Source organism: Odontesthes bonariensis, chromosome 3 (assembly GCF_027942865.1).
Source record: "Odontesthes bonariensis isolate fOdoBon6 chromosome 3, fOdoBon6.hap1, whole genome shotgun sequence".
NCBI classification, from domain to species: domain Eukaryota; kingdom Metazoa; phylum Chordata; class Actinopteri; order Atheriniformes; family Atherinopsidae; genus Odontesthes; species Odontesthes bonariensis.
The window spans coordinates 25,397,556-25,541,734 of record NC_134508.1 but is presented as its reverse complement, the minus strand read 5'-3'; the positions used below and the strand labels follow the sequence as shown (position 1 = coordinate 25,541,734).

General features: G+C 39.2%; 5 protein-coding genes across 8 annotated transcripts; 1 reads left to right on the top strand and 4 right to left on the bottom strand.

Moving 5' to 3' along the window:
- Positions 1-10,230: 10,230 nt before the first annotated feature.
- Positions 10,231-25,429, bottom strand: LOC142377287 (macrophage-stimulating protein receptor-like). Its single transcript, XM_075461235.1, has 21 exons — positions 25,147-25,429; positions 23,184-24,473; positions 21,251-21,427; positions 21,018-21,137; positions 20,753-20,923; positions 20,435-20,601; positions 18,854-18,983; positions 18,602-18,738; positions 18,285-18,464; positions 18,031-18,130; positions 17,668-17,898; positions 17,380-17,526; positions 17,113-17,275; positions 16,820-16,906; positions 16,035-16,241; positions 15,853-15,933; positions 15,585-15,766; positions 15,332-15,441; positions 14,602-14,767; positions 14,384-14,520; positions 10,231-14,190 (listed from the first exon to the last, which is right to left on the bottom strand). Exons 2-21 carry the CDS (start codon positions 24,387-24,389, stop codon positions 13,977-13,979), a joined length of 4,113 nt encoding a protein of 1,370 aa, XP_075317350.1. The 5' UTR covers positions 24,390-24,473; positions 25,147-25,429; the 3' UTR covers positions 10,231-13,976.
- A 3,691-nt stretch (positions 25,430-29,120) lies between these two features.
- uba7 (ubiquitin-like modifier activating enzyme 7) lies at positions 29,121-64,157 on the top strand. Its single transcript, XM_075461236.1, has 24 exons — positions 29,121-29,361; positions 29,457-29,625; positions 30,092-30,226; positions 30,511-30,617; positions 30,700-30,790; positions 31,107-31,239; positions 31,461-31,558; positions 31,642-31,791; positions 31,902-32,066; positions 32,770-32,874; positions 32,983-33,063; positions 33,754-33,909; positions 34,500-34,665; positions 34,772-34,968; positions 35,690-35,754; positions 37,033-37,243; positions 40,394-40,468; positions 41,225-41,426; positions 41,510-41,592; positions 43,490-43,582; positions 45,423-45,614; positions 59,817-59,918; positions 61,236-61,318; positions 63,124-64,157. The coding sequence occupies exons 1-24, from the start codon at positions 29,315-29,317 to the stop codon at positions 63,254-63,256; spliced, it is 3,039 nt and encodes a 1,012-aa protein (XP_075317351.1). The 5' UTR covers positions 29,121-29,314; the 3' UTR covers positions 63,257-64,157.
- Positions 64,158-64,587: 430 nt separating this feature from the next.
- LOC142377854 (PAK4-inhibitor inka2-like) lies at positions 64,588-67,040 on the bottom strand. Its single transcript, XM_075462179.1, has 2 exons — positions 66,853-67,040; positions 64,588-65,656 (listed from the first exon to the last, which is right to left on the bottom strand). Exons 1-2 carry the CDS (start codon positions 66,853-66,855, stop codon positions 64,727-64,729), a joined length of 933 nt encoding a protein of 310 aa, XP_075318294.1. The 5' UTR covers positions 66,856-67,040; the 3' UTR covers positions 64,588-64,726.
- Positions 67,041-68,591: 1,551 nt separating this feature from the next.
- On the bottom strand, positions 68,592-112,264 carry gnai2b (guanine nucleotide binding protein (G protein), alpha inhibiting activity polypeptide 2b). The gene is made up of 9 exons (XM_075461233.1): positions 111,559-112,264; positions 83,522-83,564; positions 80,891-81,032; positions 76,148-76,308; positions 74,333-74,461; positions 71,455-71,584; positions 70,951-71,104; positions 70,612-70,804; positions 68,592-69,719 (listed from the first exon to the last, which is right to left on the bottom strand). Exons 1-8 carry the CDS (start codon positions 111,674-111,676, stop codon positions 70,614-70,616), a joined length of 1,068 nt encoding a protein of 355 aa, XP_075317348.1. The 5' UTR covers positions 111,677-112,264; the 3' UTR covers positions 68,592-69,719; positions 70,612-70,613.
- A 1,225-nt stretch (positions 112,265-113,489) lies between these two features.
- slc38a3b (solute carrier family 38 member 3b) lies at positions 113,490-141,824 on the bottom strand. 4 transcript variants are annotated; one of them, XM_075461229.1, is made up of 17 exons: positions 141,544-141,824; positions 131,645-131,819; positions 131,313-131,333; positions 130,688-130,769; positions 130,463-130,578; positions 127,218-127,291; positions 126,738-126,830; positions 125,799-125,880; positions 123,034-123,116; positions 121,023-121,081; positions 120,498-120,668; positions 120,220-120,299; positions 120,037-120,137; positions 119,190-119,314; positions 118,955-119,099; positions 116,896-116,999; positions 113,490-116,764 (listed from the first exon to the last, which is right to left on the bottom strand). In XM_075461229.1, the coding sequence occupies exons 2-17, from the start codon at positions 131,749-131,751 to the stop codon at positions 116,660-116,662; spliced, it is 1,548 nt and encodes a 515-aa protein (XP_075317344.1). In that variant the 5' UTR covers positions 131,752-131,819; positions 141,544-141,824; the 3' UTR covers positions 113,490-116,659. The 4 variants fall into 4 exon arrangements, with proteins under 4 accessions (XP_075317344.1, XP_075317345.1, XP_075317346.1 ...); XM_075461230.1 differs by lacking the exon at positions 141,544-141,824 and adding an exon at positions 140,764-140,956; XM_075461231.1 differs by lacking the exon at positions 141,544-141,824 and adding an exon at positions 140,657-140,747.
- Positions 141,825-144,179: the final 2,355 nt, after the last annotated feature.

The window sequence follows — 144,179 nt, the reverse complement described above, 5'->3', positions numbered from 1 at the left end:
TTTGAATAAAGGTGTTGCATTCAGGGTGTTGCATTTTAAAGCTAACTTTAAAAAAAAAATGTATTTACATTTACTGTGGCTCTAAAGACTAAAGGCAACAACTTGCTGACAATGAGACAAGAATCACAGATTAAAACCCCTCTCCAAAACAGTTGACAGCTCATCCTCAGTTCCAGTGTATGGGACTGACCTTCATGTTGTGGGCAAAAATAAATCGTGATCATCAGAAATTTTATCTAACATAGCCTGTGTATACAGTATAATGTCATCCCTTCATGTTGCCATAGCTTGAATGGTTGTCTCCTGGGAGGTGGTGGAAGTTTCTGGATGTAACTGACACTGAGGGTAAATACTCTCCTACACTAGCTTGTTTTATTTGGCTTATTTTAGCAGCTATGCCCACATTTTAAACACTGTTTAAAACAATACTTTCAGTATAAAAACTGTATTAGACAGAATGAAACCAGATAATGCAATGCCAAAGCAGCTTTGGTCATTATCTACTTTGATCAACCACAACATTAAACCCACTGTCGGGTAGAATTGGTAACACTGCTCATCTTGTTACAGTGCAATGTTCTGCGGGAAAAACCTGCATCCTGGCATCCACGTGTTACTGGGACATTTACTACCTACTTAAACATTTTTGCAGACTTTGTTCTACTCCAGGACACACCCAGTAGTTCTTTGTCAAAGCCCTGATTAGTCAGAGCTCTTTTGGTGCCGTGAGGAGGACTTACGCAGTACTAGGGAGGCAGTCATTATTTCATGACTGATGGATGCAGATACAATCAGCAGCAAAATTATTCAGCCTTCATTGAATGGGGAATACAGTGCAACAGGAATTGAATAATTTTGCTGCTCCACAGAGTTGATGCAGGGGACAGAAACAAGTAAGCAGAACTAAGCATACTATTGTTTTTTATCTTGGTGTCAGTAGCTCATAAGTCAACAAGAAGTGATTAAGAACAACACACTACTTTACGTCAAGTAACATAAAAGGCTGAAAATATTTTTTTGTGATGCTATCATCCGGATTTACATTTTAAGAGTGTCCAGAATGCAGCAAACACTCATCTGATTACCAGTAACTTTGCAAATATGCAGGTATACAGAGAATCTACAGGGAGGCTCTGCAGCACTGCTTTATGTAACAGGAGTGTCTCTTCTCTCCTAAAATGAGTAATGCCGCTGAACAGGTTATTGGGATAATGGAAAAAAGAGTGCTGGAGCATCTTAAACCTGCTCCTCACCTGCCCACCAAACCTCCTACTCTCTGTTTTCGGACTCCCTGTATCATATGATTTTCCTGAATTCGGGGTATGCTATATCATACTCGAATTTCTTTTATCATTTTTACTTATTCATAACCCTACTTACGATTGCAATCACCTTCCAGTCCTTCACTGAAGGGCGAGTTGGAGTCACTTTGTCCCCTTTTTTCTTTTAGACCTTACCTTCAGATGCAAAGCCTGAATTCTATGTTGAAGAGACAAATGTTTAAAGCTTTAGACCACTAAAGATATACTGTATGAACAGAACCCCCACTGACACAACAGCAGCAGCAGCACAAAGCTTTTATATTTCTCCAAATGAAGTGAGGTTTGGGAATTATGTATCAGAAATAACTCTCAACTCCCTGAAAATGATGTTCCAACTGTAACCCCTACAGCGGACAGTACAGCCTGACACAGTCTACAACAAGTCATAAATGATGAAACAAGACTTCACACTTCTTATCGAACCAGAGCTTAGATCACGTTATCAGAAATGTTATGTTTTTATTCAACACTCGAGTGTTTTCAAATAATTCTGTGTCCATGTGCTTGATACAGCAACTAAATTGACTCTGACATCTATGATTTTGGTGTGCTGTCACCATAGCAACAGCCTTTTGAGGACAAGGATATTGCAAAGAAGAGGCCAGAACCGGTCATCTCAAAGTAGGTATCATTTTCACACATGAGGCTGGTCGAAATATCATTATTGTTGTTACTTTTGAAATAAAATACTGCACTAGTTTGGATAAACTGCAGAATCACATGTGTTTACATTTAACGCCTGTAGACTAACTTGGTATATTTCCTTTCACTGCATTTATTGTCACTTCAGGGGTCTTTTGCTTGTATTTAGAGTATTGGGCATATCTAGAATTATGTTAATCAGCCTTTTAGTTTGTTTGTTTCAGATTGTGTCAGTATTTCAACCTTCAGTAGTCACTGGAGCTCACTGAGGAATGAGAAACTTGTTAAAGCCAGTACATTGTAATGTCTTAGGAGATGTACTATGAAAGATAACAATTATCAGGATAGCTTTTCAGCATATCTATCTTAAGTGATTTATATCAGCTGAAATTACAGTGAGCTTTTTTAGTTTGCAATACAGCAGAGGCACATGCAAACATCGATTCTGCGTCATAAAGCTCGCAGACACGAATACAATGTGCTTCTCAGAAAGTGCTCAATGCCCTGCTCATCCTTATGTTACCATGGCTGCACCGAGTTAATCCAACAATTGTAAGTCTATGAATGGACTGGAATGCCTCCCCTGCTTCACAGTCTCAACTTGTTTGTCTTTTACTCTGTATTCCTGACACTTTCTGTAGTGAGGAATTCAAGCTAGATTATGTTAGTTATCTGAAAATCACATGGGACTTGATATAATAGTGACTCGTGAGATTCTATGTATCGTGAGGAAAAAAAATAGCAGGTCACCTCCAAAAGCTAGTTGTTGTCATTAACAGGGAGCTATTTCCTTTTTTGTAGAATAGGACTGGCTCTAATATAATATTTGGTGAAAATATTTCTCTACACAATCTCATGCTTGTAAAAGATGAGTCAACTTCCATTTCAACTTAGTTGTCATAGAAACTAAAACCAATAGTCATGGGCTCTGTGATGGAATCTTTTGCAGGGCTGAACGCATGCTTCGCCAGCGTTAGTGGAGACCTTGAAAGTTAATGCAGCAGTCTCTGAAGATGAGCACACAGTTTCCTGAGGAAAGAGTCCAAATTATTTGACTGGACAAAAAAAAAAGAAAGAAAGATTGTCCAGAGTGAATGAATTAATTCATGAAATCATGCTCATTCAAATCAAATCAGAAAATGAATGTGTTTCTGCTATTCAAAATCTTTACTATGTGAAGGTGAAATATCTTTTAAACTGATGAAATTGCCTAAAGGTCACTATCAAATTGAATACACTAACATTAGTTGTTTCAGGCAGTTGAATTTAATACTTCGAGCAGTAAAAAATATATTGACAAGTCTGAACAAATTCAGCTGGAGGATTCGGTGTATCTCAAAAACACTAGGTTTCACCCTTACTTGCTTAACTGTGGGAGATGCAGCAAACTTTAAATGTTGTGCTTCTGTGATTTTTCTCTGCGTAGTAAAGTTTCATTGTCTTTCAGGCATTCTCATAGAAGCAATTAAAAGAAGTTCAGCAATTATTTTAGTATTCAGTGATTCATTTTTACTCTACAGTTTGACATTTTTGGTTATGAATTTCAAATTTTGTATAGTTATTACATTGTCAATGTCATCCTTCCATCCATCTATACCCACTTTTTCCAACTCAGGGTCACAGTGGGGCTGAAGCCTATCCCAGCTGCCATTGGGCAAAAGGCAGAGTACATTCTGCACAGGTCGCCAGCCCATCACAGAGCCATAGCAGAAAAACTGATAGAGATTAAATAAAACAACATTATGTGGATTATGCTTATATAGTTGGAAGAAAATGTTTGACTTAGTTGTCATTTTCATTTGAATGAATCAGCCCTATAAGAGTAAACATGTAGATGGTTGAGGAAGTCATTTGGATTTTTGCATTTGTACAGGAAGGGAGGAACAGTGTCACAGATGATACCCTCACACTTGAAACGGAACATTTGGTGCTCTCTGAGGTTACCATAGCGACCACAACACAGTGAGACCGGATGTCCATAATGTCGCTCAGCCTGGCTCTTGTGGTGCATCAATGATTTATGTGTCAAAGCAAGCAGTCCATAACAATCCACTGCAGTGTTAACATCACTGAAGAGAAACGAGCCAAGTTGTAAAATATGAGCTCAAGTCTTTCTAACTACTAAACATGGCATACAGAATAAAACTCAATAAAAACAAACGTAAGCTTGGTAGATTTCATTGTTAGGTCATGCTTTTGGGAGAGAGCAATAACAATAAATACATAAACACGGTTTCATATCCTTGTAATTACTGTAGTCTCTTTGCTCATGTGGAACAGCTTTTTTTCTGTATTCTCTTGTGCTAATTCACAGTTTATGAGGGCTGCCTTTGGGTCTGCACTTAACCACTTTCATAAACAGTGAGACTCTCCTTCCTAATTGCTGCAGGCAATGTCTCATGCGGAAATATTATACTTCACACACTGTTCGGATGCACAGTTAGCTAAAATATGTCTTATATTAGATTAGATTAATGGAAAAATTGAATTTCTTTCTGAAACATGATGACTTTATTCTCTGTGTTACAAAATGCAGGGCAGTTCTAAATTAATTGATTTCACGATAACACTTGAGCAAAGTTTGTGATCATTTATCACTTTCATTAAAAATCTTATTAAGTAACAGTACATTTCCTGTAATTAACATAATTGGGCTTTGAACTGCCTAACAGTACTGGTTCCCCTATCCAAACTCTTCAATCAAAATAGAATTCATACACCTAAATCAAAATGAAAAATAAAGGTATTTCTATACCAGTACAGAGTAAGATACAGTTTGTGTACAAAAATAATCATCTATGCTGACGTTCCAACAAATTAATGAGGTGTTCCTTGCAGAGACTGAGGTGGTGCTGATACTCACGTGGAACGTAGCTCACTATAACGTTTCCATTACAAAGATGAGCAAAAGATGCCATTCAGTGGAGAAAATTTTTAAATTAAAAGAAATCACAATATAGTATTCACTTGAGGGGCCATGCAGTATGATAATCCTTTAATCAATTGTGAGAATGAAAATAACTCATTGTTACTCAGTGCTTCAATGAATACTATTTTCTTGAACATTAATCTCATTTCAATGATTCCCTTGACACAACATATCCTAAAATTATGAATAGATTATAAAACATGCATAAAACAGTTTGCTAATTTTCAACCGTATCTCTCTGCCATCCTACACACAACTGTCTCAAATGGTGGTTGTCATAGCAACAGCCTCACAAGCAACAACAGGGCTTTTGGAAGACAAATACATATCAGCATAACAGAAAATCTCTTTCATGTTTTCTGAATGCAGACCTGTTTTAACTAATGCAAGCTAAAATGGGAATTTTTTGCTTCTCTTCCTTTACAAAACTTAGATGACCTTAAGCGTTCTGCAGGCGCCTTCATGATTTTCTTTTTGGTTTTTTTTGGGTCACAGGCAGCGTAACATTAAAAAAATTGGGTGGCCGAGTGGATCTCTGGTGTGCAGCACAGCTAAATATTTGTCTGGACGGATCTTGAAAGCTGCAGATCTTTATGTCAAGTCAAGAAATATCAGTTCATTTGCAAAATGTGAAAGTTAGGATTTAGAAATAAAAGGCTTAAAAGGCGCCCTAAAGGGGAGTTTGGTCATGGCTAGAGAGGGTGGGCTGAAAGATGATAAAAATAATCAATGGGCCTCCTTGTGATTAGAATGCTTTGGTTTGTCTCACATTTTCAACTGTCAGCTTGGCACAAGTAGTATGTAAGTCTTTACTGAAGCCCGCTTTTTAGACACACAGGAGTTTGACCCCCGCATTTAACCTTTCATTGAGTCATGTCCCACATACAAGCAGTGAGCAGTGGTAGCTAACACACAGGGGAGCAAGAGTTCCAGTCCCATGCGGCTTCTAACCTCTAAGCCACTGTTCATCGTACACTTTGTTTATATTAACCATGTACTGCAAAAATGTGTTAATATATTATTAATCATTTATTTTTCTTTTACTACAAGTGACAGAGTTCAGAGATCATTAGAGTACTGTATTTCATTTTATGAATGAATGTTTATGAACAGAATCCACATCAACCGAGACCAAGTCACACATATCAAGACTCATGGGCCATGTATACTCTCGCAGCAGTGTGTCGCAGTGGGCTTGTCGCAGACATGACGCAGTTATTTTTGATTTATATTATCCCCAATTTTGAAGCACGGTCTGCGCTATGTTAATTCCACGCCACAACGCAAGAGGGACAATCACAAACAAGCTAGGATTGTGGGTGTGGTGGGTGGCGTGTTTCTCTTCCGGTTACGGAGGTCATTCAACAACAATGGCGACTGGACGAATGCGCACTTTGATTGAGATGCAGCTGATCGATCTAGAAATAGAAGAAATATTGCTACTACTGGAGCTGGCAGAGAGGCGAAAGAATCGTCACGGTTAACGTCATCATTAGCCGGTTAGCAATAGCAAACCGGAAATACGCATAGTGTAGAGCGGATGTAGAGTTGACCAATCAGAGGCCTCCTTTCTCTCCTCCCTGCGACGATATCTACGGCACTGTCTGCGGTGAGTTACAATTTTAGGGCGGTTTATGGTCGGAAACCAGGTCGTCTGCGTGTGTGTCGCAGTTAACGCAGACATGCCCCCCCCCTTACGCAGACACTCTGGTGCACCTCCCCAAAATTGTAACTCAACGCAGACAGTGCCGCAGATATCGTCGCAGATATCGTCGCAGGGAGGAGAGAAAGGAGGCCTCTGATTGGTCAACTCTACATCCGCTCTACACTATGCGTATTTCCGGTTTGCTAACCGGCTAATGGTGACGCTAACTGTGCTAACCGTGACGATTCTTTCGCCTCTCTGCGAATTATACTTCTGCAACTGCGCACATCAATTGTCGCTTGGGTCTGGTCGCGAACCAGTTTTGCTGTTATGCATCTGCGCCCTCAGTCTGGAATTTCTAGGGACGCACAGCAGTTTCCCCCCAAAAGTATTCGAGAACTTGCGAGAATTTCGGTGGGCGGTGACAAGAACTTCGGCGGCGCCGGTGGAAGTGTATATCTTTCAAAACAACAATGGCGTGTATGCAAGATATGGATCTGGAGTTGCTCGACATCGAAGAAGAACAGCTTCTTTTATTGGAGTTGGCGAAAATGCAAAGGAGGAAGCGTAGGTGGTCACAACAGACAACCGGAAAGGCATACCAAGGACCAATCACAGCTGCTTTTTGTCTGCGCACTTCCGCTTGAGCTCTGCGTGGGTTTGCGTCCGTCCGACGTGTAGTCAGGATTTTTTTGAGGTGTGCGACGACGGGTGCAGACCCTCTGCGCGGGGGGCGTGGTCGCGCACAGAGACAGATTTGACGGTTGCAGAGGCTATGCGTCGAAAGCATAAACCGCCCTTTAGTGTTATCTTCAGATTTTGAGAGGTTGGGACCAGGTCCAAGACCTGGGCAAGACTGAGCCATGACCATAACAACCTTAGAAATAATGTGGAGCTCACTACACTCAGCTTACAAGAAGAATGATGTGGCTGATTAGAAGTTTTATGTTTAAGCAGTAGGCTATAACAATTATTTTAATTTCCCCCATTGAGGGATGAATAAAGTATTTTTCTATTCTATTCTATAACTATTGAAACAATAGCACATTTTATTATTATACTAAAGCCTCAGTTTTTGGTGCACAGTCTCTGTTTGAGTGTGGAATGAATATATTTCTGAAGAATTTGGTGCACACATATATTAGCTTTGGTGACCTTTCTGCCTTCTTCCGGGTGCTGATAAAAGTTTGACTGTCCAAGACATCCCAAAATCTAATTGTTTTGCAGTCTTTCCACAATGCTGTGAGTAGCTGTTATTTCAGAATATTCTCCTGACCAGCAAGTTTACTATATTTTACATTCACTTTCTTGCTGTTAAGGTGAATGTGAAAACAAATTGAAAATGAATGACGTTATTGGTTGCATTTGAAACATTTACAGTCTCAGTAAATGTTAAGCATGACTTTAAAGGCAAGTCAAGTCAAGGCAAATTATTTATGTGTCGGACATTGGCAAATGAGAAATCACTTATTGAAAGTCAGCCAGGTTTTACTCACATAATAAACTTCTTTACCAAAGGAAGTCAAAGATTTCTTACTGCTGACCTGATTGGATTATTTTTGGTGTGTTTCCTTCTATCAAATGGTTTTGTTCATTTTTGAAAACACATAATACATAAACAACAACATTTTGGTTCACTTCCTGTTTTTCTGGAAAAAAAGAGGGGGAAGACAAACCATAATACTAATCTAACTGAATGGCACATGTCAAATTCTCTCACAAACTAGATTTTATCTGACAACTTAAACCAAAAAAAAAAATGATTGCAGTACTTTTAAGTATACTGTTATTCAGGTGAATTTCTTTTTGCAAATTTTTAATTCAATTGCTGACGAGCTAAAAAGAACTTAACCCATCCAACATGAGATAACTGCATGCAGCCTCGCATTCCTACCTCTCGTAGAGTCAAAATGTTATGTAGGTAGCTGAATAACATTAAGCTTAGATGGAAAGATTTCTGGATTTATAAAGCACCTTTTAACCTCCGGGAGATGCTGCAAAGTGCTATACAGTGTTTGATATCTTAAGCCATTTACACATGGTGGCTTAGTGTCTTTTGCAGTCCAACTTGGAATGTGTAAGGGGATGGGGTCGACCTGGAAACCCTGCAGTCAGTATTTTGAAGTATTTATTTTATTTGCTATATGATGAACTGTATAAAAGTAAAGCATTTTTCCCAGAGAATCTTTGTGGTGCTTATATCATTAAAGTTATATACTTAAAATAGAAGGATAATCAGGGAACATAGACACAGCTTGCATTATAATAAGAATCAATGTTTTTCAACAAATGATAAAGACGGAAAAATAGTGGCGTAAGCAATATCAAATTTTCCATTTTATACCAAAACTGAGTGCTCGAAATGGGTCAAGCAGGTTCATGTCAACAAATTTTCAATAAGACACAGTGAAATCAATGGGAAATGTGCTCTGCCAAATGATGGAGCAGGACATGAAAGGAATATACATGACTAAGAAGAGGACATTGAGCTTCAATGTGCATATGGACTTATGCAATTATATATGCAGTTTAAAGTCACAGCATCAAAGTATAAGAATTTAAAGCTGCGGTCGGCAACTTTTTTTAGTCATATTAGCTTGAACTGTCATGGGATTCTGGAAGTAGAATATTAAATAGGCTGTTTAGGAAAAATAACGAAATCTGTAGCTCCCTCTGAAGCCTGTAATCATGCTTGCAAAAACCGAGCGCTCCCGGCTGTTTTTAACCAATCAAGTTAGGGTGGAGGAATCCTACCTGTCAATCACAGCTTGTGCACACGCTGCTGAGCGTGAGTCTGCCCCAGCTTGTGTGCGCTCACACTGGTGTGAACTCACGTGCACAACCTCGTCCACAGAGGGGGAGGGGTTTGGGGGGCGATTCGGAGCTTGTTAGAGGTTGGGGGAGGGACCTGAAAGTTGTATCAGTTCGAATTTTCCGACTTTAGACTCGCAATTTTGAAAACCTGCCGACTGCAGCTTTAATAAGCATGGATGTTTACAAAATCTGTTTTATTATTAACGCAGACGTAACTCCATAAGTCAGTAGAGGGGAAAAAAGTATTGATGACATGCTGTGAAGGTCAGCCTGTAGTCAGTGTGGAGATATTTGCACCTGGTTTACTTTAATCTATGTGGTCAACCTAATAACATATTCAGCACGTGGCATGAATACTGTCATACACATCATGGTCATTTTCTAAGCCACAAAAAACACATGCAAATGAATGATTGACGTAAAAAAAAAATCAAAATGAAAGAAAGAGTCCAGTTATATATGTGCCTGACCTTGAGTCTCTAAAGCTCTTTCACTGCTGCAAATTTGTGATAGTCTCTCAATATACTCCCATCTGTGGAGACATTCACTCGGAGAGCAGAGACAGGAACAAACATAACACTTCTCTCCATCTGTGACCTCCCAAGTCCTCATCCTCCCTCTGAATGCAATGCGACAATCGAGAGGAAGGGAGAGGGAGGAAGATTGCTTCGCTATTCAGGCAGCTACTGATGGTACACAAGCTCAAGGATGGCAGATTCAACTCAGAGAGCATAAGTGTGAAACTACATACCTACTTGATATTTTGCAAGAAGATTTACTTGAGGTAAATGGATATCAAGAAGAAATTTGAGAGTCAGAGAAATACTTTTGAGGATGGTACATTAGTTATTTGGACAACGTTTTTATATTTAGTAGAAAAGTACAGCACAAGAAACCACACAACCATGCAATGGGAATTTGCTAGTGAGGAATAAAAGTTCACTCAGTTTTGTTCCATTCTCATGTTTTTCTTGCCAAATAGCTGATTAAATGGCCGAATCATTACAATGCTCACAAGCTTATATATACATGAGGTGATGCTGAGGAATCTTCCTGTTAAATTACAAGTACAAACCTTTTCATTTGTTTTATCTGTGAGAAATCATATTATTCTGGCATTTAAGCTGTGAGTGCTATGCAACTGTCCAAAAAACACATTTTTTTCCTTGTTTTAGTCTTCGGAGGCCAAATCTGCATAACTCCTGGTGGGAAATAGCTATAGCCACAGTTACTTTGGCTTGTTCATAGATCACACAACAGCTGCTGTATGATATTTCGCAGATTTCAGCCAAAGTCTACACCAAAACCAGGACAGTGTGAAATAAAAGTGTAAAATATTTATGAACATATACAGCTGAATGCAGCGAAAAGAATTTTAGAGCATACACTTTAGGAGCCTGCTCTCTTCTTAGTGCAGTTTTTCCCTTCACTGAGCTAACTGGGCATGCATAAAGCACAGTGTTTGTGTGCATGTAAAGTATGAAATTATATTATCTTAGTCAATCAAATCTTTGTTCCTTGACAAAAACCTCGATAATAGAGATTCATTTATTAATTTAATGAATTTATTCATGTCACAATGCATGAAAACTATTCAACAATGATACAACTAATAATAATTCTAACATGATGTTGGCCCTGGCTTTGGAGGAATTTTTCAATTCTGACACTATAAACCTTCTGATGTTCTCAGATTGATGATGCCGGGTTCACGCCACATTGGATTCCTTTCGTAGTAAGTTTCCTTCTGGTAAAAGGCTTTCATGTCAACATTGATACAAGTTTGGGCCTGAATTTCTGTTTGAAAGATATAATAAATACACATGACTTTGCTTAAAGCACATGAAAAGGTAAAAATGAATGACTTAAGTCTCTTAAAAATGATCACATTTGAGTAAATCAAATTAACTGTAATGGGCAAAGTAAAACTACGCTGCCAGTGCAAAGTTCTGAAACCTTCAAACTTATGCTGACCGTTGTTTGATTTTTTAAAAATAATTACCATGCTTACTTGGTATTTTTACCATGATTAGTGCGACTGCTAAATTAAAAAATCCCATCACGTAGGGAACGATTTCTCCATTTGGTGACACAATTTCATGTCTCAAGTTGTGTTTTCAGCCAATCGTGAGTTCAGCATTCACACAACTCTTACGAGAAAAGCCAGCGCTTTGATACCATGACTACAAGGGAGGCACCAGGTTTTTCAATGTCTGTGGTGTGAAGTTGTACATACATGAGCAGGATCTAACGAACATAGCATCCAAGTTCCATTCTAAGAACTGTTAGATTTGGTGTATTTAGAGCATGACAAACCTTAAGATCTTAAATTTAATTTATATATAATGAGTAGGTTGTATTGGCAAGGAGCTTCCCCCCACAAGTGACACATTCAATTACTATTTTGAATATGTATTGCCTGTCAAAATACATTTGTATTTAAATATATGCTATCTGCCATGTAATCATCATGACAAGCCCAGTCATCAATTCTTGCCGTTAAAATGATAGAATGTCTGTAGATTGTTAAAGCTTGTAATTGTCTTGTTCATCTGCTGAATTCATCATCCAATTTCTGTTTCCCATTACAGCTTTTATCACTTCAAAAGATTACGTCAATTTTTCTTTTGTCGTTTCAGGTTTTCATTTTAGGGCCGGTGTCCTTGTTACAAACCAATTTCTATTTTCACATTCCAACTGCTTCATTCAATCCCAGAAGATGCACTAAAACATCTCTCTGTTACACTGTCTTGCACAAATCTCTGCAAAACCATTTCCCACTTAAATTTGAAGTATTTTTTTGTTTTAGCGCCAGACATGCCAATTCTTGTGTCATGTTATCACTAAAGAAGTCATTACATGATGTTTCAGATACTGCCATTCCATAAGATCCTGTCCTAAACTTTAACTTAATCAATTCATGTGTCAATTAATAGCATTCAATTACATTCAGAATTTGCCTGAAGAGAATGGTCTTGTAGCTCTGATGATGTTTAAAAAATGGATTATTTAGATAATCAGCAAGACTGTAACAAATGGTATCCAGTGTAACTGAGGAGTAAATGTATCCAATTGTTTAGCACAGGAAATTAGAATACCTGATTTTATCTTTGTTAGACTTTTTGTGGGTAGTTGCATCCTTTCTAAAACATGAATGTCTGCCTAAACATAGCCAGAGCTTGTCATTATTATCGCCACATCTTTAAAACCTAAAATAAGGAATTAAGATTTTTTTTTAGAGATCCTAAATCATTCAGATAGGGTAGATACACAGATTAGGAAGAGGTGGTTTCACTCTAGCTGAATTTTCCTAATTTAGACCTCTAATAGTGTCTGTTTTTCCTCTCATCCACCTGCGTCACTGCACACTCAGCATCAGTTTCATCATTATCTTAGATGATCTGCTCTGCTCTCACGGAGAACTTTTGTACTTTCGGTTGCTGTAGAGGGTTTCTTTTTCTTTTTATAGGTGGAACAATCTAAAACAAGTTTTTTCTTGATATTTGTTCAAAACAGGACCAAGACGGAGACATTTCTTTTCAGGATAAACGATATAAAAAACATAGAAGTAATCACATGTTCACTTGCAAGACACTCAGTGCAACCAGGTGAAAAGAAATAAAATCAGGGCTGTGTCAAAAATCAATAAAAATCAGCTGTAGTCCTCATAGAAAGCTTGTCTGCTGTCCGTTATTTTGGTGAAATTATATTGCAGTGAAAGTACAGAAGTTGAGAGAAAATCAGTGCTTACATAACAAATTGCCTTGGATTGTCGATTGCAGTGTGGAGATTATCTTCATTACATGTAAGAAACAATCTTAGTGAAAATGATTAAGCTGAACGACTGCAGCTGTTACATTGTTACTCAGGGTAGCACTGTATGTCTGATGTTCAGATGAATATAGTTGTCTGTGCAACACCTTTGTTTGGAGATGTCTGCTGTAGGCCCACTACTTTACTGCAGAGCATCACTGCAGTAGTGACTCCAGCACTCCTTAGAGTGAGACCTTGGTTGCCCTCTAGTGGCAATTACAGGTACTGGATGTGTTTCAGAAAAAGCACGGAAAGCTTTGCATAATGCAGAAGGTGCAGATTTTGTTCTTATGAATCCTGGCATTAAGTATGAATTCTGACATGAGTATGAAATGTATATATAGTATGTCCAAGAAGATTATGTAAGACAAAAATAAAAATACCAGACAATAAAAGTACCAGTCAGCAGTCACAGATCCTGTCAGTTTAACAGTTAAATATTCTGACTGATGGACAGATGCGTGTGTACCACCATATATTATTTTACAAATCTGAGAGCAAAAGTATGTAACATTCATTTTTCCTCATTCATACTCATGCTCCAGAAAAACATCTGGACTTGACATCAGCTCGAACATTTTGCTACAAATAGTAAGTAATAGTAATAAGAGCCTAGATGTGAAACTTCCGGGATACTTTTGCCTCCAGTAAGAGCTTAAAGTGTCTACATTGTTGTTTAAATCAGTAGTCAAATGTTCCATGTGTTCAGACTTGTAGACATCATTAACTATTTATCGGAAGAGGAAAGTTGTCTCTGTGTATGTTTTCCAGCTCCAATCTGAGTTCAGTAATAGTGCCAGTGAATTTGATGTTATGAGTCCATGTCTGAGGCTCCAGCCTCATCTGTAGTTACAGTCAGGGGTTGGTAAGGCCTTGGCTGGTCTAAGTTGACGTAGGCAACCTTCAAATTAATATAATGCTCTCCCTCCAGACAGGACAGAATGTGATCTACTTCTGTGACCAAGCTGTGGAAGCTGGGTCTGCACTCAGGCTCTGGGTCCCAACATGCCAGCATGATTGAATAGCTGTGGAATAAATGATAAATAAAAAATGTATAAAATTAATAAAAAAACTGTCAATGTATCCATTTGCTGTAAATTTACTTCACAGGGTGAACATAAACAATGTAGTCTCCCAAACAAATTTTAGAGTGAATAAACACCATACCTATGATCATTATGTTATGAGATATATATAAAGTAGTAGTATGATGCTTACAGAGTATCTGGGCAATACTGTGGCTGGGGAAGTCGACGTCCCTTCAACAAGTAGTGTGTGATATCATAGGGGTCAACATCTGGATATGGGCTTGCACCTCTGGTTAATAGCTCCCACATTAAGATGCTGTATGACCACTGTAAAATAAATATGTAATGCATTGTAGATACACATTTATCTGACAGATATAAACACTTCTGTATATGAAGTACACTCACCACATCAGACTTGGTTGTGAACTTCTGTGTTTGCAGGCTTTCAATGGCCATCCACTTCACTGGAAGCTTTGCTTTTCTCTGATTTTGAATGCTGTAGTATTCCTTGTCATAGACATCTCTTGCCATGCCGAAGTCAGCCACCTTTACAGTGAAGGTTTCATCCAGCCTGTAACGAAGACATGACAAAGGATCATCTACACTTAACCAGTTGTTGCTCATATCATTTCATTTCAGCTATTCTTCTCTGATTTTTTTTTTCACTTTATAATTATCTGACTTCTACAGCACTTTTTCCTTTTCTTAGTGTATATCGTCACTGTCACCCACCACCCACCACCCAATACCAAAGCACATTACTTGCTGATGAAAATGCAATAATCAGTACATACTTACATACTATATCTAATAGTATGTAAGTATGTACTGACTACTATTCACTATTCTAGTATCATCATTAAGATACTAAAAAAGATCATTTTCTTTGTAAAAATACAAATTCTGATTCTAGGTTTGAGCTGTAAAATTAATTATATTTAATTTAAAGCCTTTATTTCAATCAAATTAGCAGCCAGCCCAACAGATAATGCCATGCCATGTCAAATACTAGGTAGGGAGTGTCATGTTGTGACTAATACTCCGTTACCTTTGCCTGCTCCCACTCTCTTGTAATCAAGACAAACCCCTTTCTTTGACCCGTCACAGGCCAGTAACCAGTGGGATTCACACTTACATGCAGTTGCGCGCAGCCAGGTCTCTATGAACAAATTTCTTTTGGGCTAAATACTCCATACCCTTGGCAACCTGAAGCCCAAACCCAATCAGGTCTTTCACCGTTGGGTTCTGCGAAGGACAAAGAAATGGTAAACACAAATGACTAAATCCAAGAGAATGTACTGAAAAGAAAAAAGCTCCAACCAGGTTCACAGAGCAAATATTTACAATAATGAACCCTCGAATCTAGAAAGTTTCATTGTTTGATTTACCCTTTGCTCACAGCGGATAAAATGACGCACATCTCCATGCTTCATATATGGCAGGACCACCAGAGGAAGCCCTTCTTTGGGTAGCATGATGCCCAGCAGGGACAGTATATTGGGGTGGTGGAAGCCTTTCATAATAATGCCCTCTCTGAGGAACTGGTCCACTTCACCCAAATCAGTGATCCCTAGTAATAAAAAACATACTCTCTTACGAACAACTCTAGCAGTACTCACATAATGATGACTTCCTTTATTCAACAAATTCACTCACTATTCAATGATTTAACCGCACAATGGGTCTCTTGCTTATTGCTATCGATAAGGTGTCCATGATACACTGTCCCAAAGTGGCCTGCGTGGGAAGAAATAGTGACAGAATGGAACTGTATTTAAAAGAAAACTCATATTGTTAAGGTAGCCAGAAAAGGAAGAAAAAACAAGTTGGAGGCTCACCTTTTCCAATAACTTGACTATCCTCAATTCTAAGCATCTCTGCAGGGATCAGCACATCTTTGACCTCATCAAGCAGATCAGAACTCAAGCTAACCATTGAAATATTGTCCCGTGGCATTAAAGGAACAGCCAGATGATCATAGCTGCCAGCATATGCTAAACCTTGGAAGGCCATTCCTCCAGAGCCCGATGTTTGGTTGGACAGATCTACAAATGAGGAAATACACCACTTAGGAAAAAAGAAACTAAGGTGGACAGTATAAAGGTGAAACACTGCTCTTTAAATCTTTTAATACTATTATCTAATGTAGATTTAAATCCCCACATTGTTGGCAATTTCAGATTAAGAAACGGGGATGAACCACCTCACAGTTTTAAAAAACTAAGCCTTTGTGGGATGTACATTTTTTATATTGATAAGTTTTTGATGGTTTGATTATTTAGTTATAAATTGTTCAAAATGTTGTTTTTTTTAGCATTATACTACAACTTTTTTGTTCTGTCTTTTGTTGCCAATGTCTTTTTTACTTTTTTTAAACAGGTTGCTGGCATCAGATTAAAAACACTCATATCTCATAAAACATTTATAGCTGTTGGCTTCAACATCTGAAATTTTGTCCATGTATTATTCTAAATTGCATATATGGTTACATTCTGATTTGTTTCCACCTTACACAGCCACAAAGCTTCTTCGGAAACAGAATTGCATGTAGTTATTCTTACCAGATATAATGCAATGATCTCTTTTCATTACTTTCCAGAGTTTATGAATATCAATGTCTCACCTCGTCTGTAGTCACCTGTCGGAGAGTCAAGACGACTGCCTATGCGAGCACGGGACAACATTCTGGATAAACGACTCTCTATGTTGGCTGAACAAACACATATAATTTATGAAAATCATTGAGCAACAGACCATAAAAACAGTAAAGGCAACAGGAACACTATCAGGTAAAAAAAATAAATAAAGAGTCAGTGAAGAAAAAATACAGAGCTTCTATCTGTAAATTTTCAGCAAAACTGCACAACAAATGATCCCAGTTTGGCAGAATATACCAAGAAATAAGATCTTTCTCACCTCTCTTTTTCTTCCTCAAATGAATCATCACAATTAATGCAAGGCAAGCACCTACTACCAGTGCAGCAATAATGCCCATGATAATGCCCGCAATCACAGTGTAGTTGTTGTTGTTGGCAAAGACGACAGTGCCCACATCATAAACTTCTCCATTCACGGTCACCTAAGGTGGGGAAAAAGATGGCGGTGAAGCAGATGATTATTCTTGTTAAAACACTGAATTTGCTATCAGTTTGGATTGTTGATTTAGTGAAAGAACTTTCTTACCCTGACAGGCGATCCCACACTGGGGATAACCAGGCCTTTAGGAATCCTGCAGGTCAGTTCATTTGACAGGACCTGAGCGTTGCACAACTCATCACCAATGGTCATTGTGATCCTCATACACGCATTCACTGGGTTGAGATTGTTATGCTGTGACATATGTGGGGAAAAAATGTAAAATGACAAAAGAAAATAGATCATTTGTGTTTTGTGATGCAAACTGTCACATGCAGTGATATGCAGTCCAAGTATTACTGTTTTCAATATGTTAGTTTAAACTGTGACACATACATGCAGCGAAACCTCAGTCTCTCCTGGTTTTAGCAGTAAAACATGGTCATCATTTTCAAAGGGGATGACTTTGGCGTCTGGGTGGTAGTCAAAATGTCTCTTCCAAAGGTCACTTTTTCCATCTATGTGAATAGACATCTGTCCTTTGTTAAACTTTTCCTCTGCCATTTCCTTTGGGAACGCAGGAGCAGAGCATTCCATATGCGTAGAATTTCTGCTGCCAATGCAGACCTTGAGTGAAAAAAAAATAATTAGCCTCTCTTTTCACAATTCAGTTTTTAATGACCTGGACGAAATTTGTTATACTGAATCTGAATAAAAGATTTAAATTTTTTTTTTAAAAAGATAAAAGAGATGACCTACTTGTTGAAGAGGGTGCGTGATGGGATTTTTTGGAGTGTACTGAACCACAGTTTTGTGGACCGAGTCAAGATTCTGACCCACTATCACCAGCTTGGAGCCTCTGTGTGACATTGTAAGTGATCATGTTAATGATGCAATGAACAATATGTCTGTTTAATAAACAAACACTGTTTCATTTTGATTAAAACTCTACAGGTAGTAATGGAGGAGTAATGCTGCACAATTCTATTTATAGTACCAAGTTAGTGTCCTACCTCTGGAAACTGCAGTGTGGGTGCACTGAGGTTATGATAGGATTTTCCTTGTAAAAAAACTTCTCAGTGGCAGTCACTTGAAGGCTGTCAATAAAGACTTCCACAGGCACTTCCCCGACACTTGCTGCAGCTGCAGTGTGGCAGATGACTGAAGAGAGAATCCCTGTTTCTTCAGAAACACTGAAAGCCAAAGAAATAACCAAATGTGAAATGTTGCCCAACTCTTAGTTTAAATGGATATCTAAAGTCAATAAAATGATTGTGTTCTAACTATGTGTTAGCATTAATGATAAGATATAGCTGTCTGTGCTGCTCACCTTTGAATAATGCACCTTTTGTCTGCAAAAAGGACATCTCTTTGTATCCCAGAGTTAAGATATTGCCCTGTTAATGTTACTGCTGTTCCCCCAAACATGGGTCCAAAATTAGGTTTGATCTCTGTGATGCGGGGTTCCTGATTAAATGGAAGTAAATTGATCACTTTACAGTCATACGTTTAATAAATACATATTACATGTAGAATAGGCTGCTTAACATTTCATGAACTGCATCACAGACTTCATTCTCACCACAAAAGAGAGGCCAGACATCTGAGCTGTGCCTTCGATTGAGTAACGGCCCTCCACTTCTCCCTCGTGCACTTGCAGAGTGATGTTGAGGTCCTGGTTTGGTATTTTCTCGGACATTTTGCAGACTAGACTGTACAAAAATAATAATGTCTAGAGATACTTCACTGAGGCTGGAGCTTATCAGATAGAAATGAAGGGCAGCACATAATGTTTTCATAGGTTTACGTTTTCCCACATTTTGTTACTCTGTGCTTCATACTGACTTTAGAACTGATATAAGACCCTGTTTTTTAATTCTTGTCAAAACACCACTGGCATCAATGACAGCCTGAAATCTTTCAAGGAGCAATCCAACAAGCTCAGCACACCTTCTCTTCGGAAGTTTCTCCCATTCTTCTAGGCAGAAAGGTTCAAGCTCAAACAGGTTGGATGGGAGTGCAAAGACACTTTCATATCTCCACAGTGATAATTTATTAGCCTCAAGACTCTGCGAAGGTCTTTTCTAGAGTTTTTCACAGGCCACCCATGTTTTCCTGGCAGTATGCTTTGGAACAAATTCCTTCTTAAAATGTACCCTGCACTCCCACCAGAGATCCTTGGCACTCTGAAAGGTTTTCACTTTCACTCATTACTTCTTCATATTCTTCTGCACTCCTCTTTTCCTCTACCCTAACTGAACTCAGAGCCAGTGTACCAATAAACGAATGAATCTAAACATCCCAACAGAACAATGCAACACCACCATGATTGTAATAATGACGGGATCCTCCTGTTTTTTCTTTGTTTGTTTGTTTTTCTACGTATCCTGATGGAAATTGTGGACAAACAGTTAAAACGTTCTTTTTTTAAATCAGATGATTTTGCTTTTCAAGGTCTGAGAGTCTTCTGGGAGCCTTCTGATGAAATCTCAGAAGTATCAAGTTTCTTTAAGGTAGGAATTGCTTTTATCTAGCAACTTCAACATAAAGGCCTGATTGAAAGAGTGTTGAACAGATTATTGTCCATCTGGAAGGTTGTTGTGTCTTCAAAAATGAAATATAGATGTCATTCATTCATGTGACCATTAACTTGTTGGTTACCTCTCTGGCAAACGGCATTTGTCTTAGGCTGTGCAATCTACAAAGTCTATTGATGTTTGATTCACCTGTCAGGAATCCACCCTGATTCTCCGAACAGAGTCTGCTGACTGCTGTCAATAACTTTTCATAAGCACTTCCTAAAACTTGACTTAAAAAAATACCGAAATACTTTTTAAGTGATCAACCTAGGCTATCTTGCCAATTGAGCCAGGCTAAAAGACGTCCATCTTCGTGACGCTTAAGATTCTAAGGTTTAACTTAACTTGCTAACTCATAATACTCATAATACATCCCTCAGATTTGAGAGGGTTGCTTTCAAATACTGCTTAAGTTTTACAATGCTTTTTGTAAAGGTCACTTTAAATCTTACTGGGTGATACAACACAGTACTACTCAGCATTAGTTAACTTGTTGGTTTGAGACAAGCAGAGCGTGGTGCTTACAGAAATAACAACATAAATGACAAAAAGATCAACCAGCAGTTTTTGTATGCGTGACTCACCTTTCACTATTGCTCTTCTCGGGCAAGACGGTACACTGGGTCCCCGAGCCCACTGTAATGATATGAGTTTTGCCATTGATGATGGCTGGTCGCAGTGGAGACTGAAACTCCGAACCGCACAGTGTCACCTCTGTCTCCCCACCAGCGGGTACCATTTTCGGGAAAAACTATAGATAAAAGTGTAACCATGAGGCAACAGTTATCGGCGTCTCAATGCAGTGAGAGAGCAAGAATTATGTTGAGTAAGCATAAATGTTTTTTTTTATTTTATTTTATGTATTGATGAACCAGTTAGCCCTTTTGAAGAAGCCTATCTACCTCAGTTATGACAGGTGTGCAATAGTCTTTGTTCCACTGTGAGGTACATTCATGCTTCCTGGAACAGTGTCCTGAACACCAGCCGCAGTTCATGAAGCGTGGAGCTGTCAAACACATGGAGCATGTCAGAAAATGTGCGCATCCCGGTCCTGTAGAGGGTACCTTGAACATCTTGAACAGGGAGAGAAGTAAGATAAGAAGTCAATACAGAGCACAACAATTTTACTGAAAATCAAGACATGCAAAAGATTTGAAAAAAATGTACCTTATTTCCAGCCAGAAAGAGAAGGGAATCCTCTGAGTGCACAGCTGCTGTTCTGGATATTCCAATTTCTCCCAGTGAATAGTTTGCAAAAACAATAGCCCTGTACGATGTGAGAATCACCTAAACCGGTGACACGGAGAGGATTCATGTAAAGGCAGAAAGCAGATTAGCTTTTTCTGACTTTAGATCACACAATCACACAATCACACTGCAGCACAAAGATGATTCATTACCTGAAGTATCCTTCCATCTGAGGTACCAAAATGCCCAAGTGTTTGATTCCCAATAGTGTTGACCAGAACAGCAGTGAACAGGACATCTCTCATCTGGCTGTTGAAGAGGTCCAATCTGTAGTGTGGCTTTGACACCAAGGTGGGCTCATCACTGCATGTGTGATTACCCTCAGAGCTCTGTACAAGCAGGAGAACCACGTTCACGCATCAGTACTAAGAAATCACATACTTGAGTTTTCAAATTCAACTTGTATCTGCCTCGTTGAGCATTGAGCAGATATTTATAGTATGTAAATGCATAAACGTAAAAAAGTAAAGAGACTAAACAGACTTTAATCATTAATTTAAAGAGGAAGTGCTTTGCCATGCCTCCAGTTATATAGTAACAGGCTGTGAGAGGAGGGTGATAAAGAACAGTGATCCTAGCTCTGTTGACCCGGTGACTGTTTCTCAGTGCATTTTGCCTGGAAATGAAACTGGACTTTCTGTTCTTTAAGATGCATAAAACAGTGAATGACAAAGTATGTGTTTGGTTAGCAGAGCATGAGTCACAGTGCTTAAAAGAGGACAGTTATTAAAAAAAGACAGGATATGTTAAACTAATAGTAAACATTCCACTGCAAAGCAGTTATCTGACCTGTCCCAGCATGCCTCAGTCTGCCTCTTGACAGCGTTACCTGTTCTAGATTTTAAAGACATGTCATCTTTTTTTTTTTTTTTTCTATCAGCTTGTACTGACTATGGGAAAGAAATATTTTCCGTCCTTGCTTCTCATGCCTCACAATACAAGAATGGGTGTGGGCAGGACAGATTTCCGTGTTTGCTTTCCATTTTAGCAACGCATTTCTAACCGTCATATCAGTGTAATAAAATCATTTATTTAAATTCACCATTTAACTTCGGGTAAATGTACATACATTGTTTGGTTGATTCTTCTAATGCTCTTTCTTCTTGCTTCATATATATAATGTTGCTTTGTTTCTTTTTTTTTATATGAACAGATGTAGGTTAGCCACTTTTATAAGCTGATCTTACCAGCTACTGCGCAAGTGATAGAGCAACCACAATACAGTATCTCATGTCTTCAATGTAAATCCTATTTCCTGTTACTTAAATACATAAAAGAATATCACAGTCCAGAACTCACCCTACCCTCTAAATTCCACCTTTTATCAGCTGTATTTATCACTTGTGTTTATTGGTACTCATTCTTGTAGGTGTACACATGTCTGAGAGAGATCAAAGGACACAGTTGAAATACCATAAAAGAGAAAGACCACACCTTTTTTTGTCAGGAACCATAGCCCAATTCACTGTATTGGAATTGGGCTTCCTCACCTACTTCCAAAGTGTATGGAAAGGTGGTAAAGGAGTAAAAAGGTCTAAACTCAAGCAACACTTGTTAAATCTTGAACAACTTTAGTGTTTGACCGACACGTTTTGGCTTGTGGGCACTGACCTAATCATGGTCACAAGCTGAAACATCTTTATCAATAAAGTTGCTCTTTATTCTACTATAGTTTACCCATACACCAACAACACATCTTTCCTCCGGTGGATTATCAGTTAAATGCTCTGATTAATCTGAAAAATGACACATAAAGAAATTGGAAAGGTTGAGCGTAATATAAATCTTGACTCTTTCTACCGGAAGCACGTATCTGATGAAACACATTTGCTATCAAAACGCTGTACTGTTGCAACCACTCTACTGAGAAATACTTACAACAGATACTAGGTGATAACAGCAATGTGCAGGTCACGATACTGACTCACCCCCCCCCCCCCCTGTAAATATAAAACTGTATGCTACATTGATTGTAACACAGGTTATTTCATTACACAATGTTTGTCCTGACAAGTCATTTCCTGTCTGGGCACAGGGTGACCCGTTTACTGCTCTGATGATACTTAGACATAAAACGTTACTCACCTCATGTGGGCAGCTCTCACATGGTTGGAAGTGGCAGAGACCTCTGGACAGCTGCTCTGAACCTGACTTACAGCAGGCATCCACGCCCATCTCAATCGCATGGTTGACTTTACTCAAGGAGAAGGCACACAGGGCTGAGTTTTTCTGTGGTTCGCCATGAACATTGACCTCCGCGAACACCCCATACAGAATATCTTCTTTCTCGTCCACCCTAAGCTCTTCGGCCAAGTCTTTCCCCGCTCGCCAGAAATGTGCTGCCTGCAGCCCATTGTACACAATATCCCTTAAAACCTCTCTCCGTTTCTTTCTTCGCTTTGGGTCATACCGGCACTCTAAGACCAGCTCTCTGTACATCCACACTTCCGGAGTTAAAATAGGCAGACGTCCCAGACGGGTCTGAAAGGCTGAATTGCTCTTGGAGGGATTTTCCCTCTGCAGGGACAGAAAGTAGACATGCTCCTTGGTGGAAAAACTGTACAAGTAGTCAATGCTGTAAGAGTTACGTAGACTGGGCAGCACTGTCAGGCCATTCATGACCATATGAAAGCCATCTTCAGTTGCAAGTGGTCTTACCACTGATATTGACCTCCTTGGATAACTCTGTGTCACTTTGTCATTGACAGAATTTGCTACAAAGAACAAAGATGTTCTTCCCTGTTCAACGATGGTGACTTTGGTGCCAAGAGGGCTCGCCAGACAGTCGGGACATTTGCCTGAAGAGTTTTGCTCTTTTTTGTATAAACATGTAGGCTCTGGTTGTGGAGAGCTAGTGTCAATAAAGTAACAGATCCCGTGCTGTGTACTTCCACAAAAGTACAAGTATGGCAAGTCAAAGCCAGCAGGATCCAGAAGCAGAACCTCGTTGTTTGTGTCCACTGGATCGTCAGGATCCGTCTCTATGTCACACAACTGACAGGTTTCACATTCAGGGCTGCCCAAAGGTCCAGTTTTCAAGTCCCATATTTTTTCCATAGCATCATCAACTGCCACGATCACATTCTGGCATCCAATATACACCTCGTTTGGAGATTCTTCCCGGTTTACCGCAATGTTCTGTATTGGTTTGTCTGTTTGGAAGTATGGGAGGGAATATTCCACTGTGAAATCCACCTTCCTTTGAGAAGCAGGGGGACATGTTTGCTGTCCTAAGGCAGTTTGTGTTTGTATCCAGATACATAGTGTCAGCAAGGCAGTCAGAGTGACCATCTCCACGTCACAGCTCACTGTGATTTAGTGTTACCTGCTATATACTTTCTTAAAAGAGAACATTCTGAAGAGGCAGTGAGGGCTCTGTGAGAGAAAACAGAGAAGGAATGTTGAGATTTAACAAACAGAGCGCTGTAACATTTATTCTTACATTCAACAGAGATTCACTGCTTCTAAAAAAAAAACCTGCTCAGACTGCTTAAACAGAGGTATAGGGGGAAAGTAACAGTTTGTGTTTCTTTTTTGAGATGAGTACAAGTTGATTTGTGCAGATATCTCTATAGAATTTAGAGAACTACATGACTGGCTGAGCCAGTGGAAAGATAAGGACTCCAGTAAGGTTAAACCTAAAGTGGGGAGGACTTGCTCCAACATGTGGAGCATGGGAATGTCCAGTCTCACAGAGGCACACACTAAAAAAGACAAAAAATGAGAAAAAAAAAAAAAAAAAATACTGATTGCTACTCTATATATATCAAATATAGGGTCTTGGTGGCTGATTAACTTTTAACAGTTATCATTCATAAATAGGAATAATCCAATGACTATATTAGGATGAAAATATTTTCAAAAAGATAAACAAAACGAAAATGATCATTATAAATCCATAATTGGAATAATATGAATTGATTATTTGCACTAAAATTAAATCGGAAAAGGGAACCTGGATTAAGCCAACGAGCTGTTAATCACAGCAACACGTTATCTCAGCCTTGAACCTCCTCAATAGAAGTCCGTAAAAAAAAAAAAAACCTACCTCGCTTTTGGAAAGGAAAGGGTGTCGCTGTGGTTTGTCCAACAGACCTAAAAGGTGAATTCCTTACGACGAGAAATGTCCTGTAAATGTGGGGCTCCACTCCACTCGCTGGCCGAATTCACCTGACAGCGTCACTGTCTGTTCCAGGGTTTTCACAGTTCTACGCCAAACTGGTTGAGCAATTAAATCAACCACAGACCAGGACACACCAGCTTCATAATAAAAGTCCATCTGAACTTCCTCAGGCTGAATGCTTCAAGAGAGGTAAATGAACTGAACAAAAGGAGACACGTTAAATAAACATGATAACAAGACAAATTATTCTGAGAGCTTTTGATATAAATGGCATGCCTTCATAAGAGATCATGCAAATGAATTCAGGAGCTTCACACCTTATTCTAAATGCTTCACACCTGATTCTAAAAGAGTTTAAAAAGTTTAAACTCTTCAGATAGAATGCGTGAGATGATATTGAAAACATTTATACCAAACCTGCATGTTACTTTAGAACTGCTTTTTCTTTACTTCTTTTTTTTAAAATCACGAATTATAATAACTTCTATTTCATATTCATACATTCAAACTCTGCGATTTCGCCACTGCTACTCATATTATGCAGTTGGAAAATTGATTTTAAAGTGGAAGACCGGAAACGCTCTCGTCATTCCGTCCAGCTTCACGCAGACCCGTCTGGGTGCCGTCCTGTCAAGCCGCACCCGCAACGAGGAAGTATGAAATAGTTGCGAAATTACACCGCCTCAAAAATAAATCCTCCTCGTTTGCTCTCGAGATATATGAAAGCAACATCTGCAGCATTTTTCCACGCAGGCGTCACTGAATTTGAATTTGAAACTTCGATAGAATCAGCCTTGGAAAAACAGTCTTCAGGATTTCTGCCAAAAATGCATTACTTTCTGACCAGGGATAAGGTTATGAGGACAACTGAAGCCGAGAAGTTAAGAAAAGAATGTAGTCATTTCCGTAACAGCCACCCCCCCCCCCCCCCTCCCTTTTTTATATGATATGTAGGAAATGAAGGAAAGGAAACACCTTAGTATTTGAACACATTTAGAATCAGTGATCTATGCCCCTTCACCACCCTCAAGCCTTTTGTTTGTATACATGAAACCTCTTATACATGAAAAGTAGCTACTACATAAACAGATATGATATAACCTTAAGTAGACCTATTAGAGATAAGGCCATTTATCATCATCATCAGTGTCCAAACACTCGTGTTATTTAAGACGCAATACAGTATTGTAGATCCAAAAGTTAAACATCGACTATTGAATCCAAAGTTCAGCAAAGACAGGCTGTCACCCCCTCCAAAGGCAAAAGTACTATGTACTAGTGCCAACCTCCAATGTCACTGCTCAAACCCTTAATTCGCAAAGATACTGACCGAATTTGACTGAGAAAATGTTTGATAGGTGTGCTTACAGTGCAGGAATTTCCAAACAAAACTAGGCACGACACCAAAAAGTTGCTTTAATTAGAGCGCCACAAGGCTGTGCATGAGAGTGCACTATCCAAACAAATGTCTAAAACAACAGCAACAAGGACATCACATTCAGTCCACAGGCTTACATCAGTCCTTGTGTAACTAAGTGAGGACCAAACTCATACAGAAATACACACAAAACGCAACTTGAATCCTTTCCAGGAATTTTTGGTTCAAAACAGGAGACTGCAGAGAGACCCTCATGTTTGAGACTAGTTCCCACATGAGGTTTTAAAATAAACACTGATACAAAAAATGGTTATGTCTCACAAGTTCTGCCATTTCTTTCAATTACTTTAAATGCGTGGGGTTCAGTTTTCTTTACGGAGGGTGTTTCAGGGTGTGTTTAAAGATTATATGAATTTCTAACCAACACTACTATTTTATGTAAGAAGAAAGTACCATCCTCTTTACTAAAGCTGCAGCCATGAGAGTGTTATTGGTGAACATTCTCAGTCATCCAGGTCATGGTAATCACAAGAGCTTGAATAAGGGCAACTGAACTTGTTTCACCTCTCATCCAAAAGGCTTCAGATGACAGATGAAACTTCTTCAACAATCAAGAGGAGGTCCAGTTGCCCTCATTCTCTCAGGATAATGAGTGTTTGTTCCTGTTGTGACTGTGAAAATTGAAATGAGAGTAAAAACTATGATTCTTTCTTAAGAAATTCAGACAACAAACTTAATATAACAAATTACAACAAAGTTTGTCAATACATTTATTTGTTAACAGTAATAACTATCTAGTTAAGTTTGTATCAAATGACAGCAAATGAGGCATTACCACCTCGTAGTGAACGTGAGGTAGAAGAAGCTTGAAATTCTATTAATACACTCCAAAAATGTCTGAGCGACAACAAACATCCAAAGATTCAAGGAGGGCTGGAGCTCACTGATTCTTTATAGGAGCTCGACTCTGATGAAGAAACAGAACGGCTCCAAACATTTCTCTGTTTGCAGCATTAAAAGCTGCTAAGATGATCAGTGAACTCCAATCCTCCTTTATTCTTTAAACGTGTCTAATCATTGTTGGCTTAATCAGCTTTTTTTTCTCAAAACACAGCTCTTGAACCAGCTGGGAAACACTGATTCCAGCAAACACTTTTAAAACCCATCTGTGAGTTTTGCCATGAGGTGGACCAGCTAATGAAGGAAAAGATTAAACCGTCAATAAGATTACACATACTTTTTCCTGAGATTGTATCACACAAGGTTCTGTATTTTAGACTTTATCGGGATGTTGAAACAGATTTCTTTTTTAGCTTCTGACCTTGTCAGACCTCCTCACTTCTTTTACTCACCACTATGAGAAGCCCGTGCTTTGTATTTTCATGTCTCATACCTAATGATGACTCACTTCTGGTTACTCCTACACATGCAGTGCTTTCCTCTGGGTGAGTTTGCTTTTGCCACAGTGAGACTGCTTAAATGAATGACCAACATGTGAAGCAATACTGGCGTGTACCACTGTTATTGCCACCGAGGAAATGTCAAAGATCCCCTCCAAACATGACCACAATTAGGGTGCTGTGTCTTTCAAACAAAATGCAACTTTAGTCCTAAAATTAGTCAAAAACTTTCACTCCCTCATCAAGAATCTATCTGTAAGCTAATATTGTTCATTTCAGACACAATTCGTGTCCTGTTTCAGTGATTACGTGGTTTCATTACACTGTGGACAGGGAGTATTCCACAAACCTTCGTTTAGTTGCACGTTGGTCCTAAACAGGCTCTTGGTAAATGCATTGAGGAGATTAATGACTGGATGTGCCACAACTTTCTCCAACTAAACAAAAACAAAACTGAGGTAATTGTCTTTGGAGCCAAAGAGAAACGATTACAGGTCATCTCAGGTCATCAGGTCATCTGGATCCGGTCTTTTATCAGTTCCCAGAGTCAGAACCAGACACGGAGAAGCTGCGTTCAGCTTCTATGCTCCACATGTCTGGAACAAACTCCCAGAAAGCCTCAGATCAGCTGAAACACTCAGTGTATTTAAGTCCAGGTTGAAGACACACCTATTTTCAGCTGCATTTGAATAAAGCTCCAAATCTGAAGCTTGAGTTTCAAAACTTAATCACATTTTAACTACTGATTTTATCTATTGTTCTTATTTCTTTCTTTTTTGTTTAGAATTTAAATCATTCTTTTTATTTCTACTGTTTTAATGTATCTGTAAAGCACTTTGAATCGCCTTGTAGTTGAATTGTGCTATACAAATAAACTTGCCTTGCCTTGCCTAAAAATAACTCTGATGTCTGAAACCGTGTTTGTATTCAAACATCTTACAGTTTAGTTTCCATTATCACGGAACAAGAAGCTGAAATACTTTCATTTCACCCATGAGTTTCCCTACTTACAATTTGGAAAGGAACTGAATCAGGGTGACGTTGTTTTATTAAGGTTTGAGTCGCCCTCCAGCGGCCAGGACACGCTCCTACACTCATCGGGATCTTGTGAGCAGCGACACGCCTCGCGGACAACGAGCTGAAACGAAAGCGAAAAAAAGGGCAGCGGGTATTCAAACTTCCGTCATTGAGCTCGTTTGCCAGAGCTCTCCAGCGGTTTTGAGCTGTTCGCTTTCTCTGCAAAGTGTCTTTCAAAAAGGTTTAACTTTCAGCTCAGTTCTCAGTGAGGGTCCAACAAGGGAACTGCGGGTGCAATATGGCAGGAACCGGTGAAATCGATGAGGGATTCTACTCTCGGCAGCTGTAAGTACGACCTGTCCGCACTCCGCACTCTTCGAGGAGTGATTTGAGACAGGAGCCAGCCCTCAGATTCACCTTTTCTCTTGCACTTTGCGCAGGTATGTTTTAGGTCACGATGCGATGCACCGGATGGGCAACGCGAGCGTCCTCATAGCTGGGATGAGGGGTCTGGGAGTGGAAATAGCCAAAAATGTGATCCTATCCGGAGTAAAGTCTGTCACTATCCAGGATGAGGGTCAGGCTGTGTGGTCCGACATGTCATCACAGGTACTGATAGTTGGGTGTTAAAACAAATGAATAAATACAGAAATAAACATGTTCATTTTCCTGCTTGAGCAGCAACAAAATGTGAAACCGGCTTGCTCTTAAAATGTGAATAATGCTCTCAGTGGGCTGTTTTCCTGTCATCTCCTCTTATACATTTACTTGTCAAACCTGTTTGTCCAATTTGGGATAGGTGATTGTTTGGATGTAATATATTGTCCACATTGCAAAGATTGCTAGTATTACATAGAAAAAAATGAATGAAGTGTGCTTTTAACTGAAAGTCATTTTTGAAAGAAAGCCCTTTCACTTTCAAGATTATGCAAATCCTCCTTCTACCCCATACATGATGAGTCATTCTGAAACTGATACATTTTTCTTGAGCTAGAAGGAAAGAGATGTCCCAGAGTTGTTCAGTTTGCAGATGAAGACGGTTATTTTTAAAGCAATGATTTTATTTCCCCACCAGTTTTACCTGAAGGAGTCCCATCTTGGTCAGAACCGAGCCACATGTTCCCTGCCACAGCTGTCTGCCTTAAATCCACACGTGCGTGTGTCAGCGCACACCGGACCGCTTGACCAAGACCTGCTGCTGCAGTTTCAGGTGCTTCTCCTGTCTTTTTTTATTTATTTATTAGTTTTACCCTGCATTTAAAAAAACAAAAACAAAAAAAAACAGAATAATAAAATTGTGATGAAACATTAAAACAATGATCAGTCTGGAGAAAGCCTCTCCTTCATAAGATGAAAGTGAAAATAGTGGTTGTGTCTGTTAAAATCACGTTGAGTCGTTGTGTCTTGTAATATCACGGTAATATACAATGTACAGTAACAATGTGTAAAAAAACTTTTTTCACGAGAAAGAGGGGGGTGGCTGTCGTTTTCTAGGTGGTGGTCCTCACTGACTCCTCACTGGATGATCAGAAGCATTTCGGTGAGCTCTGCCATTCGCATGGAATTAGGTTTATTGTCACAGACACCAAAGGACTCTGTGGGTAAGTGGGTGAGACAAAAGGTCAAACCTTAATTTGATAGTGCGAGGAAGGCTGAAGTGAGAATGGTTTGGTTCATTTGCAGCCAGCTGTTCTGTGACTTCGGTGAGGAGTTTGAGGTCTTGGACAAGGACGGGGAGATGCCTGTATCGGTGATGATAGAGCGAATCACCAAGGTAATGTATTCCATCTGTTCTGCGTTTATAGTGATCTAAAAGTCATCTTCTCCTATTAAAAGTTGTACTGTATTGAATAATGTTCACAACTTCGCGCGATCTAAAGTTGCCCGTTTTTGTTACCTTAATTTTCAACAGCAGGTTACCTGCATGTAGTGTACGGCTGGAGGTAATCCATATTCATAGCAAACATGTAACAGCAGACTCTGGCCTTTCTGATTAAGACCGACAGTGCTACTTAAATAAATCTGTTTAGCTTGTGTGGTTTTTGTCGCTGAATCTGTCTCTCAGATTTGTCAACCCAACTTTGTTTTAGGAAAATCCAGGATTTGCTGTCTGCACAGATGACCAGAAACATGGACTTTCAGATGGTTCTAAGGTTGTCTTTTCTGAAGTCCAAGGCATGACGGAGCTCAACAGTATGGGCCCTGTGGAGATCAAAGTCTCCGGTTGGTGTTGCTTAACCTTGTTATTTTTTTTGTTGTTGTTTTTTTTTTTCCTCTGATGACACTTGCAACATTCACGACCCAGACTCCTTACTGGTCACATGACATTCTTCTCATGACCCTGTCAGCCTCTCTTAAGGAGCATTGTGGTGAAATTTGATAGACATGAATGGAACTCTTCTTTATCATACTGACTGCATGTCATTTACCACTTTAATTACCAGGCCAGTATTCCTTCACTATCTGTGACACTTCAGCCTTTTCCGAGTATACACGGGGTGGAGTAGTGACTGAGGTCAAACAGCCCATCCTGCTCAACTTTGTAAGTTTCCACAAGTTGTTTTATAATTGGCTTTTAAGAAAGTGTGCCCTTTGTTAGTAAAATAATTCAAACATACATTGCAGAAACCACTGAGTGAGGCTCTGCTTGATCACGAACTGCTGACAATGATTGACTTTGGAAAAATATCAAGGCACAACACCCTGCACCTGGCATTCCAAGCCCTCCACAGCTTTGTGAAAAGAGAGCAGCGTCTCCCTCATTCCTGGTCTCAGGTCTGTTAATATGGGTGTGATGTGATTGCATGTAGCACAACACATGATTGTCATAACACCGTTCATAAGATCGTTTTCTCTAACTTGTTCTTTTTGGTGAACTCATACAGTCAGATGCAGATTCCCTGCTTGCCACAGTGAGAGAGCTGAATGCAGTTGCAAAGCTGGATGAACTCGATGAGGCTGCGGTGCGAAAACTGTCCTACACGGCGCGCGGGGATTTGGCTCCTATGAATGCTTTCTTTGGAGGCTTGGCCGCTCAGGAAGTTATAAAGGTGAGGTCAGATGTCAAAACCGTGACCTTTTTGTTTTGTTTCCTTCCCCTTCCGCTGTCACAAAACAGTTCTTATCTATTTACACCAAGAAGCCACAACATTGAAAATACTTCCCTCAGTCACAGGACCTGGACACTTTGCAGGTATTGATTCAAACAAGAACACTGTTACATACCAAAGTATATTAGCGTGACATCTGAGGCCATCTGTTCAACAGCTAAAGATTGGCTGATAGTGGGTCATGCAACAGGACAATGATCCCAAGCTCAGCAGAAAATCTACAACAGAATGATTGAAAAAGAGAATAATCAAGGTGTTGCAATGGTCCAGTCAAAGTCCAGAGCTCAGACTGATTGAAATGCTGTGATGGGACCTGAAGAGAGACCTTTGTCTGCATGAACGGATGTCTGCAAACCTCAATGAACTGAAGCAATGCTGTGAAGAAGAGTGGGCGAAATTTCTTCCCCAACGATGTGAGAGAGTGATAATGTCATGGAGAAAACATTTACATTAAGTCATAGCTGCCATCACTGCATGCTTGCCATAAGGTGGGCTCGCTCTGTCACAGTGTTCATAGTAGAACATTGCAATCACCTCACGTGTCAGTTGTTTTAATGTTGTGGCTGATCAGTGTTTAACTTTGTGATGTATTTAGTTGAACTAACAATGTTTTGTTATTTGCTTTCTAAAATGATTCCTTTAGGCATGCAGTGGGAAATTCACACCTCTTCGGCAGTGGCTATATTTTGATGCTCTGGAGTGTCTCCCTGAAGGGGAGGATCCCCTGAAAGACTGTTCATTTTCATCAGTATGTTAAATGATTCCCTTTCATTTAAAGGCTGACATTGTCAAAACTCGAATCTATTCGAGGACGATTCTGATGCAATTTAAGTGCTTCTGTGTTTCTCCTTGACAGACAAGCACGAGGTATGATGGACAGATTGCGGTCTTTGGGTCAGAGTTCCAGGAGAGACTTGGGAGGCAGAAGTATTTCCTGGTGAGCGCACATTTGATATTTGTCCAGCAGGGGGCGCACGTCGCGTGGGGAATACAGGAACTCCATCTGTACTCGTCTTTGATCTTGTCCGCAGTTAATTCAATTCAATTCAATTCAGTGCAGTTTATTTAATATGGTGCCAAATCACAACAAATTTCATCTTAAGACACTTCAATGATATAGTCCAATTCAAGCCATTTAGAGTCCAATTCATTGTAATCAAAACCAATGAATTAAAGTCAAAATTAGTCCAATTCATACATACAACACCAATTCAAAAAACTATTTCCTAGCCGAGGAAACCAACAGATTGCAACTTGAAACTTCTCTTCGGCCCAGACTCCGTTAATGATGGCCCATACAGGAAATGGCTGTCATTGTAGGTGGCATTTCCTGGCGGGATTGACCCCTTATGCTATCGGGGTCATTTAACAGTGCCAAACCCTATCTCTGTTTCCTTTAAAAGTGTTTTGTTTGGCTGCACACTTGTCTTGAGGGAGACAGTGTGCATTTCATTTGTCACTGTAAAAGCTGCTCACAAAGCCGCAAAAACTGAGGAGCATCATGTGCAGATGAATGTTTTTGATGCTACACAGTGGACAGAAAATAATAACACAAAACTTTTTCTTACACTCAATAAACTTTGTATTACAATAGTATGTGTTGCTTTTTTTTGTGCTTTTTTTCAAGGTTGGAGCTGGTGCAATTGGTTGTGAGCTTCTTAAAAACTTTGCCCTCATGGGGCTTGGTGCAGGAACAGAGGGCCACATCACTGTAACAGACATGGACTTCATAGAAAGATCCAACTTGAATCGCCAGTTTCTGTTCAGATCTCAGGATATCGGGGTGAGAAATCACACAGAACAGCTCATAACAACCTCCTCTCTGCAGGGCTCACTGGTTCTTGTTTGACCTGCTTAAAGTGGAGGTTTTCACCATTTGGACAGTTTGGAGATGAAGGTATACTGACAGCCTGAGGTTGCTTGTGGCAGATTACACATAACAGCCATGTTACATCACTAGTGATTGTTTCTCTTTGTAGTATATTTTCAGAGTTTATCAGACAGTTGATCTCTCTTATCTGGGTAAACAATTTACAACAACTTATGTAATCCTAAACAACTTATGTAACATGCTGCAGCGAATGGATATGTTGGAAAAAATATCTTCAACTCCCCTGAAAGTCTGACTCTACCAGCGAGACACTGAATGTAGTGTCTTGACAGTTTAAGCCACATCGTTTTTGATGACTGGTGATATTCCTTGAAATAGTTTCATTTAAAAGTTCTGACAATAAATCCTGATGCTAATTTTGAATGAGTGAACACTTGATTAAGTTCTCCCTTTATCTCTCATTCGTCACATTTTCTGTTCACGATTTGCTCACACACGTCATCTCAGACACATCGCCCATTTGCTCGCTTTCCCATGAACAGAAACCTAAATCGGACGTTGCAGCCAGAGCAGTGTGTGAGATGAACCCACAGATGAAAATCACCGCTCATCAGAATCGCCTGGACCCTGACAGTGAGGGAGTGTACGACTACAACTTCTTCATGAATCTTGATGGAGCTGCCGCAGCCCTTGATAATGTTGAAGCCAGTGAGGGACACTCAATCTTTCACCGCCATTGGGAAATGAATCTCTTCCTACCACCCAATATCTAGAGTACATTTTTAAACAATAACTCCCTGTTTTTGTTGCTCAGGGGTTTATCTTGATCGACGCTGTGTTGAGCACCAAAAGCCGTTGCTGGAGGGAGGAACTTTAGGAAGCAAGGGTCATACTCTGGTGGTGGTGCCCCACCTGACAGAGTCCTATGGACCTGCAAAATCAAGCTCCAGTAATGCCATCCCACTGTGCACTCTCAAGAATTTCCCTCACCGAATTGAACACACCCTGCAGGTACAAAACCAAGCTCTTCAGCATCGAGCTCATCTTTGTTATAATCTGAATTAAAAAAAAAAGGCTAATCTCTATATTAAGAGATACTTCAAGTTAATTTAGTTGAATTGATTTAATGTTTAGAATAATACATTTTGGTCTAGAACATTTGTATTTTGTGAATATCCCAAGCTACGACATCAGCAGAAGTCTGGAGCCGTGCTATCAGCTCTGTGAGACAGCGGTAACTTAATGATGTCAGCATGTTGACATGATGTTGTTTAACAGTACATGTGCTATCCCTCTGTTTAGATTTCATTTTAGCGGGACATGATAACATTTACTAATCAGAAAAATGCTGTTCTGGTTTGATCTGTTCTGAAGCATATAGTATGCCAATCCACCCTATAGCTGTCAAGTTCTTTCACCACAAACGATGTCGCTCCCTGGTTTTAAACAAAACGACACGCACCACCAAAGTCACCAGGATTCATCCTCTATGCATAAACCTAATGTCATTACAGCGCAGCATGTAGTCGCTGAGTTTTTGCTGTTTAAATCGAACATATTTGAACTCACGGCACTTCCACCCAACTTTAACAATACCCTAATGACTGCTGTGTTAGCTTGTAAGAACAGTGCTCTATGTTGTCTTATGTGGTATAGACAGTCTCCATTTCCCCGATCTCTTTATTTGAATCTTTCATCTGTTCATGCTAAGTTAACATGTCTTTTTTTTTAGTGGGCCAGGGACCAGTTTGAAGGACTGTTTAAACAAGCACCTGAAAATGTGAATCTCTTTTTGAGGTAAGATATGATGCCATCCACATGTGACTTATCTTCACCTCCACAGCAGGACTGACCAATGTGCGACTATAGTCAGTAATCTGCTATCATTTAACTCCCCCCCCCCACCAAACTCTTGAGAGGCATTCCAGCAAACCTACAAAAGCTTATGAAAAAGTTCAAGCTTGTTATTTGGGTTTATTAACAGGGAAACGTGTGGCTGGCTTTTAGCAGTAAACCCTGATTAAAAACTGCGTAAACAATCTGTCTTGCCAAGTCTGTACTCTATAATATATCATTCACTGTAGCCCCAACACTGTCTCTGAACTAATGAGCAGCTTCCTTGTTTAGAAGCATTGACTGAACTGAACAAGAGATGATAGAAATGCTGAAGCAGTACTTTATCATGTCAGAGGATTGGTCAGTGACTGTATTGATTTACAGCTGTAAGATTTGACTAATTAGTGATTCTTTGGCCTCGTCATTTTTTTTAGCATCATCCAATGTACTGAGCTTTCCATAAAGCATTGATCTAATTGTAGCATGAGATCTCCAGTGACAGAATTAAGCTTCTAGCTTCAAGTCTTGGACTTCCAAATCTGTCCATGTTTTGAAATGTCTCTCTTTCTGTTGTAGCAAGACTTGACATAATCCTCCCTCACTGTAAAGCACTTTCTTGTGTCGAGAGACAAAAAAACCCAAAAAACTGGAAGTCAGACAGACACAGTGTTTACACAGTGATGTTTGGAAATAAGAACAAGCTTTCTGGACTTTTTCCTGAGTCTGATCATTTACACGTCATTGTGCAGCAAAAATTCCGTAGAGATAAAAGAGGTCATGGAAAAATGAATGGTCATTTTTGCTGTGTTACTGAGCAGTTCCATGCAGAAGTATGCCTCAGATGTTCCTGTTTTGGTGGAAGGATTGCCTGTGTAAGAGAGTTTAAATTGGCACCAACCAGCACGGTGCAAGCTTACTAAACACTGACTTCCCCTGCTTGTGAGTCAAAAGCTGAAAGTCAAAAAAAATCCCCTCTTCGCTAACAATTCCTACACTCCTGTGGCCAAATTTCTGTTTAGTCATTCTCATCAGTGTTTGATGCAATAGCAAGATATTTCTCATTTTCTCTTTCCAGGTCAAATATAGCTCCCTCTGTTGACTTGTTGCAAATAAAATGTTTAATTTGGGCTTTAGACCTACAGAATGCATCACAATGTATGATACCTTGTGTCTTATATCCAGCCATTACCGTCTCATCTGTCATTAAATTAAAAGGGATTGTGGCACTGCTTTCTGCAGGGATCCAGGGTTTGTAGAGCGAACCCTGGCCAGTGAAGACGCTGAGGCCCTGGAGATTCTTCAAGGGGTATGGAGCAGCCTTAAGGACATGGCAGCTGGAGGAATGCGCCCAATGAGCTGGGAAGACTGTGTGAGCTGGGCACGCTGCAAGTGGGAGACTCTCTTTAATAACGAACTTCGTCAGCTCCTGCACTGTTTCCCTCCTGGAGAGGTAAAATCGCACAAGGGGGAAAATAACAACACTCCCCACAGCCAAATGTCATAAAAGTGTAATTAAAGTTTATGGACACAGAGGGGCACTGTTGGGTGTCTAAGACCTTTGCATATTTCCCAATTAAACTCTGCAGTAAGTGTGCTACATTTTTCACATTTCATTTCATGGAATACTGCAGTACATTTCTCCAGACTTGGAGAAACTATTAACCTCGTCTGAGAGCAACTGCTGATAAATATCTTGGAGGGTCTCTGAGGGGCTCTGAGTGTTTGTAATCTGTTGAAGCATGCAGACAGGGTGATGTCACGTGTTGTTGTCAACCCAGGGGAGGAGTGTGTGGGATCACGGATCAGTATCAACCTAAACAAACCCTTACTAACCCCAGTGTCACTCTAGCTTTTTATTTTTTATTTTTTACTCTAACTGAATGCTGTGCATGGTTATGACAATTCTTCTTTTATCCCCTCATATCTCCTTAGATAGTTTGTTACATGTGCATGTCTTCAGAAAAGTCTTCTGTGGTTATATCCTCCCTAACGATCACAAAAAGTGAAGCCCTGTGACAGTTGTTCGCAACGTCACTTCTCTTTTTATTCTTCCATATTTCTCTTTGTATCTAAACAAGTGTTAGCGTTTCATTGTTCTCTTGTAAAGCCACCTGTGACCACAGACTTTCTGAGGAACTGTGATAAGGCAGCTGATGTCAGTTATCTGTCACAAGCTAACTTGATAAGGGAAAAAAAGGAAAATGGTACACAAGCATGACAAATAACCACACACTTCACGTAACAGCCAGTTTACTGGTCGCCAGCCTTCACATAGAAGTGATTGTAGCGCTGCATTCACCTTCAAGAACATTTCACCAGTGAGACGAAGTTTTTAGCTGAATTTGAACCAAAATAACATGGCTGTTTTTAATGCTTATTGTGAAGATGTTAATAAGAAAAGGGTCCAAAAAAACAAAAGTTATAAAAGTTTTTGTACATTTATGCCTGTTTTTAAGAAGAATTCCTGCATATTATGGGGACTGGAGACAAATTTCCACTTTGCAAATTGGCTCTCACCTGGCAAACACTGGATGTTGCTCACCAGTTGTTTCCAGCGTGAGCTGGCAGGCAAGCTTGTGTTACTGACCAGCGTCTTAACAGATAAGATGATATTACCAGAGATGAAAGAGACTCTTGAAGAAAAGCTTTTTCCATTTTATTCTCGTGAATGTCCACCGCAGCATGAGTTGTCTTTTTTTTATTTTTATCTTTTATATATTATATAATAAATATTAAATATAAATATAAATATTTGGCCCAAATGTAGCATTTACTACATGGCCACTTTAGGCTCACATCTGTTTTGTCTGGGCCAGAAGAATGCCTACAGTGCCGGATCGTTGCCTCAAGTGGCCCACATCCGCATGCTATCTGGGATGACATGCTAACATAAAATACGATGCCATTTTTCCTTCAGTTTTCAGGCCAAAGAATAACTTTGCAGGTCAAAAATGGAAGTTGTTGGAACTTTAATATGTTTTAGTAAGATTGTCATTAATCAGTAATAATAACATTGTACAAAGGAAAAGCAGATTAAAAACAAAAACAGCACAAACTAGAGCTATTTGAGATGACTGAATCCTATTGTCTAAACCAGTGGTTCCCAACCTTTTTTGGCCTGAGTACCCCCTGAGCCTTCTTGTCACACCACGAGTACCCCCTCACACATACAACGCGTGTGATGATTCTCCAAAAGTAGAGCAACACAGTGGTTATTACATGAAAATCATTTTATTTAATATCCTTAACTTGACCATAAAATTCTCAGACTTTCTCTCTCTTTTTTTTTTAACCTTAGTTGAATTCAACATAAGAATAAAAAACATTTTCTTGAAATATAAATAATTAACCAAAATAGCATAAATACTAAATAAAAATAATCTTCCTTTGTTATCTAACTTAAACAAGTAACATTTCTCTTTTTTTTAAGAATACATGAACATAACTCATTTCTCTCTCTTTTTAAGAATACATTAACAGGCCTAACTCATGTAACATTAATCTCAAAACTGGAGTCTCCTTCATAAACAGTCCTCCATAAAAGTGTGACGCCTTAATAAATAAAAAAATAAAAAAATAAAAAAAACTCCCCGTGCGCCGCGTACCCCCTGCAGTACCTCCGCGTACCACAGTTTGGGAACCACTGGTCTAAACAATTCTCCAAGCCATATAGTTATTTATCATTCTGTGTTTTTTTTTTTAAGTCTAGAAATGATTGAAAGAAACAGTAGGAGAGCCAAATAGCACCACGTTAGAAGTGCTGTCTCTTTTTTTTATTCATTCATTTTTCTTACTTTTAAGCAGAAATTCCTTGTTCTTGTCCTGTTCTGCCCCTGAGCCATCTGAAGCCTGATTCTGAAAAGGACTAAAGCCGTTGATGCCTTTTGGCCGCTGTAGAAAGCACCCCTGCAGTGAAAACTGGCACCACCATAAAAAGACTCTCTTTCTCCACATATGGACCATTTGGCAACATCAAAGCTGCCGGACCCTTTGTTCCTTTATCAGGAACACCACAAATTGTGTAGTCAACACATGGCTGATAACAATATAAGTTTGTTTGTGCCTCGGGAAGGTTGTCTGCCTGCTGGGTCTGAAGACCAAAGTGAGGATTTATGTTTGTTTACTAATGCAATGGACATGCTGGATAGTGAGTTGGATATCATATATGATGGATGTGGGGAAGATTATGTATTATTTGTCCTTTAAGTTTTTTTTTTGTTTTTTTTTAAAGGGTCACTTGTGACCACAGACTCTTTAAAGAAGTATGATAAGGCTGCTGATGTCAGTTATCTGACCCAAGCTAACTTGATAAAAGAGAAACAAAAAGATACACAAGCCTCACAAACAACCACACACTCGGTTGGATATTTGTTGGTTCCCAGTGTTCACATCTAAATTAGAAAAATCTAAAACATATAGTATGTTTGAAATGAAACACGGCTCTAATTTTGTGTGAATCGGAGGTCTGACTGTGGCAGATTTATTACCCTTATTTATTACAGATTGAGTTATGAGCCTTTTGAGCAACATAATGAACTAAGATCTTATTTAACAGCTGTTGAACATAGTGATAAAGGGGTTTTCTTCTGCTTCTCCGTAGGTGACCAGTAATGGTCTGCCCTTCTGGTCTGGATCCAAGAGATGCCCTCACCCACTGACCTTTGACCCTGACAATGTGAGTAGTGTCTGGCTGAATTGACAAGGCAGTAGCAATGCTAGCATAGACTCAGTGGAAGGGAATGGCATAAAGATGCCACAGTATTGCGATAGCTGCTCACATTCCCACTTTATCTGGTCTGATAGTGAATCTTATCTGTGCTAGAGATCCATGTAGACAGTTAAAGACAGATAATGACCTGTGCTCAATACACAGTAAAATGCTTAAAGCCTAAGCTTAAGCTTAACTTAAAGCCAAGCTTTTTCCTGTCTAACAGCAAGCCAATAATTGTATACATTTAAGAGTGCAGTGGCAGACTGATAGCGATTTAAAACAGTTTAACTTTGGTCAAATGGATGTTGAGAGTCAGTACTGCCACTCGGAATTGTCAGCTGTGAAATGCAATTTAACTGCAATTCTTGTTATTACTGAACTGAAAGCTGTATTGTACATAGTGGAGCCTGGTTGTACAGCTAGTAATACATAAACCTGTCTGTTGTGAACAAGACTGACAATGGAGTTATTAACTATTACTATTAATAATTTGTCTTCACTGTACTGCCTTAATAATCTGATGCTCTCGTTCCCTTTTTCATGATCTTTCCATATTTTCACCCTGCATGCAAGTCAGTCATGCAAAAGACTCAATTCCAGATAGATTTTGAATCAAAGTTTTTTATTCTTTTATTTGACCAGTAGAATAAATGTAGAGTAGATGCATGTCATTTTGCTCATTTTCATGATAAACGTTGATATTTTGATTCTGTGTTTTAGAGTACCCATATGGACTTTGTGGTGGCAGCAGCTAACCTGTATGGCCAAATCTACGGGATCAAAGGAACAAGAGACAGCAACTCCATCAGAGACATTTTAGTGGACGTCAACGTACCGTCTTTCACTCCCAAGTCCTCTGTGAAAATTCACCTTACAGACAAGGAGATGGAGGAGGAGAAAAACAAAGAGAGTGACGATGCCGGTGAGTTTGTTCAAGTTGCTATCGTTTTCTGTTTCCGCCATCAGATGCCTTCTAACTTTACGCTTTCCATGTTTTTGCCACAGAAAAAGCCAGACTCGAGGAGTTGAAAGAAAAGTTGTCTTCACTGAGAAGCTCAGCTCAGATGTACCCCATGGACTTTGAGAAGGTAGGGCATGGGCACAGTGACACCTCCGGTGCACACTTAGCAGAAGCTGCAGACAGTGACTGAGTGGCAACAGCCTTAGTGGGGAGCAACACTTAATTCAATAGGTGCTTTCAGAATGTGATTTTTTTTTTGTGGGGTCTCAGTGGCCCAAATCTGAGCCGATCCTCAACACATTCACGAAACAGAGCTTGATTGTATTCTGTTTTCACAGAATGCAGAGCCTTGCAGCAAAGTGGGATATTTTTTAAATGCCCTTCCTGATTTTAAAAATAGGAAAAACAGCTGAGTCTATCAGCTTACATGGAACAGATTGATATTTTTGTCAGAAGTGCATCATGTAACTTCTGAAGAAAGGCAATACAGTCAGAAACTTACAGCTGTGTTGATATTACAGTGTTTTGTTTTTTTTCAAGGCTAACTTGAAGAGCTTTTGCAAGGCCGACATTTTACAGATACAATAGTTACAAAGTTATTTTGTAATGATTGATGGTGATGATGCGTTCATGTGTTCAACCAATCAGTTACGCCACAGACAGTTCCCCTTATGCTGAGAGATTATCTCCTTCGAGGTAGGAATAAAATTAAGTCCCTTCACACTAGCTTCTGTGAGCCATGGACATCCTCAGTTAACTTGGTGCACACGAAGAAATGGGGGGGTACACTCTTTAAGTCATTCAGTTGCAAAAAAGTTACTTTGGAAACACTTTGAAGACTAATCAGTCTGCAAGACATCATATTACTCAATTTACAACTGCGATGGAATCAATTAATTGAAATTGATGCCATTATTCTGCAAGCAACGTATAAAACTGAATAGAAATCTGTCACAGGGCTGGATGTGCTGCCCAAAAATAAAACAGGAAATCGCGATAGAAATCACATTCTGACCTAAACTTTAATTTAGATCCCCAGACTTAGCGCAACTTTAAAGCATAAATTTTTCCATAATTGGTAACATTAGATAAATACTAAACAGGACTAAATGTAAACCATCTTCTAGTCAGTTATTCAGCAATTGTGGAAGTCCCTCACCAAATATATGTTTGCACTTATTGTGAATTAATTTTTCTTTGGATCTGACTTTTTATTGTACCCGTCTACCAGGTACAACACTTAATAGTAGTAGTTATGAGACATATTTTACTTCTGATTCAAATCAGGCCTGAAAGGATACAGTTACTGTGCTGCAGAATCGGTTTGTTATTAGAGAACTTTGGAGAGTGATTCCAAAAGTCTCCTGAATGAGCTTTGGGTAAAGCTTTTTGTGACACGGTGGAGACATTAATGAAGGTATATGAGGTAAGTTAAGTACATATTGAATGTCACCTTGAATAAAAACAAAATTCCAGACTCCCTTCTCTCATTTTATCCCCACATGCCCTGGTCATGCCGTGGACAGATGGAATGTGTGTAGGAGGGTTTCAAAGGCATCAGGTTGCCAACCTGGAGCTTCCTCACCATCCCTAAAGCCATCCCAGAGTGACAGTTGTCTTCCTACCTTTTGTAGAGTCGCAGTAGCAGAGGCATGACCTCACTGTCTATGTCGATCACAACAGAAATATGATTTCCACTGCATTCTGACACAGTGACCACAGCGACACAACAAAGCAGGCAAAGCTGAAAAAGAGGGCATTGCATCATTGGTGCGGTCACTTTCAAAGGACATGGTTTGATCTAGCTTCCTTGGAACTTACAGTATTATGTAGTTAATCCTGAGTGCAGCGTTTTTAAACCTCTTATGAAGCTAAATTTGGGCTTTTCATTCCAATAAGTATATTTGCTTTTGATATTATGCTGATATTACGCTAATGATAAATTTGACATTGTTCTTGTGTGTCAAGCTTTGTTCTGTTTAATAATAAAGGCTTATGTATCTTTACAATCCCATGTGTCACAGGATGATGACAGCAATTTCCACATAGACTACATTGTCGCTGCATCGAACTTGAGAGCAGAGAACTACGACATCCCTGCAGCTGATCGCCACAAGGTCAATATTTACGTCATGTGCATCATCTAAACAGATCTCTTTGAACAGTGAAGCATTTACAGGAAAGTGTCACAGATGACGCTGAGTTGAAAGATTATATAGATGAGGGTGAAAAAAGTAGACCAGCAGCCCCTACCCCCTCTCCCCTGGGGTCATGTTTTTACTTGGTGCTTCACACACCTGCCCTAAAGCCACAGAAACAGCCTCCTCACCTATTGTTCCTAGAGCAAAACTAATCATAGCACTTTACCTGTCGCCTGGGAGGTGACACCTGAGCCAGGCCTTGTAGCAGCCGCTGCCGCAGACACACACCGCCAAGACAGATGGAGGGGAGGGTCCCGTAGAGTGAGAGGAGACAAAAGAGAGTTGCTCCTGTGCGTCTCACTGGGGAATAACTTCAACCCTTAGTCACCCTTTAACCCTGTTTACATACTGTTTTATTCCAAACATACAGCGCACAAATCATACAAACCTTCATGATACCAAGGCTATATGAAGTATGGTGTCATTTTTAAACAGATATGGTGTGTAGTAAATCTGCAAAATCATAAATAGCGTTATCAAAATGGCTGTGTATAGCATAAGCTCTACAAGACCTGCATTAAAGTTTAAAATATACTTAAAGAACAGTAAGTACTTTGTGTCAATAGGTAACTTTACATCTGCGCACACAAGAGTCACATGTGGAGTTCCCCAAGGTTCCATCCTGGGACCTCTTCTGTTTAACATCTACATGCTCCCACTGGCACAGATTATAAAAAACAACAAAATAAACTACCATAGCTATGCAGATGACACGCAGATATATATTACAATGTCACCAGGAGACCGAGGCCCTGTACAGGCTCTTGGTAAATGCATTGAGGAGATTAATGACTGGATGTGCCACAACTTTCTCCAGTTAAACAAAAACAAAACTGAGGTAATTGTCTTTGGAGCCAAAGAGAAACGATTACAGGTTACCACAGAACTTCAATCTTTACACCTAGAAACTACCAACCAGGCCAGAAATCTGGGTGTAGTGATGGACTCAGACCTAAATTTGGAAAAACACATTAAGGCAGTAACAAAGTCAGCCTACTATCACCTTAAGAATATATCAAGGTTAAAGGATCTTATGTGTCAGCAGGACCTGGAAAAACTAGTCCATGCATTCATCTTTAGTAGGCTTGACTACTGTAACAGCATCTTTACAGGTCTACCTAAAAAGTCAGTTAGACAACTGCAGCTTATTCAGAACTCTGCTGCTCGAGTTTTCACTAAGACCAAAAAAGTGGACCACATCAGTCCAGCTCTGAGGTCTTTACACTAGCCGCCTGTCCATCAGAGGATAGACTTTAAAGTTCTGATGCTGGTCTATAAAGCTCTGAATGGTCCAGGACCAAAATACATCAGTGACCTCCTGACCCAGTATGAACCTTCCAGACCCCTCAGGTCATCTGGATCCGGTCTTTTATCAGTTCCCAGAGTCAGAACCAGACATGGAGAAGCTGCGTTCAGCTTCTATGCTCCACATGTCTGGAACAAACTCCCAGAAAGCCTCAGCTTAGCTGAAACACTCAGTGTATTTAAGTCCAGGTTGAAGACACACCTATTTTCAGCTGCATTTGAATAAAGCTCCAAATCTGAAGCTTGAGTTTCAAAACTTAATCACATTTTAACTACTGATTTTATGTTGTTATTTCTTTCTTTTTTGTTTAAAATTTAAATCATGCTTTTTATTTCTACTGTTTTAATGTATCTGTAAAGCACTTTGAATCGCCTTGTAGTTGAATTGTGCTATACAAATAAACTTGCCTTGCCTTGCCTAAAAGTGAACTTCTCACTGTCTCCTTCACAGAGTAAGCGCATTGCTGGAAGGATTATCCCTGCCATAGCCACTACGACAGCCGCAGTGGCAGGCCTGATGTGCCTGGAGCTGTTCAAACTGATTCAGGGTCACGAGAAGATCAGCTCCTACCGTACTGCCTACCTCAACCTGGCTGTACAGTACTTTGTCCTTTCCCTGCCCAGCCGACCCCCAGACTTCGAAGTGAGTAGACGCTTTTACAACCGCCGGCAGTCTCGGTTAATGGCTGTAGGGATGAGATCTATGAAGCATTCACTCCAACTGGACCTGAGTAAAGCACTTCATAAAGTCGGACAGACCCTCACTGTACATACATTGATGATTTAAGCCTGTCCACTTTGAGGATAAATCTGTTGACTTTTTCTTATAAATGTATGCCTTTCCTCTCTGGGTGGAGAGCATTAAGTCATGAAGGAGTGCTCTCAGAATGAGAGCCCATTATTGTCAGTCTCTTGCGTATAAGCCTAGTCTTTAGCTGGCTCAGTATAATCCTCAGGATATTTTAGGGCAAGTAAGGCACAAACAGAGCCAGGCTTGCCTCTGTGTTTGGATAAATTTACTGGATGTAAGGCAACTGTACCCAAGACACAAAAAAAGGGGTGGGGTTTATTCTGTCAAGAGAGAGTGATTTTTGTGTCTGATCCCCCCATTTCCCTGATGTTCTAACAAGTTTGAGAAGTCACAAAGTGGCTCTGTCGTGCTGTATTAATTAAGATGTAAAGAAACATCTGGCTGAAGTTGGTCACCGTCTGGGTCAAGTCTTTGAAAATATCCTGTCAGTTACTTTTGCAGCCCCCTAACAGTTCCTATTGCCTGTTTCTGTAGCTCACTTCTCAGGGTAATCAGATATTTAGACCCAAAACTCACTAGCTTCTCTCTTGGGGCACTGAACTTCTGACAGGCAAAGGTCACTGTGTGTCAGCAAGTGGGGTAACTCTGTCCTGTGTAACTTGAGGGTGCAGTGACAGGGGGCTCTGAGACAGTGTAGATCTGGTTTCAGCTTTGGTTGGAGGGAAAGGTGCAGCATCTGCAGAAATGGCAGCTGTGACGACAGAGACAATCTTCCTTAAATGCAAAGACACGGGTGTTCTCAAAGTCCTAGCCTGTGAACTTGTTCACGTTTCTGCACGCCTGCATTATTTATTTGTGTCTGATCAATTTTGCTGGCGTGAAACACCACATTCCCAAAGCACAATGGAACTTTGGAGTAATTGACATAATCCAAGTCAGACAGTATAAACCAGTGGTCTCAAACTAAAAGGGCCGGTGTGGCTGCAGGTTTTTGTTCCAACCCTGCAGCAGCACAGCTGACTTGTTTCATTCAATCAACTGAACTGGTTAAGACCTTCAGTGCAGACAGTTCAGTTGATTGAATGAAACAAGTCCTGCAGCCACACCGGCCCTTTCACCTTTCACGGATCAGTTTGAGACCACTGGTGTAAAGTATGTTTTCGAGTGCCCCGTCATTTAGTTGGAGGTACAGGCAGATTAGACATGTAAGATTGTTCGGAACCAGCCTCCGCCAACATCTGTGAAAATATGCGTTTTCAAGGATTTCTTCATTCTGGAGAGAAGTCAAAGCAGAGAACATCACCATCAGAGGAGCAAGTTTGTGCAAATTCTTTAGGTCAGTTCAATCCTGTTGGGTTCTCCTAAATGAGGAGTACACTTGTGATAATACTCCACTCTCTCTGAGGGTGTGTGAGAGACAGATGTGCATAACTGCAAAACCTCTGGGCATCTATGTGAGACATGCTCTAATTTCTTTGAAAGAAAATGTTTTAGTCCTGTGTTTTCATGGTTAGTTAAAACCTTTTATGGTGTTTTCATTTCTGTTAATATAATCCCCTTTTCGCATGTAATTCTTGAGCCACATAGAAAATGGCGCTTTCTTTCTGAAAACATGACTAAAAGAAGTCTTGCTGTTTTTGAGCTCTACAGTATGTATATTTAACTTAGTAAGAATTCCATCTCTACAGTATATTTCATTGTCTATATAAGCAAAATTCAGACTCAGCCATTAATATTACTTTCATACAGCTTTCATTTTGAAGTTATGTTCATCCTATTTATACAATATATTTATACATAATGTCTAGACCACAAGTCAGACACAGAGGATATTTGGAATACTGGAAAAGACAAGCATTTAGATTTGAAATATGTATATATGTATATATATATGTATATATGTATATACATATATTGTCTTTTCCAGTACTCCAAACACCCTCAGTGTCTGACTTGTGGTCTAGACATTATGTCACCATTGGAAGAGATTACTTAATGTTGACACTGTTTTAATACTTTAAAGATTCTTTTTTTTACTACTACTACTACTACTTTTGTGTACTGTACTAAAATTGATAAATTGAAGGTAAAGATATGATTTTTTTCTAAATATAATAATTATATTACAGCAAAGAAAAAAGAAAGAAAGAAAAGCAATATCCTTGTTATTATTACTTTCTTATCTCTCTAAAAGGTTAGAGTGTGTTTTAGTCGCCGACTTTTGAAGCAGCAGACGTGCAGCTGTTGAATATCACTGATCAGACATGCAGTATCAAGATCTCAGCTTACTTTTGCAATGACTTAAACCCCTCCGCTTATGAGATCAGTCTCAGTTCATTAATATCAAGTAACAGCACCTTCATCTCTCTGATAGTACTCATGTCCCACCCAGTGTTTGTCCAAAGTGGGGTGTGCCGCATCAGAGCGTTGCCATCACAATATAACCTATCCTGTCACAGCTTTAAAGGAACAAAAATATTTGTGACTGCTGTGATCCGTGGCTTATGGAAAACATGTTTTTAGGTTTGCCTGCGTGTACTCCTCTAGCTCTGTGCCTTTCACTCACTTACTCACTCTCCCACCATCCTAATCATTTTCCAGAATTTGTTGTTTTAAAGCAGCTGTTTCCCAAAATAGGAAGTTAGCCTGGCTCTCCCAGCTGCTGCTCATCTCTGTACGGGGGTAGAAATATGTGAATAAAACAGGAGGCTGTCCTTGTCTGCCCAACGCTGCAATTCTGTAGTAAAGTTTTCTTCCTTATGTTTTACAGGCCAAAACATTAAAGGCGGGGTAGGGGATCTTTTTCTGGAACATTTTTTTACATATTGCTTGAAATACTCTTCACACCCCCATTGCAACCAATTAATTAAAAGTTTTGACACAAATATGAAAAGTTTTAGTGGCCTCTAGAACGTACAATCTAGGAAAAACAGTATCCAATCATTGTGAACGGACCGTTCACAATGATTGGATATTGATGCCGTCTATCAAACTGCAATCTGCTCCCCCCTCCTTCCCCCTGTGCGCGTACCCTGCTCCGTGAACGAATTACGCGTCCAGAAGCTTGGCAAGAAGGTAAACTAGAGCCAGCTTGGCTAGCACCTAGCATTATTAAACGTATAGTTAGCATAAACTGAATACTAAATACTAAAAACGGCAACGATCAATGCTTGCTGTCAGAACAGCGCTCGTGCACCTTCGTGCTCGTGCGCGTTCATGTACTCTAGAGGCGTGCCTTCGGGGGAAAGTGAAGAAAAGGGTTGGGACTTTTTACCTGTGTATTTTCAAAATGTTTAAAGGAGTGCTCACAAGGAATAAAATGTCTCAAATGGTTGAATATAAAGACACAAAACCTGTACCCAAATATATGTGGGAAGGCCTAAATGTGATTTTAAGAGCTTCAGTTTTTTAGACCATGCACCGTAATGTTGTGTTGAGAATAATAGTATATTGATAAATACAAAATACCACAGGACAGACGGATATTAGACATGTCTGATAGCGGCTGTGTTCAGCAATGGCTCTCAGGGCTCCAGAGGGCTTTGAACTATCAAACATACAAAGTTTACATGACATTTTTGAGACATTTTCAAGAGGGGCTGCTTGTAAGAACGAACGTGTCCACTCAGACCTGCCATTCTTTTTGCTGAGCCTGCCATCACCCCGGTCCTAAGTCTGGAAAATCTCAGAATGAACCTGTGTGTGAACAGAGCAGGGGATCCTCCAGAGATTTCACCGTTAAAGAGCTTGTGTGGCGATAACTGTTGCTGGATCATATTGTGTTCTGCTGGCCCGTATGTCGCTGTCCACATATTTGTGGAACGCATACATGCATGTGCTCTCAAAAACAGTCATCATTATGGATAAGTGTGGATTCTTAATCTGCTTGCCGGAATGTGCAGTAAACAACACACTTTGCTGCACTTTACTTTTTACATGAAGTCCAGCCTTTTCATGTGTCACCCTGAAGTGTTTACAGTTGTGAAAATAAATCCCAAGCAGAACTGTGAATGTGAACTTTGTTTCATACAAGACGATCGTTTGCTCACACAATAGCCACATAAACTTTGTCAAATGATATGTCAGTGCTTTTAGTTTGTTCTGCGGACCCAAAGTGACAAGATGAGGAGATTTTAATTCTGCTCTAGATGGATTCTTGATTACTAGCTGCACAAGCAGTTGAAAGGAGCAGTGCACTAAGTGGGGTTAAGTTCAACCCATCAAACAGTGCAGACAGTGCATGCCCTGTTACTCCAGAAAACAAAACCTCATAGGACATTAAAGGATATTTTAAGAGCAGGAAAGATTAATGAATGCTACACTCCTGCAGCTGTAACTGAGCTGCAGCTTCAATAAAACGCAGAAACATAACCCGAGGCTGAAGGAGAAGAGGACATGTTTCAGCTGGGTATTAAATTAGTCAATCTTCCACCCGTGCAGCAGCTTGCCCAACACTCTGGACCAGTGTATGCTGTCTTTACTTGTCTGTTGTGAGGGCTGCTGGTGTTGTGCCAGAGAAAACTCCCTCTTTCATGCATGTGTACACACACCCTCTGCACCCTGGTCATAAGTCTGTGCCCTTTCAGATTCCCTCGATGCTTCTCTTCCACAGCTTACCCACTCAGCCTCTAATTGAATTAACAGGGTTGGAGGCGAGGCTCCTGGTCCAAAGAAAGCCACTCGTAGGTCAGTGCACACAATAGTTCCTTGTTAATTGCCTGAAGAAGACTGCTGTTTCCTGCCTTCACAGGAAGCGGTGTATTGAAACCAGATTTCCCAGAGAGCTCAATGTGATGTTTCTTGCTAAATGCTCTGCAGAGCATCGGGATGAGGAAGGGTTTATGTGATCCTCAGCCCCAGGCTCTTTTTTTACAACGTGTGCATTTTTAAACAGAAACAAGTTGGTGTGTTTGAATTTGTAGGTAATTTGTTGTTGCAAATGTTAAAAACAAATACTGTGGTCAATTGATTTGTGATGCGAGTACTTGCATAATTGAAGGTCACACATCTGGCGCACAAATAACAGAGAACGGCTTAAAGAAAGAAGGAGAACAACAAAAGGGGAGGCTTTCTTCACATGTGGTTAAATCTGTGTTGGCTTCTTTGGACTGTGCCAGTAAAGAAACAGGGTGAACATGATCCAAGGCCCTCTTTATTCCCAGAGGGGTGCAGAGTGCATTGTGCAGTTTGTAACTCAAGACCCTGACACGAATAGTGCTTGCAGGATAATGAGTAATCTGTGATCAACATGTATGGCTTGTGCCTTCTGTTGTTTTCCAGGCTTTATTTGTTGGTATTGTGTTGGTTGCCCTCATGTTATTAAGTCAAATGTCTTTCTATGCGTCATTGTTCTGTAACTGATCGTCCTCAATTCCTCATTGACCTTTACTTCCCCCTTTGTGTCATCAGATGCAATATTATGTCTGTAGAAAGGGTGTTTATTTATGTGGCATCAGGCAGGAGCTAGTGCGTGAGTGAGAAAACATTTGGACACGGACTAAATTTCTAGACCTTTTACGTAGTGGACAGTGTAGGACAGCTCATAAACTCAAAAAAGCTGATGGGTTCTTCTTGTATCCCCACTTGCTTCAGACGCTCTGACTTGTACTTCTCCTTGACCACTGAAATAGCTCTTTCCTTAGAAGAAAAAATATTCTTAGATTATAATTTTCTTTGCTGTAGTGTTAAATGTACCTAATCTGATAGATTTAGGGAATATTGAATGTACCTAAGAAAGCGTTGTTTCTTTCTTTCTTTTGGCTCATTCAACCAAAACAGAGACGTGGTGATATTTTCAACAAAAAAACAAAACACAGTATGAAAACTGGTACAACTAACCCAAATGAAACCACGTTAATGTTGTTCACATTCATTGTTTGTCCCATTATTTGTTTGTCATGTAGTCTTTTATTTGTGCCTGTTGGAGGCTCAGTGAAGCGCTGAGGGAGGCAGAAGATGGGCTCCATGGTTCTCGTTAGTTGTATTAGATTTATGCCAAGTAACTTTGGCATCCATTTTCTGCATCTACAGGCATTGCATTATGTCTTTCTTCTTTTCTTCATAGTTTATGGAAATCATTCCAATAATCTGATAAAAAGATATTTGAATCAGGATAAAAGTGCTGAACAAAACGACAGGCCAACATTGTCTCCATATTGGTTAAAAGTGATTGTTGTCACTGTTGCTTAGATGTAGTCATATGGTCTTATGACATGGAAGCTACCTTAAGCCATAGACACCATTTTGACTGAGACTGTATCAAAAAGAACCTGGGCTGGAAAACGATTGAGAATTTTAATTGCGATTTATTAGATAACTACATGCTGTTGATCACAATTAGTGTGTCTGCGTAATGAGCAGGTTTGCAGCAGCAGAGCAGTTTGTAAATAAGAAGAAACAGACGGAGAAGCTTTCGGTTTGCCACCAACAGAATGAAACAATTAAAATTTTGAAAACTCCACCTGACTTGCACTCACTCTGCGACTCATGCGCCGATTGGCTACAACAGTTAAGTTGGAAAGATTTCAGTGCCTAAAGGAACATAAGTTGTTTTTTTTTAAGTTGGGTTGTGTGATGTGCATAAGAGTCACGGAGGTGTTGTGACTGGGAAAGCTGACAGCTACTCAAACTGCGGCCACAGTAGAGCACGTTTGGCATCTAAAACAACTTGATGCTCAAAACCTTTAGCCAGTGTTAAATTGCACATCTTTATACAACTTTTACATCAGATGATGGTTTACTTTGTCACTATTTTGTCAGCCGAACAACATCCACAACGCTACACATCACTGCATGTATGGTTGCTGCTTAATTTATCCTGTTTGATTGCAATGCCTCTGCTCCAGTACGATGCACAATAGTTTTCCGAATTCAAATATTTCACCTTGAAAGCAAGCAATATATCCTAACTGAGCCACGTGACAGTTTCATGTGTTCCCAGTCTTATTTGATTGTGTCTAACACCCGAAGAGCTTGTAGATTACTAACAATTGACAAGAACAGGACATCATATCGACCTACACATATCAATAACTGGCTCCGCCGACCAACACATGGGACAGCTGGGTCATTGTATCTCACACGCACCGTCACATCACGTGACCAAAGTGCGTGACCCTTGATTTTTAAACATCAGATCAATGCTGCAAATTAGAATGTAGCAACAAAGGGTATGCAGATTGGAGTTGAGATCTGTATATTGTTGTTTCATTGACATGTTTGCAGAGAGCAGTGTCCGATTTCAGTAAGACATACCAAAAGTAAACACTGTGTGTACTTAAAATCCCTGAAAGTCCTGGCCAGAATTATTGCCACCAATTAATTATTAGTACTACACTTTAGAATATGTTCAGTATGAAATGGAAATGAAAAAGTTATGGTCTGATCATGACTGAAATTGATTTAACTATAGCACAGTAAGAACTAAAAGGCTTTTATAAAGTGAAATGAAAATCTGCAAATACAGAATGTACCCTGGAACCATAATTGCCCCCCCTTGAATGAAAATGGATTATTCCCTCAAAGACAATATTAAAAGTAATTAGATTTATCTGTGCTTGATTCTTTTTTTTATTCATTAATTTTGTATGTAGATGATAACCCCCCCCCCCCAAAAAAAAAATAAATGATGGTGATGAAGTATGATAAATGTAACTAGAATAGTATCTACTACATATGTTTATGTATACCTCATGTGTGTACTGGGCTTCAAATTGCATTATAAGCATCATTCCGAGTGCATTAGTAAAAATCTGCATTTGTCACAATTAGATGTAAATGAAGCAGAATCCATTTTTATGTTCATCTATTGCTCTCCAGCTGCAGTCTATCCAACATTTGTTGTCTCTACGTGCTCCAGCATGTCAGAGGCCCATTTGTCAGGGTTTTATTGACTCAGTACTTCTGCCTGAGGTCATTTTCAGTCAGGTGGAGTGCTGTTATCTTCTCATTTAAAAGACAATCACATTGAGATTCTGTTTGCTGTTTTACACGTCAATGGAAGCCTTTCAAAAGCAACGGGCTGCTTTTAGTCTGCGTGTCAAACTCTGCACTCTGCAGAGCTGCCACTCCTTGCTCCTCCTCAACTCCGCAGCAGCGTGCCACAAGTTAGCTTTAAAAGCATGCACTTAGATTTACTACTTATTGCCTGGTTTGGAATCTCTCTCGTGTACAGGCACTTTTTAATAAGACCAATATCCTGTCAGCTTTCTGGGGTTTTATCAATTGCAGAGAGCTGAGTTAGCAGTTGGAGGTCCCAGCCATCTGGTTCTTCACTTCAGCCCACAGAGATGGGTGATCAATAGTGATCAAGTAGCAGATGACACTCCCGACTCGACAAAGGGCACATTTTACATAACAGTACCACTGTCCCCTTGTAAGAAAACAAAGACTAAAACCAAATGTGTTTCTGAAGACATGGGTTGACAGCTGCTAAATAGAGGTTTTTTTTAAGATAATCAATACAGTTGTTTTAATCTTATCTGCCATCAGAAGTGTCTCGTCTCACTGAAAATTTCTGTTGAACACTGGTGATTGTTGTCTAAAGATAATGGAACAGAATAATGGAACAGTTCCAGATCTACAGCTGAGAGCTTCCAGCTGCTGATGTTGTTATCTTATCGGCTTCATCACTGCGCATCACCATTGGTTCTGTGCTGCTGATGTATTGGATAGCGAAGTCAATTAAAAAAAAGAGGAAATTGATTGTCCACTTTTGCTTCCGATAAATGAAGTGATTATGTGAAACCTAAATAATCTCGTAGTCATCATCTGAGGGGATATGTTATTCTGCACATACGCTTGCACTTGCCAATGTGTTGTGACCCTGGAGGCTTGATTCATAGAGTGCATGAGAGAAATATGTGTTTCTGCACATGCAGATTTGCTCCACATTTGCTCCATTTTCTGAATGCTACCTATAAAAAGGCTTCACGGCAGTACCATAATATAACAAATGGCAGGCACATGGTGCTGCTTGCACCTCTGCCACCGAGTATTATTGGGCCCTAATGAAACACTTCTTTCTGAATGCTCTTGGTCTTGTTGTGCTCAGTTTGGCTGAGTGGTATCTATCAAAGAAAGGGGCACTAGCCATTATTCATCAGTTCAATGTATGAATAACCACTGTTGCATATATGCTCATTCTCTGATTTAAAGTTCATACAGTAGTCAGCAATGATAAAATGCAGCTAGGCTTTAAGGCTCATTTGAGGCCTAATCTTTGACATGAGGTCTTAGGTTGCCAGAATGTCTACAGAAGGAAAAGCTAAGAGAAGCTACAAGAGATTAAGATAAAAAAAAAATATGATCTAAAGAGACCACACAGATCCTCCATATGCCTCCCCTTTAACTCACTTTGAAGCCATCCAAAGGAAAATAGTTCCCTTTGAAGGAACAGGCCTCTAGCCACAGTGGGTTGTAAAAACGTTTCCACTGTTGGAATTCTGGTTTGATAATGAAACTGAGACAGGAACGTGCCTCTGCAAAGATATTTCTTGTGGCAGATTGTAAGTAGGAGGGCTGAAAGCTCTCAGCTTCCTGTCCCAAGAAGTGCTCTATTGTTTTAAAGGGCAAGTTTAAAATTCACATTGTGAACATGATTCTGTTCCAAATTAAATGACCTGTGCAATGTGACCACTGGTGTGGTTTTAGTCAGAGTTTTTTTTTTTGTCTGACTCTTTATCTGGTTCATAAGCTGAACTTCCTCTCACTGCATTCCCGTCCCCTCATGTATATCTGCAGCAGAGGCATCTATTTTTGGACTCCATCAGTGAGTTGCTCATGTTATCATATGCAACAGGTCATATGTTGTTAACTTCCCTAGTGTGGTCTCTTTGTGTCCTGCGATCCAGAGATAATCATACAATGATATATATTGTGTTAACCTTATATAACTGTTCATTAAAATTAAAAACATAAAGAAATTTATATTTAACATTCCCCTACATCATTTGAAAGGTTAATAGTACTTACCATTTACTGTTTTGAAAAAAGATCAAATAAACACTTAATGCAGTCACTTTTTATGTATATAAGACAACCTTTTTCTCTTGAGTCACCTATTTAATAATCACTTGTTTCTCCAATTAAGATGATTTGCAGCTTATTCTGGGCAGCAGAACTTAGTTCCACAGCAGATTTATTTTGTGTTGTGAGCTGTTTAAAAAAAGCCCATGTCCTTTCCCTTTCCTTTTCATATATGGTTTTACTTTTTTTTTCAAAAGTTGTTTTGATACTACATGCGGCTCATTTGAAGATAATGCAAATCACTGTCTCCGTTCAGATTTTTCAGGAAGAGGCCAGGAGCTCTTTAGGCTTCCTGTCAACAGGAGGAAGCTGCCTTCATTTCTGGCTGTTCATGTTAGTTGTTGGAGAACTTCAAATCTAAAAATGTCACAAAGGGAAAGAGAATTTATGACATGCACAGCGTTTATTCGTGGTCAGTGGAGAATTTAGGATCTGTTTTTTAGCCTTGGTGAAACAAGGAAGAAAAAAAGAGTCATGAAGTATTAAAGCTGTGGCCTGCAACTGTTTCAGGCCACAGCTTTAATTATCCAGCTGTTATGTGACGGTAATGTTGTGTCTAGATTGTGACTGAAGTTGATGCAACTGCACAGTAAGGACGGTTTACATGGGAGGGATGTTGTCTGAGATTTTCAACTGCATCAATTCAGATATTACAGTAGTGAGAAGCAGTTTTTTTCCCAGCATTGTTTTGGAAAGAGTAGCTGTTTTAAGTTTCGGGGGAAGTTCAACGCTTCATTTGTTTTACAGACTATAGCGCAAAAAATTGGCCATCCTCCAACATCAGAACTCATAGAGCAAACTAGTACAGCATAAGTGAGGGCTTGTCTCATCCTTATCCTCAGAAGTCAAACACAGTGCAGCTCAGGCACCCGGAATCAAGACTGCCAGCTTTACTTTATGTTGAAACAGAGATCAGAATCTGCAGAGTGTAATGGGACAATAGACTTGTAGTTCCTGATGTTTAATATCTTCTCAGCTAGCATGTTTCTCTTTAACACTGCATCCTGGTTCCATAACTCTTATTTAATGTTCATTTCCAGACACAGTGGAGACTTGCTTTTAATGGGTTTACAGTACCTTGAGGACACAAGAAAAATCTCAGCTTGCCTTATTCAAGCTGAAAACTCCAACATCAAAGCTGAGCAGATAACTGTGATTATCCACCAATCAGCACTTGGTAGGGATTTTTCAGTCTCTGTCACTCTCTATATAACAGGTGACCTCTAAGACTGAGGTTTTAAACTAAACTCAACTACCTTTCCCAAATTTAATTGGATAGGCTGTGTTTATATATATATATGAATATAGTATTTGTAAAATAGCTCTTCCTTTTTATTGAACTTATTTATAGCTGCAGTATTTACCTTGAGTGCATCTGTTTTATTAAATCAACTATATTAAAACAACTGCCAATGGGAGATTGTCTGTATGTTATTTGCTGCAGAAAAGTGCGTGTGAGCTTTTAATTTGTCACTTTTGGCTCAACGGAGCCCTAAGAGAAAGCAGCTTTCTGTTTCACATTTCTTGTCTTCCCCCAAAGACAACTGTTTAGTGGGGACATAAAAAAAATTATACCGTAGTAGTTGTGCTCGTTGAAGACCATTTGTAATTGTTTCCAGCAGTCAGTCAAGTGTACGCCACTATGCATATGGACTGATATGTAAGTTGATTTGCTTCAGGTTCCTGCCAGAGGCTAGAGGAAGGGAGGAGGGTGTAAAAATAGCCTGCACGCCTGTTTTGCATTGTGTAAAATCAGCATCTACACACAAAAGCACTCTTGAAAATTTTTGGCACGGGAGCACTCAAGAATAAGGTCCATCTTGCTGTCCAACAAAGGTGTTGCCTTTGCCAGACCATTGAGAAGAATTCTCTTTCTTGCATATGTGCATTTTTAGGATATGGCTTGTTTTGCCCACAAAATGTTTTAAGCTCTCATAAAACTCTGTGCACACATCTAAAAAAATGCAACAGACCAGCGTTAAGATTTGTATCTTGCAAGCAAAATATCCTTTGTCTGAAAACTGGGACAAAGCACATAGACACCCAGTTAAACACGGGGAGAAATATGCTTCAAGCGTGTCTCCACAACCCCAAACCGAGTAAGTGGTAGGAGTAGTTTGTGCTGGTCGAAACGTTCCCCATGGCTGCTGGAGCAGAGATAATTGGACCCAGGTTCAGCTGGGGTTTTGGTATTCACAACTCAAGCCAAGTTTTGGTCTTCACAACTTCTCTTGCCAGACAGTGCCTGTGTGTGAGCAGTCGTCTGACCAGGCGACATATTTTGACTTATTTTCTGCATGTGAGGAATTCTGACCCATTTCAGTCAGGTGATATTTTTTCTTTCGTAGGTCTTAGATGTGTGGATTATGTTGTTTAGGGTAGATGTGTTTATATTTGCAGGGGTTACATTAGTCTGTCTGGGTGCCTGGGTTTGTATTGTGTCCGTGTTTGGAGTTCAGAAGTTGATCCTGTAGGTGTAGTGACTTGTAGATGTTGAATAATTGTTGGGTCATATATCTGATCTCATGACATATGTCGGGTATGATGGCAGTACTTTAGGATGACAGTGGAGTGTCGGAAGTTGGAGGAGGCCATTACTTGTTTAAATTGGTGAAATCCTATCAATTATTGAACATGTTGTTAGGCTTCATTTTTAATCTTGGCTCTTGACTGGGCACATTCCGTTTTATCTTAATGATTGTATGCAGCTTGTAGCATGGCTTAAAGAAGCGAAAAACTGTTGCCAAATGTGTGATAATGATCCCATAAAAACTTTGTCCTATGTATGTTGTACTATCAGAAATGCTAAAAATCCTATAATTAGGAGTAATTTGACCATTGGTGTTGATGAGCAACTCATCCCAACAGTCATCACGTCTCACACCAGGGCAACACAAAAACATTGCTTTACATTGTGAGTGAGCAGTAGAGTGGTGTTTCACCCCATGTCCTCATATGACCCGCCTATGATAATCTACTAGAGAATTTATAAAAGTGACAAAGTTCTCTCTGAGATGTTGGAATATCCCAGAATACATGCCATTTAAATTGGAAGACAATTTAGATTTCTTGTGCTTCCAGTGTTCAACATGTGTCTCTTAAGATGAATGGTAATACCTTTAGGAATACTTTGAGTTTATAGTAAAAGCATCCTCTGGTCAAGCTGTAAGTTAAACCAGTATTTTGCATTTACTACATACCTGTAAAACTAATTACAATTTCATGAGTCCTAAATGTATGTCTAGCACTAATAAGCAGATATTAGCATACTAAAAAGTTAAATAAAGATGATGGATGTATTGTACCTGCTAAACATCAGAATCATGTTAAACATCATTGTTAGTCTGCTACACGGCTACAGACTTGTCTCGTTTCATACGTGTGAGAAACCGCCACTAATCTTTATATCCCAGTCTGATGCTACTTTCCTACTTCACTATAAAATGTTATGCTCAAAATGTGCATTTATTATTTTATGCAAATTATATACTTGTGTGCAAGTACAAAAATACAAAACCAATTATGTATATATATATATATATAGAAAAAAACTGAAAAGTCTTGCATTTAAGAATGTGTCTGAAGATTTAACATAAGGGCTGAAAAATAGGTACTTAGAGTTCCAATTTCACCGACTTAAAGTGTAATCTGCAGGGAAAAAATAATCATTTGTTGTTATTTCACTGCCTAGAAGAACACATTCGTGATGCGGGTTTTATTAACATTCTTGAATTTTTTTGATGCCTGCATAGATTTTTAGTTGTACACATTAATTGTAAAACGTTGAGAATTCTCAAAGATGCACCATAGGGGGGAAAAGTCACTCTGTCACACTTGAGGAAGCACCCTCTTGACCTCACGGTGGCTTGTTTGAGTCTTCTGACTGTTTTCAGCTGGTTTATAAGACAGAGATGAAAAACGCAGTCGCTCTGGCCTCGGCGGTCCGAGGCTCTTGTCATGCACTCAGACATTTTCACGCAAGCAGTATTTCTTCTGTCAACTTGGTCTGAATGTGTTTGTGCGTCTTGAAGTGTGTAATGTGCAACTATGTAACACATCTATCAACAGGTTGCAGGAAAGAAATTCACCCTGTGGGATGACTTCCTGGTTGAGGGCAGACGCAGCGATCAGCAGGAAATGACCTTGGAAGATCTGCTCCGGTACATTAAGGTAGGGAAAGGAAACGATGTTTGCTCACGCATAGTTCTTCTGAGTACACTTTTACAATTCTTTTTAAAAATGTTTTCCACTTTTATTTCCTAAACCTGCTCAACTTCCACCAGGGCACACAGTGCAATGTCCATTGTTTAAATGATTGGCCATTTTACACTTGCCTTTCAAAACTTCACGGATGTTATACTTCTCTTCTTGCAACAAAGTTTGTATGGATGACAAAGAATGGGTGTAGATGGGTGAATGATAGGGCCATTTAAAACAGTAACTTAGAAAATTGTTTCTTTGATAACTAAAATTCAACTTTCAACTGAATATACACATGTATGAAGCATTATTTTGTCTTTTTTGCCATGAAACTGTCTCAGTGGTTCAAAATGGAGACATACGTTGGCTACAGGCCCCGTGGAAATTTTTAGATTTTACAAAACAATCGGACGCTTAGTTTGTCCGTCTACACTGGTGTTGTTTCACTGTATGAGAGAGCATGCAGTAAATAGGCTGAAAGCTCACTCTAGCACACACAGCAAACCAGGCTAAATACTTACCATTCCCTCGTCTGCAGTTTGGCCACAGACAGTTGGAACTGATTTCTCTTCAAGGCTCAAACTCATTTTGAGTCTTGTGTTGAATTGGCCCTGGTTGGTAAGATGCTACGCTGCAGATAGGAATGCTGTGGTTGCTCAAAATCAAGTCATACATTTTTCTGTGACATATAGGCTCAATGAACTCTGAGCTTTACTGTTGGTCTACGCCTCTGTGTTTAACAAATGCAGCGTCACATGACTTTTCCCAAATTTTTTCATCTTTTGTTACATTTTAGACTCTTTTTTAAAAAGACTGAAATATCAAGTTTGTTTTAGGATTTAGACCCTTCACTTTCACAGTACTTGTTAAGGCACCTTTAGCAGCATCACAGGCTCAAGTCTTCTTGGGACTGATTCTACAAGCTTCTACAAACTTGGACGGGACTAGTACGCAGTCATTTTCAGGTCTTCCCAGAGATGTTTGACTCAGTTCAGGCCTTGACTCTGTATGTTCATTGTCTTGTTGAAATGAAACACTCAGCATGACTTTAAATGATTCTGAATCCATATCTACCTCTTCCTTATCTGGTCTCCCAACCCCTGCCCGAAGAAAGCATTCGCACAGCAAGATGCTGCCATGACCATGTTTAGAAACAGGGATGGTATTAATGACAATGAGGTGATGCTCAGTGTCTGTCTTCCTCCACACACCTTACTGGAAATTGTGGGGCTATTCAATAAGCAATATTGTACTGCAAATTTAACAGAAACATTTGTCTTTGTACAGGAAAAGTGTGACTTGAATGTCTGCAGTCTTTTCTATGGAACTGCTATCTTATACAATGGACATGAGGAAAGGCTGAAAAAGTGGTAAGTCCAGTTAATGCAGTACAGCCTTGCACATGGCTACACTCCTGCAGACTCGCACACAACAAATCACAAATAAGCAGCGTTCCTTCGTTTGTTTAGACACTAATGGCAGGCTGAGGTGTTTCCTCTGAGCCTACGAGGAGTGAGCCTGTTGACACAAACACACGCTTCACTGAACACAGATGATTGAGGCGCCTCCTCAGGTTTCATTCTGCTTGCTGAGGACAAGAGTTAAAGAGTAAAAAAAAATGAACTTTTGCATCTTGGAAGCTATGTTGTTCAGACCTGTATACTTCTGCAGAGGTTTAAAGAGCCTAAGGGTGTTTGAAATGACTCAGATGTCTCAAGCTGTGAACTCTCTTCGTCACTTCTTAATAGACTGAATCACAGCTGAATATACTCTGGAGGGTATGTTTTAATTCCTCGGAGAGAGGAAAAATAAATACATCACCAGAAGGTTTACATATGATAATTAATTAGGATGAAGTTGGCTTTTTTTTTTTTTTTTTGTCCAAATGGTCTTTGGACTTATAAAAAAAAAGGGGGGAATGGATTTATTGTTTTTGACACTCAAGTCTCAGGGGAGTTGGTGTTGTGATTAGATTAAGCTGCTGGGGAGACGGACAGAGTGCTGGCCATGTGGACAGCAGACTCTACATGACAAATGCACACTCCAGTAGCCACATCCTGTGGATTCTCCCCACCCCGTTCTTCCTGTGTTGAGCCACTGAAAGGGGAGTGAAGGGCTCAAAAACTGAAAGAACTTTTAAAAAAGGATTATTATGAAGAATGTTATACATTACATTATGTGTGTGCATAGTGTAATGCTTTTGGACGGTTTTTATACCGGATGTTAGGTGAAATCCTGCCAATCAGATGACAAGTGCACTGTATTTTTAAAGTTCCCATTGTATACTTTTCCATGTTTCTGCACTGTTGAAATTATGTATTATTACCTTTATTTATTTTATTTCTACAACTTTTCACTCACACATCAGTTAGTGAAATGCAGGATTTCTTCTGAGGCAGTGCATTCTAATGGGAGCGTGAGCGTGCACGTTATCCATCACAAGCACTTTAAAAGCGAAAGTTGTCACGCCACAAGGGACAAGTGATCCGCTAGGACTTTTCAGAGCATGGTACATTTTTGTACCATTTTTGCTTCAGAGGCGTGTCTTTGGGGAGAGTTGACCCTTTTCAGCTTCCTTAAAGACCCAGCTTTTTGAGCCAGTGGACGTAGTTTGTTTTTCCTGGCTCGCAACACTGTCTGAAAAATGTTTGGATTCATTTCACAGACAACATTTTCATGAACAAGCCCAGTACGCTGTTGGCTTTCCAGGGAAACTGAAAATAAAAGTCTATGCTAATCCATCACTGAAAAATGTTTCAAATGTCTGTGTTGTGTTTGCATGAGATGAATTAATTAATTTTAGTACAAATGTTATTGTTACACTCAGTGAAAAGGCTGCTAAAGGGGCTACAGGTACTTTGTGTTAATAAACTTATACACAAGACAACCATTTGTTGCTTCTACAACTGCTCAGAAATATAAAGTTACTCATACAAGCAGATGCTGAGCATATTTACCAAACTGAGATATCCTGCTGCAAAGGTTTGCAAATGGACAGAAAATACTTGTTAATGGGATCAGTTCAATATAAGCTCTGGTCAAATCATGGAAGTTGCTGATGATGAGAATGAGAAAAAAGAAAACCTGAGATTGCCTTTCTTGCATGAAACAACAAACATTTGTTTCCTGTATTTTTTTGGATAAAAAATGATTTTGTGTGGACATTTTTTTATAGCGTTTCTGAATTGGTGAAGATGGTAACAAAGGCGGATATCCCTGCTCATAAGAAGATGCTCGAGTTGATCCCCTCTTTTGAAGAAGATGAGGACTGTGAGACAGTACCAACTATCAGGTACAAGCTCATGTGATGCATTCAACACGAAGTCTCAACATCAGAAAAGGCGCCGCATGGAACTGCTTCAGTGTGACCAAGAAAATACTACCTTCCCAAGACAAAATGCTGTTTGATAAATGAATAGATTAATTTTAAGTCTGAAGTTTACCAAGTTTGACAAAGATTGACATGGAAATTATTTCTAGAGGTCCAGGCTTTGTATTCCTGTCAGTTGTGATTATTAAGCCCTCTTTGATGATGTAAAAGCCCACAATTACAGCAGGCCATCAGTTGTCCTGTTCCTGAGCTGTGTGCGAAAACTTATACCAAATGTTGTGAGACTGATATCCCATTCATCAGTTGTGTCTTTATCCTTGTCATTTTATTTTATGCCCAAAAAGGAATCTCAATAAACAGCTGTTTAATATCATGTTTTTATCACAAGTTTACAAACTGTTGAATTCAGTGCAGACTGTTTCTTTTGAAAGGTCTGCCTAAGAAGTTGGGAAGATGCTTTTCTCAGCATAACATGATTAGACACCACTGAAGTAATGCTGGGATCTAGGTTTAAGCAAGGCTGAGTACAGAATTGGGGCTATTGTATCACCATCCTCCACCCCACCACCTGCCTGCGTTGTTCATGTTGAAGAGGCTGGAATATTCTGCCAGGCCTTAGGTGGCTCATATGTACTGCTCTTTGTAGGCTCCAATGTGTGTTTTACTCCACACCTTCATATTACCATGCTCTGCTTTCCCGATTGACTAAACTTAAATTGTGCAATGTGAATCATCTCTGTTATCTTTGCTGCAGCTGTAGCGGAATTTTATCTTTAACTAGACTTATAATACGAGGATGCAAATTAAGTGATTCAATTGTTGAGAATTGTGAATTCTTGAACAAAAATGTAATAAAAGTGTCTTTGTGGAACAAGAATTATCTGTGTAGTTCCCTTACAGTAATGATTACCCTAATCATCTTTTAGATAGTTCTCTTAGTTATGGTACAGTGCATTCGTGACTATGTTGACCACCCCACACCCAACACCCAACCTCCCTTTTTAACTGGGAGAAAAACCCGTTCCGTTCACACAGTTCACAAAGCTTTAGTGTTTACTCTGCTGGTCCTCTAACTGACATATTTTCCTATTACCACTGGTTTGTATAGTTTGGGAAATTTCTGAATTATGAACACATCATTTCTGTGCACAATCCTGCCAAAAGCAGGCACAACACATTGCATTGATGTCAGTGACAGTAAGAATGGATTTAAAAAAAAAAAAAAAAAAAAAAATGAATGAAAAACATTCAACCCATTGAAAGATGGCTAAAACACTATCATTGTATATATTTTTTTAATATTGCAGCATTTACCACTGCCCAAACTTTTGCAGGGACAGAGCACATTTACATTAAATACACAAATACAAAAAAAAAATCAGCATTGACAGCAGAATAGTCCTATCAAAATTTGTATCAACAGGTCAGTCTGTACGTGCTGTCATGCTCAGATATAACCGATGATATCATTGCATATGATTGGTTGTCGGCTACCTGTCTTCATGAGAGCAGTGAACTGGTGGAAGTCAGTGTCGGGCTGATGCAGCCCTGTGTGAGACTGATGAAAAAAAGGTTTGAGAGACTCCAGTTCCACAGGGCAGGACATCCTTTGTGGGGCCTCTGCAGCTCTAATAAGCCTTGTGGAGTCACCCGGCCTTTGTCTCATCTCCACATTTTTAGACATCCCTGCCAGCCTCCGGCGCATGTTACCCAAAATGTCTTTTGCAAGACGCCGACCCGCACTGGGCTTTAGTTCTGCTGGCTCAGGGCAGTCGGGTAGGTCCATCCAGTTCTTTATCAGATCAGCAAAACTGTTGTCCCCCAGAACCAGGGGTTGTCTGTTCCTGCTGCTGCTCAGCAGCAATGTAGTCCAATCCTCTGCATCACTGGCTTCAAAAGAAGTCCAGCGCTCCAGGCAAGCATCGGAGGTTGATTTGGGCCGGATGCGACCGGAGGGTCCCCTGTTTGTACGGACACAAGCAGATGAGGAGACTCGCACATTTCTGGTCCTCCTCAGTACCACACCTTCATCCTGCCAGGAAGCCTCAGAGTAACCTGAGTCAAAGTCCACACTCTTCTCACTGCTGGGGGAGCCTTGTGTCAGCCGTTCTTGCTCCTGCTGCTCTTCCTCCTCTTCCAGTGGACTAACCAGACAGCAGGCGGAGTCATATGTGCTGGCTTCACTGGCGTCAGAAACACGGAGACGGCTGAGTCGCTCCTGCTGTGCCCTCTGTTTGCAGAGCCGTGTGACAGCAAAAGACTGGACACATGGTTCACTCAGTGGCCTGGGTCTGCTTATCTGCTTCAAATCCTGCAAGGACCTCATCATGGACCGCATGTGGTCCCTGAGGCAGTCAGTAGAATCTCCCAGACACAGCTGCACAATGAGAAAGAGACAAACTTAAAAGTCTATACAAAATCAAAGTTTCTATTAGAATCCCTTACAGCAGACCAAAGAGCTGTTAGGCAGCCTTCCAAAATATCCCATCATGTTCTGGCTAGTGTACCGGAGGCCAGAAAAGTTCCTTGAGTAATTTCCAGATCTGGGCCAGTAAGATTTTTACCAGCTGAGATCACCCAGTTCTACGACCATATAATAATTCCTGACAAACCTCAGAGCAGCTTTATGGACACCATCCCATGTAGTACGATCCCAGAAAATGAAACATTCTAAATCCAGAGCACAGCATGCACATTTTAAACTCAGAAAAAAAACTCTCCCTGCCTCCAAAAGTTAGAGGGGAATTTTGAACAAAGTCGAGCTGAATCTGGCGTAGCAAGCCCACATATCCTCTCTGGACTCCTCTAGCCTACAGGATGTTGACTGGTGTGTATTATAAAGCAGGAAATGACTGCAACATTTTGGAATTACCAGATTTTTCTCTTTGTGAATCATACAACCTTCCACTTTTCAGAGGGGAAAAAATAATGCTTGAAACTCCATCTACTTCTCAAAAATGACTTAAAAAAAATACAGCCACTAAACTTTTTACTGTCATAAAGTAGCAGACATGTTCTAAAACTATCCAGTAACTCAACTTTTTTGCTCCCACTGAGTTTGTTTTTTCAAGATCTTACAAATTTAGTTGGTTGAGCCCCTCTCTCCTGCCGTGTTTGGCTTGGAATAGTAAGTATACCACAGTGCCATGATGTTATCACAGCTGTGGGTGCTGAACCATTTGGCCCCTTGAGAGAGACTTATCTGACATACAGGGACTACTACACAGAGACTCTGTGGTCAGTCTGCCACTTTTTTTAAATGCCCTGTTCTTCTTGGCTGCTTTCACACAATGGGGGAGAGGTGATTCACACACTTATATGCATTTAATGAGGGCAATTTGGTTTGAATTTTTAAACTGCGAATTGGGGGGTGGGTTGCAAAAAATTGAAAGAAAACGTGATACACGTGCGCAAATATTCTTGGTGCGTCTTGCAAAGATCAGTTCGTGCACATTGTTTTTGCCAAGGGTTGTGTGCATTTAGGGTTAGCCTATCTTCAAGACGCTGCAACACGTACACAAAAAAAAACACAATCAAACTTTCAATAATCAAAACAGAGAGAAAAAAACTTACCATTTCCTGAATGAAAATAGTTTTCAGCGAAGTTCGAAACCGTTTTTTTCTGAGAAAAAAAAACTACCCTTCCTACAGTAAAAAGTTTAAAGGCACACCTTTGCTTGCAGTTTAGAATTTATTTAAGCGCAGTCAACAAGTCCACAGGCACCAGCTGCTCGGAGGTGATGCTTCTCTCTGCGTCCTCCTCCTCTGAACCAAATGAAGGTCTGTCAGCGCTCTTTCACGATGCGGACTTCTCTGTTGCAGCAAATCAGCGCACCGCATAAAAAAAAAAACCAGCCAATGAGAGGGCGCCTGAAACAAGATACCTCCACGAGTGATTTCACAGGCTCCCACTATGTGTAAATCTCTCCGGGCTAGACTGCTGGGTTTCCACATCTGGATCTGGGCAATGAGATTTTTCATGGAACCACATCGGCCAGATTAATTTATATGACTTCCTTCGCATTTCATTATGCAGCTTTTGGGGTGCTATTAAAACTATTTAAGCCTGAATTGTTTCAACAGACTGCACACACGAGTGTCTCATGCTATATGCATGATGTTTTCTACCAAAAGCACAAGAAGGTTGAAAGTATACTGTTACTCTCTCAAAGGGGAAAACGGTGCCGCAGATGTGGTTCAAGAATGACTACAAAAATAAATGTTTTGGGTTTTTTTTCACAACACGGAATTATCACTACGATATTGTTATATTTCACGAATTAACGCCATTTAAACCATCCTGCTCTTAAAAATGATTCCTGTAAAGCCTGTCACATGTAGTCCAGAACAGAGTTCCATTGAAAATGCAGGGGTAGCCTACAGTTTTTACATGACCTCACTAAGGTCGGTAAATGTTTCTCATAGTCTATGTAATAGTTTTTAAATGGTTGGAGTAAAATCCAGTGCTCAGATGGGCTGAAAAGTTAAATCTACTTACCGCCACCTTGTGGATCTTATTGGCTTTCTCCATACTGTTTCACAGCGATTATTGGAAAAAGAAACTATTCCTTAACAGTTCTTTTCCTAAATTCTGGTCCCTTTGAAATGCAACACACACTATTGGGCTCAAGTAAAGTTCTCATTTAAATAAGAACAAAACATTCATACCAGCACCTACTCATCGCACCTCTTTGAATGCCGACGACACTATATGATAATTCAGCCTAGTGGAGTGGTGGGAGACATTGAATTCTGTTGTGTACTTCAATTACCCATAAAAATCTGCTTGATTACACTGATGTGGTAACCGAAACATACGCAGAGATGTGTAGTCAGGGTTTAGATGATTCTGAACACATGAAGACCTCTTACTGAAACACAGGGGTTTATGCTTACAATTAATAATCAGTGACGTGAATGCAAATTTAAGAAGGAACTTCCCAGACAAAATTCCCCCAAAAAAGAAACAGATATTGAACAGGAGTATTAGCAAATGAGCATAGATCAGCTACAGGATAACAAATAGTTGATTACAGTGCAGACTGCTTGCAAGCATTACTATATTACATACGTAAAGACTGAATTGTGTTTTTTCCAATACATAAATACTTTTCTATCATAAACAAATACAGACAAGGCAAAATAATGTGCAGTAAATGTACAGATAAGACACCCCTTTATTACACTTCTACCTAAAGTTATATTCGGTTTACAGTTCCTATTGCTTATTAATTATCATCAAAGCATTGATCCTGACTTGAAGGAACAGAAGAAGGCATTTCTCGAAACACATCACTCTGTAGAGTAAAAGATACTGTGACCAAACTTTTATTTACATTTAACATGTGAATGACTTTTACCTTAATATCAATGAACAACTATCATACATTTGTCTTTTTGTTGTGGTGCATCCTAAATAATAGATTACGTGAACTTAGGTGGAGTAGAAATAGCCCTAATTCACACTATGTAGATAGCATGTCTCTAAAGAACAAGTGTAAACAGATATCAAGGCACAAACATATGTAAAAAGACTTGGAATGAAAAGACAGTAGAACAGTCCATGTTAAGAACAGACATAACCATTTAAAAATCTTAAAATAGATACCTTAAAACTGACACGTAACCATTTCTGTTTTTGTTCCTTTAAAGAAGTTCCCTTAGGAATGTTATTCAGTTTGTTGGGGCTACAGGCTAATCTAATGACAGTCATGCAGAACAATGCATTACAGTAAAAGAGTGAATATTGATTGTGTGTAAACATTGTACAAAACCATTTTCCCTTCATCCAATTTCATACTCCATGCTTGTTAGATTTCCTCTAAAAAATAAGCTCTGTGCAGTCAAAAGGTTCATAAAATTAGTTAACATAAGTTAATGCGATTTTTATAAAAAAGTATGTTGGGGTTGTTGTTTTTTGACAACTGTCTGCTCTCCCCACACCCCGAAAACAAAAAGTCAATTAGAGACCAAAGCAAATAAACAGATTGATAAAATCAAATATTATTTTAATTTAGATTATTTTCCATTTTCCATGTGCCACAATGAGATGAGGGGTACTTATTACGACACGTTTTGCTCCCCAGACTATTATTTTTCACTAATCCTACTCAGCTAATGTGTTGCAGTATGATATCATGTTACATATCAATTAAAGTCTTCTGATTGTTGATTGCTATTCTCAAATTAGAGGGTCATTTGACAAATCTGTGTTGCAGGTGTTCAGCACGAATAGAATAAGAACAAAGCACAGTAAGAAATATATGTATAAAAAAATAATAACGCATGAGACCGAGAAGGCTTGCAAAGCAGTGATTGCGGAAGTTCTGTCAGATCCCTCCTCCAGTAATTAAGTCTGTTATAGTTTTCATTATGAAAAGCAGTAATCATAACATGGCTATTGACGTCTCTCATGCAGTCAGTGTGCATCGGGCATCGTCCTGCAGAAAAAGAAAAAAGAAATCTAGTTTGTTGCATTAAATCAGGTCCAGACCAACAAGTTTACACAGACCTGGGCATCTTGATATAACATTCATCAAACATCAAACACATTTTAGAGAATGAATTCAACCAAGTCACATCAGACCCAAAATAAGCCCTTTCATTTGTTACTAAAAACACAGCCTTTCAGATATTTCCTCGTTTTTTTGCTGAGATTTAAAGGTTTAATATTTCATTTTTGGTGGTGTATGGAATATATATATTATTGTCAAACTAATTACACATTTTACTACGCTAAGCTAAAATTTATGAGTTCCAAGTCAATCATAGTCTCAGTCTTAATCTGTACAAAATATATAACGTTTCCTATTCTTACAAAAATTAATTAGATTTTAAGGCTGTATTTCATTCAAAGTCATATCCTGAACAACTGACCTGACAGGAAGCACAAAAAGCAACGATAACCTTGAGTAGTCTGGGTTAAAGCAGATTGGTAATATTCAGTGATATCTTGTGGTGACATTGGATATCAAATGTGGCCTTTTAGTCGTTTTCGACCTTTTAGAACCATATGAGCCTGTACGTGGACTGAGATCCTCGAGGAGCAGATTTGTTCCAGAGACATAGTTTAAGACCAGAGGTGACAGAGCATTTTGCAATTCTGGTAAAAGCTCCTAACCTCTGGAATGAGTTGCTCAGAAAGATTAGGGTCAGCAAAGCCACTAAGCACATTGCATAGTATTGGTTTAATACCGAAGTGTATCTGTACATGCATATTATGTGAGATCGGTGGGCCACCTAAATGATAAAAAAAGTTGTATGATCATCATTTATAATTTACAGAAACAGCCTAACCCTAATTTTCCCCACCCAGTCATTCCTATATCCTACCTTTAGAAGAGACCACAGTCCTTCAGATTGTTCTTAATAATGACGTCAGTGACCGCATCAAAGACAAACTGCACGTTCTTGGTATCGGTGGCACAGGTGAAGTGGGTGTAGATCTCCTTAGTGTCCTTTTTCTTGTTCAGGTCTTCAAATTTGGTCTGAATATAACTGGCAGCTTCATCAAACTTGTTGGCTCCTGGGAAGAAACAGTTAGAAAATATAAATAAAAAAAGTAATTTAATGTCAAGGAAGCGGTACGTTTCTCTATAACTTCCTGCAGATGCTGAATGCTGTGCTCTCAGGTAAAAAAAAATAAAACGCTACTGATATCCCACTGTGTACCTGTGTACTCAGGGAAACAGATGTTGAGGGGGCTGTGGGTAATCTTCTCCTCAAAGAGGTCCTTCTTGTTGAGGAACAGAATGATGGAGGTTTCGGTGAACCATTTGTTGTTGCAGATAGAGTCAAAAAGCTTCATGCTCTCGTGCATTCGGTTCTAAAGAGAAGCACAACCATCAGTCATGGCTTCTGGCTTAGACTTAAAGACAACAATGGATCAGAGCTGCCACCAGGGGGCACTGTTGTTTAGTACTATATCTTAAATGTGTAGATAATCATAAAAGATGACACCCTTCAGATTGGCTGCAACATTTCAGCACTTACAAGCAGTTCAATATATAGGAGTAAAGGAAAAAGAGGAAAAAAACAGCAACTATTACAGCAGCTATAAGGACTTTTATCATAAAATTACACTTCACATCGAAGTTCAATGAGCTACTAAAGTGATATCTTTCATGCAGGAGAGCACACGTACACACAAACACCTGACGATGAGTTTTTTCTTACCATCTCCTCATCCTCAGCCAGCACCAGGTCATAAGCACTCAGTGCAACACAAAAGATAATGGCTGTTACTCCTTCAAAACAGTGAATCCACTTCTTTCTCTCTGAGCGCTGGCCTCCCACATCAAACATTCTGCAAAGGAGATTGAAAAAGAAAAATATGTAAATTGTGTGATTGTGTATCTGTGGCTGGATAAAAAATAAGCTGCAAAAAGAGTAAGATGGGGCTAAAAGGGAGAAGGGTACTGAAGAGGACACTTTAGGAAGAATGATAGTGGATGAGAGAAGGAGAATGTTTACATTTCATCCCTGTAAATGCCTTCAGTTGATCCAAAATGCTGCAGCCAGAGTTTTGACGAGAACTAACAGCAGAGATCATATTTCTCCAGTTTTAGCTTCTCTTCATTGGCTCCCTGTTAAATTCAGAATAGAATTTAAGATTCTTCTCCTCACATATAAAGCTCTTAATGACCGAGCTCCATCATATCTTAAAGATCTCATTGTAAGATATTTTCCTAACAGAGCACTTCGTTCCCAAACTGCAGGTTTACTTGAGGTTCCCAGAGTTTCTAAAAGTAGAATGGGAGGCAGAGCCTTCAGTTATCAGGCCCCTCAATTGTGGAATAAGCTGCCAGTAAATGTCCGGGAAGCAGACACCCTTTCCACTTTTAAGACCAGGCTTAAAACTTTCCTTTTTGATAAAGCTTATAGTTAGGGATGGCTCAGGTGATCCTGAAACATCCCATAGTTAAGCTGCTATAGGCCTAGACTGCTGGGGGGCCTCATCTGACACACCTTTCCTCACTTTACTCTCTTTATGTATATGTGATATTATTGTGGTCATTAACTCGTGTTTCCCTGTTCCAACAGATATCCTTTGAATGGTGTTACAGTGCCGCCGTCGCGGTGGCCCCCTGCCCCCCCCCCCCCCTTTTTCTGTCTTCTCAAACCCCAGCTGGTCGAGGCGGATGGCCACCCTTCCTGAGTCTGGTTCTGCCAGAGGTTTCTTCCTGTTAAAAGGGAGTCGTTTCTCTCCACAGTCGCCTCAGGCACGCCGCTCAGGCCGGGAGATTGGACCGAAAAACAAAAAGTTTTCAGTGCAATCTGTTGGTTTTCTTAGCTAGGAAATTGTTTTTGAATTGGCTCTATATGAACGAATTGGATTATTTTATGAATTATGATTATTATTAATTAATTGAATTCCAATTGGCTTGAATTGGACTTACTATCTAAGTGCCTTGAGATGACATTTGTTGTATTTGGCGCTATATAAATAAAAATGAATTGAATTGAATTGAAATTACATTTCCATTGCTTAAGGTAGCTTTGAGCGTGGAAACTGTCAGACAGCTGACAAAAAATGTAGGATACAAGAACCAGGCGTGCCTCTATATTCAGAGCAAAGCAAAGCGTAATGGGAAATCTGAGAGCTGTGATCGAAGTCTGAGCAAAAATGGGGATGATAACAAAAATACAGTCTGAGCAAAGCATGATCTGATAAGGTCAGAAAATCACCTTACAAAACCACTGTGACAAATCTAAATCAAGCCACTGTCACTCTCTGCATCTTTAAGCTTTTCCCTTTCATAGAAATAGTGAAAAACCAGACAGAATTACAAGAAGGTGACTTTCTTCTTATTGATCGCCTCCGTGTATTATTCGGGCCAAATACTGAGGCTGTGACACAGGGTAAATATCAGAGAGTCTATCAGAAAACAGATCACACCAAAGCCACGTGGCGGCTGCCTTTTTTTTTTTTCTACAATCACTTGTGTTTAGCAGCTTTAAAAAGGTATATTTTATAGACAATTAAAGACCCAAAGAAGACAAACCAAACAGCTGAACAAATACAAATATGAAAGACTTGACCTCTTCTCTCCATTTACTTCACTCTTTCTTTGTGTCTGTGCTCTCGGTACTTTATAGAACATTTCTCACACATTCTGTATATTTACCTAAATTCTCCCATGCTTAAAGTCTCTCTTTTAAATCCACCATTAAGATATATAGCTATATATCCATTACTCACCCACACATGAGCGCTTAGGCTGGGTTAAGACATACAGTATTTCATTTAAGAGCAACAGTAGTCTGCGGTGTGTGGAATGACATGTTCAAACGTTATCACTCAATATGGCTATTTTTCCATTATGTGAGAGCTTTGTGGGCAGGATTAGATTTATTCACTCAGCTCTTAATGCAGTGATGATGATTAAGCTTTTAATTGCTGGTATAATTAGGCTTTTAAGTAGTGGCGTTGCACATTTTAAACCACAAGGGTTCATTGGCTCTTAAGGCTATTAATACTGGACCTGTTTTGTTTTCTGGGTAGTTGTACATAAACTACATAAATGTCCTGCCTACACACAGATACATGGGGGAAGGTCATGATGACTTTGTGCTAGCGCTTATTTTGGTACTGCAGTGTCCCATAATTCAATGGAATGACACATTCATATTAAACATTTACTATGTAGATATTCATATTTAACATCCAAGCCAAGATTTTGTTGCCCTGCTGCTCTCTGAAAATAGCACCAGTGAAAGACTTTACTGGTGCACTGGTCATGTTTTGTGAGCTTTTGTGTGGTTAGTAAGATTAAAATCTTTTTTTCTTTTAGCACTAAAAATCACTGGAAGCAAACATCACAGGCACACTGGGGTCATGTTGCCTAATGTCAAACACAGCCTCTGACTGTGGGTCAGCTGCTCAGTGAGTGCTCCCTGAACTCTCACATTGATCGCTAATGGCTAAAGCACTTGTTTTGACAAAAAAGAGCCCACGAGACAGTGGAATGCCTGTTTTTTCCTTCGAATTGGGCCTGTCATTTTAAAATACATCAATTCTACCTGATGTCAAGTCACTGATGTATGATCTTACTTGAAGTGCAGTTCCTTGAAAGTGAAGTGCGTCTCAACGATGCCGGTAGTCTTAACCCGAGTTCGTAGCACATCCTGCTGAGTCGGGATGTAATCTGCTTTGGCTATCCTCTCCAGGTCATTCAGGTAACTAAGAAAGAAAGATAAAAATCAAGATGGCAACATGATTTGCAACCAACAAGAAAGAGAAATTTTATTTGATGGTGAAACATGCAGTTGGGATTGTATTGAATGCAGTTTGGGGGAAATGTATTTCAGTATAACTTCAATCTCAGGAGTCATATGGGCTTGTGATGACTGAGACAAGGTGAGAACAAGGTCAATAAACATCAACTCTATGCATACAATGTAACAAGTCTCTACATGGTGAATCAAAGCTGGCTAATTTGTATCTCAAAAGGTACAGTATGTTTGAGGGATTACCGCTCAACCCATTAGCACTATGAACAATCTGTAGTGAGACGAATTCTATGGTAACGTGCATATGCTGTTCCCTCTGTGATCCATTTGAATACAATAATTCAAGTCAAAATAGGTGTGATGGCAATCATCCAAGATGTTTTGCCTTTAAAAAGCAAAGCTGTCTTCAGCATCTGGTACTTAAACAAAGATGAGAGTGTCACATACTCTCTCTAAACTCTCACAAAGGAAAAAGATAGTTGGTTGGATTTTTCTCTCCAGCCATCAAACTGGCCACATTTCTTTCACCTGTGCATTTTCATCTTTTAGTTCTCTATATAAAACGTTTTTCCCCTAACTTCTCCTCTGTCAATTTTTGTATTCGCTCTGACGTGTGACAGACTGCTGGTCAGCAGGGGGGTGTTGAAGCATCCTCACCATGCTTGGCTCAACCTGTCCCACTTACACAAGCACTGCATCATCTGCCAAAGCCAGCAGTGAGCTTTAAGTTGCCCAGCCAACTGACACTTTACAGAAAGAAAGAAATATGGGGTATATTCAGTATTTCACATCTAATGATCACACCATTCAGAATTTAAGGAGCTAAAAAAACTTGAAGCGATTGAAGTGAATAAAAACATAACAACTAATAAGACAAACATTCGTCTGCCTCATCATAGCAGCCATAGAAAAATACTCCAATATGAACTGCCAAAAGAGTTGCTCACGGTTATTTATCATGAAAATAATCAATTCTAACATCATTGATTGTCACATTTTTGTCTTGTGTTTTCATCCCTTAAGAGGAGCAAGCAATATCTAAGATCAAACCCAGAGAGGGTGAAATGATCCCTAAATGGAAGTTATTGGCTTATCTTTCACAGCTCCATTACTCCCTCGAAGAAGTCAGATGGGTTTTCACAGCGGCACATATCAGACAGGCTGCAAATGGGATCCATCACAACACCGAGCAAACAGCAGCCCCGAAGGCAACAATCTTCAACGGCCATTATTATAAAAGCAATCAATGCAAGCATCAGCCAAGCGCACACAATCAAAAACATATGGATCTGTTTTATGTTCTTTTCCAAGTGAGTAAGTTCTGCGTTTAGGCTGAAAGACAATCATCTATTATAAATGACTCGCAAGTACACATCATCTGACAAGTGGCTGTGAGAGTTTTCATTTATCTACATTTACATTTATATCTGGTTAACAGAGTCAGGAGTCACCAGGAGCAGCTCGCTCAATGATTGATGGACATGTAGAAAATCCTGACAGTAGCAGACCTAATAATAATATCAAAAAACTGAAATTTCACTGACTGACACTTAGCTGTGAGCTATTCCTTTGCTGAGATGATACATTATGAGCATTTATGGTTTACATTATGGATCGATTTATAAAATACACTCACTATGCTGCCGAGTCATTGAGCTGGTATTCTCGCGACCTTGCAAAGCAACTCTGTATGTCACTGTCCGCCCACAATCGCCTCATCACGTTGGACAAGTCATCAGGAAGAATGCCCTGCTCCTCAGCAGCTGCAGCCAGGGCAAAGAGCTGCTGGGCATCATCCTGCAGGAGGCGATCAGGAAACAGCACTGGGTTGTTACTGGGAGCAATGTGTGCCAGTGTCTACATTGAAATGTTTGTCCATAAAGAAAAGATGAGATTTTATCCATTGTATAGATCTGTGCATGCATTAAAGCAGAAATAATTAATCTGAAAGGTAATCATCTCATAAAGTTAACAGTTCTCACATGCACATTTTTACACTAAAGGGATTTTTGGTTGCTCTAAGTCACTTATAATGGCTAGGTAGAGATCCATTCCAATTGCAGTCAAGGTGTACATAATCTAAGGGTAAAATCCACCATGACATTTTCGTGAGAAATTTTTAAAAGTGAGCTGAAGTGAACACGAGGAATCTCTGATAATTAACAATATAAGCTGAAAAATATACAGAGATTGGGGGCTGTTCATTTTTATACAGATATTATGACCTTATTAAGATGACAACATCAGAAAAAGTAAACAAATAAAAATAAAAGCAAAAATCTGTAAGCTGCGCAGATCAATACAGTAGAATATGGGAAAAAACAGATAAGAGCAGTGCAAGCATATTTGTACATCATGTCAGAGTGAAAATAACACACAACCGATTTTCTCTGCATTTGTACAGTATTTGACATGGTAATATTATAAATCTGGGTTGAGAACATGTAAGATATAAGACATGTGTTGGTGTGAATCAAAGTAACACTGCAGGGCTGCTATAACAGACGGTAATGGGATATCCCGCTGTTTGCCACCTTGCTTGTTTCTCCATGTTGGCACTGAATCAAATAATAATCAAACATTTTTTGGCAATATGTAAGAGTCAGTTCAAAAGTGAAGCTGTGTGATTCCTGACAGTAATTTGAACATGTATGTAATCATTAACATAAGAAAATTCTGAATTATTCAAATTGAAAGAGCGCATTTAAGAGTCTTGGTTGGAAACACAAGTTGAGTTTGGTTGTGTGTGGGGGATGGCTCCTTGGTTTCAAGGTTGAAATGGGTGGCCCACGGGTGTGTGAACAGACGACAAAATCTGACGGAGATCATTTGACAAACTCAATAAAAAAAAAAAAATGGCACATCCCTGTGGTCATATCTGTCATTCTAGATAGAGTTGGTGTGCACAGTTGTAAGTGCACTATCCTGTGTATCTGTACTAACTAAAACAATGGTGTTGTTGCCACTAAAGGAAATTATAATGTAAAGAAACACATATGTAATAGTTTTTAGTGTGAATATAGAATTGACATGTCTTAAAATATTCCACTATACAAATGCTTATTAGATTTCCATAGGTTTCTATTACTTTTCCAATAAAATGTTGGTCTCCACTTCCTCTTGAAACCCTCTTGAAATAAAGACATATTACAAAAGACTCAAATGGCTTCAGCAGATGTCTGAAGTACATTTTGAGGAAGTCTGTTGGTTTTCTATGCTTCACTTATATCCACATGAAGCTCTAAATCTTGAAGAGCTAAAGGACTTTATAGGAATTTAGTTTGATGAGAGCATAGATGTTTGAGTGTAAAAAGAATAAATTAATATCAAATTAGATTACCCTCCTATGAGGTTCAAGGCAGAAAAACACCATGCATTCCCTGCCACCTGTCACTGTGCTGGGACTGCATGGAGCGCTGTGGATGTGTTCTTACTGTATGTGCTTGAGAACACAAATGCTGGGAATCAATAGGAAAGTAAAGTCGTATTTCTCTGATGTAGTGCTTTCCTCTGCAACTCATACTGTGAGCCTGGTCAAAAAAAGTGCTTGAACTGCTGTTGGCAGATGAGAGAGGAGAGGAGAAAGAGGGGCCAAGTTGGAGTGTTGTGTTTGCAAGCAGTCATGGAAAATTGGGGCTATACATCTCTTTGAGCCTGAGAAAAGTTTTTAAATTCATACTGTTGAAGATATGCAAACTTAATTGTTTCCATGATGATCAATTTTTCCCTAAAGTAAAACTAAAGTTACCATTCCTTCTTGGCCATTTACTATTCCTTTTTTTTTTTTTTTTTCCAGGGAAAAGAAACTGGGCCCAGTTTATAACCTTTCTGATTCTGCATGTAATGTTTGAAATGCAGTAGACAAAAAAAAATTATTGTTTTTTTTTATTTCTTTTACACTTTTTATACTTTATCAGTGTTTGGTCGAAAGGATTTTAAGTTGGCAATAAATATTCAATTTGCTGTTATTAACCTATATGCTGAATCAGTGGTCCTGTGATACAACTCTTCCTGCTCCCTCAGGTAAACTGAATAGCAAACAGAGTGGAGAAAAATGATATTGAAAAAATTCACATTTTTACATTTTCATTGTTTGTGCACGTGTAGGCAGAAAATACACAATCAGTGAGTGTTTGCGTGTGTGCACTGCCACACAGTGCTGATGTGTGTAAGTGCAAGGAGGCTAACGCTAATTGCTGTGTGTGGGCGTACCGTCATGTACACACAACCACTTGACAGATCTGAGGGTGAGAAAAAAAAAAAAAAGACAACACCACCACTAAAGCGCATAAGTGAAGCCACAATCTTTCGATTATGGTCTCAGTTAAGGGCTTCACTGTAAAAAAAAAAAATCAAATCACAGACTCCACAGGATTGAGTTCAGCTATGGTTAGTTTCGAGGTTGTTGAGAGTTCACAGGATGCAGCAGACTGCAGCTCTGCTTACAAGCTGTGACTTGCTGATACTGATGGTGGCACGTGTCCTTGTGTGTCTGTCTTTGCTGTGCGTAAATGCTTTTGTATCAAAGTTTAATGAACGCAGAGCTGAGCTCCTGTGAATGTGTGTTAATTAGGGCAACATCGCTCTCCATCTCCACTGGCTGTGATTGCAGTAGCCATACAAGACTCACTAGGTGGGCTTAATTGTCTTTGTTGTCATAACCATTTAAATGACACATTTCTGTGAATATAAAGCCTTTTTTTGTCATCATCTCCATTCCATGATGCTGCCTATGAGTCAGGCCGTAACAATATTGAAAATACAACTATTTCTTTAACCCAAGCAATATATATATATATATAAAAAAGTGCCCAATTAAACTTGTACCCATGATTGACTTCTGAGAAATACTCTGTTTGCTTGCTAGGCTGCCTACTCTCATACAGTATCTATGTAGTAAAACAGCGACATACTCACTGCTCATATTCTTGGTAAATTAACAACCGAAACAATAATTTTATACGGAGTTTAATAAACTGAGCCTATATTTCTTTTTACGTGGCTAACGTTGATTTTAATTCCCTGATGGGTTCATCACAGGACAGCACACCGGTGCAGTCATGAGTACTGGACCCTATAATGACCTCCTGCGTTGAGCCTCAGCTCGAGGTTTTCTGTGAGGCAATTGCATGTTCTTCCTGTACCTGCGCAGGTTTCTCAGGATGCTCTGGTTGCTTCTGATTTTAGGTTAAACTGTGATTCTGAATAGCACAGTGATGGACAAGTAAGTTACATAATAGGCATGCAGTGTTCTTAGGGTCTTGCCAAGATCCAATCTTGCATGGTTATTCTGGTTGCTAAAGCACAACCAGGCAAGAGCTACATGCTAAACTCACAGTTTAAAAATAGCAGTCCTTAAAACAATAGATAAAGTCGAACTGGCAGTGTCTTTTAGATACTGAGATAAGAGATACCCAAAGACTGACTACTGCTTAGATACAGCTGACAGTGGCTGAGTAATTGCTGCTTGCAGATGTAGAATGATGATTCACAGTTATTTAGAGAGAGAAAAAAAAAAAAAAAAAAATCAGACTGGGAAGACAAGGTCTTCCTTAATTCCGGTTACATCTTACTCTCATTTCTGACACTGAATGTTTAAGTCAAACTAGTCTGGTTTGCATTTCTCAAAAACACAAACATGGAAAGCCATTGGCAGCTTCTTCTGCAGCTTCTTCTGCAGGAGCAGTTATTACATGTAGTTTCAGACTCTAACTGTCTATTATAATTTTGAGCGTACATCAGAGATGGAAGAGATGGAGCTGGTAAAACAAGTGTCAAGCAAGCTTCCCTGCAGGTTTCAGAGATGTTTCAGAAAAGGATAACACAGTGTTGCAGTTCCCATCACATCAATGTTACATCAACGTTTCTGCTGACAAAAGGCTGCTGTGAACAGCTGCATGCTGGAAACCACATGGTCCCACATTTGTTGCACTGGCAGAGCTTGCCAGTGTTATTGACTGAACAAGTACTGCCAAGAGAAAAAACAAGACCTGGTTTCCCAGAGGCACACAGCCTTGAAATAATCTTTGTTCGCTTAGTTGTACTTGGATGGCTTCAAGTGAGGGAGTAACGCGTTTAAACTCGTGTGACTTGAGTTCTGGGAAAACATGTTGTAAACCTGAAAGTCTGCTCTATATAGACAATTGCAAGACGCTGTGGATAAAGCAGACTTTGTTGGGGCCTGAGGGACATCCTGGTCTGCCCATGATTAGTAAGGCTACCTTAATTCTGCATTCTCATGAGTGTGTATTTCTTGTGGTTATGCCAGGCTCATGCGCATTCATGTTGGGTTTAGAGAGAAACACAATAAAGAGCATCACCGTGGTTGTATATAATGCAATATGTTAACAAATACATTGTGTGTCTTTGTGTATCTTACCCCTCTGGCAGAATTGCTGTAGTCTATCTTGAGACTGGCCATGGCTTTTACAATAGCCATAATAGATTGGATAGTATTACTGTAAACAACTGCTCGATACTGCTTACACTCATCTTCTGAGTAGCCATCTTCATGGATGATCCTGAGAAGATCAAGAAAGATGCAACATTTATCTCAAAGAGCATTGATGAATAGATACGCTCTGCAAAAGTAATTATGGTTGCTTTAATAAATCCTGATGTTCATAGTGGCCATTAAAGGCTACTCTTAATGCACTTCAAATGTAAGTGACAGCATTCAGACATTTGACTTTTGTAATTAAAGCAGAATCATGACAATAAGAAATAAAATTATAGCCAGTGCAGTATGCAAGTAAAACCTGTTTTCATATAGGCTATCATATCAATTATCTGAGAAACTGCAAACTCATACAGTATTGTGTTCACAATAACTTGGTCTGACTGCTGTTCCAGCAAGACATGTTTCATAAAGTCAAATTTATTAGCTTTCATGCCTAAACACAAAAAAACACACACACTGAGAGATTAAACCTCAACAACAAATTACAGGGTTTGCAGATCTCAGCAGTATTTGGAAATAAATTGAAAAGTAAGTTGAAATGGTTTGCAGAGCAGAGGACATGATGATTTTGTTCCTGCATTAAAAAAAATGTGTCAGAGCACATGCTGGGAGATGGAAACACCTTTTGCAATTAAATGCCGTCGCCTACTTTAAACTCATACGACTGATGCAGCCAGTTTATTTCAGGAAGTTTGAATCTTTGAAGCAGGCGCACACTTATCTTGTGCATAAATGAACCAAAACATTGTAACAAATTGTGAGCTTTTTTTTTTTCGTCATAGGTAATAACTTTGATGCCAGTGTTAGCGTTTGTGTGGCTGTGACATTAGTGCCCTTGTCTCTGTGCATATGATATGAACCATCCTGTGTCACACAGTCAGATATGTTAGAGGGATCATTATAGATGGCTGGCCAAGCCAAAAAAACGAGCTAACTCAAATATTGACTATTTACAGATTTAAAATGGAAATTATTCCAGTGAAAAGTAGGTAGCAGTCGATGTATCCTATAACTAACCCGCTTTAACCTATAAAGGGTTGTGAGCGGAAGAGCTTATTCCTGCAGACATTGGATGAGAGGCAGGGTACAACCTGAGCAGGTTGGTAGTTCATCACAGTACTAACATAAAGACAAAAACAACAAAGTGCACTAACAATTGGGCCACTTTAGCATCATCATTCAACCATACACCTATCTCTGCAAAGGAGGCACTGGAAAAATATGCCAACTCCAAACACAAAGATGGGGTAATCCAGCTGACCTGAATCTTTGAACCCTGAAGTGACAATGTTGATCTCTGCTCCACTGTGTTGCCTATGGGTAGGAGTAACCATCAATTCAAAATCCCTAATAAATTATTTTCACTAAGTATATATAGCAATACATCGAACAATAACATGAAAATGCTTTACACTCTTATAAACTAAGTAGTACGATAACGGTAATAACTTGCTTTGTATGCTGAAAAGCAGTCTTTATGGACCGCACTGCTCTTTGGTCTACAAAGGAGCATAGTTACTGAGTACTCTACTGTTCTCAAGCCAAAACACCCTGAGAGATGATGTGTCACAGTTCAGTTAACACACAGATGAACTGCATAAACTCTGCAGCATTCAGCTGATGCAGTAACCTGAGTTTATCTCTGGCAATAATATCACTCGGATTGAGGACGAAGTGCCTTTGCATTCACAAGCATCTATTTCATCAGGCTGCATGAGGAAGAGCAGAGAGAGCAAGCTGGGACATTTCTCCATTAATTCTAAAGTCAAGTTCCCCGCTGCTTTTGCCAGAGTAGTGATGCATATGTTATTAAAAGGTGGTCATTTAGAAAGTGTCTACCTTATTTCAGGCAGGCTTTTGCTAACTTTCTAGAGGATATTTTCTATGCGTAATATTTTACAGCCCAGCAGTGTTATGAGTGTCTCACGGGGGGGGGTGATTTATCAGACTGCCTGAATGTGTTAATAAATTGGCTTCAAAAGCAATAGACTGTTCTTGTTCTAAGCTCATAAAAAATGGATTGAATGTCTGACTAGCCCTGAAGAATGTGAATAATTAGGCGCTCTAGGGTCCTCTGCGTGTGCATGTCCATTTGTGTGTTAAGAAAGCTGTGCAGACATTACAGAAGCCTCTGTATTCAGAAATTTATGTTTTAAACAGTAAAATAAGTACAGTGATCAAAACATCCCTGGAACCGCACAGTAGGAATAAATTGATCTTATCTAACAATGGTTACTACTGTAAACTACTGAGGTTCTGATTTAATGTGTCACGGTCAGCACCTGAGTGTGAGATCCAAACACGTGAATCCCCAGGGCAGACATACTAGTTTATTTTCTAGCTTTTAAAACTGCATTGTCAAATTTCCATCAAATGCAAAAAAGTAATTTGACATGAAATAACTTTCTTTAGTTTTTCCGAATCTAGTTTGGCACACAGGTGTCTGACCTACTACTTTAGTTTCAGACAGGCAAAGACATCCATCTTTGAGCTACACAGAACAAAGAGTTCAACATAATTTGAGAAAAAAAAAAAGATTTTGCAACTTACTTCATTTGCTTTACAATGGTGCTCTTTCCCGACTCCCCAGCACCTGTTGAAACATCACAACATTAGAATTTCACAGGACCCCAAAGTGTTGTCTTTGTGTACTTGTGATTGGAACAAAGTTCAACATCAGCAGTGGCTCTTTCTGCTCTGAAACCACGAGCGACTCAGTAATGACCTGCCTCTGAAACCATTTTGTTAGCTTGGTTGTCTGCTTTATTTGTGTTTCCATTCGTGAGGACATGATGTACAGATAACTTCCAACATAAATTCAGATGTTTGTTTTCATTACCCAAATATCAGAAGGGTACATGATGATGCAGCTTTTACCAGCCCATGCTAAATAATGACAGAAGAAAAAACACAACAGTGGTTTGGGATTGCATTTTATAGTTAAAAAACTATCATCTAACTGTGGATTTATGCAACAGTTATGCAAAACATTGTTGCATTCATACAACTAGACAGAAAAATTTGCATGTGGCACAAAACATTGGAAATTGACCAATGTGAACTATCCAGCACTTTGCCAAGTGAAACAGAAATCCGCTGCCAAACATCTCTTTAAATGTAAGAAAAATTGTAGTTTCACAAGATAATTCGATTTGGCCCTGAAACCACCGGGATGTTAAGGCTCTGTAGCATGCAATTTTATTGAGTAATAAAGGTTATTCCATTCTATTGTACTCTATCTAGAGTTGGTTTGCTGTAAAGGCAGACACACAAAAGATGCACATGTAGAATGATGAAAAATATCCAGTGAAACAAATACTGTATAAAAAATAAAGAGCAACTCCATATTCATCAAGTGAAATTACATTCTTTTAGTGCTTAAAAAGTAACACAGAACAGAAGCAAATTAGTCAGATGAAAAATTCACAACTCAGAATATATCTGCTTTTGTTTCATAGTAAATAAACCTAGTATACTGCTGCATTTCATCACCATTCTCTTACCAAAATACCGAGTCTTTGACAGGTGCTGTCAGGACTATGCCAGCATGAACTGTCCCTTCACACCACCTGACCCAACAAGCATCAACTTAGCCTGGGGTTGACACTGGGGACCTGCAGTTTTACACGTTCATGCTGTCAATGCTCATCATATAGCACACTTACATGGGACAGATGTGGCACAAGAGGAAGAGTGGGCATCAGTCAAAGAGAAGTACTGGTTCAATCCCAAAAAACAACATTCTTGGGAAAAAAACTTGGTATAAACCCCACATTGCCCCCCGAATGTGTTGCTTGTACGCTTCATGTTTATAAATCTAAGTTTTTCTCTTCGATTCTGTTCAAAACTTACACAGGAATCCAGAAGCAGACATGCTAGTCTTTCTTAAAACTAACAGAGATTACTATCACGCCCATGGGATTTTCCCCATGTTTTTTGTTAAACACTTTTATGAACACACACTAGCAAACTCTTTACAACATTTAAATTCATGGCAATTATGTTTTGGTTTTTGAGTTGATGTTTTGCCATTGCTTTTCCCCTCACTTCACATACCAGGTCATTAGTTTTCACTCACGTCACCTGTTTGTCATTGTCCCCAGCTGCACACTGTCACCAATCACTCCCAGTTCCCTATTCAGTTCCCAGGATCCCCTGTCTTTTTGTGAGATCTTTACCTGATTTTCGCCCCTCATGACATGCTACGGCTTCACGCAAAGTTAAGTGTTTTTTTTTCACGTTATGCCAAGTCTTTTGTTTTTCTTTTTTCATGTTCATGTCCCACATTTTAAGTTTTTTGTTATCCGGCTCAGCCGCGCCTTTTGATTTGCCTTAAGTTAAAAATAAAACCCTGTTTGCTTTCTACTTCTCTCGAGTCCGCATCCGTGTCCTGCCTACCCATCCATCCTGACAGTTACGTATCAAGGAGACTGTCCTCGTCCTCCAAACATGCCCGTGAGGCATTTGTTCATGCAGACAGCTACAATCAATTATGTTCAAGGAATATGTAACCTTTGGTGGTCGTGAGAGCAACTGCATGTAAAAAAAATAAATAAAATAAAATTCATATCACGATGATGCAGTTGTGTTGTAAAAAATGATGTTGTTTGACCTGAACCATGATTGTTTTCTAACCCTTACAAAATAGTTTTAATTCTAAAGGTCAAATCTAAAGTGACAACATTTCAATGCATTGTGTTTACATGTAAGCAAAGCAAGGCCGCATCCATGACGGTGACAGTTGTGTCATGTTATTGTCTAAATCCAACCAGGAAAAGACAAAGAACATTTGAGTGAAGTATTGTCGTGTTATGAATGTAAGTATGTCAGTCTCAACTCCAATCTAACTCCTCCTGCTTCTTCCTTTTGAGGTCTTGGTGGCTTTTTTTCAATGAAATCAGCTCTGATGTGAACATGCTGATATGAGTTGGATTTCCCTTTTGCCACTTCTACTTAACAGAATGCCGTTATGAGATGTATTAAGGTGAATGAACAAACAACCTAAATGACCATTTTAGTCGGAGGACTTTATGCCTCTTCTATCTGGTACATCAAAATGTTTCTGCAGTGTGATAAACATGATCGAATAATGTCAATATTGCCTGTGATTGACAGGCACTTATCTCTTGTGTAAGCAGAAAGTTTAACTTGTGGAAAGTGGAAGATCAGTCTCCCTGTAGACCCACATATGTTTGGAGGTCACCCTCTTGACACAAGATTAAAATTCTTCCATTAATATTTCAGCCTACCGGGAGGTGAACACTTGTGATCAGGAGAGAAAAAGAAATTCTTCATGTATGGTGTTTTAGGAGAACTGGCCGCTGTTGTCGCGATGCTTCAGGGGAAAACTTAAAGGGACACTATGTAATTTCTTCCCCCATCTAGTGGTGCAATTTTATTTTGCAAAGTTGAATGAATTTGCTCTCTAGCGCCTCACGTTTTCAAATGTGCGCTGCAACTTCTTGAACTACGGCAAGCGGAATGTGTCAAGATTCAAGAAGCTATAGCTTCAGACTCAAGGTCCATACAAACAAAAAGAAATCAAGACACACAGTACAAAGGATTACATAACACACATACAACAACACTATGAATACAGATGACAGATAACATGTCAGATAACATAACATCTCCTTTGGTGTGCAAGCAATGCAATTAGTCATATTCCGGGAGTTACCGGAAGTGACGTCGACGCAGCGTTAGCATTAGCCTGCGTTAGCAATAGGAGCATTAGCAGCGGTAAATAAACTCCCGGTAAACTTACAAACTTTCTAATGCCTCGTTTTGTGAGTTAAGAGCCTATGTGTACTACGGCAGAAGTTTGGTAACAATCAATGCATTATTAGTGGGATCATTTACGAGATAAAATCTATTTAGCATTTTTTTTTTTTTTTTTTTTTTTTAAACTTTATTAGTAAATCTACAAAATAACAGTTTACAAATGTGAGCATAACGCCAAAAAGAAGATATCCAGGGGGAGCATAGGAATAATAATAAAAAGAAGAAGATGATGCACTTACAAAAAGAAAGCTAATGAACACAAAGACATATGTGCCAAGGAATAAAATTTATTTAGCATTAGCGGCTGTAATAAGCCATTTGGCGGAAATGACGTCACAATGACGTCATTTCTGCTTGTAGGCCTGGTGGGGAAATCGCGATTCGAAGTGCTTTATGTCCCTCTCGGCACTTCGTCGTTTTTCATAGACCGGAAGGACATGGCAGCCTCCATAGAGCTTACCTGCTCTATGTAGATACAGACAAGTTATTCTTCACTCAGGAGGATAAGTGAGATTTTTGACAGAGATCATTTTACACCAATGAGGACTAACTTATGAATGAATATGTTGATTTGAGCTAATAAATGACTTAATTTATTACATAGTGTCCCTTTAAAGGAGAAAGTTGTCCAATTGTTGCAGGCAGGAAGAGTACACAATAAAAACGTTATTGCTCTTATTCATCTTCAAACTGGAATTCAATTATAAAAATGTAATTTTAAAAAAAAGGGCAGGAGTATTTCTCTATACAGAAAACAGAGTCCCGTATCAAAAGGCCTCATGTTGTAGAAAATGATATCTCTCTGTAAAGGCTGTCAAAGTATCAGAATGGTCATTCCATGGAGCCCGCATGCTTCACCTGGAACAAACATCCAATCCGTCAGCAGTTGTCTCATAATCTCCCATCATCATGAACAGACTTTAAAATGTCCCCGCTACAAGCAAAGCATGCCAAATGTTTGTTGCTGGTTGCAATAAGAGTCATCTTAATAGTCATCCTGTAACCATATTGTCTGTCACATCAGCACATACATACGTTAAAGATATCAGCTGTGTTGTAATTACAGATATACAGTATCTACATGAAAAAAAAAAAAAAAAAAAAAAAAAAAAAAAAAATCACCAACAAAGACAGTTATAGGCAACAATAACCTTTTTTTCTTTTCCCTCAAATACCATCTGACATGGTGATGTGTGGTCAGTTGAGTGTGATGACATATTGGCTTTCCTGCATGAATCTGCAGATATGTGAGACTTACATGATCAAAGACGTAAACATTTGCTCGGCGTTCTGATGAAATATTTACCAGGTGGGACGGTTCATCCGTTTATTGGCTGATGGGTAAATGATAATGTCAAGTCAAATCAATTTATAATAGTAGCCTTCTGTGAGTATTGGAGAAATAGTTGGATATTTTTGGAAAACTGCTCACAAATCCTCTCGGCCATGGAGGCAGCATCTGGCTTGCGTAAGTTAGTAAAAAGGCTATGAACAGGGGAAAACGGCTGGCTTCCGGCCTTCGTGGTACCACAGTATCATATCCTCAAGAGACGAAAGATTGCGCTAGAGATGTTCTATAATAAGTCTCAAAAGAAAAAAAAAGCAGAAAAAGAAAATGTTTTCTCCCAATATGTCTGTTTTTTTTAAATAACTATTTATAACAATAACAACAGAGCATAAACTGACCTACACCAAATATTCAAGGATCATTTTCTACTGGCAGCCTACATTATATCTGTGAGCTGAAATGTACCCATAATATTTGCTCACCGATAAATCAAGATTCAAAATATACAAGCTTTTTCATGTCTATATAATGGAAGCTGATGTAGGAACAGCTATACAGAGATTGTAAAGACCATCACACACAATGGTAATTATAACTGAGTGATCATAAGAAAACTATGAATGTATTTGTGGTCTTTAGAGCACAGATAGATATGTCAGGCAATGTTAAAGTTAGTAAACCAGGTTACTGTCAAATAATTCATGATAACAACATAAGAAACATTAATCCATCACAGTAGGATACAACCAACAGCTATCTCTCTAATTCAGGTACAGACAGTGACAGTCAAAACAAGGCTTAATTTTTTGAAGGGGACCAAAATATACTCCCAAGTTGATCATTTGACACTGTGCAGGATATTAACACAGTGTTATTAGCCAATAAAATAACTGGTTCCAAAACTAATATCAACAGGTGGCTCACAGAGCTCAAGCGTTTAGCTCAAGTAAATCTGTACATGTCTAGCCTGCAGAGAACATCAAACAATATTGATTAAAAAAAAAAAAAAAAAAACACATGAAGCCAATGAATCTACAGAACTGGGACAAGTGAGGGGAGAGTCAGTGCAACACAGTTTCATCTATGTGCAGAGCTGACAAGCTCCTTTATTTTAGAGTCGTTACAACTGACACAGGATCTCTCTCTGGCAACAAGGAGCCAACATCAACCCCCATTTTCCTGCTTCATCAACCCCAACTATTGAAAATGGTTCCCAAGATGCTTTTTAATGAGTGCCAGAATAAAGTGCAATGATAACAACATGATTTGTAGCAAGAAAATCACCACTGGCCCAGCATCAGAAAAGACAGCCATTGTTTCGCTACAAATCCAATTCTCTCACAGGCCCACTCGCACTGATGACAGCTTGGCAGCCATCTCAGTAACTCACTGCTGATGACACAGAGTCCCCACTGGTGGACTGATTACATATACTGTATGTCAACAAACACCTAATTATCCACACATAATCTCAGAGCATATCATGTCAATCATGAAATCACCTGATTCTTGATGACCGCTTCAAACTTGGCAAGTGTATTGATAGGGACACAAGCAAGTATAACGCTGCGTGTGAAGTCATTTCGATGAGCAGTTTTCCTGTTTTGTTTTAAATGTATTTCCAAGATTTTATGGCTGCTGTTAGTGGATTGGAAAAATGGAAGGGGTGCTCTGATTGGTTGCTTCATTAGGTGGCTGTCAGTTATTTTGCTGTCAAGGAGCTTTTGTCATCAGGAGCCTTGACATCACATCGTTTACATTCAACTAGCTTCAATAAGTTAATTATACTGTGCCGGACATCTGCTTCTGCAGACAAGTAAGAGGCAGGAGGCCTTTAATATATTGTGCCACAAAATGTTTAGAATCGTCTGATCTATAAGAACACACCGCCTCTGTTTGGTCACTGTGACTGAACAAAGATGGGAAACAATGCCTTTAAATCTGCAAAGAGAATACCAGCTTTATTTCCTAATTATTATTTTTCTATACTTATTATCATTATTGTCATTACTAGATAGCTGTTGCATCACACAGCTGCATTTCCTAACTGAGAATGTGTCCTTTTTTCATTTTTCTTCTAATGAATTTTATTTGTAACAGAAGCATCATCATGGAGAGTCATTCCCCTCAGAAGCATGGAGTAAGCATTCACTTAAGGGAATAAAAGTCAAATAACAGCCTGGTAATATTGAACCTTTAGTAACAGAAAACACACAAAAATACATTTTGGAAAAAGAAAAAAACAGCATTTTAAAAAACACAACAGGAAAACAGAAACCTAATAGCAGTTTACAAATTGAAAGAAAAAGAAAAAACGTTGATGGATCCACACATTAACTCATACATAAACACTGTCAAATCACAAACAGCAAACACTGTCCCTATACTTTTGCCATGTTTCTAAAATGTTGCTGTGTTATGCAGAGTTTGGAAGTGCCAGAATGAAAATACTTTCATACTAGACTGCTCTGGTGCCCCTGGAGCTTATTATAAGGAAGAATGTTGAAGCTGCTGAATATACTGGACAATGCTGTGCACCCTCTACATAACACAGTGATAAAAACAATGAAGGATGTCCAGTTAGAGGCTCCTAAAGCTCCTTTGCAACAAAAATGTTAAATGTCATTCCCACCTGCAGCAATAACTCTGCCCAATCATTTTTGTAATATGACTGTTTTGATATTTTATGCTGCAAATAAATGTCCCATTTTGCAATTAATAAAGTGTGACTTAATTCAATTCAATTCAAACTTGCACTAAAACAAGCCCACCCTTGACAGATTTGTTGGAGAAGGTGTAAGACAGCTGACTTTCTGTGGTATAAATTTGTCACACAGTCTTTAATTATGAGTCCAGGGCCAAGATAAGTCACAATATGAACTGGATGAGAATAGCTGTGTACAACAGGGAGGAGGATAAAAATGGCTGTAGTGGCTCACAGGGCAAAGATTCACTTTGGATAAGGGAAGCATTGTGTCTTAACTATGAGCCAACGCAAACCAGCTTGTATCCAGCTAAAGGGAACAAGACGTTAAAAGTAAATCATCTCTATCTAGAACATAATGAGACTAAGGAAAAAGTGAAGAGAAAGCACTATGATCTGAAGGCAGGTAAAGAAGAGATGAGATGGGTGCCTCTGGGAGTAGTGATAGATGGCATGGAAAAGTGACAAATGAGCTTAAAATGGAAGAGGTGGAGGAAGACAATGCAGAATAAAATGTGTTAGAGATCCGAGCATGAAGGGTACTGATCAGGAGAAATGGTACCATGATGAACTAATATACATAAGGGGTTATCAGCCAGTTTGCAGTTAATTACAATATTCAGCATGTAAAATGTGTTGGAATGAGAGATGACATCAATAATGTAAAGCAGTAAGCAAACACCTGTTTTGTTCTCGACTTTTGTAGCACTTATCCGTCACCAGATGAGTTGTTTACTTTAATTGCATACAGCAGCAAATGCAGCTGAATACGACATGATTAGAATTCTAAAACTTCCCAAGCATCTTTTCTCCAAAGAGGCATTGCAAACCAAATTTGTGGATCCCTTTCACTGGCTGAAAAATTAACCATCCTTGCCCTTCTGCCATGCTATTAAAGTAAACCAGAAGGGACAAACCAAACACTGACTCTAGAGTGGGGCCTTTGATTTATCCATTTATTTATTTTTTGCAGCCAATGCAATTTGGGTGAGGGTTTGGATGTTCAGCTGGCTACAATTAGCTTTAGGCAATAATGTCGACGTCTCGTTTAATAATTAAACAATTTTCTCTCCAGAAGCTGTTAGTTTAATTTGTTAGTTTATCACACATTTACAACAGGAACTGTGTGGCTGTTTTCAGTTGGTTTAGAGAAATACATGAACTAGATTGAACAGATTCATCAAGTTTGCATGCCTGAGTTTCTGTGGAAACATGAACAAAGACACAACACACACTACCACACACAGCAATGCCACATGCCACAGCAGAAGTGAGACTGCAGCATCAGCAACAGTCTGAGACTAAAGGTCTTTGTCTTTGTAACAACCTTTAAAGTGTTAAGAGACTAACAATGCTATGAACGCCATATAGACAGGCATAATGTGTCAGTGCTCACAATGTGAGGTTAATGTGTTTTATAAAGCTAAAGCTGATGGGATGCAAATTTTTGGTAATAAATCAGTTTCACAAATTTCGACCAAATGATGTGCAGATAAAAAGTAAGATAAAAGTGCAGAAAGAACAGGCTGGGGAATGACCAAAGTGAGGTCAACCTGACAAGGAATTTCAATAGCATTTTTTATGGCAATGTTTGTAATAGTTTTTGAGAAAACATATTAAGACTCAATTGTAAATATCATGGTAGCACTAATCAGGGACCAACTAATGTGCATAAAGATCTGTACAATATGTTATGGTTGTTAATTGAATATTTATATAAATACTCAAAAATACAAAAAAGAAAAAGTCATCATCTTGACCTAACTAAGCAAATAAGTCATACTCTTCTGTTGTAAAACATCTGCAGTGATTAATAAGTTTCAGCTAGCAACAAGTTATTTAACCCCAACAAAGAAATGTAGCTTCTCACTTCTCGCTTTCTGAAACAATCATGCCGGAAACACATGCTATGGTTGTGGAAAAGATGTTCCTCTGTTTCAAAATGATCAACTTATTGGTCTGAATCAAACAAACAAAATGACAGAGGAGATTTCTTGCGCCATTGGCAGTGGGTTAAGAACTGTCCAAAGCATTTTCAAAACCTAAAAGGCTTTAAAAATGACAACTACCAACTACCATCTTCCAGGAAGAAATGTAGTTTTATAAAGTGCTGCAACCATTATGCCTAGTGCCTACTGTATAAGCCTATGGGGGCAGCGATATGATCTGGAGTTGTTGCAGTTGGTCAGATGAAGGTTCACAAGATTAGGTGTAAAACAATTAGAATACCTGAATATACTAAATGGCCAGCTTTTTCCATCAATAGATTTCCTTCTTTCCTGATGGCATGAGCACATCAGGTCTTGATTGGGCGCAAATTTGCAAAAGAGTAGTTCAGGTAGCATGTCCAGATCCTAACCTCACCAAATCTTGGGCATGCAGGGTTGAAGATTTTATGCAGCAACACAAGATCTTAGCAAAAAAACTCTGAGCGGAAATAAATTCTGTGACATTGCATAAGCTTTTTAAAACGAAGCCAAGCGTAATGTGTGCTGTAATCAAAGGTCAAATTTGGTAAAACCAGTTTTCTAGGTGTGGGATATTTCTATTGGCCAGGCAATATAGTTTGTCAGCCTGGGCTGGAAATCTGCAGATAATAGATCTTGTGACAGTCTGTTAATTGCAAGCTGAAGTGCAAGTGCAAGCACTTTAACCCAGCATCTTTCAGAGGCCTATAATCACAAACACTGTGTTTCACATGTCTGTGTTACACAGCTCATTGCCATGGAATTACTTCTGTGGAGACATTTAACACATCTTGGCATATGCCATTATCCTAGGCTATCAATTGTCGGAGCAACTGCCATGGGAGAATGACTCACTAGCCTCGCTGTGGCACGATTCCTTTTTTGCTTTTATCTAAAATCGCTGTACCCAGCTGTTTGTGCCACGACTGGTCACATTCAACATATTTTCATAGCCATTTAAATGTTAGTCTCCTCTAGGCATTGCACTGAACAGAATACATAAAAATTGTGCTGTTGCTATTTAAAGTCTTGTTTCAGTGTACCCCACTGACACAAGGAGGCGTGATGTTATTGTATGACTCAGTACATAACCACAGTTTTCCTATTTACTCAGAGTGGAATTAATCTGAAAGCACAGTATGTGATTAATAGAGACCTGCTGGAGCAAGTCATTCACTTTTGCAACATAAATAGGAGTTTATGTGGGACTGGTGGTCAGTAGCATGATGACAAAAGTGAAAAAAAAAATTTTAGAACAATGATTTTAAATAATTTCACACAGTTTACTCCTTTTCCATTTACCTATTGACAGACATTTTATGCTCAGCGTAAAACTGGGCTCACTTTTAACCTGCCATCGGAAGCGACCATTCAAAATGTACTGTTCATGTTTAGAAGGCAGAGGTGTGTCACAGGTACGTCATCTTAGTTCCAAAAATAAATATCCATAACTTCTGCATGTGATTCTACTTAGACTCACTCACTTTATATTAGCCTCTCTGCCCCAAATCTGTTTTGTGCACCATGTTTTAGAAAGTTATTTATCTTGCATTAGATGAGTGAGATGCACCATTTCATACTTTTGTTCATCTTTGTCAGCAGGTCTCCTGAAAAATTACGAATGTCAACTGGGATGGTAATGGAAACAAAAATTCAAGGTCTTTGGTGGTTTATAGACTGACGCTCCTCAGTGATTGCTAACCCAGTGACTACATGTTGTGTTGGGGATTGCTCCATATATGCTCATCCACCAAGAGTTTAGTGCTTTGTTGATTTGAAGATTGTGTGAAAGACCAAGCCCTCCCTTTATGGGTACTGCTAAAATAGTTTCCTGAAAATCCCTTTCCATCCTCACTTATCACTGCCTCACTTTTTTCACACTAATCTATGCTTCTCACAGGATTTAATCTACAGCCCATTTGCTGTATTTATGGCGTTAGAACTATGCTAATGAAGAGATTTAAAAAAAAAAAATAAAGGAGAACATGACTATTTGAACTGTAAAAATATTGGATCAACACAGATTTACTCAGTATGACAAAACATTTAGCTAAGGACCATAAACTGCGACTACAACGAGCCAGGCAGAACTTGCCTGGCATGAACACTTAGGACACCATGGAAACCAACATTTGAATGTGCAGATGGAATCAACAGATGGATGAAAAAACAGGGAGAGCAATACTGTAGGTCAGATGCTAACATAAGGGTTTTATTTTCTAGATTTTAGACTCAATTGAATGATGATTTTTATCATGAAACACAAAACGGAATAAGGAAAATACAGATCTAGTCCTTCTCTGTCATCTACAAAAAACAGTCAAACTAAAAAATTAAATAGCAAAACAAAAAATTGGCAAGAAATTTGACAGAGCAACCAGCCGCCACACCACAAGCATTTTCACCCTAAATATTAACTGTGCGGATTTGTATCGAATCATTTTTTAATAGGAAATAAAAAATATTTTTAAAGAAATACAGAGAAGCTGTGAGGTTGTTGCATAAGTTGAACTATCGAGCAAGAAAATGTGTGGAAGTTAGACAGAGTGGAGCGTTAAGTGTCAATTTTATAAAAAAGATTAGCTTCGTTGTCCACTGTAGGACATGAGTGGACATGGGGCAGCTGTAGCTCAGGAGGAAGAGCAGTCTTTTGTCAATCAGAAGATCCTGGTTTGATTCCCAGCTTATCTGGACCACATTTCAATTGTCTTTGGACAAGACACTGAATCCTACGTTGCCTCTGATGCATGTGTGTGATAACACACCCGATTCAGGTGAGAAATAGCTCTCTTCAAAAGAGTTCTGCACAAGCCTGCTAATGATTTGAATCAGGTGTGTTGAAGCAGGGAAACATCTGAAACCTGCAGAAGAGTGGTCCTCGAGGACTGGATGTGAACATCCCTGACACACATGTACAATGATCTACCACAGAAAAACTTAGCCAAAAAAAAAATCATTGTGGTGTCGTACATACTTTAGTCAATAAATTGATTCCCTTTCCGGGCTTGTATACTAGGACAAAGGAGGGTAGTCCAATTAACTGGCCTTGTTCAGATAGAACTGAAGCTCAACTAAAGTGTGCATGTAAAAGTATTGAGTAGGTATTGGAAAACTCACCTGAATAGGATTCGTCTTAAGTGTATCACACACTTGATTCTAGAATACTGTCCTCTTGCAGCAAGAAGTTATAAACAGCCCTTTGTGTTTTCAGCCAGCCTGAAGTCGAGCAATTCTCTGTACTCATATTGACCTGCCAGGAGCTGCAGTCTTTCACAAAGGCACTCCACCACTTCAGTTTGTCAAGAGGAACAAACCTTTGATTGCTTTTCTGAATCACAACATGCTAGTTCCAGCAGTGGCTGTCAACAAGCCATAATTTGTAGCACAGGTATTTCAGTCAGCCAGCCAGCCATGCAGCCCCCCCCCCGTCCCTCAACACCACCTGAACCCTTTTTCACATGCAGCATAGAGAGAAGCAAAGGAATTTTACATGGCTGGATAGAGTAGAGCATGCTAGTGCCTAATGTGGGAAAGTAGGTCATCAACCTTGTAGGAAGCAGTAGAGCTTTACTGCTTTACTCTGCGGAGAAGGATGCCTGCTGCACTCTTAGTGCACAGTCGATGTGAAATTGCACCAATGAAAGCCAGGAAAATTACATAAAAAACTAGCAAAGCTTAAAAGAAAAGGATCAGGGAGGAAACAACAGCAATGCATGTGGAAGCCTCTTCTTATGTCCACTAATCAACAACAGCACAAGGAGAGCATGAGAAACACATAAAAAAACAGGCCGTGATATGCCATGAAAATGTATGCAACATAATCAATCACTGCAGCCTGAGGAGGAACGCTGAGCTCAGAGGAGACACACTTCATTACTGGCTCGTAATAACAAAAGCCAGCACTTCTTTACATTTAATCCTTTTAGAACTCACTGAATCCTTCCGCACTATTGATTATCCTGTTTTAAATGAAAGCCTGTAAGCAGTGCCCATGTATGACCAGCACCCCGCTTGACTGCTCCATGCATTTCCACTAAAATCTTCTCTCACTATTGACAACATTTCCTCCTATTTAGCAAACATGGCACGTGCTGTGCAACAATGTGCTATTCCTTTTCTAATTTGTCTCTCTCTGCGTGCTCCCCCACGGCAGCAAAAACACTAGCCAAATGCATGAATTATTTGCTACGTTTGCAATGCTGAGCAGCATCCATCCTTAAAGGCTACCAATCCAACCCCTCTTGACACTTTAAGGTCATGTGTCAAGTAAAGTTGTCAAAAGTAGTAAAGCGTTGGAATTAAAGACACAAATTTCATCTCAGTAATATATATCTTAAAATTATGCTATTTTCAGCAGAAGTGTTTCTTTCTCAGTGATCTGCCTTTTCAGGATGAGGTTATGAGTATAACACTGTTCTGCATCCTTTATTTTCCACTCTATCAAATTTGACATTTCTTTCAGACAGCCAGTAACATTAGCTTTTATATTTCATATTTTCAGCCTGTACTACAATGAAGCAATTGTGCCGCTGCAGCACAAAAAAAGCTTTTTCTTCCAAGGTAAAATGGAGAGCGTTAATAGTTTCCATCAGATATTTAACCTTCGATATTGCACAACATGCCGATACTCAAATAGGAAGTATTCAAGTAGGAAGAGCTAAAATTGTCACAAAAAAATCAAGATAAATAGACTTTGAGTAAAATTTGAACAGATGAGAAATTTTGTTGGTATTTTTGTTTTTCTTTCATGATTTCCTGATTTTGTGTTGCTGTATACCAACTTGGATGTTTCTTCATTACTGTGTGAAATGCTGTTTTAACATAAAACTGATCGACATTTTTCCTGAGGTAAGAAAGAGATTGTAACATTAACTCCTCATGAAAATACAAACTGATTTTCTGGATTATTTCTACAGAATGTAATTACATTACAATCAAATCAATACTATCCCATCGTTATCCACAGTGAATGTTTACTCTTAGCAGAGCCGACTCTGTTTTTTCAGATTTTACACTTGGCAGATTGTTGGACATTTCTGATATCATGAAGAACACCAATCACAAAGGTCATTCAGAAGAAAATCACTATATTCTCAGCTCCATTAATTACCCTAATCAAATAAAGCATGTTATTTACTGGATACAACACCTAAAAAAAATGGTCACATTGATATTAAGCGGGGGGAGCAAGAAGGGTAAAAATAGAATGAGGCTCCAGACAGCAACATTGCTCCATTGTTTTGTTTTTTTTTACACACACACGTATATACACATATATATATATATATATATATATGTATATATATATATATATATATACTTATCTATCCGAGTTGCTTTTTGCTAGTTTTAAGATTAAATTTACAATGTTTAAATGTTCATAGAGCCAGCTGAAACAGGGCAACACAGAGACAATAAAAATCATTAAAGAACTAGCCTACGAAATTGATAAAGTCAATATCCAGTTTTGGTTGCCACCAGCTTATTGATGATGTATGGAGTATATTTGCTTTTTATGCAGCACAGAAATGTCAAACAGACCACATGTTTCTGATAACATTAGCCAGTCAACCCTTGCTAGTTTTTCAAAGACCAGTTTCTTTTTTTTTTTTTGGTTTGGCTTGGGAACATCTTATGGAGGCTAGCTTATAGTCTCCACCATTTCATCTCCAGCATTGGTTTGGGGCAAGATACAGTATCCATATAGCGCCATAAAATTAAATCCATGGAGAGTTATTTTGCTGACAATATCATATCATCATAACATCTGTTCTCTCCTGTTCTGTGCGAAACACAAGAACAAGAAACGTATGTGCAGCACACACAGAAACTATGATCCTGTGTGTTGAGTGGCCTGGCATTTAAAAAAAAAACATTTCTCATTCATATTTGCTGAATAGAAACCCAATTTATTCCATGTCTTAGATATGACAGGTTACAAAAATCCCATCTTTACAGACAAATTGAATGACACTTTAATTCATATGATCAAGCAGCAGTAATTAGTTTATATGCTGTCTATAGTGCAAATAATCAAGATCAAGTCAACATCAGTTAAGTGTTAAAGTTTAAATAGATAGTTATAGTTATTCTATATTCTGATTTAACCCTACATGGGCTAAATAAGCCATTGCGATGCATCTCTCTTGGGCACCCAGGAGTAATCTGCAAGTCACAATGACAAACATGACATGTTCATATCTTTCTAATTTCATACAAATACAAATACATAGAAAGATTTACTTTCTGCTAATGACACAACAATTGATCTCTTCATCAAACTTGGCACATTCTGACACTGAGGACTGATAATTTATGATGTGACAATTGAGGGTTCCCATATGTTGTCTCTTTGCAACATATCAAACCACCACAGCTGGTGTTTACCTCACAAACATACTGGATTCTCTCCTACCTCTCACCAGGATGACAGCAGATACTCTATACACTTTCACACACACAGATGAAGCATTAGGAGTGCAGGACAGTTGCTATTTAAAGGACCATAAAACCATTTAGCTTTTTGTTGGTGCACAAGATTGTTGGGGTGAGAACAGAGTTAACTTTTATGTGCTCACACTACCTCTTATCATCTCAAGATATGTTGGAGATAATCATTTATCAACGAGTTTGTTTATGAGGGCAGAGAAAATCTGAAATGCAAAAACCAGCTTTGGATGCTTTTTAATGACAGCTATATCAAATATCTTTATAAGAAATAGATGCTGGATGAAAGCCGAAAGGTATTAAATGACAAATGGTGTGGCTGTCTCAAATCTTGTCCATGTAAAACTCATCACCGTGTGCACACATACTGCATTTTACTGTGTACACTTGAGTAAGGTGCTGCAACCAGTTGCCATGGCTACAGCACTATATTACATATGTATATGTACTGCATATGTACACATAGATGCAATACCAGGCTGTAGGCTTTACTTCACTGACTGCCAGTATTGTTTTAGTCATCTTAAGATTATTGTGTTGTTGACCTGAGCAGCCACTTATATAAAGCCATGATGTAATTACTGCCTTTGTTTTTATACAGATTGCACCATCTCTCCCACATAGTTTTACTCCTGTCATTGCAATTACTGTCTTGATGTTGGAACAAGTTATATGTTCCACTGGCTTGACTCTCATTCTAACCCTTAAGCTGCTGCATCACAAACTCTTCTAAGACTTTTCCCTGCCATCCACCCATATTGCAGGTGTTACACAAGCTAACTGTATCATTGTTGAACCTTTATATTTGTGCCTGCTGAATTCATGTGCAGCTGTGAATAGTCATCCATAAATAGGAGACTAGACATAGAAAGACTAGAAAAGCGTGAGATAAATGCAGTTAATTTGCCATTTGATAACAATGGAAGATGGTTCACTGTGATCGTTCATGAGGTTTTATTACATTTTTGATGAAAATCAAATCACTTCTTTTCCAATCAGATAACCCTTATAACTTCCAGCACAACAATTTATAATCCACTGGTCAGTATAATTTAAAAGAAATAAGAGATCGCATTTTTAATGAAACTCGGAATGTGTGGTGGGAGTTGATAGCTGTTCCGGGAATCAACTGGGAACCAAATCGATGACTGACCTTGAATATAGAGGCTCATATTGATGGAGTCTGCAGCACAGCCACTGATCGTAAATGCTAGTGAATGTACTGAGTTTACATTGCTGCAGAGCAGACATTTCACTCAGCACAGCTCCAAAGCTACTGCACTCCACTGAGTAGATCCTTAAATCCTTCAGTGGAAAGTGAAGCAGATGATGGAGGGTAACCTCCTCCAAATATGCATGCTTTTCAATCTTTTATCAGTCTACTTTAGTGTCTTCACCCAGGACAGAGCAGCTGAGATCTTTAATAGATCTCACAAAATTGGCCATTATACAAACAAAATACTGTGATCAATCTGTATGACACATTCAAATTTAAAAAAAAAGAGCTAACAGTTTGACACTATGACAGTTTGTACAATAAAAGTGTTAAGTTCAGAATGTGAAGTCTTTTAAATGCGAGTGCACATTCCAAAAAATAAGGCAAATATATCTATTCCCATTGTTAGTAGGATCATGTGTATCATCAGAGCTCTGAGGGCTACAGCGTACATACAGAACTGTAGATATGTCCAGTAATACCTCCTCTTAGGGGACAAGCCTGTAAGCCAGACACCATAACGGGATGGTATTAATTACACTGTCTTCTGCAGGATGTCTTGGACCATAACTTCTGATAATCGTGATTTTCTGAGATAATTATGTTGGTCGATTATTTTTCCCTGCACTGGGACAGGACTGACAGTGAGCTGTTAGCTGTCTTACAGAAAGGCTAAATTAATAAATACTGACCCTTTTGGTTCATGAGTTGTGAGAGTTTCAGAGCCTCGATAGAAGATGGAACAGTGGAACAGTCGTCAAATGTGTTTCCGTAATGAACCCGTGGGTTGTGCCTACGCTTGCAGCCCTGAATGCAGCACTCTAATTGGAAATTAGCATGCGAGTCTGGGTGTCGTGTTCCCATAAATTAATATCCTTAAAAACCTACAAATACTACTGTGTCAGGTCATATTGTACTGCTGAGACAGATCAAACACTTTCCCGTTGCACTCAAAAGCTAGAGGTTAGCTGGTGTAGGCAGGATTTTGGACCAGTGTGACCACGGATGCAAGTCTAAATTCCAAATAAGCCTTTTAATCTTGGATGCATAATGAATCGGTGCAACTCTTGGACATCATTGCAAATTCATGGGTTTATATTTTCAGTTGCTTTACCTCTACAGAACCCTGTTTACAAAAAGGTAGGTATAAAACAAAATGATTTGGAAATTAAATGTTTTTTGTTTTAGTCCACATTTTATACAGTAGCAAATCTTTTTCAAGAGTATATCTAGATAGAATGTAGTCTGTAAATTGAAGCAAACATGGACATCGTCGCAACTGATAGATACACTCAGAGATGCAGCCAGAAATAAATCACAGATTTACTGTATCTGTAATGTCATCATCCCTAACAAAAGTGTAATTTACTCACCACAGAGATTGACTGTGCAAAAAATAAAAGGATAAATTACATGCGAATTGATAGAAACTAGATGATTTATCATGTCTTGGTTGCTGTTTCAACTGATTTAACGGATTTTATGGAGTTTGTGCTTTTATCTCTCCTCATTATGATGATTGTAACAGTCTTTTTACTTGTTTTAACAAGACAGCTTTGGATCGCCTTCAGACTCTGCAGAATGCCGCGACAACACCAGCAGAAGGTCCAAAATCACTTCAGTCTCGGCTTCTCTTCACTGGTTGCCAGTAAATTTTAGAATTCAGTTTAAAATGTTTGTTTTAACTTTTAGGGCACTACATGGTCAAGCTCCCGAGAATATTTCTGACCTGCTGAAAACTCACTCTTCTTAACAGGCTCTTAGGTCATCAGGTCAGAGGTTGCTGCTGGCCCCAAAACTCGTGGGGATCCGGCTTTGCAGGCTGTGGCACCAAGGTTGTGGAATTCTCTTCCACTGTCTTTACACTGTACAGACTCCAATGACTCTTTTAAAAAGGAGCTGAAGACATTTTTATATAGACAAGATTTTAGTTAACTTGGTGTTTGTATTCTGTTTTTATTGTTCCGACTTGTTATACTTTTATTACTTGTGCTATGTTGTGAATCACTTTGTCATTTTTATCTGTTAAAGTGCTATATAGATAAAATTGACTTACTTTACCTTCTTACTTACTAATTCATCGCATTTATTCCTCTTTCTTGTATCTGCACAGTTTCATGAATGCGCAACTTTTTGTGGTACATTTCTTAGATCAAATCAAACTTTATTTATAAAGCACTTTTCATACATTAAAAATGTAGCACAAAGTGATATACATGTTTAAAGAATATACATATTTACATTTACATGTTTAACAGGTGAAAGAATACATGGATCTACCTGTCCATGATAAAAAAGCATTTGATTTATGCCTACCACTTCTGGTAGGTAGGAGTTTTATGGTTCTCTATTGATGACCTCATCTACCACTTGCAGGACTAATAGATTAATGCAATATCCTGGCCCGGTAATGTTTCTCTCTATAACGACCTCTGAAACAGGATATATGGGGGGACAGAACCTTTTGTTCTCCTGCTCAAGAGGTTTTGACTGGACCAGTAAACAAATACAGTAAAGCAAGCCAATAATGGAGGCAGAAATGCTTGTGGAAAGTTTCATAACTCAAATGTGATCAATTACATTTTATGTGGGCCACTGACCTTTAAAGTGTTCCTACATCTTTTCCAGCTGCAATTATTCACTTCGGCCCATCTGCAGGCTGAGCAGAAAACCATTCTCACAGGGGACACAATTTAAAGAGATATCACTGATTCAGTATGTTGTAAGTCCAGGACCTACAGTACAGCTAGCAAATGTGGCTTACATATGGATATCTTCTTTGAACTATTCAGTGATTCTCAATGATTCTCTATGTTGCTCAAATATTTGATTTTCTCCCCGCCTCATCTGCCCTGTGGAGCTTGATGCTGCTTCTGTCAAAAATAGACAAAGTGCGTATTTTTAGCAGAGCGGAGGTTCGCTTCCTGAATGCTTCTGAATCACTCTGCAGCTTGTCTGGTAGAATCATAAGCATTCTTCCACGACCACCTGATTGCATGGATAAAATAGAATCCAGGTGGTTTCCTGTATAATAAAAGATAATTTAAAATATTTTTTCCTGATTCTGGACTATTTTTCTAGCAATTGCTTGGAAGCCTAGTTGCTTCATTGTTGCCTAAATCCACAATCATCTCCATCTCTCATTTCTTTGCTCCTTTGTCATCAGCCGTCCATCAAACTGAGAACCAATTAAGAACTGAAGGTCAAACCAAGTTACTGCACATCCAACACCTCCTACATCAACGGGCTTTGGAGACTGATGATGTCCAGGTTAGATGCTGATGACCCCTGCTCTGAACAATATTTTGCCACTTAGTAAAACATGTCTGCACTCTGCACTGTACTGTATAAGGGAGAACATGTGTGATATTAAAAGACAAGGAGAAAAAGTGATAAAAGAAGTTTCCTAAATTATGAATGGGGCTGATAATGGAAATGTGATTAAAAAAAATGAAAGATGGGAAAGGATCTGCTATGTCCAGGATGGACTTTTTTTTTCCATAAAATTGTATTTTACCATTTTTACAAACAAAAATGATGATTGCTGTTCAATAATGCTTTCATTCATTCCAATAACTTGAAGTAAAAACTCTCTACATAGGGTTTTCAATCTGAGTAAGAAGGAGGAACATAAAGGTTTGAACATGTGACAACAGTCAGACACACAGGCCTGAATATGAGTGCAATTCTCACTTCCGCAAATTCCAAACTTAACACTCTTACAGGGTGTCATCAACCACCATCCTGCTTCAGGAAATATCCAAAACTCACTTCCCACTCCATTAAAAGAGGTATACACATGAATGAATTGCCTCTGACATCATCTCATTCACTGACCCAAAATAAGGCACAACACATACAAGGGGCCTTAAAGATATGCTCATTAGTCCACTGCGACCTGGAGCCAAGTCACCTCATTAAGAGAAAATCTGCCTCTGATATTCTGCAGCACCAACGTTTTTTTTTTTTTTTAAAGAGGTTATCATTAGACATTGTGTTCTCTGCACAGAAAAAGCCTTACATTTTCAGAAGCAAACACAGAAGATTCACTTCTTACGAGTTCAGCACATAAATGCACATGTATTTCCTGACGACTTAGTGGTATTCACCAAAGACATGACTAACAGTCGATATGTATAATCTTTCAATGAGTGGGTAGCTGTGAAGTTGTCATCTCTAGATGGACAGTTTCACCCTGAGCTTTCCTCTCTGTCAAGAGAAGTGAGTAATGTCTGTGAAGCACTATCATTATAGTCTGCCTGCATGAGGAGGGAATTAAGTCATAAGCTGCAGTGGATGCTGATTTCAGGGGTTTCAAAGAAACAAAGTTGGCAAGAAAGAAGTATATCCTCAACATTTTTGGGGGAAAATTTGTGATAGGGAAGCAGACAGTGGCTTTAGTTTCATACCATTACAAGTATTTTTGAATGGAACAATATTTGATGGTCATTAGATCACAAATATAACTGGTAATTGGTACAATCCTATAGTGATTGCTTATTATTGTAAGCACCCTTTAGTATAAAACAACATTGGAGAAAATCTTATCCATAATTTTCTAAGGGAGGAAAGCTGTACTCACTAATTACTTTGAGCTGTTTCATCATGTTGTTAGCTGCAATATTTCCATGGCCATGTTTAGGGAAAAAAAACAGTTTATATGTGCTTCCGTGAGTTAGACCTGATACAAAACCAAATGTAATTTTCGTTAGCGACAGGGTGTCCCTCTCACTTGTCAAAATCTTAAATAAATGTTTAGTGGTCTTAGTGGACTATAAAAAAAACCTGACCTTGAATAGCCCATTTACAAATTTTACTTCACAAGATCTAGTCATTGCAGATAAAAAAAAAGCACTGCTGATCCTCACTTCTTAAGATGTTTCATGACAGACTGATGTAAAATCTTAACATAATGTAACATCAATCCTGTTCAGACCAAGCTGTGCCACCTACTCTGTAACTTACAGAGAGGGCTATAGTTTGGTGCAGTACGGGAAAAAAATCTGTTTTTCCATTACAAACATGGTTTATTTCAATCCGACCTATTAGAGGACACATAAAAGCTCTTTGTGTCTGGCAACCGCTTTGCTAAATGTACATCAACATGGGATCTTTGTTCTCTTTCACAGAATGACTATCTGAACGTCCACTCTGAGCACTCTGTGATGTTCAAGGCCATATATGCTTTTATGTAACTGTTGTGGAAACATCTGGTTCATTATGAATGTTGAGCGATGAACCACATCACTGAAGAACTTACTGGGTCTGCTCAAAAAGGGGGGATAGGGTTACCCTTAGTAGAAAAATATAAATAAATAAATAATTGGACCAATGCAGTGAGACCGTTCTAATATTCTGATAGTCACGCTTTCATGCTTCATTGGCTGCTATCAAGTGACTCATCACTCTCTGTGCCAGGACAAGTTGATATCTTCTCAAGCATAAATAGAACAAAAACATCCAATATGTTTTCTGCGTTATGGTAGCAGCAGCATCAGCGGCCTCCTGCATGCTCTTCAGGCTGCAAGTAAATGGCCACTTGGCAGGAAGGTGTGACTTTAATTTCTTCTTTGTGTTGTTGTTAGTCCCTCTCAGTGGCAGTGCAGAATTGAAAATTTTTTTTTTTTTTTTCCAATGAGGTTGGTGAACTCAGTTTCCAAGAAAACTCTCAGGCAGCAGAGAAACTGTTGCCCAAAAATCACAGAAAATGTCATGGTTTGGGTTTTGTTATATTTTCATCTTATTTTATTCACTTGCTCTTCTACTTTTTTTTTTTTTTTTTTTTAATGATTTCATACCCTTAACTTTACACGCGTTTGATTCTCACCCTTCTCAGGCTACGAAAGACTTCTTTGTAGCGCACGGAAAACGTATAATAGAGCAGTGCTAACAAGCGGACACGGCTCATGCAACGGTCCCATTGGCAATTACAGCCTACACATGACAGCGCAAAAACTGATATGGCTGTAAAAAATAGCTCATAGGTGGGCGTGCCTAACTTAATTTCCTCCTCAGCTCGCGCACTCAGCTACACGCAGCAGCAGGTGAGCAGTGAGTGAAGGCTCTAACGGTAGTCGTCCACTATTCCGGCACGTCAACGTAACTCGCCGGATTGGATGCCTAGTCTCGCCGTGTTGCTACTACAGTGGGTGTGTACAGAGGGGCGTGTAGAATGGCTCCGGGGGAAAGTAAATAACTTGTGATTTTAACCAACCGAAGTTTCTCCCTCTAAAAATTTGAGTTTTGAAGGGAAATTAATGTGTATAAATCGTCAGCAATGGAACATTATTTCATATTGCACCATGGATCCGGATCTGCGAGCGAGGAGAGCTGCTATTGTGCTGCTGCTGCTGCTGCTGCTGCTGCTGCTGCTGCGACACAGGAGATCACATGATCTACTGTCATTGGGTAACGCACTCCGTCTGCCGTGGCAAATTTGCATAAACTTCGAGCGAGCCCAACTTTTTGACGTGCCGCAAGTCCCCCGCTCGCCGTGCCGGAATCCCAGCATGCTTTGCGAGCACGGCGACAACGATCGGCCGGATTTCATTGAAAATGAATTGAATGCGTTGGATACGGCTTGACGTGCCGGAATAGTGGACGACTACCGTAAGCATGGTTGCTGCGTCGGCTAGCGCGAGCGGTGTTGATGACGTCACGATTTTGTACCGGCTATTTATAGTGGCCTAAGGCGATGCGCCAGTAGTTGCAATCTTCTCCGTCACAGAGGTGTCGCTGCTACATGAAGGTTACCTCTAACTACTCTAAGACGAAAGTCGAGAAGAAAACAATGCCCCCCGTCAAGAGCAGTAACATCAATGATACTGCTGCAGTATCTGGAACATGAAATGCTTAGAACCTAGTGTATTGTGTTACCCTTTGTTTGTTTGTTAGTTAGTGTGCTTCAATGGACACACTTGGGAATTATTGTTGCCTTTCAGCATGCAACAATAATAATAATAATAATAGTTCAGTTTTATATAGCGCTAATACTCAAAGCCGCTTCCAGTGAATGAAACAACAGCAAATTCCTAACGACATTATTTATTTACAAATAATTGCACAAAGTATTTTACATGACAGAACCGTCAGCCGTGAGTGCGCCTGGTCTGAAACGTCATTTTGACGTCATGGGCCATGAGCGACACGTCAACTATAAATCCAGCTTGACATGGCAAAGCACCTCACTGACAGACATCCCCTGCTTTACAAAGAATTCAAAGCCCCTTTCTAATCAAGTGTATGAAACAACATTTTTCCCAACACTTGTCGAGATAGCGACTGTAGGCTATTCTTACCATAGAGCCTTTATCATTCTCAACTGGTTAGCTTATGAAAGGGCATGTTGTTGACGCTAGTAATGTTGACTGAAGCATAACTTGCAAACGCTATTTAATATTCTATCAGTTCTGGTAATGTCATGGCATATATGCCGTTTTGCTAATAATTATTTCTCGGTGGACATTTCAAATAAGTGACATATGTCAGAAGTTCAGAGGTTGAGAGATAGTGTATTTGGGATTTCATTGTTCATGAGGAAAGCAATCATTTTATTTTTGTTAAAGCATGTTCAGTAGCTATTTATTTTGGCAATTATATTTTTTTAATTATTTATTCTGAGTGTAAAGGTTGAAATAATTCACTGCAATTCTCTGACGTACATTTGTCCACCATAGTGTAGGCATATACCATGTAGTGGCATGTTTTGTTTTGTTTAAAATAAAATAGTATTTTAAATATGTAAGTCAGTCATTAATGTGTTCACTGTTCAAACATTGATATTGGACAGAAAAGTAGCTCGTTAAGCAAAAGTTTGTGCTCATACTTGCTCTGTAGTAATTTTCTCAAACAGCAGGAAAGGAGCAAGCTGCTGAAAATGAAACCATAGTGAGACCCAGCTGGACCATTATTCATCTCTATTCCAGATTTTTTTAGATTTTGGCCGTGGTATCGGTTCAGTATTGAGTATCGAGGTATTTATAGCAGGTAATCGTATCGAAGTCAAAATTTTGGTATCGGAACAACACTACTTGAAACATTAGGATCCTTCACCGTCTTCGAGAAGCATTACGTGTGAATACTCCCCAGTCTCAGTTGTTCTCTGCCAAATTGCCCAAGTTCCATTATGACAAGCTTTTCATCATTTGATCCAGGTTTTCCTAGAGAGTGTTTGACCTTTTTCCTGGCTGTGCTGTTTTTTTTCCCCTCGTGCCGTTTTAGAATTTTTGTCTCTCTCAACCCCTTACTTGTGTAGTTTGCCTCCAGACTGATCACTTGTTCTTGATCCATGTCTTGTTTGTTTTGCTGATTCAATTTCACCTGGCTCCTCCATTCTGTCATCCAGTCACCCAAAAAAATGACAACCGAGTCTCTTTATCACATCTTGTAAAAGAAATTTTTTTTCTTTTAAATTTGAGAGGTGAAACCTGTTCACTTTATCATTAAGCTGTAGATGAGAAGACTGATGGAAATGCCATCTCTGTACATTAAATAGGAAAATACAGCCAAGCACAACCGGTTAGCGTAGCTTAGCACAAAGATCCATATGAGACAAGGTCCAAAGATAACAAAGTAAATCTCCATCAGTCAATTCAATATTTCAGTTTTATGTCATGGGACACTCTATTGCAAAGTCAGATAAGACAAGCATGCATGACAGACAGCACGCGTTACAATATTAAAGAAATACATGAGAAAAATAAATATTTATATGTGCAATATGCACATGCATATTTCAAAGCTCGGGGGCTTTCTATCCCTCTTCAGAACATCATTTAATAATGTGACTGTCTTTGGAATGAAGCATCAGCCATCACAAAGCAAGCATCTGTTTGCTTTGTGATTTCGGGGCAAATTCCTGAAGGCATTAGACACTTTTAACATTCAATACTTACAAAAACTGATGCTTATCATGTTTGATTGTGCAGTGAATGAATAACCCCATTACAGTGGGACTCCAGGAGGTCACTGCAGCGGCTAAGAAATAGTTCTGCACATAACCACTTACACTCTGTGTGTGATATAATTCCTCTGGACACATGATGAAATATTTACATTGTCCACTGAGGCATCAGGCTAAGTAAGCTGTTTTCTCTTTGGAATACCTTAGGCTCATCATCCATATGCACACACCATTTTGCTTTATTCCTTATGCCTTTGAGCATATTGTTACTCATTGTCGGATCTTTTTTCTTCCTGATTTGCTATATCACTGTTTAATGGCTTTCAAAGAGGTCCAGAAAAAAAATTGTGATAACATGGAGAGGATTAAAACAGCCTCATTACCACCTCCATTAACAAGGTGAAATGTACTATAAACTGTTGACTATATTGTTAAATTCATATCCAATGTGGTAATTTGGAGATGTTGCATCAAACTGTAGCTTACTGTGTGTTTTGTTAGCCTGCTGGACATGAAATAAACGGACTATCCTGGGTTCCAAGGGTTGCTTTGTAAAATGCAGTTTCATAAAATGGCAAATATACTCGGTGACAAATACAATTAAACAGATCCATAAGGTTTTTTTTTTTTATGGAATATTTGAAATAAACACCTCAATAACTTTGTGTGTTATCTGTGCTAAAATGCAACCCATTTTCCAATGCTGAAATAAGACAAAAGTCATAGGCTAAGTGTCTCCAAAGTTGGAAATAATCTCTGCTTAAACATAAACCCCTTCAACTGCTGACACCAACTTTTCATAGTAGGAAAAGTGACAGAACCAGGACACCGAAGGTGAAGCAGCTAAATAAAATCCAGCCATCGTAGATTTAGCCATTTACACCCGACTGCCTTCATGTGACATGTCAGGATGTCCTCAGGAATACTCTGAGCTCTGAACAGTATACCTGCAGCTGCAGTTTCTATTTCTAAATGTTGCCTTGCTGATGCTGAATAGGTGCCGTCACTTTCATAGCACTTCCTTGACCGTCGCCCTGTGACAAACGGCCCACTGTGCTGACATCACACAGTTTCAAGGATGCATATCTGGAAGTGTGTGTGACCAAGAGCAGGCCAAGAATGGCTGACATGAGAAATCAAACATGGAGATGCCAGGTTCAGGGTGGAGTGATGAAAGGGCAAGATCAGCCATCAAGATGTAACAAGTCTAAGCTGCAGAGGCTTTCGAATACAGCAGTATGAGTCGAGATAAGCAGCAGAAGTCTGTATTTGATAACAGCACAGGTGACATAAAAACTACAGACACCATAGCAAGTACTTCTTGATATTTTACTTCTTCTGATTTTCTCTGAAATACAGTCTTCATGAAAGATGATGCAAACACATAGGTTTGTATTAATAGTATACAAAATCAGTGTGGAAACACCTCTTTTTCTTTGGATCCTCTGGTTACAAAAACTTTAGCAACCACTTAACTGGATCCAGCCCTCTATTAACAGCTTGTCACATCAAGGTGATACTCTCATCTGCCCTTCACCACAACTGGAACTCTCCATCTTGCATACACACTCACACACGCTTCAAGATTTTATTCCTGGTCAAGAGTTACATGAACCCAATTAGTAAAAAGAGAGAGACAAAAGCAAAAAAATAAAAAAAAGTCCTGATCATTTAAAACAGTTTGAAAAGTATGCGACAGGAAGTGAGAATGTGGTAATGAGTAGGAGGGTGTGTGTTGGCAGTTGGCTGGCGTGTGTATGTGTGTGAGAGTGTGCATATACAGTACAGAGGAAGAAAGACTGTTTTATGCTCCAGATTTCATATAATAAAAACAGCTTTTCTTATGTGTTTTTGCTTACAAATGGGAATAATGAGGTTGTTGGTCATACCTTTGTATGAAGATACCAGAGTGTTTTTAAGCGTAGAGCCGAGGTGTTGTGTTTGTGTTGTGTTGCTGATAATGTTTAGTCCTGGTAGAGTTGACAGGCTATATTGTCTTATATTGTCCAGATGATGTGCAGCTTTTGTATAAGATGATGCCTGACTTTAGCTCCAAGTATATGGACACACGTATTGGCTAACTATTAACACCGTCACAGACAGTGTCATTTGAGTAGAACTCTTGAACATATGAGCAATGGAACTGCCTCTTTTCTACATGTACAGGTCCCTGTCTTCAATGTATTAAGGATTAACTCCATGTAGATCTATACCCTTCAGCAGTATGCACACCTTCCAGCTTCCTATAATAACCTCAGAAGCAATCTCCGGGGGCAACTTACCTAATAACAGCAGTTTCACTTCTCTGGCTGCCTTCTCTCCGTCTTCTCGGAGGTTTTTGTCAATCATCTTTGACCTCTCCGCGGCAGCTTTATCCTCGGCGCTCACTGTACAACCCATTGCTCTTGATATCAGGGGCGCACCGATCACTCGCAACTCTGCTGCCGATGTGTAGAATTAGGATAGAAGGGCTTTTGTTTCAAGTACCACCCTCTGGAGAGCAATGAAACCAATTGCAGAGTTTTGAACCACGCGCAATAAGTCAAAGTCTGCTCAACGAAAAGCTACTTGGTCCACGCCGAGACGCTCTGAGTCCTCTGCCCCGCAACCATCCATCCACAGGCTGAGCTGCCTCACTCGTCTCCTCGGCTTGGCGAACAGCACGTTCCCTCGCTCGCGCGGAGTGCTGCAGTAGTTCTAGATGCTCAATTGGGTTTTGCGCGGAAATCCTAAGGAAGGATATCCTCGTGACAGTTGTAAGTAGTCAACCGATTGCATTGGCGTCACTTCATCGACTTGTGGCGATGGTCCAATTAAAGCAGGTGAGCTCTCCACGGAAGTTTGCGTGGAGCCAATTAGAGGGGAAGTCAGCGAGGCGTGATTTTAGGACTGTGATGTGCAGACTGCAGTGGGCGCTGTGCCAGCGTCATTCCTCTGCATGTCTGGTGGGTGCACACTCTGAGACGAGAAAAATATGAACTGTCGTCAGCGACTGATGGCTGCACCATGCAAGAACCGCTCTAGTGTGGGCGTGTGCACGAGAGAGAGAGAGAGAGAGAGAGAGAGAGAGAGAGAGAGAGAGAGAGAGAGAGAGAGAGAGAGAGAGAGAGAGAGAGAGAGAGAGAGAGAGAGAGAGAGAGAGAGAGAGAGAGAGAGAGAGGTGATGCAGCGTGTGCTGTTAAAATAGCCTGTGTCTCTTTGCGTCACATGCTTATGAAATACTTTGCACGTAATTAAAATGAAATAGAAGGTGCACAGCGCCATCAAGTGGGAATAACTACAAATGTTGGATGTCCTGTTAATGATAATGTTAGTAAATACATGTTATTTTGTGTAGTTCCTCTCATACAGGAAAGTGCATTAAAATGGAAGGAAGAGAAAACAATTTGATATCGGTTTTCATTTGTTGAATGAATTAAGTTGAATACAACAGTCATTTCCACCACTCTGCCAATAGCATTTTCCAAGATTAAACAGAAGGCACGTTTCATTTTTTTAAAGAGAGAATTTATTTATTTTATGTATTTATTTTTTTTTTTCAATAGGTTTGTTTCCTTTAACCTCATACAGGAACCTCGTGGACTATCAGTGGTTACATTATTTACGATAACTAATCTGGAACTCCTTTAGCTGATAGTAGATTTCCAGCAAAATAAAATATTCACTCTTTATCAGTAAAGAAAGAGAAAAGAAATCACCAATTCGCTGATAACATTTTAGATCTGTTGAATGTGACCAATGCAAAAGGTTCTACTTCGTGCGGACATAATGTACAGTAAGACTAGTATTTACTTACTGTTGCGGAAATCTCGCGATCATCTCAGATGTTATAGATTCAGTCTGCTATAGATGGCAGTTAAAATGTAGCAGAAACTTTGAACTGTAATACCTGTTCTGTCTTCCACCGTAGTGATCATTAGCAAAATGATCAATTCATTTAGATGTGTTGCACTTAAAACCTCTAGTATGTTGACATAAATATGGATCAGCAGGACAGGGATTGTGATGACCAGCGGTTTACAGTTTGGCCTTGACATTTAAGACAACAGCACTGACCAGGTATAAGGTGCTCTTGTGCAAAAATACTCACAGTGTGTGTGGGGGGACGATATACACTGCTCAAATGTCTATCATATAGAAATTCATTAAATAGGCTAAAAAGAAAGAAAACTGCATAATTTAAAAAAAAGACGAAATGATGACAGAGACGATCTAAAAACATCTACAAATAGTTTATTTTCCAAACTAAAACTGTCCCAGCTATTTACACTTTACAAGCTACTGTAAATATGCATCACAAATATAAAAGGTTTACATTTATATACATCATATATAAAGTTCCATCTTATTCATCAAAATTCATAGACCTTGATATTCATTAATACTTTTGTTTTGTTACTTTTGTTTAGATTAGCATCGTGAACAACATCTATCATAAAATATCACACAGGTCTGTTTATTTGTACAGACTTGTTGATATAATATATCCGGCACAGAGACGTTGCAAACTATTCAGGAGCACTTCATAACAGTAGGTAGTCAGTTGTTATTTTTGGCATGATCTTTTAAAGTAGGAAAAAAAAAAACCCCGCTGAACAAAACACGATAAAGCTAAAACTTCATGTTTACAACAACCACGATAAATGTATGTTGAAAAGCAAGAGATGAAGCGTGGCACTTGGACTCAACATTTCTTCTGCTGCTTTCCATCGAGAGTAAGAGCTGCTGAATGGGTAGAAATCAGTGTCACGTTAATTTATAATCAACATTTACATTTTCGAAAGTTTTCACAAAAACAGGGTTGTACAACGTAAAACCATGTTCAGGTACACATAGCAAGGGTTTAACATCTTTTTTCACTCAAGATTAAATTTACTTTATTGTAACAGTTGTGAGTTTGTGGTTTTCGTTATTCTATCACGAAACATCACTTGCACATTTGTGCTTTCGTGTGTCTGAAAGTCACCCAGAAGAAAATTTAAAAAATTGGAGGTATTCGTTCACCGGCTTAATTATCCCCCATTAACATTCCACCATAACTTTGTGACATTACTGCGTGAAACATAATTTCTCATCACATCTTCTAAGGAAGGTCTTCATAATACCACAACACAGATTGGTACTTTAAAACCTCAAAACTTGACTGTAAGATGCCAAATGTACAGTGTTACAAAAACTATTTATGCATGAAAGCACTTGAAGCAAGATCAATTAATGTGCAGCTCACTGCAGAGAAAAGTAGACATAAACATCATGCAAAACATAAATGTAGATCGTAATATTCAACAAGACTGATCAAAAACACTTCAAATCATTTAGGCAAAGACACTGCAGCAGAATCACAAAGGCGCAACATGTCTACACATTACTTGTCGCTCGGCAAGGTATTATTCAAACCAACAAAGTTTCACCTTGTTGTATAACCTAGACAAAGTTTTGATTTGAGATCTGTACATTGTCCTGATTTCCACAAACATTTGTCCATAAAAAGAATACTGAAACCTGGGCAAGTACAGTTACCAGATAAATTCTTATCTTTTGTTTTTTGTTCTAATTCTATCTGGTTTCTGAAATCTAATTTAAGGGAATAATCTTTTAAAATCTGGGCCTTTTCGCTTCCGTGCCGAAGAGAATTCGACCACTAGAGCAACAGCGCTCTCATGTCTGTACAATAAATATAAATGTCTGGCTACATAACAGTGAACTTACTCTAGCAGAAAGACAGAAAACGTGGTGAAATGTGTTCATTTGTGAGCTTCTCACTTTTTTTTTTTTTCCTTTAAAGCTGCAGTCTGCAGGATTTGTTGTTGTCATACGTAAAGTCCTAATTTTTGGCATTTTAAGAGTTTACATGATCTATCAGAACGCTTGAAGTTGAAAACGGTGACCTCCGTAGTCGCAAAATGCAAGAAATGCTTATTTTTTAACCGAAAAATAAAAAGTTATTCAACTTCCTGTCCCGCCCCATCAAAACACATGAGAACTCGTGCACGCCAGATGCGCGTACACGACTCCTCATTCATCAACTCACCTGTCATTTGCGATCATGGAAGACACAGTAAGTAGACTAGCCCGTAATGAAGTTCAATAGTCTAGATAAATAAGCGTGGGGACGAGCCTACCTTGTATCGCGCGTGCACAATCGGTGATTGACAGGCAGCAGAGCCCAGCTCGTAACCTGATTGGTTACCTTTTACCGGTCCGGTCTGCAATTTTGTAAACAATCCTGCTGGCTTTGGAGGGACCTAGCGGGACATATAGGGGACCTAGAGAACTCATTTTTTTTTGTATTGGGGTATTTAACGTACTACTTTCAGAATCCCCGGACAGTTCCAGGCATTATGCTTGAAAAAGAGTTGCAGACTGCAGCTTTAATCTGAGCCTGGTCGTGTTTCCAGTGCTAACAGTTTCACAAGTGTAGGTTTACATTAGTGTTCAGTGAAAGGCATCTCATCGAGAATAAAAACGCATGAATAAAAGTTTCGATTCAGCTCTGAGCAGAAAAGCTCTGCTGTGACTTCATATTCAAAATCACAGTTAGGTATATTTGTGCTAAAAGTTTAATACACGGAGGTACCAAATCTTTTTTTGAAGCATGTGGGATAAAATATTGTTAATGCGTAACACATTTCATCATTTAAATACCATAAAAACAGAGCAACTGAGATAAAAAAACAAAACAATGTAATGCTTTGTGTGATCGTACACATAAGTTAAATAAAGCCTTTTTGAAATGAAAAAGACAGAAAATGATAGCCAGCTAAATAAATATACAACATATTGTATGTTTGAGTGCCATTCTAAATGTTAAAAGGCACCGGGGTTTAAATGCATATGGAGGAAAAGCTTTCTGGCACATAAAATGTCACCTGCGCGCTAAGACCATAAAGCACCTCACAAACTCGTACTACAAGATGAACAGTTCAGATTGCTGCTAGTTCTAAGTGAGGTCATCTGACTGTCCTCTTTGTGCGTCTCATGGAGAATCATTAAAATAGTTGATTTCTTCTTGTCTTTAAGAGTCGGTACAGTACCAGCTACAGCTGTTTGTGTGTAACTAAAGCCGAAGCAACAGCAAAGGACCATTTCATACAACATTGGTACACTATTGAAATAAATTGCATTAAATAAATTAAAAAAATGTTGGTATGACAGGATTTGTTAATAGATTTGTTAATTCATAGTAAGAACATGTATTCAGATTTGATTAATACAAGTGATTTCTGTCCATATACTGCAAAATAATGTGTATTTTGGGTTTTGAAAATGCCGTGGCTCTGTGCTGGGTAGCCCTGTAGTGTGTTCCACTTAGGTGACAATGCTCCATTCACACTGACCGTAATATAAACCACTTTCCTAAAACCACACACACTGACGAAGGATCTAGTGGCCCCCTGCAGCAAGGCCGGCCCCTGATGTCCAGTCAATGATTATGAAGCTCAGGCTCATCACCATAAAGGAGACGCCCAAAACAGCAAAACATATGGCCTAAGAATAAGGAAAAACACACACCAGAGGTTTAATTATCAAGAAGTCTGGTTGACCATGTAAAATCCTGTATTTCCATGTCACTTTAACAAATATATTATGACGACATGATAAAAATCTTAATGCCTCACCACTATCTTGGTAGTGGAGTTCAGGGGTTCGTCCTCTTTAGGAACAATGCGGAGGTAGAAAACAGCAGGGAAAATGAAAATGAGGCAGGGAGCCGACGTGGCACCTGTAGGGAGGCAGAGGAAAGGCTCATCAGAAAGATTATGGCTTGAAAAAGGTCACACATTGAGTCAAAGACTTGACATGATGGCCTGATTTTCAATAATAAAAAAAAAAATAGAAAAAAAAAAAAAAACACAAAGACAAAATATACTTATTTTGAATGAGACGCCATAATGCAAAAAGGTTGGGACATGGAACAAAGAAAAAGACGAGAAAAGTTGTGTAATCCTAACAGACACAGAATGGAATGCTTCAAAACTGACAGAAGTTAAAATTCTGCCGTGTAAATGACTACACAAACAAAGAAGATTGAGAATGATGTCACTTTTTCCGAACCCGAGTTAATTTCAAGATGGCCTGATATGTAGTGGAGAATTCTGCTGTGGTGTGATGAAGTGAAATTTGAAATTATTTTTTGGACATTATGGAATGCTCCATCCTCTTGGTTGAAGGAGAGGAGACGTTGTTATAATGGCACAGTTCAAATGTACAGAATCTGTTGTGGTTTTGGGGGTGCACAGGTTAAAAGAAAAGGTGATGCAGCACAGTGGCAAATATGCCCATGTCCAACTTCTTGTAAAGCTCACTAGTGACATATTTAAAATGACTGTATATAAAATAAAGTTTGATATGTTGTTTCTGTACTATTTTCAAATTACTGCGCTTTGTTTTTTTTTTACATTTGAAACGGGATTCTTATTGTTTTGGAAGCAGGTTTGCTTTAGATTTGCCCGTGTCTCAGAGATTTTAACTCCCAGCCCCCTTGTCAAATCCCCAGAACATCAGTGACTGAGAGGATGTATGAAGGTGTCAGTAAATAATCCAAAGCATTTGCGGCTGCTGTGTGTGTGTGCCGGTGAGAATTTGTCTCTCCTGCTGATCTGTACGCTGTTTTATGCTTGTGCCCTGCCATTGTGGATACATACAGATACATGCAGTACTCATATCACAATATCACAATAAGAGCCTCATCTGCTATTCCCAATGTGTTATAAAGAAAGTACAGAAATTTCCAGTGTAGTTTCTCCATCATGTGCCGCCTCATGTTGCCTCGAGACGGCCTGCACACACTCCCATTTCCAGTTGGGAAACCTCCTGTTCTGATGTGCCAGTGTGAACAGCAACTGTGTAAAAAGTCTGAATAAAATTATATGCACTTTCTCCCGAAAATCTCAAGTCCTCATGTGTGAAATCGGCTTAAGTTAACCCTCTCTGGAGGTCAGTTTAGAGATAAAGTCTAAATCATCCAGATTTATGACTTTTTGCTCATTTCTTTTTAAAGTGTAACTATTACTGTGATGAAAGTGATGCATTGTGCTTTCTCCATATTCTTTTTAACTAATTTGTTCGTTCATTAAATATTAACCCACGGGCAACAGAAAACCGCCAGGTACACTGCATCATCTTTTTTTTTTTTTCTTTGCACGGATGTGACCTCAGACACGCATGTTCTTACATGTACCTGCATGTTTGCCGAAGCAAGATATGTCGCTTTGAATATGTTCTTGGTGGTCCTTCAAATAAAGGCTTTCAATTTTTACCTCTGACCTGTGAAACGCGGCCTCCACTCCGAGGACAAAGCGTTCGTGGTATTATTGACAAAAGCTGTTGATTTGCCCGAGTGAAAACGTGCTCTGATCATGTGGCATCTCAAGGTGAAATAGCAGGATTTAGTCTGTGAGTGGCCACGGAATTAATAAATCCATACTATTAAAATACAAACTGCAGGCCAGAAACAGTGATAGCATTTTTGAATATGCCAGAGATTTTTCTTTTGAACCAACTTTTATCTTTGTTAGGCTGATGATTTCTCTTGGACAGCCTTTTTTTGGACATACTTGAACAGCAACAGAAAGAGCTAATGCCGTTCCATTCACGTTTTTGTTTTCTCTACTTGAATACCTCTGAGAATCACAGTGATGAGGATGTCACTGATTTGATATTCAGTGCTGTACTTACCAATGATACCAAATATGCCCAGAATGTTAGGAGCAAATATCACCAACATGTTGATGAGGGTAAGCAGAATGAGAGCAATGGCAATGTGACGTAACCAGTTGAAAGACTTGGTGGGGAATAACATGTGCTGAATGGCTCTGCGCACCTGCGGAGACAAAATCAGTTTATGAAAAAGATTATAACATCATGCTTGGTGAATCTCTTTGAGAGTACACAAAGAATGAGTCGTATTTACCGGGAACAACACGATGGGGACGGTCAGCGTGACAGCCGTGAGGACTGCCACTCGCACACACAGGATCAAAGTGTCATATGGATCAATACGGCTGTAAGTGTGCAAGAGTTCAGGCTCCACATTGCCTGCAGGTGAGTCAAAATAAACTTGTTCAATGCACTTGAACGTCACAATGTAACCCTGCCTTAAAAGACTACTAGACTGGAAAGTACTTTATAACACACAGTCACCACAAGAGGGAGCTTGGACTCCATGTCACTATTGAGGCAAATCATGTACATCTTTCAAAGATTGTTTTTTCTTCAGTGCAGGAAAAATTCAACATTATAGAGTGACATAAATGTATGATTAAAATATCATCAAATGTAAGGTAAAAAAAATCCAGGAGTCACAATGGATTTGATCTTTTTGCTCTTGAAGCGTTTTGACAAAAAGCTGTTTCACTGGAAGGTGTTTACTGTGAATCTTGAATGAATTTCAATTAAAAAAAACTTTCACCAAATAATTTTGCTTGTAAATTTGCGCTTAACCTAGGGGTTATTATCTGTATGAAAAACAGCTAAACCCTAAGTAATAACAAACTTTTTGTTTGCCAGAGGAATAAATGAGCAAATAACAAATATTCAATGTAAGAGTCACTTTGAATGATTATCTTTTTGTGCCCGAGTTGCCACACTTTTCAAAAGATATAGCTATAGCAGCATTCTATTTGCATCACTTTGTATCTTCCATTGGTAGAAAATTACTGTCAGTGTGTTGAATAGCTGGTTTGGGTATTAGCTTTTGATTTTACTCACTGCTATTGGGGACAAACGGCACAAGAAATTTCAAAGACGGCTGCTCTCACCATAAAAAGTCAGATAGCCAAAGAGAGCTGCCAGAAAGTACATGGTGTACATGATAAAGATGGAGATGTTGGACACCCTTTGCATCCTCTTCTGTGTTGGACTGAAATCAAGACATTTGAGAGTTATACAAATGCCACATTCTGCACTAACGCGTGACCAAATATCACACGCTAACAACTCACTTCTGTAGCTCAGTGTAAATGGGCAGGACTTCAGGGTGGCAAACAAAAGCAAAAGCCAAGATGGGGATTGTATATGCTGTCTGTGAAGAAGAACATAAATACATGACTTTCTATTATTAACCGTGCTGTATAGCCTGCCAAAATAAGCAAGTCTATCTAACTCAGTTTAGCAACTAAGTTAGATATACTTGAATAATAGACTTCAGTATCGGTGGCTTTAATGTTTGAAAATTATATAGAACTAAATAGGCAAAGTGTTTTTCACTTCAGCTGCCCACCTGTGAGTTGATGGTGAACAAGCGTGGGGTGCAGAGAGAGTCATCGTCCTCATGAATATCGTTGTTGTACTCGTGAATGTGACTCGAAACATTCAGGCCGATATGTGCTGCAGTGCTATTGGCTGAGAACTCCTCGAAGGGACAAGGAATCTGAAACTTCTTAAAGATAACCTGCAGAGAGATGTGAAAGAAAGAAGGTTGAGCATAATCAGAGAAAAGACATGAGGATGAGGGGATGTGTAAGAGTCTGTCAACAAACTTATTTCAGTAAACAAACCATCAACAACAAGCTAGAAAAAGCCCTTCAGACCAGATTATAGTGACTCAGCATCTAATTACTTTGTCTCAACCTAGCTCTTATATTCATCTTATCAAACACAGCTGCATATCGCTGAAAATAGGGATCAGGGTGGGAAAGAGACAAGGCTGGGAAAGTGGGTAGCACAGACATATGTGCCAGAATAAATGAGACTGTGTGAAGAGTAAGTGTGATGATGTGCCACTGTGTGAGCTGGAGCAACTTACTGCAGAGAGAAAGAACACCATGCAACTGAGAGAAAATCCACTGGTGTAGCCAAGGTAACCTGAAAATAAAAGGACAGAGGCAGTTAATATTAACAGCCCTTTAACTGAACTTATAGTGTGTGTTATTTGGGACCACTATTAACTGCGTTAGCAACACAAGAAGCCCACAAAGTTTATAGATGGGCCAATATTTCACACTCTTTGTTATTAAATGAAGCTGTAGCACACAAAAAAAGCATCCCACAGAATGACCCCACAGCACAGTCAGGGCAGAAAAAACATGTTTATCCTGTGTGATAGTGAAAAGACTATGGTGGCCTTAAGAGTGCGATATTCTCGTGGAAAATTATGAACAGAACATCTGCTGCTTTCACCACCAGTGGCTGAATAACAAACACCAGAATGTCATTATGTAAGCTGACATAATGTCAAGACTTTTTTGATAAACATGTTCTCAATATAAAAAAATGTTTTTTTGAAATGACATGCAGCGGCACATAGCAGAAGACTCAGAATACTGAGAGAAAGTGCAAAACTACGTGAAAGAATAACTGAACTGAAACAAATAACTGTGAGATGCTACACTGAAAAACTTTGGGTGAGGATTAAAAGAAGAGCTCTGAAGTGACAGGACGTCATCGCATAATCTGTTAAAGTTGAAATACTCTAAATGGGGACAAACTAAAGACTCAAAAAGATGGTAAATATCAATTCATGGCAAAATGCATTGATTAGCATATTGTTGACGTCTTCATGTCATACCTGTATTCGGCCTTGTGTCAGTGGGTGTAAGCCCTTTGCATCAGTGTTCACTATATTTCAGCACAGTAAAATTCCCAACAAATTCGCTCTTATTTCCATATTTTTCCGTTTGTACTGGAAGACAACGGAACAAGTATGGAATAGTAACTGAAGTGTGGCTCACCTCTGAATACATACTAACTAGCATTCATGTCCACGGCATTTTTAAAACTTTTTTATTTTCAGTCGTCCGACGATATCAAATAAATCAGCAGCCGCTCTGGGATTTGGGATATATCTACATGGAAATGAGAATTCAGAGAGCAATCGGAAGCAGAATGCCTCTTTGTGCTCATCTAGTGCACAGGACAGCCTCTGTCTGAGTTACAAAACCACAATGATAACATTGCACATGTGCACCATCTCACTGACTGATCAGATGAGAACCACAGAGAGGTGTTTCCTCAGCTTGACTGAAACCTTACCACTAAATGTGTTGTTAGGGAATTGTTTGACAAAAAGACAGCAAATTTTTCTATGTCAGCTTAATAGCTAGCAAATGTCAGACGGTGGCACTGCGTCAGTGGTTTACTTTCCGACCTTTCACAATTCTAATGGAAACTCTTGCTCTCTCAACTTGCTCTGTGCCTGAGGTTTCAGTCTTAATTCTCTATTTTTGACTGATGACTGGCTTTTGAATTTATGAATTTATTACCAACTACAACGTTTAAGTCTCAGATTTTCAAAATTAGTGAATCTCCCCCTTCAGAAGATTTTTTTAAGTGAAGGGGAAGTTTAATGCTCGGTAGGGAGGATCTATGTCCCATAAACAAAAGCCTTAACTAATGGAAGTCCCTTACAAAGCAGCAGATCAGATACTCAAAGTGAAACACTTACACTTAGAAATATGATAACACATTCATTTAATTGTATTTCAGTGAAATATGTCTCGTTAAAAGACAGGAAGTTAAGTTGATGATAATCAAGGAAACAATGCAGAAGCCTGCACTGACGGCAGGGGTGGTGTTTGAGGTAACAGCGAGTGTGAGGACCATCAGACTGAATTCTTGTCAGATTCATGCTTATCTTTTGGGAGAGTGCTCACACAATGCAGGAAAAATTGTCACTCCAGATTTTACAGGCTGCGTGGTTCATTTTCACCGGTTACAACAGACTTATAGCCCATCTGGCTATCACTAGATGTTATATAACATTTCAATTAATCTAAATAATCCCAGAGAAAAGTAGCAACTGCATTAGTGTTACTCACCAAGTTGTTTCATTAAAGCAAGGGGCAGGATGACACTGGCAGAGACCATGATGACCAGGTAGTTTCCATTCAAGTACCACAGACTGTTTGGAGAAAAATCTAGTTTACTTTGGTGAGCTCAATATTTCTAACATTGCCACTGAGAGTCAGCACACATCACACAGGGAGACAGAAACAAAGTGGAAAGGTAAGATGGTGGAAAAATGTTGTTTCTAAAAACAAAATAGCCTGGGAGAGTGTGTTTGTGTGACACAAGGCTGTTAAAAAATCTGCTTGTCCAAATGTCTGACCAACAGTAACCTGTTGGGAACATCCTCAACCCGAAGGCTTTGGAAAAAATGTGTCTGCTTATGTTGCTCTAAACACAAGTACTGCAATTGCCTGTTATATAACTGATGATTTATGTGACAGTCGAGTTTCAGAAAATGGAAGACACAATGAAGGAAATTAAACAACACTAAAATAATCTGTTAATACGTTGGCACTGACATGTGCCTCTCACTTTGTTCACACTTCAAAGGGAGTAAAATCCCAAGGATGAATGGACATATATCATCTGTATACATATTATCGTGGGATACATGTGGGCACCACACTCTCTTTCCTAAAACAAACGTCCTGTAAAAGCCCCTCATGAAACGTGTCCCCTCATATCTCCTAAGAAGCCCACATCACATGAGACATGCATGTGTATTCTGAACACACGTGGACGAACTGGCACGATCAGTTCTGGCATTATTGCTTATGAGAAACAAATGGTATGTGCTTAAGCAGCCTGTTTACTGTCACGTGAGCTGGGCAATAATAGCAAATCTCTAACATCAGCAGCAACAACTAACATCACCAGCAACAAGCAGTTTACAGAAATTACTGTCAATCTATTAAAGACTACTATCTCCTAGTCTCCTAGATCTTGTGTACAGAGGAGCCTTTGTGCCCAAAGCCCCCTTTTAAAGCTGATAAGCCTGTTATTCTTGACCCTGAATAAAACACAACCAGGGAGATCAGCTGTCTGCCACAGCTCTGTAGGCATATGGTGATCTATGAGACAAGCATTCTGAGTGTGTTTGGAGGAGTCCCTTGGAAGCAGGGGAAGTCATACAAATAACAGGCCATGTCTTCTTTGGTCTTTTGGTCAGTAGGTCATTTCAGATTATCGGCTTTCACATGTAAGGGTCACTTGAGACGGTCTGGAGTTTAACTTCAAAGTCACGTTCTTAAGAAAATACTCACATTTAGGTGTTCATTAATAAATTGCAAGTCTTAAATGTTTCTGACTGCATACTAGCAGTAAGTGTATTAGTTAGTTTGTATTAAAGTGAATCACGTGACAACAAGCATGTGAAGCCTTTGACACAAGCCACTTGCAAATTTTCATCTGCTCCCTGCAGTAGTTCATCGGCTTATATCAGATGATATTGGTTGTCTTACCTATCGATTTATTGCTTTACTGCACTAACTAGTTTTTCGCTCTCTGTGTGCGTACCTGCACATCAAACTTTATATTTGACCTTATAGTCATCACAGATATCACCTAATTCATATGTGCATCCCAATACACTGCCGGAAACTACCTCAATTCGTGCAACGACTTGTCTATCCATCTGCCACACGTCACTGCTGTCTATTTAAAAAGCCGACAGCCGTAAATAAAGCCACAGCCCAACCACACTCACCCTCATTGCTCTCAGTTCTTTGGACGTCATGGATTTGGACAACGATACAGGCGTAGAGTGGAAACGAACAGTGAGAACTAGCCCTGAGCTGACCAGTCATTATGCTCAGCCTAGGAATTTGGCACCACCATTTTACACCACCTGTTGCTGTCATTTGAGTGTATGCGTGTGTGAGACATATAGAGGAGACATAACACTTAGTAAATCAATATCAATTGTGGGGAAGCGTCAAAGGTACTTGGCTTGTTGGTTGATCCAATAAGCTTAGGGAACTTGCAATTGTCTCTGTAGATTCAGGCTGGCTCGGTTTCTTCTGTCTCTTCACTGCAACTCTAGATGTACTCAAGAAGTTTGAGATTCTGAGTAGGACACCATCTGTTGCAAAATTCTTGACCCTTAAGATAGTTTTTATGACTCCAAATTTGGACTTTATCTGATGCTACCGTATGATGGATATGGATCTAAATATAGTTTATCCCAGTCCAAAATTAATCAGCAGTAAAAGATAACCACGAGACCTCGGGAAGGCTCAGGCCTGTATGTACGTTTTCTAAGTGACATCAGATACAAATGAGCAACACTAAGACATTAAAGAGGCTACTGCAGTCTGTTGAATATTCTGTATCATTAAAGATTAGTCTAAAACCTCACTATTCCTCCATACAGGCTACAGTGCATATGCGTATACCTGCAGTCCCTTTTGAGCACAAGGTTTGTTTTTAGACTTGAAAAGGCATCTGGAATCCACTTCAGTTCTCTTTGGCCTTATGCAGAGCGTCTGATTTGATGTATGACTCTCATGTGAAGAGCACTTGTCTTGACAAGCAGACAGCAGGGAGGGCTTATACTGTGACTCTGTAACTACCAGATATCCAGTCATGGCCCTCCAGTTGCTCAGTCAATTCCAAGCATCCATTCTTGTCGCACCCCCATGCCGACTGAATCAATAAAGGTAGCAAAGTGAAATAATCACTCCCCATATAATGTGACAGGTCCCTTGGTCATGTGTGTCAACAACAGGCAAGAGTAACTTGCCTTTTACTTTAGCCAGCACAGTAGGTGGATATGAAAAGACAAATGATGACTCACTCAGCGTTGGTATCTGCCTTCAGGAAAGATTGGATGACCAGCGGTAACTCAGATTTAACAATGTACAGGTAGCTGGACATTGCTGGAACACAAGACAGAAGAAACATGAAAATGTGAGGACAAGCATACCTGAGAGCGAGTGTAATGGCTTACTGACCAAACGCACCAACACTTCTCACACCGTGTTTATGCATGTGACAGGGAGGCAGACATTGCTGGGGATGCAGCAGTCATGACCTCTGTGTTTTTACACAAAGTTTTTTTATTGGCAAATGTTTTCCTTTCATGACTTCTAAGTTGACATGTCACACATCTTATCATCTGTATATACAAATGGACACACCCCGATATTAAAACATATAGAATCTATTGATAGATACTGAGACAGTCAAACAAAGACCTATAGCTCACGTCGGCTCACTGGTCCACCTCACCAAGATTTACACTGCCCTTGAAAAGGCTTGTGTGCCATGTGTCCTCTGTTCTGACACATGTGTACTCTGTTTAGAACACAGGATATTTGTGTCCTGAGTCCTTAACAAATGATTTACCATGATGAAGTACCATGAGAAGTAGAAGACAGGGGAACGACCAGGGTAATGTACAGTGACCACCCAAAAGAAAGACAAAACTAACAAATTAGAAGAATTGGACCTCAGCAGACCTTGGCAAGATCCACACCAAGCGTAGAATAACTCAAACTGATATTTACTAACAGGTGTCCTTAATACTTCCCAATATTCAATACTTATAACTAAGTAAAGAGCGAAAGTATGATGAACCAAATATGATTGGTTTCAGCTTGTACAGTCATGTGATAAGGGGGACATGAACTCAAACCTATTTAATGATGTCCAATTCATGCTCTTGCTTCAGGAGTTTGCAGAAAAGCAATATCTTTGTAAATAGATTAATTACAAAAAAGCAGGAACTCCCCACCTCCAATATTCTGCAGGGTGATCGCTATACCAGCAGCCATTTTTCCAGGAGTGCCAAAGGCCCTGTACCCCAGCTGTTCATAAGCTCGAATGCCTGTAAACAGATTATTTTGTCTAAACTTTGTAAAAAAAACTTCCACACATCAGATTACAAAGCATTGCCATTTCTCTCATGCAATCGCTTTAGAAAAGTTATGCTTGCTTGAAATCAAATCCTTCACGTACAAAACAATAAAAAATAAATTTTCTGCTCAGGTGACTTTTTTAAATTCAAGACCCTTTCAATAGCAATGCCCTAAGTTAAAAAGCTTTTTTAAAATTTTTGCTAAATGGTCCTCGATCAGTTCAAATGACTTATGTCTTTTTCAGTAATATCCAGGAGTAGCAAAACTTTTGGACTTTCAATGTAAACAGAATTTTAGCAGCTAATAATCTACACCTGTGCAGTTTCAATACAAATAAGGTCAGACATAAGACTTACCCACAATGCCAGAGGATTTAAGCAATAGATGAATAGAGTAACATGATAAAGCTGCAACTGTAGTCAGAAGAAACCTGTAACACAGAACACAAGTGAAAATCATATGGTTATATGTTACACCTATCAATGTCAGCCTTGTTTTCTATTGGGTCTTTTCTGTCCATCTTCCAACAAATGTGAAGTGTGCACATTTTTGTTTTGATCAAACACAAATTGGAGTTGATGGTTTCCCAGCCACTGTTTGATATGGTAGAGCTGATTCTGTTCATTACCTCAAAATGACTCTATCATTGCGACACAATATGAACAGCTGAAAGAAATGATAAGCATGAAACGAAAAAAAAAACATTCTGGAAGTCTTTTTCCATGAAAGACTATTAATGAACTCCACTGATGGTGATCAATAGTCCTACACATGCTGTTTCCCACAACCCTGTTGGGTCTAGGGTTGTACAGGTCCTCCTAGATAGGCACAGAGGCCTAAGCATGTCTAAGGAGCACTCTCAGGTCAATATTCCTGATGGCTCAGAGGGTGTCCATATTAAAAACCTTTCTCAGACCTTTCTTGAGCACCTTGTACAACTCATGTCAAAACTGGCCCTTGTCTGTTAGTAGAAAGACTGGTTTGCTGCAAGCATGAGAAGAGCTACCATGGATGTTGGAAGTTTACAAATGTGCAGGATTTTCCACAACTAATAAGTATTACCATAATGAAAGAGGGACCCACAGTGTTAAACGATATGAAACAATGTATGTACTTTTACTTTGATTTAGCAAATGGCTGTTATTGCTCAATTATTGTGATCAGGTGTTTGGGTAATCTATATAACAGAGTTCTGTGCATATATTATGTTCTATGTATATATCCGCACATTATTGGTCCACAAATTGTTTAGATATATTTTGCGCCTAGTGGAAACCAGTATTACATAAAACCTGACCAAACTATGTATACTTTTAACTTCACTGACCCTGGTGCCACTGTAATATTCTTGAGCTGCCCAAGAGCCTCTTTCTTTAAAAGAGCTACTTTGTGGGGCAGATTTCCTGCTTTCACAGTTGAGGCTGACACTGACGCCATTCTCAATTCAAATCCTGCCACATGCTCTCTCTCTCTGCAGCTTCATAAACACAAACATGACCAAGACAACCTGGGTCATGGTCTGACAGCAGCAGTCTACACAGAGCAGGGGAAAGTAGAAGACCAATATAGATGGCTTACTGAGGCCTGGATGGTTGGTTATTCTGAGATATGGCCTTTCTAGAGTCTAAATGTGGCAACAAGAGCAGGGATGAGAGCTTGGGAAAAAGGGGTATGAAAAGAAGTAGACATATCTGGGTGTGCAGCATATGGTATAAGATGTCATGTAAATCCTGCCTTTATGTAATCACATCACCAAAGCAGTCGGCTAACATCACTTCCCTGTTAAATAAGAATCTGGGGCAGCAACAAGATAGTTTAGGGTAAGTTAGCTTTGCCGACCTTAGCATAACTAAACCCACTAGGCCTCCGTAGTCACAGACAGTCCTTTCGAAGTTCTCCCTCGGGCTGTCGGATACGCAAGGCAATTCCCCTCCCGAACAGTAGGCGTCGCTACGTTAAACGACCCAATCTCCCGACGTCTATCATGAAAGTCGTTGATTGATTGTTTACCTTCCGGCTCTGTTCCACTCCTCACAGTGAATGATGGCCACCGAGAGAAAAAGACTGTTGTTGGAGTTGGAGCTTATTGATTTTGAAATGAAAATAATTTTGACCAAATGTTGACCGGCACACAGTAAGCTCTTTCAAAAATTGCCGTGTTGTTGTTCTGAGAGGAAGGCGCTAAACCGGAAAAGGTGATTCCGGAAATTATGTTATTAGCCGACCAATCCCAACCCTTGCGGTCTCCGTTGCCTCGACGGATAGATGGGAATTTTGGCCAACGCACGCAAGCGACGGAGAGCGTCTCGAGATCTCATAAATCATTTTTTTGCATAAATATTTAGAACAGAATTAAATAACGGGCTAGCTTCCACATCAAACATTTTACCAGCATTTTACTTCTTCCAAGCGATTGTGAGGTCTGGCTTTTTCTGGACGGACGATTTTGTGATACAAATGTATTACTCTTTTGAACGCATATTGTTTTGAGAAGCAAAATACTTTATTTTCGGGACCCTAGCCAACTAGCCGGACTACCTTCGTCAACGCCAAAACGAGGCTGGAACTTGGCTCACAGGACGCAGCAGGGGGTAAGTCAATGTTCATAAATGATATATTGCTAATATGGGATGTCATACAGCTTCATGTCAAAAGAGGCGAACTATCCCTTTAACCTGTCCTCAGTTGTTCAAACTGTAGAAAAACTAAGGTGTAAAATGGTTTTCACAGCATACTTCCTGAGGTGTTAGCTACTCTCTTGACAAAATAACCACAACATCAAAGATCAGAAATATAATTAAAGGTCTTTATAGATGCTGACAGGTACAAAATTTGTATCGCTTGTTTCTGGTTAACAGACCAAGCTGCACCTACAAGCTGGAGCAATATGACAAAAACAATGGGTAGCATCTATAAAAATAATACTACTAAGCCTAGTAGAGCTGCCGATAGCTAGAAAAATAACCATAAAAAAGAACAAACTAAACTTCAGAGACACCACCATCATCAAAGAACATTTGTCGGTGTAGCATAGGCGAACTGACGCTTGTCATTTCTGTGTAATTTTCAGCAAAAAAACCCTCTTAATTCAACATTTAATGTGGCAGCCCATAGCTAAGACGTACACCTTCAATTACCTCATGTAAAAGGATTAAAAAAGAATTACATTGATAAAGTGTGTAAGAAATATTTCATTCTATTCTACTTGAAAACAATATGAATGATAATTAAAGAAAAATAATCTATGTAGCACAGCCTCTGTACTGGCCATCTTTCAGCACCTCAGAGTACAGATATGAGCCCAGTGGAATTTCATTGGATGGCAATTTGTTTGATTGTTCATCAAATTGTTCTGAAACGTATGCCAACATTATAACTATCATTGTCCTTATAATTGTGGCATCAACTCCCCCATACACTTGAACTAGAAAAATTATTTGTAACCTTTTTTTCTTGACAAAAAAAGTAAATTGTCGTTCTTATCAAAATGCGTAAAAATTCTTTGAAGGAACTGTTTAGTTCATGCACCCAACATAATGTTGGTCCAGCTGAATGAATATGTTATAAAAATTTCAAATATAACATAAAATTATTCACTCACAAAAAGAGGAGTATGCCAGTGTTGGCCATGGCATAAGCCAAACCCAGGATTCCACTGCCCATAATGGCATTGCCCAGGTTGAAGATTGACATGCCAAAAGAGGTCTTTCCTTCAAACTGTGAACAAATTTGATAAAACAGAACAAGTCCATGCAATAAGTAGCAACAAATATATGCCTGTTACTTCTCTTGGTATGCTCATAAATATGGGCTTTTTTTTGCTTACATCAGTGAAACGTATAGGCTTCTTTCCATCTACGCTGGGCAAAAACTCCTCACTCTCCTGTCCTCCTTCAGGATCGTCAAACCTAGGGATCAAAGTAATGGCTGTTAGTTGACTGTCTCTGTATTGACCTCTGAAAAGTGCGCACATATCGGCGGAAGTCGTTAGTAAATCAGAATCATGATTTGTTTGTTGGTGATGGAAAATCAAATCTGCAATTAAAAACCCTTTACCTGCGCCGTCCTAGTTCCTTACGCACTTATTGTTTCCTCCACCACTGGCACCCTCTATATTTTCATTACCCCCTACCCGAACCAGGGTTTGAATCCCAGTCCTGCTTTTCTTACCTCTTTTATTTCTTCCCCTACCCGAACCAGGGTTTGCATCCCCACCCCGCTGTGACTGGTGTGCAGTTGGTGAGAGGCTGGTTGGTTATCGCACTTACTCTAGCACTAGTTTTGCTCTTAGCTGTTTGGTATTGGAAGGAAATGCACTTATGATTTCTTGTGACCTGAAGTTCTTTTGCCTACCGATGTTGAACGCACTTATTGTAAGTCGCTTTGGTTAAAAGCGTCTGCAAAATGACCGTAATGTAATGTAATGTTTATGTAATTCTCCACAAACATACCTGACTGTTTGAGTGCCATTTCTTTATAAGGATCCACCAGTTGAGGCGAGCACAAAAACAAGGCAAACATGCATTTAAATACGGAAACATTTTGTGGAGAGTAAGTCTGTTATACATATCATCACAGCTATGTTTTAGCATTTGCACTGATACTTGCATGTGAACAAGAATACCGTTTCATTTGATTTGCTGCAAACGACCGAGAATGTGGTTTTCACATAAGTATAACACCAAAAGGACAAAAAAGACATGGTGTAAAGGTGATAGCTACATGCTGTGTTAACAAGGAGACGACCCTCTGTCTGTGAGTGGGAAAATGGAAGAGTACTCACTGCTCCTCGTCAAGCATGGACTTCATTGGCATGCCCATGTCATCTACGAGATCATGATTTTTCCCGTTGGAAAATATGTTCATCTCTGACTGAGAGGGCTCCATCATCCAAGATGCCTCAGATTCCCTTTTGCGTGCGTGTGGTTAAAGAAGAAGCCACCGAAAATCTTGAATATCTAGAACAAAAAAGGGAAAGGACTCGAGTCAGAGAGGACTGGTTTGTGTCAGGTGTACTATTTCATGAATTCAGTGAATGCTCTGCGTGTCTGAAGGCTTCTTGTAGACATCAGCCTCATATTCAAACACCTCTGAAAACAAGCTTTCTGTAGAGGTTAAGGGTTTGGATTGAAAAATCACAGCAGTCTTGCTATTCGTTGCTCTTTGGTGGATTTAAACTTGAATTAGGTTGAAAAAAGCTCTTCAGCAATAGTTCTGTGAAATAATCAAACCATGCACCCTCCTGCTGGCAGTTCACTGTCAATTAAATCTCTTTTTTTTCTCTTGAAAAATAATGTTTCATGGCATTTTTCAACAAATTAAGCAATCACTGCTTGATTCACCTATTCAGTATTTGAGTTGTGAACATGCAGCAATGTTCCAGCGCTATGACTTCAAACACCTGATGTAGTACAATATATATACAATAATGTAAACAATGGCATAATGACACAGGGGTGGCTGTAGGAAGATCAGTCGCCCACCAATCGGAAGGTCCGAATCCGGCTTCCCTGGGCCAGAGTGGTGTAGCTCTGCCCCGGGCTACATGTCGAAGCGTCCTTGGGCAAGACACTGAACCCCCACATTGCCTACCGATGCACCCGTCGGTGTATGAATGGTTAGAAAGCATGTAGTTATGTACAGACTTAAGACGTGCTGTATGAGTGTGTGTGAATGGGTGAATGTGGCATGTAGTGTTAGAAGCGCTTTGAATGGTCAGCTAGACTAGAAAAGCGCAATACAAGTGCAATCCATTTACCATTTACATAAACAATACTGTGTTTAGCTGTGTTTTAGCTGCAAATATTCACAGTCTGGGATGAAATGTGGGAAACTATGACTTGTGGTTCAGTACTGAGCAGGACAAACAAGTCAAAACCACACAGCCAGAGGTTAAAGTCTGTTTCAGTTTTTCAGAGTTTTGTTTGCTCTTTGATGTAGTGAAACCACAGATTTCCTGTGCTACTGTTGAAATCCCACACAATGACTCAGTGGTCTTTATAATGAATAACAGCATAATGTGCTTACATAAAAATGGAACAATTCCAAATCACCCGTGTCTACATGCCTGAAATTACTGAGAAAGCCTTGCAAAAAAACAGTTATTACTGTAATGCCGTAATTATACATTCTGACATCGCTTTCTGTAGGTGAGTGTGGGGTTCTCTGTAATCACATTTACTCTCAAAAAAACAAAGTGGGAGTTCATTTGCCAAAACAAACAAAAGCCGAAATGAGTAACACCAGCTTTCCTTTGACTAAACAACACATACAAACAAAGGAAAACTAAAGTAAAAGAAGTTAAAAAGTAGTTAGTCAGGCGAAGACACATTGTATCAAAACAACTGAAAGCCAGCTTTGATATTCCCTGGTGTGCAGAAATAAAACATATCATTTTGAAAAAACAAAGAAAATTTAGATAAAAAAACAAAAAAATTGAACTCTTAATTCAAAACTAGAGATACTTTGCACAACCTCCCAGGACCCCAGTGACACAAATGGGTATTCTTCACAGATTCAGAGTGTGAACTCAGTCAGACAATGGTGTTTTGTTAACAGCTTCCGCTGTGACCAGTGTACTGTGTTTTCATTGTCTTCTCAGCCTGAAGATCACGGTCACTGCTATTCATTCTGTACAATCAAAGTGTGTCACTGACACCAAGCCACTGCAACTAGGGGAGAAACATAAAAGACATAATATAAGGTGACACTCCCTAATGTTAGATAGAACAATCGAGTGCATGGGTCTTCAAAAGCATGACTAATTTCTTTAAATGGAAAAAAAAGAGGCAAAAATCAGAATCTGAATCTTTGCCTTTCCAGTACTACATCGAGAAAATAAGTTCTCTTGAGTGGACCACAGTTAGCACATTCTTCGACCTAGCCTTTAAATGTAAAACTCCTGGATGTCAACACATCCTGTTTACTTTGATGGTGCTCACTTCCAGTGAGGTAAAGGGGGGGAAAGTATTGTATATAGCATCTTAAAAATGAACCACACTGTACCATGCATTTATTTATTGGAGGATCAAAAAACTCAACGAGTGCACTTAAGAAAAATTATGGAAATTTAAAATGTGATCTTCATCTTCATGTGTCAATCGTCCCAAAGGAGAAAGCAATCATCGTTTTTGTTTACAAAAATCGGTAAATCAAGGGATCGGTGAATTTACTGTAAATACAGCAGGAGACACACCTCTGAGACTAATGACGCCAGTGCTTTTCTACAAGCATATTTGCTGTTTTATTGTGGTACTATACATTTACAACATGGAAATATATGCTTGCAAATGCATTTCAGACACTTTTGGTAACATCTGTGAAAGAAAATTGGTGAAATACAATGAACATGATTCTTCCCAAGCATGGAATCAATGTGCATTTTTTCGACATCCTGAAGCTTTGACTCATACAAGTGAAACGTATTTCTTTTTCAAGGCTGTGGTCAGAGATGATTGAATAGAGAACGAAAATCTGAAGTGTGACACACTGAAGCATTGAAAACCACAAACGGAGCAATCTAATCATTGACCTTAAAAAGATAAGCATCTTTCTTTTCTTTCTTTTTTTTCGACTCAAAGCTAAAAAGAAGTCCTCTTTTATGCATTCACTGGAAAAAAAAAAAAAGATCTGTTCCAGAATCTTTTCAGCAGCTCGGAATGTAGCTAGGTTTGTTGAGGTTGATAACCGTGATTATTGAACTTGTTTCTTCAGTGAATCTGCTTTATAAATTACAATTAAAAAGTAAAAATGTGAGCGACTACATGCTTATCCAGTGTAGAGCAACCTTCAGCACATGTTACCACAGCTTGATTCTGTCGTGAAAGAGTGCCAAACTGGGGTCTAAAGCCTGCTTTAGAAAAAACAACACAACATGAGATGGAAAATATCACAAAGTATCAGCTGACGTTATCATTAAGAAGAAATAGTTGAACATTTAACTTCTCTGTGTATGTTGTGAAGGATGAGGCAAAGCTGTAAACCTGGTCCTGTCCCAGATTTTTGGAAGCCTGCTGTTTCCATCAAATTCAGATTGGGCCACTCTCAATTCGTCATGTCATGTCTTGTAATTGTACAACTTTCTATTTGACGTGGGGTTTGAATTGTTTTTAAGTCATGTATTCAATTATTTACACAGGCTAGATAAAAGCTAAGAAAATCCTTTGGTGTCAATTATTTCTGCCCCCTTTCTACCTGAGGAAAAAACATGTTAAATAAACTCCTCTAATGAGCAACAGAAAGACAACCTCACACTCAACTGGAGCCCCGCTGAGTTGTGTTGCGCAACAAATTAGCCACAAGGGTAAAAAAAAAAAGGCCCACTTTGAGTGACTGGACTTGACGTGACATTTGAAGTGCTTAAACAAGTAGGGGGCTGAACAACGATAATCTGTTGTTTCATCATTTAAGTCAGAGTAGATATTTAAAAGACATGAATTGTACCCCGAGCGCCCTTCTTCAGCATTATTTTCCTGTTACTCTTTTGATAATCGCACATCAAAATAGGCAGCAATAAGCAGGGAAACGGTGGGGAGCAAAGGCACATGTAGATGAAGAAATGCATGAGGTTCAGCCAAGAGCGCCTGGCAGCACCAGCTCATCCCACGCCACATGCCTGCTGGGGACAGAGGAACACGTGCAGATGTCCGGCGTTATCGGCCAGCACCTAGACCACACTCAACTGTGTGGAAAGCATTTATATACGAAACAACTCCCATGACCCAAAACCCTTGAAATTCATGTAATAGTTTTAAATGGCAACAAATGACATATCTGTATTCAGACAGGCATGAGTTGAGTAACAGTTATTATAAAGCCATGTGATTCTTACAGTGAAAATATAAGAAAACATTTTTTAATGCTTTTTCTTCTTTTACAGCTACAAACATAAAACAACTCAGACAAACATTTTCCATTTGATAGCGAACCAAGCTAAATCGAAGCGTTTCCAAATTTCATAAAGAAATTAAACAATTTCAAATCCCTCAATATATTTCACTGACTCATCTCCCCAGTGTATGCCAACTGCTGAACAGAATAAAGCTCAAAGAATAACATCAATCCCTCCAAAAAGATAACCATGATGAAAGAAAATCATTTTAAACTTCAAATAAACGATATATTATCGTAAGTACTGAGCTGAGTTTATCAAATAAAAGACATGTTTCAATGCCCTTAGTTTATCTACAAGCAAGACCAAAATATAGAATATTCAATGAAAGAGGCTTTATGAAAACCATTCATCTAAACCTCCCTTAAAATATGTGAATTTAAATGTTCTGAAATGATCTTTTTTTTTTTTACACATTTAGCCTCTTCCACAATACTTAAAAAGTATACAATTGTTTAACCAATTTTAACCAACAAGACTCTGTGTTAAGGATTAATTAATAAGGATTTATCAATATGTCATCTGTTGTCTCCATATAATAACTATATGATAACAGTGAAATATAACATATCTTCTGTATGGAAAATCTTTATTAGAAATCATTAAATTCAATCAAACATCAGCACATAGTTCGGTATTTATTCTGAGAGACATCTGGTCACTGCTGCCTTTGTTAGACTGCCTCCTTTCTCTCAATTCTTCTGACTCCTCATAGAGAGAGAGAGAGAGACTGAATTGTTAAAGAGGTGATATTAGGAATCATCCCCACTCGAGTGCAGACAGTATGTCAATTCAATATGTCGTTTTACTAGTGGCCAACACAGGCAGTGTTTCCAAAAGGGTTTAGGTGAGAACATTAAGCTCAGCTGTCAATTTAAATGATGATTTGTTAAGAAGTTGAAAACAGCCCGACAATCCTTATGTTTTTTCTTAGTGCACTTAATGGGCACCCTGGTGGCAAGTGTTAGACTAGTTGGATTTCCTAGATTTACATAAAACTAATGACAAATTAGGGAATGACCAAGTCATCATTCAGATTCATATTCAGCCAACGTAGCTGTCTGAGCATCAGCATGTCTGAAAATAGGGGTCTAGAATCTAGATCAAGTTTCAAGTTGGTGCACATCCAGTTGGCTACCAGTTTAAGTTTGGTTTGCCAAAAAAAGTACAAATGAATATGTTCAGTGTATGAAGGTAAAAACGCCAGCCTGACAAAATTCAAAGAGTAAATGGAAAACAAAATGTGCCGTGAAGTAAGTGTGCACACACCTCTTTCTTCAGATGTGTGTACAACTAAAGGTTCTCCTCGTGAGGGTAATTAGTAAATAAGACTAAATAGAAGAGGTAGCCACAAAAAACAAGACCATGTGTTATATGTAATATCACTGCATCATTTCATAAAGTCACATCAAAATACCACCAAATCGTAATGTACATTTTACTATATCTTTTGTTACTTGTTACGATGATATTATGTCCAGTTCCTTGTTGTCTGAGTTACAGCGATTATACATTAATATAATTTCAACCACTTTATTCCATAATAAGCCAGAAGAAAAATGGCACATGGAAGTATCTTTCACGAAATGCAAGAAGCCATGTTCAATTCAGTAGTTGTTGAAAAAACTAAATCCTTCTTAGTTGCATAAGGAGTCAGTTAACTCTGATTAATCTTGAGTACTTGTTGAGATGTGGCGGGACATTTTTTCTCAGAAAAAAAAAACAGCAGATAGCAGCAGGAAGTACTCAGCAATTATACTCAAAGCATTCAAGGAGCTTGTAGCACAAATCCGGGATGAAGTGCCAGTTTGAAAACACTAGTTAATCGTTCTCGACAATGAAATGTGTTTTATGTGATTCTGCAAATCTCCGGGGTCACACTTATTGATCGTCATTTAGCCTTTGTAATACTACTACTACTTTAAAGAAGAAACAAGAGGTTTTGATGAGGTTAAAGGGTGCCTTTAGAACTAGTCTGCATTGACTGGATTGGTAAGCACTGTAACTAACGTATAACATACCAATAATATAGAGGGTAAATTGTTAAAAAGCTTGTCAATGTCAAAAGAGAATTTTAAATAATTATCAAACGTATTATTCAATGACAGCAAATAAGAACTTGTGATTTATTTCTGACTTTGAAATAAAAAAAGTTCATGTATCTTATATTGATTAAATAACAATGGAATAAATGACTATGTTGTAAGGGGGATCGTCACCTGTGATGCTCCTTGGCTATATTTTAAGTCACTCTCCATTCTCAATATACATCTACCAAACAGAGCACCAGGTAGTTGAAATGGCGTGGCTTCATAAAGGCCTAGGTGAGTCAGAAGATATAAGTGTACCCCCACACTCAACCTAAGCACTCTGACCCAAATCCACGTGTTGAAGCTAAACCAGGTGTGTATCGTGCCCAAATGCAGGCATATCAAATACTACGTTAGAAATTGACTAATTTCTCAGACTCAAAAGAAGACTAAATCTGGCAGTCATTACCAGACCACAGTTTCCAAAAGTCTGTTGATGCCAGAACACAGCGGAGTCTTTGTACACTTAGTCCCAAATGGCCTGATTCTACCTGAGTTAGAGCTCTGCTTTGGTCTCTCCCTTCAGGGGAAATGATTTCAAGCTTTAAAAAAATGGTTTTCAAAAACATGCAACATCTGTAAGAGTTCCAGGTGCTGGAAAGATACTTACATACTTGACTGAAAATACAGAGAACTTTTAGGGCAAAGAGTTTGACTCTGAGGTTCTTGCAGCTGAGAATGAGGCTGTGACATCCCTGAGAGTTTTTTTTAAAACTATAAACTTGCGGGCCAGAGAGGGTCAAAATTTGAGATATATGTTTCTGCTTTCAGCTCCATGGTCTTCAGAAGCCAAATCAGTATATCATCTCGGTTAACTGTGATCATGTATTTTCTGTTCCAATACAATTTATGGCCAATAAGCAGTATATGTGAACCAACTGAAAGCACACTTTTTTTTCAATGATTGCCCCTATCTGTCAGAAAATAAACTATAAATGAGAGATTTTGAACAGACAGGCTCAAAGGTAGAAGGACTTCAGATCAAACAAACAGTGTCTCATAAAAGTACTCACTAAATATGAAAATGTCTTTAGACTAAACGTATAAAAATCAAAAGAATAGAATGACTTTCTAATGACTTAGATTTAAATATACAGCAGCACATGATACAGTCAGGAACAACCGGCAGAGATTATGAGCCCCATGACACAGATAATAATAACCACTGGAGTGGCTGACACTTAACATTTGGGCTCACTCAGAAGCAGATCCACAGGTCCCTTTAGTGTAACAGAAGAGCAGCTGGCTGCGTCCCACATGGATAAAACATTGGCCTCCACACAGTGCGCACCTGTCCGATCCCTGCTAAAACTCTCAGTCGCTGTGATCGCTGTAAGGGTTGAGGTCATTGACTGCAGTCGGACTTATCTGTTCATTCTCCACTGTGTTGAAGCACGAAAGCCCGTATAAGGGTGTTCAGATGGGGACCAAAGTCAAAATCACACACCCTCCCCGACCCTACCTTAGATAAACAGACAGATGGTCTCTGGACAGCCACTCTGCATCCTCAAATAATTTTTTTTTTTTTTTTTATCGATTTTTACACATTTTCACAACATTTTTTGCGTGGGGCCAAGTTTGCACCCACATTCAAGCAGATAGGAGTTAGGTACTTTGTTTTCTTGCCATGCCAAAAAGTGTTGCAAGGCAATAATCACATTTCAACATCAAGCGCTTTCAAAGATCTAAACTAGCAGCATGCAATGCACTTGTAAGCTTTTTCCATTTCAATCCGATCCACCATGCATATCTTTTAAAAGGACTCTTAGATCCAAAAATGTATTTTAAAAAAAGCCTAAAATAGAAGCAGTCCTACTGTGGAACATTGGATGAGCAGCAGAACACTGCAACAGAGAAGTGAAAGTCTAAGAAAAGACTCTGAAGGAGTTGCTGCAAACCTTCGAATCTGTAATTATTGTTTCAGTTCAAGCTGCCCTTAAAACATATAAATAAACCCAGACCACAACTAGGACTGAGAATCACAATTGCCTTTCAGAATTGACTGGGTTCTGATTCACAAGCTCCACACAAAATTGGACTTCTAAGTTTATCAATATCAATTTAGGAGACTGTAAAAAATCTCAACAACTCAGATTGTAATGTCTGATGTCACTGCAAGAATAAAAAAATGTATCCAGACTGTAACTAGTCGGTAAGCTCGCTGGCTATAACATATGCTATGATGTGCTTCAGAGTTTAAAATGGAAAGTTGTATTAACATGACTAACATTACTACTTGCAATATCTCTAAAGGCATGTGAGGTCTGGCATCTTGATAGAGCTACACACACACACAAAAAAAAAAAAGCCTAAAAGACTTCATCGTCAATTTGCCTGAAAATAAAAGAGAAGAATCATAAGCTCCCTTTGCCCGGCAAGGTTAAATGGTATGCAGCTTACATACAGACACATGAGGAAAAACACTGTCAAAATACTGATCATGCGATTTTTCTGTCGATATCAGATCACCCGAAAAGGAGATTTTAAGCAGCTCAAGTTGCAAATACTGCTAAACTCTTCTTGTTGTTTAGAAATAAATAATTTGAACAACAAAATATGAATTAAATCATAATCCCTGTCTCAATTCCCCGACTGCAAATAAAGTCTCCAATTGCTTGTTTAATGTAAACAATTGTTCTACGCAACACATTCTCATGATAAATCAGACAAAAACAGCGGGGAAGAAAGGATGCTTTACACCACATAACAGCGACAAACCACTGGGGCACATTCACAGGTCAGGGAAAATGCAGGGCAGTTGGCACCTAAAAACTACCGCTCTGCAACTTTTTTGAGAAAACAGAAGCATACTCACAACGCCTCGCTTCTTAAAGCCATTATTTCCGATTACACAGTAATAACACATGAGATGTCAGTAAAGAGTGACATGCACTAACAACTTGCCACACACGGGCGCTTTACCTCCACGTGAATATATTCAGCCTTAAAGAACCAAATCTGCACGCTTTAAACTGCCTCTGGTGGTTGTTCGCTGCTGGTGTTCAGCGAGAACATCCCCGGGTTTTTAGTTTACTGTAAATTTAGAATAGGGTAGTAGTTTCGCTCGGCTGAAGTTACACTGGTGGGAACATACTGTGACGGCACAGACGCGTAAAAGGTGGAGGCTGAGTTCAGTGCAGAAAATAATTAACGCAGAGTACCAAGAAATTGACGTCAGAGCTTTTCGAAGTTTGATGAAGCCCGCATATGTAACTGAAATATCAGTGACATAGACGATACAGCATATAGCCTATCTGCTCGTGCGTCACTTTATGACACGCGTTTACCTGCTGTAAAGGCGCACTAATAGTTGGCTCATTCCACGCACAGCACGAGTTGCATTGACAAAAGATGAACACCAGTCTGTCACTCCTTGGGGCACATGGTCGTGACATCTGAACCCAGCGCACACAGCAAAGGGACCGAACCTGCCACTCTTTCTTTATTGATCAGCCTCGATAGGAAGCCATTTGTCTCCGCGGCCATTTGATCGGGAAGGTTTAACACTCTTGTTTTCACCCTTTTTCATTGAACACGCCGACCACAACTCTTCCTGTGTGATTGTAAGTAGCATACTGCGTGTTTAAAAACAATTTCCCATGCCCAGATGTCAGTCAGTCACAACTGAATGCCAAATATATCTACAAGCAATTTTCTTAAATTAGCCTTTCAGACAGACATATCAGATTAGCTGAGTCTTACCAAATGCTCTTTTCTGGAGATTTTCGGCTTAATTCCTCTGTTGAGAGGCAGTAATTCGATGATTGGCGCAGTCTGTTTTCGAGTGAACCTCGTTCTTTCTTTTTCTCAGAGATAATAGCTGTCTCCTTGCTTGTTTCTTTTTTTTCTTTTTCCCCCCAACGCACTCCAGTCTCCAACGCGGCAGCTACAATGTGCTTTGGGAAATGGTCGGCATTGTAAGACGATCCTCAGCTCTACTGTGGGGGTTGCGTAAAAGGTCCGCCTCCTGAGCAACCCCGCAGCCAGGAGCCGCGCTGCTCGCTGCGAGTTTAGGTTTCAACACTTTTGGTCACTTGGCCGGGGAAGGAAATAAGACTTGAGCAGTTATTGGTAGCTCAAGTCTTGGGTGTAAAACGCAGCAACAGTTAGATTGGCACAAAGATGCAGAATGTGGGTGAGGGACGCACTTTAGCATCTTTGGCTGCTTGAGATTTAATCATATGCGCGCTCATCCACTGCTTTTGTGCGCTATAGCCACAGGAGTCAATCCCTCATTCCCTCTCGTAGACCTTTGAGTTCCGTGCTGGTCGTAACTGATCCAGCAGCCTGATTTGGCAGCTTTCTGTGGAATGTGGAAAGTTTCCCTCTGCTCAGTCATGAGTGAACAATAGCTAAGCACTTAATGCAGAGGTGAGAAGGTCACCTTTGCTTCAGGCAGACAAAGAGCGAGACATAATTCCATTGACTAACTGATTAAAAAATTTCAGAAAGTGCCATGCCTGATTCAGATTATGGGTATGGCAGAATGTAAGTGTGAGGTTTTATTTGGTGGGTGCTTTTATCCAAAACAGCTTTCAAGGTGATGAACACATTAGGGGACAATGTGGGGTTCAGTGTCTTGCTCAGGAATTCTTTGGCATGTAGAAGTCTGGAATTTAACCATCAACGTAATGGGCAAAAACACGAGTAGAACTGCCACAAAACAACAACAGAAGACAAAATAAGTGTATATGGTGGAAAAATATCAACACACAAAATCAAATAGAAGCAAGACTTGCATGCAAACTAAACCAATACCAATACCCTCAGCAAAATACAGTGAAACTACCGTAGTGCATTATTATGAAATTGTACGTGTAGTCTGATGTCACGTTCCCTCTCAAGTTCCCAGAATAAGTTCACCAAAAAGCCATCAAGTGGAAAATGATCTGAGGTCATCAGTGTGAAAGTGGCCCATTTAGCGGCCTCTAGAGGCCATGCAGCTGATTAAACAAAGTGGGTGCTAATATTCTGCTGCTTGCCCAATGGCAGCTGGGATGGGCTCCAGCCCCCCTTCGACCTGAATAAAGGATAAAGCAGATGTACAAATGGTTTGAATTTTTGAGCTGTTTAATCCTCGCGTATGCTGGTAAGACAGACAATTTTCATCTGAGCTGAGTGACTCGAACATATCATTGAGCATCTCTGGGCTCATCTAGTTATGTGCAGCTTCATGACTGACCATGAACTAAATGCCTAATCTACCCAAGAGCAGTACATTATTTTTCACCTTTATTAAACATGCCCATGGAGATGATTCATGTGTGCAAGGATTTCTAGAGGGGTGGATAATTGGTGGCTATGTTTGAAGATTAAAAAAATAGTTATATCAGCTGGACAACACAGCAGGCTGTGCCATCAGATGAAAGCATCTGCTCTTAGCTTGAGTCCGGCTGAAAGGTGCCTAATTAAAATAACCCATATTATATCACATTTAAGTTGATAAGGCTAGTTTCTCAGCAAGCAGTTGCCTCTTTATGCATCACTTGTGCAGCAATTTCACATTTCACATCGCTGGCCTGCTAATTCCTTTTGCTGAAAACTGCTGCCGATTGCAGTGATGCAAATCAATCAATCAAACTTTATTTATTTGGCACTTTTCAAACAAATTGAATGTAGCACACTGTCCTTTACAGAATGCAAATGCAAAAAAACACATCGTGCTACGTACTAAACCGTCTCACCCGAGCTTTAATGCACTAAAGGACTGTATCCTGCAAACTGCTCAGTGTAAGGGATGAAACTCCAAGGAAGCACTGAGGAAATGCTATCATATTTAGATCAGGAAGATCTCCTTAGCGTGTATGAGGAAACTCTAGCAAGATAAAAAGTTGCAATATGGGGCATATTAAAGGACTACAACCAAGAAAAGATAGATAATTCTTACTAAGGATTTTAAATGTTGTCATGTCTTATGACTGTATTTTGAACCTGAGGGCAATGCTTTGCTGGGATTAAAGGAAGTTGATAACAGAAGTTTTTAAGACACCATCACTTCAAGTGAGCGTTGAAAGCTTTCCTCATAGTTTTGGCAACATGTTCAATGAATATTTACCATGAAGTAATTAAGAATATGAACTGTCAAACGATAAAAACATTGACTGTTATGTGACATAAAAAGATGAGCTGTAGTTTGAATTTTGAAAAAGCAGCAAATCTGTAGATTTTTTGGACCAGCCTGATCTCCAATTCTTCTCCGTGTCAATCTGCTGACATAACTGAGTTCATCGAGAACCAGTGGAACTCGTACAGCATATGGGGAGCTAGAGATGACGTCAGGCAATTTTCACCAACACGGTACCTTTCCTGTTTTTAAACAAAGAAAGCTCAAAGATGTG

What these genes read in the sequence shown, in the direction of transcription:
- uba7 (XM_075461236.1), top strand. Translation starts at nt 29,315, where the DNA reads ATGGCAGGAACCGGTGAAATCGATGAGGGATTCTACTCTCGGCAGCT. An exon ending in GGTCCGACATGTCATCACAG is followed by an intron (nt 29,626 to 30,091) that starts GTACTGATAGTT and finishes TTTCCCCACCAG; the next exon opens with TTTTACCTGAAGGAGTCCCA. An exon ending in ATCTGCTCCGGTACATTAAG is followed by an intron (nt 59,919 to 61,235) that starts GTAGGGAAAGGA and finishes GTCTTTGTACAG; the next exon opens with GAAAAGTGTGACTTGAATGT.
- slc38a3b (XM_075461229.1), bottom strand. Translation starts at nt 131,751, where the DNA reads ATGATGGAGCCCTCTCAGTCAGAGATGAACATATTTTCCAACGGGAAA. An exon ending in TCCATGCTTGACGAGGAGCA is followed by an intron (nt 131,334 to 131,644) that starts GTGAGTACTCTT and finishes ATCCTTATAAAG; the next exon opens with AAATGGCACTCAAACAGTCA. An exon ending in ATTTACACTGAGCTACAGAA is followed by an intron (nt 120,138 to 120,219) that starts GTGAGTTGTTAG and finishes TCTTGATTTCAG; the next exon opens with TCCAACACAGAAGAGGATGC.
- LOC142377287 (XM_075461235.1), bottom strand. Translation starts at nt 24,389, where the DNA reads ATGGTCACTCTGACTGCCTTGCTGACACTATGTATCTGGATACAAACA. An exon ending in CCACACTGCAGTTTCCAGAG is followed by an intron (nt 18,131 to 18,284) that starts GTAGGACACTAA and finishes AATGTCACACAG; the next exon opens with AGGCTCCAAGCTGGTGATAG. An exon ending in TTTGAGGAAGAAAAAGAGAG is followed by an intron (nt 16,907 to 17,112) that starts GTGAGAAAGATC and finishes GTGTTTGTTCAG; the next exon opens with CCAACATAGAGAGTCGTTTA.
- gnai2b (XM_075461233.1), bottom strand. Translation starts at nt 111,676, where the DNA reads ATGGGTTGTACAGTGAGCGCCGAGGATAAAGCTGCCGCGGAGAGGTCA. An exon ending in TTCAAGGAACTGCACTTCAA is followed by an intron (nt 71,585 to 74,332) that starts GTAAGATCATAC and finishes TCTCCTTTGCAG; the next exon opens with AATGTTTGATGTGGGAGGCC. An exon ending in CTGTTTCCCTGAGTACACAG is followed by an intron (nt 70,805 to 70,950) that starts GTACACAGTGGG and finishes GTTTCTTCCCAG; the next exon opens with GAGCCAACAAGTTTGATGAA.